The 139699-nt window shown below is 55.3% G+C and overlaps 3 protein-coding genes and 2 long non-coding RNA genes across 13 annotated transcripts in view; 2 read left to right on the top strand and 3 right to left on the bottom strand.

The window, feature by feature from the left end:
* Positions 1-684, bottom strand: part of LOC108584904 — a 9350-nt gene extending 8666 nt beyond the window's left edge. The window contains exon 1 of one of the 4 annotated variants that reach the window (XR_004182306.1): positions 1-684. This exon is cut by the window's left edge and continues 1052 nt beyond it. This is a non-coding gene — a long non-coding RNA (uncharacterized LOC108584904). The other 3 variants (XR_004182305.1, XR_004182307.1, XR_001900498.3) reach the window with 3 other exon arrangements.
* Positions 685-49625: 48941 nt separating this feature from the next.
* On the top strand, positions 49626-54442 carry TTC34 (tetratricopeptide repeat domain 34). The gene is made up of 3 exons (XM_031663775.1): positions 49626-50388; positions 51803-52007; positions 53190-54442. The coding sequence occupies exons 1-3, from the start codon at positions 50200-50202 to the stop codon at positions 53582-53584; spliced, it is 789 nt and encodes a 262-aa protein (XP_031519635.1). The 5' UTR covers positions 49626-50199; the 3' UTR covers positions 53585-54442.
* Positions 54443-60089: 5647 nt separating this feature from the next.
* LOC103887817 lies at positions 60090-65496 on the bottom strand. 4 transcript variants are annotated; one of them, XR_004182304.1, is made up of 6 exons: positions 65322-65496; positions 64613-64789; positions 64335-64444; positions 61525-62496; positions 60836-61445; positions 60090-60773 (listed from the first exon to the last, which is right to left on the bottom strand). It is a non-coding gene; the product is annotated as an uncharacterized LOC103887817 (long non-coding RNA). The 4 variants fall into 4 exon arrangements; XR_004182303.1 differs by having other exon boundaries at positions 60836-61161; positions 61244-61445; positions 64335-64789; positions 65322-65495; XR_004182301.1 differs by having other exon boundaries at positions 64335-64789; positions 65322-65495.
* Positions 65497-76530: 11034 nt separating this feature from the next.
* MMEL1 (membrane metalloendopeptidase like 1) lies at positions 76531-120339 on the top strand. Of its 2 annotated transcripts, XM_003891002.5 has the most exons (24): positions 76531-76675; positions 80050-80240; positions 98293-98370; positions 99159-99218; positions 100946-101107; positions 101358-101438; positions 104008-104103; positions 104700-104818; positions 105439-105504; positions 107006-107140; positions 107313-107402; positions 112544-112680; positions 113027-113120; positions 114637-114765; positions 115228-115326; positions 115943-116026; positions 116410-116513; positions 116838-116896; positions 117347-117466; positions 118294-118427; positions 118540-118605; positions 118939-119034; positions 119335-119411; positions 119886-120339. In XM_003891002.5, exons 2-24 carry the CDS (start codon positions 80087-80089, stop codon positions 119983-119985), a joined length of 2340 nt encoding a protein of 779 aa, XP_003891051.4. In that variant the 5' UTR covers positions 76531-76675; positions 80050-80086; the 3' UTR covers positions 119986-120339. The 2 variants fall into 2 exon arrangements, with proteins under 2 accessions (XP_003891051.4, XP_021790971.2); XM_021935279.2 differs by lacking the exon at positions 105439-105504.
* Positions 120340-121627: 1288 nt separating this feature from the next.
* On the bottom strand, positions 121628-124766 carry PRXL2B (peroxiredoxin like 2B). Of its 2 annotated transcripts, none has more exons than XM_009215293.4 (7): positions 124322-124766; positions 123976-124180; positions 123481-123532; positions 122854-122917; positions 122682-122777; positions 122267-122353; positions 121628-121897 (listed from the first exon to the last, which is right to left on the bottom strand). In XM_009215293.4, the coding sequence occupies exons 1-7, from the start codon at positions 124382-124384 to the stop codon at positions 121880-121882; spliced, it is 585 nt and encodes a 194-aa protein (XP_009213557.1). In that variant the 5' UTR covers positions 124385-124766; the 3' UTR covers positions 121628-121879. The 2 variants fall into 2 exon arrangements, with proteins under 2 accessions (XP_009213557.1, XP_003891050.2); XM_003891001.5 differs by having other exon boundaries at positions 122267-122385; positions 122682-122757; positions 124322-124532.
* Between the last annotated feature and the right edge of the window lie 14933 nt (positions 124767-139699).

Here is a 139699-nt window from a genome sequence, read left to right as displayed (position 1 = left end):
AAACCCTACGTTGGCTGCATTCCAGGCCCTCCTGCTCTGCCTGGCAGGGCCCCCCCAGGGGCACAGTGGTCATCCTCCAAAGAGGTCAAGTAAATGAAATTTCCTTTCTTCTATCACCAGTTTCTGGAGACAATGGGACAAAGGGTTTTGAAGCAATCCCAAGTCACCTAGGGCCAGGCACTAATTCACATCTGCCCCATCATGGATTCTAATTACAGACTCGACCTCCCAGCCGAGGGAGGCGCCATCGATCCTCCAACTCACGCAGACTTGGTGCTGGACGCCTCTGTGCTGTCCCAGCCATTACCTTTGTGGTTTGTTCTAGGACCTTCTCAGTGGCCACGCAGCATGGATACTCATTCTGTGCGATTCTGAGTGGAATTGCTTCTCTACCTTTCGCAGCAAAATTCTTCCACTTAAACCTAAAAAGCGTTTTGCAATTGTTCTAGGGGAAGAAAATGGTTTTATCCGGAGGTCCCTGAGCTTTGGGAAAAAAAAAAAAGAAGACGACGACGCAAAAGCTTCAAGGGCCCCCTGCCTGTGTTTGACAAAGTTTCCCAGCAGATAATGCCCCGGGGGTCAGGGAGACGGACCTCGGGCCCCGCAGGCCTCACAGCTGCTGTGCAGCCCTTTGGAAGAAAACAATTATTATTTGCATAATGGGATTTCTGCAGAAATCATAATTAATCTTAAATTTCACATTAGTGAATATATCTGAACCAAATTGCTTCAGCACTTTTTCATCGGAAACCACCACGCTGCCTGAAGACCACTTGAAAGTGGCTGCAGTCCCCCAGGGGTCCGCCACTGTCCTTCAGGAGACCCTGTCTGAGGCAGAGAGAAGGGGCGTGGCTGCAGGGTGCTAGGGGAGGGGTGAGGCTGGCGGTGGTGGGGAAGGGCGCGGGAGATGCAGCCTGGCCGAGGGGGTTTTAGGGACTATATGGATTTTATTAGCAGGGTATAGGGTAGCAGAACTGGGGGCCGCCGAGTGGCCGCTATGTGGGAGGGGGAGCCGCCCAGCCAGGTGTGGGACCACCGCTGAGCCACTCTTGTTTGGACAATAGCCTGGAAACTACCCCTGCTCGGCACTCGAAACCTTAAGGTGAGATTTAAAGGGACCGGGGGAGTTGAGCCCATTCTCAGTGAGGGCCACTTGACTTTTTTCCAGATTACCTCATGGATTCAGGGGGCCTCCAGCTTGAGTGTCTAATGACTCCCAGGGGCTGCCCTCCTGCTCCTCCACCATACAGTGCCTGCCCCAGCCCCCGCAACCAGGCAAGTGTCCCAGGACCTGACCTGGAAACCTGGGTCCAAACCCACCATCCTGGCTGTCAGAACCCGAGATCCCCGGGGCCTTGTGCCCCAACCTTACAGCCTGGCTCGGCCAGAGGAGGCCAAGCTTCTAGAAGGCACCAGATGATGAACTGCAGCGGGGGCAGGCAGCACTGGCTGCCGGGGTGAGGGCAGTGCACAGAGCCCCCATTCTCCTCTCTGCCCACCCCATGGAATGGTGGAAACACATCCAAGATTTCCAAGGAGGTCTGCCCGTACCTACTCCGTATCCCAGAGTGGCTGCACCTCCCAGCAACGCCTCTTTGTCCACGGCTTCCTGGCAGGGCCCCTACTGTAGACTCCTGCTCTGTAAACACCTCACAGCCCCCAACCCCTGACTCCCTCCGGCTTCCGCCTCCCCCTCCCACTCTCTGTACCCACAAACTTTCCCGGGCACCCACTGTGCTGGGCATGCTGGCGTTTGGGGGAAGCACACACGGGCCTGCCCAGGAAAAGCTGAGGCAAGGACAGCAGTGACCATCCTCCTAGCTCGAAGCAGTGGCCAGGAAGTGACCCAGCCCCTCCATGCCTGGTGTCCTTATCTCTCAGAGGGAGGAAAGGTGTCCTCCTCAGAGGCTGTTGGGTGGAGCGGCAGAGATGCCGCTGGGGCGAGGCATTTTTCCTGATATTTTCCCCAGGGCAGGGGAGGCATTCTCAGGGGCAGCCCAGAGGGTGCCACCAGTCAGCCCCCTAGAGCCCCGGGCCACACAGGACAGTGCTCAGACCACCTCAGCAGCAAAATCACCAACAAGAAATGCACAAAGCAAGAAACGTGGCACTAAATAGACCTCAAGAAAGAGGCTTGCTTGGCGCTGGGTGCATGTCTGGGTGATCTCAGGGCAGTGGGAGTATTGATTTAGGGACCGCCAATAGCTCTCATCACACAGGCAAATTTGTAAATGTGGAATCCGTGAATGAGGATCAACTAACTGTACTAAAAACAAATCACTGAATTGTACACTTTGAAAGAGTGTTTGGGGACTTACACCTCGAATGCGACATACGACAGGACGCAGCCCTGCCCCAAGAGACAGGGAACATCCCAACACACCTGCAGTGGGAATGGAGACTCCTGGGGGCCCCATGGCACCGCTGCTCACCCCAGCACCTCCCAGATCCTGGGGCAGGAGCCACTGCTTCTCCATCCAACCCCCCTCTGACCACTCCACAGCACGCGCACACGGTGAGGACGGACAGGGCAGGACAGGTGCACCCCGGCAGAGCCAGAGGATGGCTCCAGGGAACAGGTAGCATGGACATGGGGCTGGAGGAGGCAGTGAGGGGCTGGGAGGCAGCAAGGCCTGGCAGAGGGAGCCCCCTGAGCACAGTCAGAGGGAGATATGGGGTGGAGTTGCATGGGGTGAGGAGACGCCCCGATGCCCGGGATGGCCCTAGTTTGCACCCACTGTCCCAGCCAACAAACAGCTCCCCCTACTCTCAAAAGCACCCCAGTCTCAGCAAATGATTCTCTGGCAATCTTGCAACAGGGCAGCAGGTCACGGGCGGCGTGGCTGCGGCACAGTGCTGGGGTGCACGGTGGAGGGGAATGGGGCTCTCCCTCTCTCCAGGGGGGGTCTTTAGCTGGAGGGCCTTCAGCCAAAACATGGACCCTGTTTCCTTCCCCGCTGGAGGCAGAAGGGCCATGCCTGGTCCCCGGGAGGCAGCAGCACCCTGCCCGCCATCTGAGAGAAGCCTGTGTTGCTTGTGTGACGGCCACTGTGAAGAGTCGGGGGAGCCCCAGTGCTGCCCAGGGAGGATGGGACAGGAGGCCCCAGTGGGGTAGCTTCCCCCGTCGACGCTGCCCCCACCCTCTGCACCGCAGCACTCCCCGCACCTGGCCCGGATGGGAAAACGATGCAGACAGTCACCAGGGACCATCCTCTGCACGCACTCCCTCCCGGCCTCGAGTGGCTCTATTAGGGAGAGTATGTTTTATTAATATCAGATATTAAAGTTTAATACTGTGATTGCAGGGGAAAAATGGGACTTCACCTTCGAGGAGTATTAGCGGATTCCAAAGAGAGCCTGTGAGCGGCAGACGCATTTGTCACGGCTTTGCAGGACGGGCGCCCCCATCCATCACACCCTTGGTGAGCTCTCCACGCTGCTGGCGGTGGCCACGGGGAGAGTGCCGCGACCCCCTCCGGCGCTCCCGCCGGGTCAGCTCCCACCCCAGGGGTCTAGAGCCACCAGGAGAGGAAGTGTAGGTGAGGCAGGGGCACCAAGACCCCAGAGAGGGGGCTCCAGACTCTGCATCCTACACCTCTGGGTATGGCTGGGGCAAAGGCCGACTCCCTCCACCGGCCCCTGATTCTGTGCAGGGAGCTCTGTGCACCCCCCCCAGGGCCTTTCCTGAGCCCCCAGCCTGGAGTGTACATCCCTGGCCCCCAGTTCGCCCTTGTGGGTCCCTCAGACCCTTCTCACGCCTGCATGCCTGTGATGGACAAGGGCCACCCCCTTTACTCAGAAGCCCGGGACCACAGGGTGGGGCGGGTGAGGAGCCGTGGTGGAGGCTCCAGAAAGGGGGCAGGGGTCACTGTGGGTTCCTCTCTCGCACTCCTTAGAACCCCTGTGCCTGGCAGTTGGGGTGGGAGCCCCAGGCCTGGGGCTGGAGGCCCAGCAGCAGCTCAGACCCGGCCCCTAGGCTCCTCCCCCACTCACACCATGGACACCTCCAGCCACCTTGACTGCAAATGCACAGGCCACCTGCACCTCCGCTGGCTGCTCTCGCTCCTCCCACTGGCTGCACTGGGCCTGGCCTCTCCTGGCCTTTGGGCCTCCCCCCATATACCCTCGTTCTGTACCCCATGCTGATCTATGCATGTTTATGGGAGTGATGAAATCGATGAACACATTTGGGAAGGTGCCATTGGTAACAAAAAGAGCTGGTGACCAGGCTGTCAGGCCCTGGGGGGGCTGCACCCCACCCATCAGCTCACAGTGGGGCCCCAGTCCTTTGGTGTGGCTGTAACAGAATACTACAGGCTGCGTAGTTTACAAAGAACCAAAATGTCTTTCTCACTGTTCTGTAGGTTGGGAAGTCCAAGACCGAGGTGGGTGTCTGGTGAGGGCTGCCTCCTGCAGAAGGGGACACCCTCACGCCGGGGTGGGTGAGTTCAGCAAATGCCTTGGACTCCCAGTCACGAGATGAGAGGGGGACACGCTCACACCAGGGCAGGTGAGCTCCCTGAACACTGTGGACTCCCAGTCATGAGAGGAGGAGCCCTAGTGGCCCAATCACCTGTTAAAGGCCCCATCTCTTAATGCCACCACATTGGTCATTGAGTTTCAACACCTGATTTTAGAGAGGACACAGTCAGACCACAGCAAATGGCAAGGGCTGGGCTAGCCAAGAAAGAACTCAGCCAGCAGATGGCGAATGTGTGCCTCTCGCGTCCACCCTCCCATCCCTCTGCACATGGCAGACATCACTAATCAATCGCCACACTCACTGCTGCTCAGCCCTGACCCAGCTGGACCCTCCCGAGCACTGGCCAGGCAGCCATGCCAGTTGGTGAGAGTGGGTGTCCCAGAGGGAGTCCAGCCAGATGCCTACCTTTTACATGGGACATAGAGGACGAGGTGGTGGGGAGGGCAAGCAGGAGTTCCTCAGTTTCCCCTCAGAAAGGAAACAGGACTGGCAGCTCTCACGTGGTGGTACTCAGGCACCCACCCCTCGGTCTCAGAGTCCAGTGCAGCACAGGGTACACAGCAGGTACTCCCTACATGCCTGTGGGTGGCCACGCCCAGCCCTGAGTGTGGAGCCTTCCTGAAGCCGCTGCTTCATGCGAGGCAGGCCCCACGGCCTCAGGAAGACCTCAAAGGCCATGCTCGCACACTCCACTCTTCCCAGCCCCTCAGGTTCCAGGTCCAGGGAGAGCACGGACCAGTGGTTGCTGCTGAGGCCCCTCCAGTGCCTCCCCAGAGCTTTAGGCCACCTCAGGGGACAGGAGCAGTTCCATCCTCGGGATTCCGGGACCTGATGGGTGTAGGCTGGAGAGGAAGAGCGAGCTGGGAGTGGCGTCCTCTGGGGACCAGCCCTGGAAGGTTCCACAGACGGGAAACATCACTACGACCACCGGGCCCTTCCTGGGAAGAGCTACGTGTAAAGAGTAGCAGAGGCCACGAGGGGAGCAGACCTTCTGGCACAGCAGCCCCGTGAGGGAGGCAGGTGCGACGTCCCCCAGAGGTGACCCCTCGGCCACAGCAGTGTGGACAGGTAGAGACCACGCAGGAGGCCTCCAGCCCACTGTTAGCCTGGGACCTGCTCCCAGCCCCTCCTTGCAGAGCTGAGGGGACCCTGAGAGGCCAGGACCCAAGGGCAGAAGCCCGGGCAGGGTGGCGGAGCTCGGGGGCTGAGAGGACTGGAGGGGTGCGCCTGGCACCAGGCTCTAAGGAATCTGGAGGGCACAGTGCCCAGGAGCTGCCATGCCGAGAAAGGCACCTATGGATGGCAGCAAGACAGTGCCTGGCAGGAGAGGCTTTGGTTGGCGTCGTGGTGATGGCTGTGGTCCTGGCAGCTTGGTAGTGGGAGCACAGGGTGCACCTGGTGCCCACGGCGTTGGCACCTTCCCCCTCACAGGGGCTCCGGGGGAAGAAGCAGCAGCGGGCGGCGGAGGTGGGGGTGGGTGGGGCAGGGAGCCTCTCTTCTCGGGGAGACTTTGTGCATTCCAAATTTCATATTTTGTGTTCTTTAAAAATAATCAATTCAATTACAAATCAATACCCTCACACTTGTTCGGCCACAGATATCTGCCACCCCAGAAATGCTGTTTGCCCCCAGAACTGAGTGAGAGGGAGGGCACTGGTGTCACCGAAGTGCTGGGAGCTTCTCTCTGTGTCAGAGGATTGTATCCAACGCACAGGGAAGTGATCAGAATTTCCCGGTTGCCTGCACCGTGCAGCGGTAGCCACTGACCAGAGGTGGACATTGAAATTTAAATGGATTAAGATAAATGAACTTTAAAATTCCATTCCCGAGTCACACTAACTACGTCTCAAGTACTCAGTAGTCTCACGTGGCCCATGGACGCAGGAAGTCTCAGCCAGCACAGGCAGCTCCAAGGATGGCACCGGCACCCACAGCCAACCCCTCCATCTCCCAGGGCTCTGCAGAGCACACAGTGGGAGCTCGGCGAATACTCCAAGGACGCAGCCTCAGGTGGGGACTGAGTGCTTGGCTGTCTTCATAGCCACTCTGTCCCTGGCTTCCTGGAAGGAAGAGGCATTAACTGGGTGAGGGACTTTGGCACCCCCATGGCTGGGGTATCCCCAGGGCTCAGTTTGCTCAGTGGAGGTTCCAGGGGGTGGGGCTGGTCAGGGAAGGCTTCCAGAAGAAGTAGAGCCTCGGGCAGCGGGGAGGGCAGTTACTTGATGAGTGAGCAGAGAAGACGGTGGAAGGAGGCACCTGGCCAGACAGAGCAGAGTGGATCTTGGAGGTGGGAACCCTCCAGGGGGACCAGGAAGATGCTGGCCAGAGTGCACAGAGCCCCAGGACATGGACTTCCATGGCCGTCCTGACGGCTGCATCCCAGGCCACCATCCTGTCCATGACTCTGAGGAGAGGAAACTTTTTCTGGAGGAAAGTCTCGGACACCAGGAAGGAGGAGGGGCCCCCAGGCAGCCCAGGCCTGGGCAGAGATGAGCCCTGCAGAGCCTGGTGGTCATGAGGTCACTTCCTCCACCCTCGGAGACCCAGGGCGGGATCCCCACCACCGGAGCCTCCCCTTGTCTCCCCTGAGCCTGGTGCCCGTTACCGAAAGCTTAAAGGAGCAAATAATGCGCCTAAACAGAGGCCTCTCCTTGTGTTGTGTTTTTTATTTAATTTTCCAAGAAACACACTCTTTTATCATCCAAAACCGTGAAAGTAAATTAAGAAGAAATGGGTTTCTTTCAATTAGGCTCCGCGTTGCTTTGAGTAACTGCCTATAATTCTATTTAATGAAAAAATAAAATCATTATTCCACTCTCCCCTGCCCTGTCACAGACCCACAGACGGGCTCCATTAGCGTGCACCGTAGATTTATTTAATTAGAAAAATATTTTGTTTTCTCTGATTCTTTGGAAACAGAAAAGGGAGGGAAAAAAAAAACCTCCAGGCACAAAATTAATCAAATCTGTTACCTGGTAGTTAATGGCTTCTACGCTCAGGCATCTCTCAATCCCTACGGTCATTCCCACCCTTGGATTTCCACCCAAACTCAATCGCACACCACCGACGGGCCACCACCACAGCTCCCTGGCCGTGTCAGGCACTCAGATGCCAAGACCCTCGCTGCCGGGTGGGGGGACCCCCGAGGCAGGCAGATGGAGGAAGGGGGCCAAATTCTTTCATCGCCGCAAAGCATCAGTCCCCCGGGCTCTGCATGATGGGCAAGAAGCTGGAGCCCGGGACACACACGTGCTGCTCGTTAAGCAGAGCCCAGAACCGGGCCCACCTCACTCCCAAACCCAGGACAGGACCCCCACCCCGAGGCCTCAGCTGCTTCCCAGGGCCCAGGAGTGGCAGAGAGTGTGTCAGAGAGAGGCGAGCTCGCTTTGCAAAAGAGGCTCCCTCCCACCCTCCAGGGACTAAGCTAAGGTTTGGGAGTCAGGCCCTGAGGATCCCTCGTGTGATCTCCAGTGGCCCTGCCGTAAGCTTAGGATCCTCCGACCATCCAGCAGGAGCATGCCACCTGCCATGCATCTGCCATGGGGACAGATGGACTCAGTGTGGACTCCAGGCCCACTCTGTGCACTTAGGGCCACTCTATGCTCTTCTCTATAGGCATCAATCCTCCAGTTCCTGGTCTTCCCAGAAGTCAAAACACAGACCCCACTGGGAAGCCTGTTCACTGCCCTGAGGCCCCATGAGGTCCCAGTGTTGTGGGGCATTGGGTGGCAGCAGGATGGCGCCCATGTCCAGGCCTAGGGGATGCCAGGGGAGCCTGGCTCAGACTGAAGAAAGAAATTCCCGGGGCACGGCTTCGTTCAGCTCCAGGGCAGCAGACCCCTGCACCAGGCCACACCAGCAGCTCCAGAACACTGGCTGAGTAAATCACCCAAGAGCACGGAGGCCTCGGACCGGAGCCTGGAGCTCCCCTCACACCTCCCTCCTCCCTCCCACTTCCTGTCACGCCTTCTTTCTCTTCTTCTTTCTCTCCCTTCCCGCCCCTTCCTTCCTTCCTTCCTTCTCTTCTCCCCTCTCTCTCCTTCTCTCCTTCCATCTTTCCCTTCTCCCATCCTCCCTTCTTCCTCTTGCTTTCTTCTTTCTCTCTGGACCCTGCAGGACCCTGTCAGTGGAAACAGCCCACAGTTACAAGCAGAAACTCACATTCTCTGAGGACCTTTGGGGCTACCCTTTGGGGTGAGGAAGGAAGGAACCCCCAGAAGAGCCACAAGTAGGTTTCCCAGCCTGTGTTTCATGGGACGGGACGTCTGTGAGGTTGTCCTAACAAGAGCTCCCAGTCAGCTGAGCTTGGGGTGGGGACGGGGGACCCTGCAGATAAAGTTGCCGGAGAAAGTAGGCTGTCCACCTGCCCTGGCATCCCAGATCAACACCAGGCCATTTCTTAGTACAAGTATGTCCCCAAATAGTGCATGGGATATACTTACACTCAGAAGGACTCGCTGATCTGAGATTCGAATGTCACTGGGCATCCTGTATCTCTGTTTGCTCTATGTGGCCATCCCTGGGGTAGACCTTGGCCTCCTGGGAGGCCCCCAACGATGCCCCTTGCCCTCTAGAGGCTCTGAGAAGCGCTCGGTGCGCCCCTTCCTACCAGAGCCGGTGGCTTCTACTGCAGCTAACACATTCACCCTGCCACACGGAGATGAGGCCTGTCACTGTCCCACCCCGCCGGCGAGTGTGGGTGCTCCGGATCAGGGTGCCTTTCCTTCTTGGGGAATCTCAACTCGGCAAGATGGGAGCCCTGGGGCCAGCTTTCCAGTAGTTCCAATGTGTCCTCACTCAGGCCTGGCCCCGGCCCCTGGCCAGGCCCCCTCCCACCCGGCACTGTGCATGGCCTAACGGTTGGTGGGGGCAGGTCCCCAGCAGAAGAATGTGCCACAGAGGGAGGTCACGTGACTCAGCCGAGCTGCAGCCAGGCACCCAGACCTCGTCGTTCTAAAGTCAATCCCAGTCAGATGGGATCCGGCACAAGGACACGTTGGCATGGCAGTGCCTGCCTGGGCCAGGCTATGGCCTCTGAAACAGCCACTGTCTCCCTCTTGCTTTCTGGTTCTTCCAGCAGAATCTCACCGTTGGAAGTCGGTGCCTCACCTCAGGTGGGCGTGGACCCCACCCTGGTCCGTCCCACCCAGCTCCTGGAGGATGGAGACGGCCCAGGGGACAAGGATCTCCTGGGCTCACCTGAGAGCTGGGCTTCCCTCAAGCTAGTTCACCCCACCCAAACCACAGCCAGTGGCGTGATCGACTCCCCCCAGGGCCAACAGCTTGTGGGCTAATTGGGGATCAGAATAATTTTTCCTCCAAATTGTGGGTAATTCAGGAAGATGGTCTAGTTTGGCTGTGTCCCCACCCACACCTGTGTGGAATTGCAATCCTCCAGGGCTGGGGTGGGGCCTGGCGGGAGGTGGTTGGATCAGGGGCATGGCCCTTCATGCATGGTTAGCACCATCCCTTTGGTGCTGGTCTTATGAGTGTGAGTTCTCACCTGGTCTGGCTGTTGAAACGTGTTGGCACCTCCCGGCTCTCTCTCCCTCTCCCACCATGTGAGACGCCTGCTGCCGCTGCGGCACCCTTTCCCCAGATTCCCAGCCTGCAGGGCGGTGGGAACTGTGCTGTGTAAATGTCCAGCCTGTGGTGCTTTGCTGTGAAAGTCCCCACAAACGGACCCCACTCCACTGCTGCTTTCTGGCTTGAAACAAACAGAAATGTTTGCAAACTCTATCCCCAGATCAAGTCAGGAGCTACTGTGCTGAGTGTGGAGGGCGTCCTGAGGCAGAGCCCCCGAGGGTGGTGCCGGCTGCAGGGAGGGGGCTGGGGATCGTCTCCTGCGTTTACCTCGAGTCAGTGTGGACCAGAGCCCGCTGCCAGGATCCCTCGCGGCCATGTGAGTCGGCCCCTCTCTCCGTCCATCTAGCGAAGATGCTACATTTTACGTTTTTTACCAACAGTGACCATAGTCCCAGCCTTCTCTAGGAGCCTGACTTTGACCTCACCCACAGCAGTTTAGTCTGCCCTGGAAAGCAAGCCCTCACCGCCACAGAGCTTAGCCCCATGGCTGCAGAATGGAGGACCCAAGTTGAAGCAGGTGACCACACAGGTGACTCCCACAGTCAGAGACACCCATGGACCCCAGAGGCTCCCCCTCCCCAGGGAAGAGCCACCAGGCATGCCCTCACCCAGCCCTGGCCCCGGGGAGCCTCAGACCGAGAGACCAAGCTGCCTAGTAGGAGGCAAAGTCCCCCTCCATCAGCCCAGAGGGGCAGGCTGTGAGCCTTTCCCAGGTCCTGGGGACGGAGTCCTCTCCCACCTCCTTCCTGCACTGCCTGCACTGGCTGACCCCTCAGCGCTCCCCGCCCCCTACACCGAGATGCTCTTTGGGCAGAGTAAGCCCTGGGTGACCTCAGAACACCTGGACATGGGGCAGAGGGAGGAGGGGCGGTCAAGATTCGCCCCCCAGGCATCAGTCAGCTCCAGGGCAGCCCCAAACCAAGGTGGTGTCATTGGGATAGCTGTCCCCACCCAAATCTCCGGCTGAAATGAAATCCCCAGTGCTGGAGGTGGGGCCTGGCGGGAGGTGCTTGGGTCCTGGGGGCAGAGCCCTCCCAGTTTGGTGCTGCCTTAGTGACAGATCTGGTTGTTTAAAGTGTGTGTGTGTCACCTCCCCCTCTCTCTCTCGCTCCTGCTCCCGCCACATAAGACATTTGCTTCCCCGTCGTCTTCCCCCGTGATTGGAAGCCTCCTGAGGCCTCCCCAGATGCAGATGCCCCTGTGCTTCCCGCACAGCCTCCAGAACCAGAGCTTTTCTTGTAAGTTACGCAGCCACGGGCATTTCTCTACAGCAGCATGAGAAGGGCCTAATGCACACGCCTCGTCCGGCAGCAGCTCCTGGGCGTTTGCTTCTCCTGGGGCTGGGATGTGCCACCTACATTGAACTTTCGCATTAGAACAGAAGACAAAAACCCTGGAATGTCCAAAGAAGGAAGGCAGTCAGCCGCAATCCCAACACCCAGAGACGCCCTGTGTGCTCTCAGAGCTCCTGCTTCTGGGTGGCTCTGCCGTGTTCTCAGGTGGGCATGACGGGACTCTCCACCCCCTCTGTGGTCAGCTGAATAACGGCGCCCACAGAAGCCTGCGTCCCAGTCCCCGGAACCTTACCTGGCACATTGGTCAGGGCTCTCCAGGGAAACAAAACCAGCAGGATGTGTGTGTGAGGGGAAAGGAGATCAGGAAGGCCGATAGATCCCACAATCTGCCATCTGCCGCCTGGAGACCCGGAAGGAAGCCCCTGGTTCTGTCAGAGCTGAAGGCAGAGTGAATTCCTTCCTCTCTGGAGAGGGGCACCCCTCTCGTTCTCTGCAGGCCTTCAGCTGGTTGGGTGAGGCCACCCACATGACAGAGGGCAGCCTTCTTTACCCTGTCTACCCGTTCAAATGTCAATCTCACCCACAAACAGCCTCACAGACACACCCAGACTCACACCAAGCTGGGAACCCCACGGCCCAGTCAAGTTAATCCATAAAAGTAACCATCACACCTGGCAAAGGGGACTGTGCAGAGGGGTTAAATTGAGGCTCTTGAGATGAGAAAATTATTCAGGATTACCCAGGTGAGGCCAGTGTGATCACCAGGCTCTCCTAAGAGGGAGGCAGGAGGGTCAGAGTGGGAGGACATGCGGGCGTGGAAGCAAAGGTCAGAGAGAGGGACTGGAAGGAGCTGCGCTGCCAGCTTTGAGAACGGAGGAGGGGCCACGAGCCAAGGAACATGGGTGTCTCTAGAAGTGAAAAGGCAAGGAAGAGATTCTCCCAGTAGAACCCCCAGAACCCCCCGGAGGAACCCACCCTGCCACACCTTCATTTTAGGACTTCCAGAATTCTACAATAAGAAATGTGTGGTTCTAAGCCTTAAGTTTATTTCCATTTTTATAGCAGCCAAAGGAAAGAACACATCATTCATGTTGTTAGTAGAATAAAATTCCATTTGATGTCTGTGCAGTAATTTCTCGGCTGTTCGTCCAGTTTGAAGACTTGGTTGTTTCCAATTACAGCATCGTAAATAACACTGCAATGGACATCTTTGTTCTTAGAGGCCTCCGGCATTTTCCATTGCTTTTAAGGCAGGTGCCCGATGGGTTTCCAGAAGCCCAGCCCCAGCCCCACCCTGTCCACTGCGGCAGGGGTCTGGCGGGGGAAGGAGGTTGGGGGCCAGTGCTCATTTGCGCCCCTTTCAGGGTGGCCTTGTCAGCTTGAAGGACAACCTGCCTCAGTCCTGGCCTAACATGGGGGTGGGACTGCACTCTCATTTGCCCCAGGCCTGAGGCAAACCCTCCTTCGGGAGTGGTCCTCATCCGGCACCAAGGTCCCCAAGCCCCCGAGACCTCTGCCACTTGCAAGGGCTCTTCTGTTTGAGGAGCACGACCTGCTCCCCTCCTGTCCTGCAACCACCTCCCAGGCTCCGTCCACTCTGAGTCCCCAGACAAGAGAATGGGCTGCACCCATCATGTCGTGTGGGTCACGTGAGCAGGGGGCCAGCCCCTCCCCCAGGCATGTTTCAACGCTTGTCCGGTGGAGCAGAGACCCCTGTGAGGACACAAGGAGGGGAAGATCCAGTCAGCAGGAGCTGGTGGAAACTTCTGCAGGAGTAACAGCAGAACCCCTCTGCCCTCTACAGCCCAACCATGGTTGGAAGCTGGAGGGGGGCTGCACTTGGACTCCAGACCACAACCCCTGTGGTCGCAGGCCCTGCAGCCCGAGCACCTCCTGCCCACCTGCCCTGTCTCCTCACGCCTTGGAGAAGCTCAGCGTGGCCATGCCCTCAAGCACCCCCAAGCCCAAGCCTAGTATGTGGGCCATGAGGATGCTCAGTGCAGGCCCAGCTCCAAGGGCGCCGGCCAGGTCCCCCACTGCACCCTTCCCACCCCAGGTCCAGGTCCGAGGCCCCTCCCGTGCCCTGAGCAGTGGTCTTCCTGCGGCCTGAGCCCCTCCTCAGCCTCCCCTTGACTCCCACCTGGAGAGGGGGCTCCAGTGGGGACAGCCCAGCTGTGCGTGGTGCACAGCTGCCCTCTGCTGGTGTCCACAAGCAGTGACCGTGGGAGGAGGCCAAGCAGCCACCTGCCCCAGTTCAGACTCTAAGGCCCCCGGGCGCCCACTAAGAGGAGCAGGGCCAGGACTCAGGAGCAGTCGCTGTGACCTCTGGAGGGACCCCCAGTCCCTCCCTCCATAGCCTTGGCAGAGGCATCACTAGCCTCCTTGCATTAAGGAGAAAACTGAGGCACAGCTGAGAGACAGCCACCTGAGGGTGGGGCTGCTCGGCCCCCACGTGCCCACCTTGGGCGAAAGCACCTCTCTCCCGAGGGCATGTCTCACCCTGGACAGGGAGAGCCACGTGAGCATCAGTGCCCTCCCCGCCCCCTTGCCCAGATGGAGAAACTAAGGCTTGGAGCCCCAGGCCCCATGTCCTGGCCGGCCCCTTTCAAGAGCTCATCCTCCCACAGGGCAGTGATCCGGGGACTGCCTCAGCCAGGGACGCTCTGGAGGGAGGCCCAGAGGGAGGCGTCTGGTGCAGGGGAGTTAGAGGGCTGGGCAGGGCCTCAGCTGGTGGGACTGGGGCTGCCCTTGGACCCCATAAGACCCTCTTCTCCAAAGCAGTCCCCAGGTGGGCTGGGGATTTCAACGGGTGTAGGGTCTGTCTGCAAGGGAGGTGAGTGCGAGGACCGGCTGCAGCCATGCCCGGGCACAGGCTGGCTGGCTTCAGGGGCAAGGGCCTGGCTGGCCTTTTTGCACATTGCTGGACCATTCCCCTAGAAACTGGTTCCCCCCAGGCCCATCCACCCACGACCCCCTCCCTGGGTGCCACATCTAAGCACGCATGGCTGCAGGGCTCTGCAGAGTCAGGCGATCTGCATTCAACGCCTGACTCCACCAGTGTCCAGCAGCCACCCCCAAGCCCGCAGACTCTTTTTCCTAGCCCACCATTCCCCAGAAGCCACAGAGGCCTGGCACTGGCCCCGGGACCCTCCTTGACCCCCTGAGACCTGGCTGTGCTATTCTCTAGAGCTGAACGCGAAGCCTGGCTCGGAGGTTCTGACTTCTGTGTCCCACCCTGGTGCCACCCCCAGCCATAGCCTCTTCAAGATGCCAGGGTTCAGCAGCAGCTGGCAGAACGTGCCAGCCGATGTAGCTGAAAGGCTTCTGGCTCCAGAAACAGGGGCTTGTTGGTCTTGGTGGGAAAAACATCAGGGTCAACTGTTTATCTGTCCTGATGGCAACAGCTGGGCCATTTCTGTCCCCTGAACCCTCACTCCTGGAACATCCACGCAGCTGGACACTGGCCAAAGCATGGACAGGACTCAGACCCAAGGCTGTGCTCACCTCCACCCTTCGCCAGAGGCCTGGCTGCTAAGAATTTGGGGCCACCACCCCACAGGCCTCTTGGCCCAGCACTTTGACCCCCTGCCTCCAGATCCCCAATGCCCTGGACCCCCCACCTGCTGGCTCCCTGGCCCCCAGTGCCTCAGTCTCTTCTCCCCCAAGACCCTGACCCTGGCCCCCTGGACCCCTGGACCCCTGGACCCCTGGTCCCTGGACCCCTGGCCTGGGACTCACATGCACAGGGGTAGGATCATGGAGGACTCTGGGCCAGGCGCACACTGCACACCTAGGACTCCTAGGGCAGCCTCTGTGAGTGACTCTTTGGGCCTCTCAGCTAACTTGGGGTCACTGCCATGGGGAGAAACTGAGGCCCCTGAGGAGAAGGCAGGTCCTGGAGCCAGTGCAGGTCAGGGATCATTAGGGCTGAGCAGTAATTCAGGCTGAGCCGTTGCAGATGGTTGTCTCACTTCACTCACTCACTCTTGTCCTCCTGGGAGGGAGACCGTAATGTCCCCACTTCAAACATGGGGAATCAGTCATAGGGCGGCGAAGGGACGGGGAAGTAGTGGAGTCAGTCCTGGATGCAGATGCGCTGACTCCAGAGCCCCACGGGCACAGGCTTGGGCGCTGCACCCAGGGAAGAGACGTGGGAGGGTGGGGCAGGGGAGCTGAGTCCCAACGTCAGGGCACGGCAAGGTCAGACTCAGGAGGAAGGAAAGAGCTGCTCCTTCTGGAACAGAAAGGAGGAGGCCGCATCTATCCTGGGGTTCACGGGGCATCCCCAGAAAAGACAGTTGTGTGGCAGAGCCAGGCAAGCGTGCCCACCAGGTGTGCCGGTGTGTATGACAGCAGGTGTAGGAGTGTGCATGCAGGTGTGTGTGCAGAAGACAGGAAAATAAGGAAGGAATGGAAGGAAGGAATGGAATCAGGAATGGACAGAACGTGTGCATGCAGGCGTGGTGCAGGTGTGTGGGAGTTGCAGGTGCATAAGTGAAGCCAGGTGTGTATTGGCGGTGCGGCATGCGTAAGCATAAGCGTCCATTCAGGTGCGGTACTGGAGGTAGATATAAAATGGGCGGTATGTGTTCAGGCGACGGTGCAGCGTAGGGAGAGGCTGCAATGGTTGACCGAACAGGCACTGGTCATTAATCCCGCACGAAATTCCGGACTCTGCGCCCCCGGTCGATTTTAAAATGAGAATAAGCAGAATCCAGGTTTTGAGGCATGAAGCCTTCACCGTGGTTCACTCTAAGGAAAGGATGGCAAACAGGCCGGAAGGGAGGTGTGTATGTACATGTGTGTGCATGCAGGTGTGTGTATAGGTGTGTATGTACATGTGTGTGCATGCAGGTGTGTGGGTGCAGGTGTGTGGGAGTTGCAGGTGTGTGCATACAAGTGTGTGTAGCTTTCAGGTGTGTGCATACAGGTGTGTGCAGATGTGTGTGGGTATGTGCGTCCATTCAGGTGTGTACTGGAGTGTGTGTGATATGTGCACATAGGTATGTGTTCAGGTGATTGTGTGCAGGTGTGTGTAGGGAGAGAGGCTGCAATGGTTGGATCATAGAACATAGGCACTGGTCACATGACCCTGCACAAATTCTTGGACTTCTCTGTGCCTCAGTTTCCTCCATTTTAAAATGAGAATAGGGCAGATCCAGGTTTTGTAGGCATGAAGCTTTTCAATTTGGGAGCCCACTTTAAGAGAAAGGATATAAAATTAGGCACAGTGCTTGGAAGAGGCCCATGCAAATGAGGACCCTGAAATTAGCTTTCCAATACATGTGTCCAAACGAGGAAATATAGCCTCCTTTGGACCGTGCCTTGAGATCAGAGGCAGGACAGGACTGTGGGAACACCTGCCTAGGACTGGCGCTGTGCAGGTGTCAGATTTCACTAATGGCCTGGGGTACACACACACGTATGTACACACATGAGCACACATGCACACTCACATGTATAACATGCAACCGAGGCACATACGCACATGTATAGGCACACATGCATATGTTCATATGTACATGTGCACATTGCACTTTTCCACACACATGGCCATATACATGCATGTCTATGTATGTGCACTCACACCTGGGCACATGCACAGATGCACCTCTATGCACAGGCACACACGCACAGACTCGTAAGCATGGCATCTACACACATGTATGCACACATGCACACTCACATGCAGACACAGGCACACATGCAGAAAGGGCTTTTGTGTTTCTGGTGCCTTGAGAAAGCTTGGGGCTTCCTGGAGAGGAGAACATGAAGGGAGTACTTGAAGCCAGAGCCCAGGGAAGGCCCAAGACCCAGGGGGAGACGGCCAGCATGGCAGCGTCTACTTTCCCCTGCAGCACCACAGGGCAGGCCGCAGGGAGAGCCTGGGGTGTACCCGGTTCCCATAGTGGTTGGTTGTGAGTGGCCCCCACCAAGACCTGAAGCAGTGGGGCCCCCAGTTGACACCCCGGCCCAGTGGGAGGAGGGGCAGGAGGAGTGTGGGCCTCAGCCCAGCGCCCCCAGCCAGCCCTGAGCCCTGGAGGGCCTGGAGGCTTCTACAGCACTGTGGGGATGGGGACCCCAGAAAAGATGGACACGGAACCCCTCAGGAGACGAGGGAGGACAAAGAGGTGGGTGTGTTTGAGCTGGAGAAAAAAAAAAACTAAGAAGATTCAGCACACACCAGTGCCATGGAGTCAAGGTCAAGACCAGCCAGACGGCCAGGTCTCCGTGGGAAGGTCAAGACCAGCCAGACGGTCCAGCCAAACAGCGAGGCCTCCGTGGGCACTGTGGGCCTTGTCCTGGGACTGTGGGGAGGCGCGGGAAGGGCTTGGCAGGGGAGCAGCATCCTCAGAACGGGGGCTCCTGCTGACCAGCAGACGAAGAACGTAGGCCACAGCCCACTTCCGAGGACTCCTGTGCCCCCGGCATCCCACGGCACGGGGCCACCTGTAACAGCCAAGGTCCTAGAGCGTTTACTGGTATACTGCCATGATTTCAGCATTTTTAAGAAATCAAAATCCAATCATGAGGCCAAGATCAATAATCCAATTGCTCAATTTATTAAAAAAGACAAACCCGGCAGAGCCTGGAAGTCTAGCGGGTTCCCATCCACAGAAGTCATGACCAGTACCCACAGAGCAGCAGCGATTCCAGCTTCAGTCCAAAGGCCTTCTTCCAAAACAGTGAAATGTGTGCCCCGTGGTAGGGGGATTGATGCAGTCATAGACGCATCAGAACCTCCGTGCAGACGGAGGGAGCCTCAGGACGAAGACAACAGTATGCTCTCTAAACAGTGAGAACTTGCTGTCAAGAGGAAAAGAGCAGGGCCTTCAAGAAGATTTAATTTTCCTGTTTAGAAAAAAGAAAGTGCAGTTTGCTGCCAGTATTCATTTAATTTTACGTAAACACGCTCTTTGAGGCTGAAACAAATCTGACTGATTTTCAATGTGGAAATAAAATATAAAAACTGTTCTTGGAGTTATTTCTAAACAGAACTGACATCCGAATCGTCTGATTATCAGAATTGTCTATTTCGGAAAAATCGGATTCATCAAACCAATCTTCAGCCAACAAGCGTTTGAGAACAATGTCACCATCACGCACGGATTCATCAAACCAATCTTCGGCCAACAAGCGTTTGAGAACAATGTCACCATCACACACGGAAATGGCATGGCTTTCTGCAGTGATCGAAAATTACTGCATTTTGTTAAATGGAAATGCCACGACTAAAAACAGAATAACAGAAATAGAATGATGGCTTTTGTTTCCAAAGTCGATATTCCAGAGCGATGGGAAAATAATAATAAAAGCGAGATATTTTTTGGCAAAGCTATCTCAGTAAACGCTGCAGCCGCAGGCACTGCTGGTGAGTATTCTCAGGGCAAACGGGAAAAGGGTTCAAAGAATGTCTCAGAGTCCAAAGAGCAGTGGCACCGTGAAGCGGCTGGGTCTCCATCCTTCCCGTCATGGCATCATTGGCAAGCTGGGATGCTGGGATGGCTACTTTTCCCACAGGAGATGCAGGCTGACCTCAGCTGCTTCGAGTCCAGGCTGACCACTGGGATATGTGGATGCGGCAGCAGACAAGTTCACAGCAGCCCTGGGGCTTCCTCAGTCCATCTCTTCCTCACCCCAAAAAAACCTGCTTCTGCGGTGAGGACAAGCTCAAGCTAGTTTTTAGAGGATGAGAGGCCACGCAAAGGAGAATTGAGGTGCCTCAGCCCACAGCCAGCCCAGCCCTCGACCATGGAGAGAGCCAGCCTGGACCTGCAGGGTCACCCTACCCCATCCTCTGCTGACCAGAACCACAAGAACAGTGATTGATGTGGATTATTCCAAGCCACTGACTGCTGGGGTGATTTGTTAAGCAGCGATCACTGACCCACATCTACCACCCAGACTGGCATGCAGGGGCATTATCATGGCTCACTGCAGCCTTGACCTCCTCTTGGGCTCAAGCAGTCCTCCATATTAGCCTCCTGATTAGCTGGGACTACAGGTGCAAGCCACCTCTCCCGAATAATTTGACCTTGACCCCCTCTCAGGCTCAAGCAATCCTCCGTGTTAGCCTCCTGATTAGCTGGGACTACAGGTGCATGCCACCACTCCCGAATAATTTTTGTATTTTTTGTAGAGACAAGGTTTCTCCATATTGGCCAGGCTGGTCTTGAGCTCCTGGGCTCAAGCAACCTGCCCGCCTCGACCTCCCACAGTGCTGAGATTACAGGTGTGAGCCACCACATCCAGCCTCTCCAGCTTTTCTTTTATTACATGATGTTTAATTTTTTATAACATACTTTGCTTTGATTCATTTATCTGCTAAAACTGTCTTTTAAAATAACAGTAAATGTTTGATGTCTATAGTTTTGTAAACATATATTTTTGCTTGATGTTGTAATATACTTAAGAACTTTTACATCTCAAACGTAGCAAATGTTTAGTTTATTTGATTTTTAAATGAGATTCGAATACTTTAAAAATAATATGCTTTTTCAATATCATGAGAATAAACAGCAGAAGAACAGAACCATGTTCAGCTCTATAGCCACCAGTGCCAAAGCCTGGGCAACACTCAAAAATGCGAACAAATCCCAGGTCGGCACTGCCTGATCCAGACCCTGGGGTCCTCGTCCTCCTGCCCAGCATGGGGTGCTGGCTGTGCTGAGGCCGCCGCCAGGACTACAGGAACTGAGTTGTGTGATTAGGTGCATTCCCAGATGACCTCTGGGCAGAGGCTGCAGCTCCAAATGGGAGGGCCAGGGAAAGGCTAGTCTCACCCTTCAGGCCAGGGAGCAACCTGGCCCCAGGTGGAGACGCCTGCTTCCTTCTGCCGGGGTCCTTGCCCAGCCTGGCCCTCCTGCTCCCTGTCCCCAAGCCCCAGCTGCCACCCCACAGGGGTCTTAAAAAGTTAAAAACCCAGGAGTTTGAGATCAGCCTAGGCAACATGGTGAAACCCCATCTCCCCAAAAAAGACAAGAATTAGCCAGGTGTGGTAGTGTGTGCCTGCGGTCCCAGCTACTTAGGAGGCTGAGGTGGGAGGATCACTTGAGCTGAGGAGGCAGATTGCAGGGAGACGAGATTGCACCACTTTGCATTCTCAAATGCAACAGAGTAAGACCCTATCTCAAAAAATCTAAAAAATTAATTAAATTAAATTTTAAATTAAATTGCAATCATTTTTAACAGGGGAATAGCTAAATTCCTTAAAACATTTTAGAAGGATTTAAATTTAAATTGAATACAGTTCAATTTTTTTAAGTACTTCCATCATCTCATAAACAAACCTTCTCTGATACTTATTAAATGCCTCTTGGAATTTTAGTGAATTAAATTGATACACATAAAATAATCTTTAAATTATCTTAAAATTCCAAAACTATTTACAAACTTAGTAAAGTCATTCTATACCATTGAACTTAAAATTACAAATCTGAGTCAATTCCTCTATTACAAGTCTTAGAATCAAAAGACCAACCTATTGGATTATGTAACATACCACATTCTCTTAAACATGGCAAGTGCTAAAATACCAAATAGAAAGACATTATTTCTAAGTTTATCCACAAGATCTGAACATGATTGTTTGGCCTCCCTGTGCCAGTTCCGTGCTGGCGCCTATTCTCCAACGGAGAGAGGTGGTGGCTCACCAGTCAGATGATGACTTGGGTCCAAGCTGCCTTTCTCACGATCCACACAGTGAGGCTTTTCAAAACCACTGTGAAATGGCTCCAGAACTAAACAGGGTTGGTCTCACAGTCCAAGGCTGTGGGTTTAAATCCAGTCATCTCCCAGTGCCCCAGGGAAGTCTGTCACCCTCAACAGGGCTGGCCTCATTCCCTGGCACCAAACAGATTTGAATCAAGACTAGACGAACCCAGCAGAGTCCAGCAGGCTGCAGTCAACCACAGGTCCTCAGAGAATGTAATCCATAAACAGTCATCGTAAGCCACCAAGATACAGGGTATATTAGTTCATTCTCACACTGCTAGGAAGAAATACCTGAGACTGGGTAATTTATGAGGGGAAGAAGTTTAATTGACTCATAGTTCCACATGGCTGGGGAGGCCTCAGGAAACTTACAGTCATGGCCGAAGGGGAAGCAAACACGTCCTTCTTCACATGGCGGCAGGAAGGAGAAGTGCCGAGCAAAGTGGGGGAAAAGCCCCTTAAAACCATCAGATCTTGTGAGAACTCACTCACTATCGTGAGAACAGCATGGAGGAACTGCCCCCATGATCTAATCCCCTCCCACAAGCTTCCTCCCCCAACATGTGGGGATCGCAATTCAGATCACAGTTTAAGATGAGATTTGGGTGGGGACACAGAGCCAGACCATATCACCAGGCTTGTTTCTTACTGCAGCAAAAGCTGGCAGAGGTACTTTTGTTGTACCTCTTAAAACATAAAAATGGCTTCTCAGCTGGCGTTGCAGACACTAGCATGCTGCCCGCCACATCCTTCAGTCCCCCTGTAACTCCGACTGAACTCCACTGAACTTGGATTCTTTTCCTCTGCCCTCGTAGGGTAGGACAACTCCCTTGGGTGATCAGGTGGCTTCCAGTTGAATTCTGCCTGTCTCTCTCTGCTTGAAATCATGCTACACACAGCTCTCCAAAATATGTAGGTATAATCCTGTTAGTCACTAAGCATACAATTCCAAAAATCGCACACCTCCCCACCTGGATGTGAGAACAGCACCTCGCCACCTGGCCCTGTAACATGTGTGGGGGTTCTCTGGGGCAGGGGAGTGCCTCCTGAGTAAAGGCATTTTGTCGAGGTTGTGTGTTAGAGTCCTATTCAGGGACATCACAACACATTAACCTATTAAAGGCTCTGAGAAGTCCTGCTGTGGGGAAACACATTTCGTTGTATTTGACCCTGTGTTTCCCCAAACATGTCGCATGGCAGAGCTGGTTTCCCAAGCCCTGATGAAGGGTGTGTTATTTGCTCACCATGGTCTGTTTCCTCTCCCACCTTGCCAAGCCTCCCTGTGGGCAGAGTTTTCCTTCGCTGACCCCACTTGGCCCCCTCTCTTGCTTCAGCAGATGGTGTGGGAGTGAGCATGCTGTCACAGGCCTCCTGTGGCTTGGCTCTGCCCTTCTTGCACCTGCCCTTGCTATCAGCAGTCCCCATGGAAGAAGACCAAGGAGTGAACTGTTGTAAGCCACCAAGACACTGGGCCCACTTGTTACTGCAGCAAAAGCTGACTGGTACAGGAAAAACCACACCACAACCAGAAGCAGGGGTCAGCCACAGTATCAGCAGCAGCCTTGTGCCACTGGCTTCAGTGGCAAGAAAACCTGCAGGAGGCTAGAAGCACTACCAAGTTGCCACGAAGTTCAGGCAACAGCTGCCCAGGGGAATCGGGAAGGCAGACTCTGTGCCTGATGACCTGTGGCTGTGCAGCTTCTGAGACAGGCTCCAGGCAGGATGCACTGGCTTCCTTTAGCTGCCTTGAACAGGAGGCTCTGCAAGAAGGGGGCCTTTGAGAATCACTGGTCTGCTTACAAGATGGGATGAAAGTGGGGAAGGTGCACAGACATGCTGGGACTGCAGGGTCAAAACAGGCAATTCATTCTCAGGGATAGCAGCAAAATGTCCCACGTAAGACACAGCCTGAGACAGAGGCCAAATCAGGGTCAGGGCTCTGTGTCCTCTGTAAGGCCCCTGAAGTGGGGTTAGGGCAGCTCCTCCTAGACACCTGTGATGAAGTCAAAGAGAGAAGTAGGTCTGGAAAGAACTGTGGCTTTGGAACATGGAGATGGATGGAATCGAATATCTTAATTCTAAAAAGATTTCCAGAAAATCATACTGACCAGAGGGCATCCAGCCCACCTTAACACAGACGATGCCCATTCAAGGTAAGATGCAGCCCTCGGTCCCAGCTTCCCATGGGCAGGGAGCCAGTTAAGCCCCTCAGCAGTGTTCCTCAAGGCTCTGCAGAAGCGGCCCAGGAGGACACAGGAAGGGAAGGACGGCCCAGTGTCTGGAGCTCCTCCCAGGGTGAAGAACCAGCATTCCTACCCCAGCACAGGTGACATTGCAGCCAGTCCCAGGGGTGTTTCAGAATCCCCAGGGACCAGTGACTGCTGTGGGTCCCCTGACTCCCCTTCTAGGTGGGTGCATTTACTGAGGCGAGCCTGTCCCCGGCTCCGTGCTTTGTGGGGCCCAGCAGGACCGGTCACTCGTCTTCCTAGTGCACAGTTCTCCAGGTTGAAAGGAGCCACATGAGCCACGATGGTCATCACCAGATGCTAGGTGCCATGCTCGACGCCGTGACTGGCTGAGGTTTTCAGGGGTTGGGTGTTTTGTGTGCATCAGTGAAGCAGACATTTGTGACCCAGTATTGGGGCAGGTGGTTTCACTTTCCCACCATCACCGGTTCCCCTGTCGCCTCCCTGGAGGAGGGTGTGTTCCTGGTGCCACTGCAATGCATCATGACTCATGGAATGTGGACACAGGTGAGGTGCGGCCCCCTCAGATCCATGGAAAATGCACTTGCAGGGGTTGGCCGAACCCCTCTTGCTCCTTCTCCCTTCTGGTAGTTTCCTATCAAAGCTGCAACAAAAACAGCAGAAATTTACTACTGTTCTGGAGGTCAGAAGCCTCCAGTGGGTCCCACTGGGCTAAAATCAAGGTGTGAGCAGGGCTGCCTTCCTCCTCCAGGCTCCACAGAAGAATCCGTTTCTCACCTCCTCAGCTTTCAGAAGCTATGGCATCCCTGACTCATGGCCGCTTCCTCCACTGTCTCCGTTTCTCACCTTCTCAGCTTCCGGAGGCTGTGGCATCCCTGACTCACAGCCCCTTCCTCCACTGTCTCCGTTTCTCACCTCCGTAGCTTCTGGAGGCTGTGGCATCCCTGACTCATGGCACCTTCCTCCACTGTCTCCATTTCTCACCTCCTCAGCTTCCGGAGGCTGTGGCATCCCTGACTCATGGCCCCTTCCTCCACTGTCTCAGTGGCAGCCCAGCTGAGCCCAGCCTCCACCCTCACTGACACTCTGCTCTTGGGCTCCGATCCTCCTACCACCCCTTGTGAGTATCCAGGTGCCAGGGCCCTCTCCATCTCAATATCTCTAATCATACCTGCAAAGCCCCTTGAGCCACAGGAGGTCACACGTCCACAGCTCCCATGGACTAGGGTGTGGACATTTTGGGGGAGCCATGATGCTGCTTCCCACACCTCCATATGAACCTATCATGGTCTAGACAGATTCTCCTGCAGCCTGGGGCCTGGAATGCAAAGGCCAGTGGGGCCAAATCAGCTGAGCTGAGCTGAGCCAGCAGAGCCACAGGCAGCAGCCGCCCCGTGAGCAGCTGGGAACTGCTGAGAAGTGGAGATGTTTGTCACAGCAGCAGCAACTGGCAGATACTTGCTATCCGCACATCCTGGGCACACACAGGCACCAAGGCTGGGGGTGACAGGTGGATTTTCTTTTCTTTGTAGAGATGGAGTCTCCCTATGTCGCCCAGGCTGGTCTCCACCTTCTGACCTCAAGCTATCCTCCTACCTTGGCCTCCCAAAGTGCTGAGATTACAGGTGTGAGCCACCATGCCTGGCCATTATTTTTAAATATATGTAAACTATTTTAAAATAATTTTTAAAAGTCGGCTTTTCTTTTTTCAACTGAAACCTAAAGTATTTTTCTCACTTCGCTTCCTAGAACTTTATACCCTGGGGTTCTCTCCTGACAGCCAAGAAGGGAGTTTTCCCGTCTACCACCAAGAACTTCCCCTGAGGCCTCCCCACATCTAATCATTAGGAAGATAACATGGTCATCAACAATAAAAGCTGCAGAGGCAGGCGCCTGCACACGCGTCAGATCAGAAGGTCATTCAGGCACAGCAAATGGGCCCACCCTCCCCAGGGATGACAGCTTCCCCAGGGCCAGGGAGCCACAGTCAAGCCCCCAGGCCCACAAGGCAATTGCAGGAGACTGCAGCCCCCACTCCTCGCTGTCCCTAAGGCACTGCCAGCCGGGCTGCCTTCAGCAGCCACACAGCCAAGCTCAGCTCCTATTTTAGCCAGAGCCTGAAAATGCCGCCATGCAGCCCCCTTTGTGGACGGCCCTCCACACACCTCACACCCCACTACGGCTTCAGCTCCTGGGGATCCCCTGGGCCGCTCTCAGGGGCTCCTCCTCTCTCTTCCCGGGCTCAGACACGGGCCTTAGAGCTAGAGCCGATCCTGTGCCAGCTGCTGGGGCTGGCCTAGAGGGCCCTGTGACAAGGACCTTAATCCCCTGGGAGGGCCAGCAATGCTGAGCCAGAGCCACCCCCGTGGCTGTTCCCCTGCTGGCCTGTGACCCCTGGGGCCCACCCCTAACCTACCTGCCTGGAACCAACAAACCAGGTCATTCTGCCCAGCAGGGCCCACTGGGCTGGGTGCCAGGGAAGGCAGGGAGAATGCAGCTCTTGGCCCCAAGGAATTCATGGCCCACTGGTCCATTCGAGGCCACATCCTCACAGGACAGGGGTCTCTCTGCCTCACAGTAGGAGAAGGGTGAAATGTTCAACAGAGAGAAGAAGACCGAAGTGCTGCAGATTTAGAGCTAGGGCCTGGGCAGTCTGGGAGGGCTGCCTGGAGGTGGCTGCCCAGAGGTGGCGACCTGGTATCCTGACCTGGGCCCCAAGGTATCCCAAGAGTGGAAGGAAAGAGGGAGCTGAGGGTCCAGACGTCTGGACAGCATCCTTGAGTCCCCATGATTTCCTCACAGGGAGAGGCTCGCTCTGCCTCCTCCCAGAGCGTGATCCAGGCCCCCATGTCCAGTCCTGCGCCACGGGGTTTCTGGGAGGAACAGAAAGGGCCTGTGCAGTGCTGAGTCCAGGGCCCAACACCAAGGAAGTGGTCAGCAAATGTGCCCGGTCCTAAACACACTGCTGTGAAGCCGCCGTCTCCCCCAGGGTCTCCCACCACAACGCACCTCCAGGAATTGTGCAGACCCCACCCAGCCCCCAGCAGTCCCTGGTGTGAGGGAACGAGGGGCAGGTTCCCAGGCCCTGCACAGGGGCACAGGGAGAGGGTGAATCTGGCGCTGGGGAGGGTGGCACTGGGTGGCTTTGAGGTTCACACCTAATAATACCTGCAGCTCATCCCAGGCTGAGAGGGCTTTGGGGGTCCTGGTCCTGCTGCTGTCCTCACCACAGGAAGGCCGACCGAGCTGGCAGGGGCACCGAGACAGATGGAGAGGAGTGTGGCATCCCCAGGAGGACAGCTCCCCAGTCAGGGGGCGGTGGGGATGGCTGGCAAGTCCCTGCAGCTGGCAGGAGGGAGTTCAGCTGAGCTCAAGGAACCGACAACCCCCAGTCATGTGCACAGCAGGGGCTGGACACATGGTCCTCGCCTCGAGGGCGCTGATGAAGTTACGTGAGCAGCATTTAGTCCAGGAGCACGTCAGCCACCCAGCCATTCTCAGGCCTGGGACAACACGGGCACAGGGAGGGGAGGGGAGGGCAGGGGCTGCGGGCTGCCAGACCCAGGGGCACATGGAGCAAGGTCCAGGGTTCAGGAGGGCTCAGGAGGTCATGGGAGGACCAAGTGTCTAAGCAGAGTCCAGGGAACCAGGAAGAAGGTTCTAGAAAAGGAAACTGACCAGGCAGAGGCTGGTGCCAGGAAGCAGGCAGTACGTCCCGTATGCTGCGCTGTGGCCTGCCGGGCCCACTGTGACCAAGGAGCAGTGGGAGGTGAGGGTGGCGGAACCCAGGCCATATGCTCAGCTGGGGCCACGGCCTCCCCAGGGAGTCCACGCGCTTCTCAGAGTGAATCCTCCACATGCTGCCCCAGACTCCCAGGAGGCTCTCGTTCAGGCAGATCTGGGCCGGATCTAAGGAATTGGACTCGCTTGCCATGGGGCCGGGCACCTGCACCACTCGAGGCCTCCCAGGGTGAGGCCCTAGGCCCAAGAGGGCGAGAACCACCCCACCCCACCTGCCGGCGGAACCTTGGGCCAGGCCCACACTCCCTTCCCATGTGGCAGTTCCCAGGCCAAGGCCGCAGGTCCCTTGAGGCGCAGGGCAGGTGGCTTTGCCCCATCGTCCCCTCCCTACTCTGGGTTTGTGTCCTCGCCCTTAACAAGGCTGCCTCCCTCCGTGCCAGGAGTGGCCTGTGCTGGCTGCTGGTGCTTGCTGCCCCCCGAGCCATCAGGCATGTTTCTGCTTCCCCATGGGAGACCCAAGGGCAGGGATGGTGGCCTCTCAGCTGGGGCTGCACAGTCACTCTCCGGGTTGCACCAGGATGGGAAGGCACGAGCAGCCGGCCACAGGTACCCAAGGACAGGCTGAGCGGACCAGGGCCAGCCCGGGAGACCCGAGCAGGACGTGGTCAGCGGCCGAGCTGGGGACTGTGTGCTGCTGCTGTTTCTAGTGCAGGGAGGGCGGGGCACCGCCCTGTGTCCACCACCAACTCTGCTGCGAGGCATATGTCCCACGCCTGGGGACACTGCCAGGTCTTTTCCAAGAAGGATCAGCCCCCCGCCACCTCAATAAATGGGCACAGGGAACTGAGGGAAGAGCTGCAGTTCTCACGATGACATGGACACGGCCTCCGCCGCCAAGCTCGTCTTTCCTGTGTGGGTGGCTACACGCGGCGCCAGCTGCCACCTGCACAGAGCCGTGGAGCCAGGTCCTCGGCAGCCCTGCCCACCCCAATCACACCTGCGAGGCCGGCAGCCCCAGACCTTCCTCCGTGTGTCGCCACCGGGCTCCTCCCATCACCGCAGCCCTGTCAGCCCAGCGAGGCCAGGGCACCGTGAGGCTGCTTGGCAGGGTCCTCACCGCCCCTTCTTCCCACCAGCACCAGGGCCCTGTGGCCCTCAGGCCAGTTAGTGACCCAGCTCCAAAATCCCACCCTAAAGTTCTGCTTTCCAAGACCACCTTGACCTGGGCTCCCCAGAAAGCACAGCCTAATGCAGGGGGCAGGGGGCCTTGGGGCCATTATCCTAACAGGAAGAACAATCCCCAGAGCGGTGGTGACCGACAGGAGAGGGAAGCCGTAGGAGGTGGTCCCAAGGAAGACAAGTCCCCAGGTGTCCCCTGTACCTGGCCCGGGGAAACCCACGCAGCAACCTGTGCCCAGGGCCTTCTTTTGTGCAGCAGAAAAGGAGAGGTGCTCACACTCCCTGCTCCCCCGGCCCCCTCCCCGGGCGCTGACTGTCCTGCAGGCTCTGGGCATGGCTCTGTGGCTGCGTCCTCAGGAACCCAGGCAGGAGGCAAGAGACAGCCCTACTGTGTTGGGTGGTGCCTGACCGAAATCACCCAGAGCCCACATCAAACGGAGAGAAGGCCAGGGAGGCCCAGAGGGTCTGAAATGGAGCATGGTGGGTGTCTGAGGCGGCAAGTAGCCGGCCAGGTGTCTGTTTTTAGGATGCCAACGTCGGATGCTGCGGGCGCAGGGCTGGCCCGTGTGTCTGCATGCTGTCCACGGCTGCTTTTGTGCTGCCATGGTTGAGTGGAATGTAAACTTTGCAATCGGAACCCTTTCCAAAAAACATCTTCAGCCCCTACTCTGGAGTGATTCACGGCCAGACGTGCCCCCACTCCACAGTGCTGGGGAGCCTGCTGCACGTCGGGCTGATCTAGGCACTGGGGAGCGGGGGGTCGACAGGACGTGTCCTGCCCCCCGCGAGCCGGCACTCTCGTCAGGGAGACAGACAGGAAAACGCCGACGCTAGGCAAGAACCTGAGCAAAAATACCAGGGAAAGGAGGACGGGATGGAGGCTGAATGGGGCAGTCAGGATGGATGCCAGGGCTCTTTGGGACACAAAAGCCCTGGAGCAGGAACTGCCCGGCGTGTCCAGGGGCAGCAGCGAGGCTGCGGCGTCAGGGCCTGGGACTCACCAGCTAGGGCTGCAGGCCTGGGGCAGGTTCCCACCTCTCTGTGCCGGGGCTTCCTGCTTGCTGAAACAGGGTGGTGGTTCTCACCCCCATAAGGCTGTTCTGCAGGTGGGGGAGGGTGGGGCACATATGTCTGGTTGATTAAATGGCGTCTCTTGGGAGGAGCAAAGCCCCAGGTTGGCCAAGAGGCTCAGGGTCCAGGAGAGGGGCTAGGCACAAAAGAAGAGGACCTGGACTTTGGGATGGGAAAGTCCGGACAAGCTGCTGAGCTCTCTTCTCAGCTCAGCCTCACCTGGGCCCTGCTTTAGCCTGTGGGGTCCAGCTGTCGCAAGAATCCGGCTAAGGCAGTTTCAAGCCTATCCCCGCCCTGGATATGGGATCACTCTGCCTTGAGCAAGAACCAATGAAGTGGGTTTGCAAGAATCCCTCTGCCCTGGTGTCCCCGCTTTGTAATCTCCCATCCACCAAGGCCCTACCCTGTCCTGGGCTGTGAACCCCCACTAGTCCTGGCATCCGGGGTCGAACCCTGTCTCTCTCTCCTACACAACAGTCTTGAATAAAGTCTTCCTCACCAAGGGTCAGGATAATTTCCCTTTACCAGGGCCCCCCGTTTCCTGGTCTCACCCAGCCCAAGCACCTGCCATTCAGGGGCCAGCCCGAGGTCATCAACCGTCACCTGCTTACAGCACCCTGCTGATGGGCATCCCAGAGACCACCGAGGCCACCGCACTGAGGCCACCCCACCCCCACCCCGTGGGAGGGGTGGCCTCGCCTGACTTCATTAATCTCACACTGGTTCACGTGTCAAAGTACACGCGATCTCTTGTAAAAATGATCTGGCTGTTAATTAGGCTGTTTATAACTTGTTTCCCCGGTCGCTAATGATAATTAACATGCAAATTAGCTCAGAGAGGGGAGGCTCTGGGGCCCCCGGTTCATTACCACGTTAATTACTGTTTGCATACTTAAGTATCACAGATATAAATGGCAGCATTTAGTGTAACGGGCAAGATGATAATTATACCAATGGCATTTTGAAAAGTCATTTCGCTGTGTTATTTTTCTGCGTGATTAATGATTCTGGGTTGCCTGGTTAATAAACTTCGTTAGTTCAAACCGATACAGGCTGTGTACACAACCCGGCTCCCAGCCCCGGCTCCCAGCCCCCGCACCGCGTTCATCAATCTCTCCCCAGTGCCGGTTGGTTGGGAAGTTTCAGGAAAAGGAAAAGACAAAGGGGGACGTGGAGCAGCACCGGGTCGAGGAGCTTCTCAAACTTCTCGGTTCGACAGGAGCAGAACCCTGCCCTGCCCAGCTGAGTCCGGGGAGACCTGTGGCTCGTGGCTGACCTACTCCCAGGGAAGCCGGGCTCTCCCCTGCCCAGTGTAACACAGAGGTCGGAGAAAACATCTCCGCACGTCCTCCCTCCCTCTTTCCTTCCCTCACTCCTTCCTTTGCTTCTCTTCTACCTGCCAGGCACCTGCTGGGGGGCGGGAGCCCCACCCTGACCTCACCTACACACCAAGGCGGGAATGACACCAATGCAAACAGGAGCTCGTGTCAGTGTCGGGTGGTGAAGGGGTGGGGGCAGGGAGGAGCAGGGGTGGGGCTGCGTGAGATGGGGAAGTCGGCCAAGGTCTGTTGAAGGAAGGATTGAACCCAGACCTGACGGCTGTGGGGGCAGCAACCGGCAGTGCAAAGGCCCTGGGGCAAGAACAGGCTGTGGGGAAGAGGGTGGGGTCCAGCCCCGGAAGGGGACATCGTGGTTGGGCTGAGTGGCCAGGCACTGGGAGATGATGGTGCAGATCCCGAGGGTGGGAGCGGACAGGACCATGGTGGGCAGTCTCGGGTGTGCAGCCTCACAGCAGTGGGAGATAAGAAGCCATCACGCCCAGGACATGCCTTGACAGGGAAGCTGGGGACCTACAGATGGGCCAGGTGTGGGTGTGAGGACAGACGAGGTCTTGGAGGGGCCACTGGGACTGTGGCCCCTTCCTTGCCCTGGCCCCGTCCCCCGGGGCTGGGTGGTCAGGTTCCCTGCAGGCCAGACAGGACGCTGTGGGGTTGAGTGTCCCCTGGAGGCCTCAAAAACCGGCCACACAGGGCTGGGCAAAGCTCCTCCCCACCCAGAGTGCTAGCCCCCGAGAGCCTCCTCCCCCAGCGTCCCCCAAAGGCAATGAGAAGTCCACAACTGAACTGTGGGTCCAAGGGAACCCCCAAGCCTCCACTGTGCCAGGATGTGAATATGGCAAACCTGCTCCTCCCTAAACAGGCATCTGACCCTCGGCCTTACCCACAGTAGCCCCCAGAATGCAAAATGGCCCTCAGAAACCACCCCTGCAACTGAGATCACAGCACAGCGGGAGCAGCTGGCGGGTTGGGGCCAGGAGGGGTGGGGGCTCCTCCCCCCACTGCATTATTGATCAAGGATGGAACAGGAGCCCGGGGAACAAGAGGAGCTCAGGGGCGGGGGTGGGCTCTGCCTCGCTTGCCGGCTGCCAGGCCTGCGAGTAGTTTAACTCAGGGAGGGCGGGCGTGGATTGGAGAGGCCTCCCCCACCCCAGGCTCCACCAGGGAGGGCTGTGCGCTTCTCCGCCTGGCTGTCCGCCTGCAGGTCCTGCCTGTGTGGCTCAGGGTCAAGAGGCGAAAATTTCATCTGGTGATGACCGGGCCCTCTGGCCCCACCCTGGTCCTGTGAAGCTGCCCAGGTCTCCTGGACGATATCCCAGGTAAACCCCGGGCCCAAGGGGCTCCCCTGAGCTGAGATGCTCCAAGTCTTGGGGGAGTCTTCCAAGGTTTGGCATCCGGGGTTTTGAGGGCTCACATACCCTGGGAGGGCGCTCTGGGGCACACGGGATGGAGGCGCCTTGGGTGGGGTGGACACTGAGGCCAGAGAAATGGCCAGAGCTGCACCTGCTCCCAGGTCAGGAGGGCAGGGAAGCACCCCTGAGAGAGCCCAGGGCCACCCTTTTTGAGGTTTGGGGCACAGCCTCGAGCTGTTGCTAAGGCCTCCCCTCTCTAACTGGGGTTGGCTTAGCCCAAAGTAATCTGCTTCCCCACGTGAGCACCTGCCTGGGAGGAGGGGCAGGAAGGTGGGGAGGCTGTGGCCCTGGGGAACCTGCAGGGAGGCAGTGCAGGGCTGGGCCCCAGGCCTAGGCTGTGGGGATCCCTCCCTTTGTGCTGTGATGGTAGGAGGACAAGGACATGCCCCACCACCCCAAGGTCACCAAGGGCCCCAGATTGTTGCCACGCTGGCAGCCCCCAGTGGCAGGAGGGTGGAGACCTCCCTCCCAGCTGGGGAGAAACAGCCTTGGGGCTGCTGGTGCTGGTGGGGCCTTGGCAGGGCCTGCAAGCAGGTGCTTGGCAGCAGCAGTTCACGGCCAGGTCCCGACTCCCAGTTGCGTGCCTGACCTTTGAGGGCATTCAAGTGTCTGGAGGGCAGGGGGTTCCTGCCCTGGACTAGGGTGAATGAAGCTCACCTGTTTGTATAAAGACAACGCACGCCCTGGATTCCTCCTACCCGTCCCTCTCGAGGAGACTCTGAGGACGCCCTGGGAAGGGTTCCTAAAGACTCCCTTGCCCAATAGGCACACCCATGCCCACTCTGGGGAAGCAGAGAAGGAGCTCCAGACAGGCTGGAGAGCCTGGTCCAGGGGCAGACACCTCGCTGCTCTGTGCCACCTGCAGAAAGGGCAGAGCGAGCCCCGCCTGCAGCCATGCCTGCCACGGCAGCCCCATGCACGACCCTGTGAGCCACGAGGACATGAGGTCAGCCTCGAGGCCGTCCCCAGTTCCCACCAAGTCAACTGCTTTCACTGCCGGCTTCAAGAACATTCCGGTGACAGGGCTCAGAGCTCTTCCCAGAGGATGGCATCTTTATCCTAGGCCTTCGCTGTGACTGGGACGGGTCCTGCCAGCTGCAGGCCCTCCTGAGGGCATCTCTGGTGGGAACCATGTGCTCCTGCTCGGCCCCGGCATGGGAGCCAGGCCCGTTCATTTCTACAAGTCTGAGTGTGGGCAGTGAAGGGGTCCTTGCTGGGGGCTGACGCGGAGTCCTGCCCCTCCCTCCACCCAGCCAGGTCTGACCACGTAAACGGGGGCAGCCAAGCAGGCTCAGAGCAGGAGGAGTGGCTCCCAGGGTGTCGGAAGCAGCTCCTGGGCCCTTCGCAGGGGTCTGTAAGGACAAGCGGTTGTTGTGGATCCAGTCAGGGCCGAATGTTTCCGTCACCCTCAAACCCTGTTTTCCCCGAAGCGTCGGATGAGCCAGCTCCCTACGCTGTCAGTCTGCTAACGGTCTTGAACAGGAAAGTGTGCAGAGGGCGAATGATCAGTGTCCCCCGCCCCCCACTAGCCTCGAGTTGGAAATGCTGGAAATCCTTTTGACTCACAAACTAAAGCAACACAAACCCAAACACGAGACCCTGAAGCTGCCAGGCACCGGCCTTAGCCTCCCGGTCCAGCCCAGCCGCCCGCTTTTGTCTGAGGCAGAATCAGAAACGAGAGTGCAGAGTGGGAGGTGACATGGAGGAGGCCCTGGGGTTACCTGCATCCAGGTGGGCTGCTCTCAGGCAGGGACTGTGATCGTAGCTCGGGACCCTCCGAGACTGCCAGGCTCATCTGGCCGGTGCTTGTGGGCTCCGGGCAGGGCACCGTGCACAGGGCAGAGACGCAGGGGGCCTATCGGCGCTGCTGTGATGGCAACTGTCGCACAGACCTGCCACCTCTGTGCCCCAGGCTCTTCCACAGCCCTGGTGACAGCCCCACTCCATTACAGCTCTTGCCTAATTAGGGCAATTAAAAGGAAAGTAATCAACACCGAGTCATGGGAAATCTCTTAATAAACTGCCCCCGCTGCGTTACGCGCACAGGCCTTGGGCCCTGGTGAATGTTACGTAGCTGAAGAAGGAGGCCAGGCAGCCCCGGCCCTGCTGAGCCCCTGCCCTGCACCCTCAGACTGACCCTGATGGCTCTGCCCACACTGCAGGGGCTCCACACCCTCCCCAATGGGCCGGTGGGCACATCCCAGGAGCCCCAGCCATCGAGGGGATCAGGGATGCCGCCCCCACTCCCAAGGTCCCCACCCCCAAAGGGCACCCCCAACCCTGCTTCCCTGAGCCCCACAGAGGAGCCAGCATAGGCCTGGTGTCCAGGCACCTTGGCATCCTGAATCGGGAGGGAGCTGTCTCAGAGACGCACCACCCCCATTCCCCCTACCCATGCCTGCCCTCCAGGGCTGCTGCCTGTGCTGAGGTCTCAGCCTCAGGGACCTGAGCCTGCCTCCAGCCACCCCACTCAGTCTTTCTGCTCCTGCGGCATAGGCTGAGGGTAGCCACAGGCTGAGGGTGGCCATGGGCTAAGGGTGGCCATGGGCTTAGGGTAACCACGGGCTGAGGGTGGCCATGAGCTGAGGGTGGCCACGGGCTGAAGGTGGCCATGGGCTTAAGGTAGCCACGGGCTGAAGCTGGCCATGGGCTGGGGGTGACATTTCCTAAAACAGTCCTGATGCTGCCACCCCTTCCTCAGTGACAATCAGGGTGCAGCAGGCTCAGGTCATGGCTCCTGGAACTGCCTCTGGGCCTCAACCCGGTGATGGGGGAGGGGGTGCCCTCGGCTCGTGTGCCCTGCTCCCTAGGGCACAGCTGGCTCAGCAGGTGCAGGCAGGACAGGGCTGCCTAGGCCTCCCAGAGGGAGGAAGGCCGAGGGAAACGGGCTGGCAGTGCACGAAAGGCCCCAGTCCCAGCTGCCGACACAGGGAACAGCCTGTGGGGAGGGGCCCCAGGACCGGGTGACAGGGACCTGCAAGAAGAGAAGTCACACTGGGTGGTAAGGGGCCCACGCAGCAGCCCAGGCAGAGCTCTGGGGGACAAACCCAAAACCTGAGTGCACTGGGTGGGCAGGCGGCCCCACCTGCCTCCAGGAAGCGCCCTCCTCATCTGTGTGGAGAGGAGGCTGGGGGCACCCTGGCAGGGCAGGCAGGGCAGAGGCTGGTCCTGGGTGTGGGTTCTCCATCCCACAGGCCCCCTCTCCCCCAACACCCCCATGACCTCAGGGTTCTCTGCTCTGAGACAGCCCATTGGAGCCTGGCTGGGGCAGGGCGGGTGGGACCTCAGCCTGGTTGCCTCTGGCCACAGTGGGGCGCTGCAGGACAGCCAGGAGACCCGAGGGTGTTGACGCTCTCCCGGGAAACCGTGGGCTGTGCCTTCCCCAACCCACACGGGGCAGTCGCAGGAGCCCCTCCCAGGCCTGGGCCCTCCAGCCAGCCACATCCCTCCGTCCCCCACCACCCACGAGGGAATCTGGGTCCCCCGGGCACAGCGGGTTCAGCCTCCAAGCTGCAGGCGAGTATGAGTGTCTGTGTGTGTCTGAGAGGGATGCTGTGGGCTGCCTGCTTGATGAGGGAAGAAAGGGCTGTGCAGAGCTAGTTCGTCAGGTCAAGTAGCTTGGGGAACGGGAAGAGGGGAGTACCAGGGGCTGTCCCTGGAACTTCAACCTCAGAACTGAACCCCCCACCCATGGGCTAGGGTGGCTCCCCTGACCCAAGGGCCTGGCAGGTGCACTCGGCCCCCACCTCGAATGGCCCAGGTGTGAGAGGGTGGGCAGGGGTGTGGTCCTGGGTGGCACTGAGAGAGCTGCCTGGACTGACTGGGGGGGGTGTGCCTTCCTGAGGGGCTCAGGGTTGGGAGAGGCAGAGGGTGGGTCTGGGCGTCCTATCGCTGGGCCCTCACCCCTCAGGCTTCCGTAACCCTCCAACGTGGGCACTCAGGGGTCAGGTGTTCTTAGAGGGAACGGAGCTGGGTGGGGCCACTGTCCCATTCTGCAGAGGAGGAAGCTGAGGCCCCAGAGGTGAACAGTGGGCTGGAAGTCAGCCTGGGACACCTGGTAGGCCCCACCCCACCAGTCCAGGATCCCCCCAGTTTTCACCCAGTGAGGTTCACTGACCCTGGGGTCATTGGGAAGGAGTGGAGGTGGCTAGAGGCTGGGCACAGGTGGCCACAGGGCAGGTGAACTGGCCGCCCTCTGTGCACTCACCACGCTCCCCCACCCCCAGGTACTCTGAGGACCGGACATGGGCCCGTCAGGATCCCGGCCATGATGTCAGCCCAGGAGCTTGTGGCCTGCCTCTGCCGGGAGGGGGAGCAGCACCTGGCACTGGGGGAGCCGCCCCTGGCCACCGCCTTCTACCTGGCTGCATTCAGCTGCCACGCCCCCTCAGCTCTGCAGAGCGTGCGGACTGCCCTGACCCAGGCTCGGGGGGCGGCGGTGGTGGCCACCCTGGAGTCCTGGTGCCGCGGGGACAGCCAGATCCCCGCCATCCACTGGGACGGCATGGCAGTGGTCTCCCTAACAGGGTCACTGGCCTCTGCCTTCCTCGGCGCCCTCTGCCCAGACCACCCTTCTGCTGTCCTGCACCTGCTGGCACGTCTGCTGGCCCGCGGGTGCCACGAGGAAGTGGCACAGCGCTGCAGCGCCCTGCTGGACTCTCACACGCAGCAGATCCTGGAGCTGCAGCTGACCCGTGCCCTGGCCTGGGTCCTGTCCGGGGCGCAGGCAGTGGATGGTGTGGCCGCCTATCTCCAGGCCTTTGCCTCCAGCGCCGACCGGACAGTAGCTTTCATTCGCACCCACCAGCAGCCCTACCTCCCCCTGCTGCTCAGTGCTCTTCAGGACTACCTCTCGGGGCACCTGGAGGTTGGGCACAGTGCCGGCCAGTGGGACTCCGGTGGCCAGCGACTCCTGGCGGCTCTAGACCCCAAGGGCACCCGGAGTGACACCCTGTCACCTGAAGCTCTGCTCCACAGCGGCAGGTATGAGGACTGCCTGGCAGCATGCAGCCGGGCCCTCGAAGCCCGTCCCACCAGCAGCAGACCCCAAGGTAGGAGGACGGCATGGCCCCTGCAGAGCCAGGGTGAAAGCTGCCCCCACCACTCCCTCCCCACATAGTTATGTCCTGCCGTGATGGGGTGAAGCTGTGATGGAGCTGGGGCCCCTCAGTGACAAGAAAGTCAGGCCCTGCCCCTTTGGAGCCCCCAAAGATACAAGCAAACTGCACGCTTTAAGAAATGGGACATGCAAGGTCCTGCTCCAGCCGGTGATCAGGGAAAGCTTCTCAGGAGAGGGGTCATTTAGGCTGAGACTGAGGGTTCCAGGCAGCAGAAGCAAAGTGCCAAGTCCTCAGGGGAGCAAGAGCTTGGGCTGCCCCTGCCACTGAGGGGGCCAGGGCGACTGTCGGAGGGAAGGGGAAAAGGGATGGGGACTGCAGATGGCAGCTGTGGGGCTAGATCCTGCTGGCCTCCCAAGGCCCATGGATGTTACCTTCAGTCTGTGAGGCTGAGCTATGGAGTGAGGGGCTGTGAGCTGCATTTTTTTTTTTTTTTTTTTTTTTTTTTTTTTGGTGAGAAGGAGTTTCATTCTTATTGCCCAGGCTGGAGTGCAGTGGGGAGATCTCGGCTCACTGCAACCTCCACCTCTTGGGTTCAAGAGATTCTCCTGCTTCAGCCTCCCGAGTAGCTGGGATTATAGGCACCCACCACCAATGCCTGGCTAATTTTTGTATTTTTAGTAGAAACTGGGTTTCACCAGGTTGGCCAGGCTGGTCTCAAACTCCTAACCTCAGGTGATCCACCTGCCTCAGCTTCCCAAGTGCTGGGATTATAGGCGTGAGCCACCGCGCCCGGCCTCTGATCTGCATTTTCAAACTTTCCTCTGGCTGCTGTGTGCAGAATGTGCCAGAGGAGCCAGGGTAAGGACAGGACCTGCTGGGAGGCTGGGAGGCTGGGAGGCTGAGAGGCTGGGAGGCTAGGAGGCTTGGAGGCTGAGAGGCTGGGAGGCTGAGAGGCTGTGAGGCTTGGAGGCTGGGAGGCTGAGGCTGAGCTGGGGAGGCAAAGACAAAATTCCGGAACAAAACTAAAAGAAAACCGAGAACCGACCGTTTTAAAGAAACCGGAAATAAAACCAATCGGGAAAACCGGGAGAACAAACCGACAGGCTTTCGGCAGGAAGGCAAAGATAAAACCGAAACTCGACTTCGAGGCCGGAGGCAAAAGAAACCAAGAAAACCAGAATGAGAAATAAAAGGCAAAACAAAGACAAAGGCAAAAGAAAGGCTTCGATGGCAAAAACTAAGGAAACTAAAGAAATAAAAACTGAAATAAGGCTGGGGAGGCTTGGAGGCTGAGAGGCTGGGAGGCTGAGAAACTGGGAGGCTGAGAGGCTGGGAGGCTTGGAGGCTGGGAGGCTAAGAGGCTGGGAGACTGAGACAATGGTTCAGGAGGGAGATGATGGGATTCAGATCAGGGAGAAAGAGTTGCAGAGGAACCATGTGTCTGCGAGTTGGAAGTGACGAGACTGTGGATGGATTTAACGGTGGAGAGACAGGCACAGAGGAGGAGGGTCAGGAACGTTTTCTGGGAGTTTGTCTCGAACAACTGAACCGCGGAGGGAAGCGCAGATGGGAAAAGGGTATCAGAGGTTTAGACACTCCCAGTTTGAGACACTGCTCCTGCCTGGTCCCTTCACTGCCTCTCCCTTCTGGAGGAGCACCCGGGGCCACAGCCCAGCCTCCTGCCAGCACCCACCACCCTCAGACCCCCGAGCGCCTCAGAGACGAGGTTGCATCCCCACCCCAAAGGCTGCTGTTTGGATTCAGTGAACATGCGTAGCAAACCCTTAAAATAGTTAGTGCTTTACACACAGTCCTTTGAGCCCATCAAGCCTCATATCATTAGGCAGCCGGACAGGTGAGCCCTGAGGTGAGAGGAGCCTAGTTTGAAAGGGGGATTTAGAGTCAGCACAAATAAGGGATTGAAAGTCAAGGCTCCTGACAGAGGCAGGGAGTGGGGCCATGAGACGTTCTGGAGCAGACAGGACCTCCTGGGCATGAGTGTGTCACAGGGCACTGCAGCTCCCTGCCCCTTCCTCGTGCCCCACCCCTCCAGCCCCCATCCCAGGCCAGCAGACATCTGGAGGTGAGGATGGCAGTATTAGCTGCCATTTACTGAAGAGCTAGTGGGTGGGCCCCATTTGATGGGTTTGATATGCATAATCATGGAATCTGCAGAGCAACCACCATCCCCACGTGACACGGGGCTGCCAAGCGCACACGGAGTGCAGGCGGCTGGGACTTGGCCCCTGGGGTGCTCCTAACCACCCTCCATACTGTGCTTCCGGGGAGGAGCAGCCCAGAAGGACAGGAAGAAGGAAGAAAATTCGGAGCCCACGGGGTGACAAATCAGGGCCAGAAGAGGAGGGTGTTTGCAAGATAAAGATAGGTGGACAGCACTGAGAGCGGCCGCGATGTCCATAGGGAGAGGACAAGGAGCGTGCGTTGGGCACGTGGTGCCAAGGTTCCTGGTGACCCCAACGAGAGGGTGGGGCAGGAACCGGTTAGAGAGAGCTGCAAAGTGAGAGGGAAAATTTGTTTCTGGAAATATGCTAGCACAGATACGCCAAGATCCAGCCCCCACATTTCTAGTAATGTTACATTTCTGGTAATGTTGAGCATTACCAGAAAATGATCAACAAAGTCACACCAAATCTTGAGCTTCTGAGGAAGGAGGGGACCCCGGGTGCCCAGAGCATAGGCACTCAGGGGCTGGTGGGTGGGGGCCGTGCCCACAGCAAGGGGGCCCCGGGAGGGAGGGGGTCTTCCACTTTAAAGATCATGCAAGGGCATGAATTGAGGGTGGGGGTGGGGGTCACACTAAAGTTCCCTGCAGAAATCCAGAACCCCCCAAGGGTTTCAGCCTTGGGGAATGTGAGGGAAGACCCAGCTCCTTCAGGAAGGCCACCAGAAGCTCGTCTGTGTCTGCCCGTGGCTCTGGAATGTACGGGGAACACCTGCACTAAGAACTGTGCATCCATTAGACCCAAGTCACTTAGGTCAAGGGACTCCCCATATCGCCACCACCAGCACAAGCATGGTTTACGATGAGAAGAGAAGAAATGAATTTTCCTATAACAGACTTTTTACAAATGTGGTTTCCTGCAACAAATGGCCTTCCATCTGGAGGTTACCTTCCAAAGTCCTTGGAAACGTTGCACAAATCAGTCGCTCCATTTGTACCTCTGTGACAGAATGCCACGGGCTGGGTGATCCATAATGAGTAGAAGTGAATGAGCTCCAGTTCTGGAGGCTGGAAGTCCAAGACCAAGTCCCAACAGGCTTGGGGATTCAGATTCCAAGATGGTGCCTTGAATGCTGCATCCTCACTTAGCAGAAGACAGAAGAACAAAGAGGTGAAAAGCGCTGAACGTGCATTAATCCCACCCAGAAGGGCAGAGCCCTCCTGGCCTAATCGTCTTCAAAGGTCTGACCTGTCAATACCATTACAATGGCAGTTAAGTTTCAGCATGAGTTTTGGAGGGGACATTCAAACCGTAGCAAAAGCCTTCTATCATCTGGGAACTTTCTTTTCCCTCTTTAGTAAGTAGATACACAGGGGCACACAATGTATGAGGATGAGATACAGAATAAATACCACTTCCACTCAAGGTAGCTGCTAAGTAAGCATCCAGGTACCATGATTTCCTATGTGCTTGTCTTCCAAAAGGACCGGGGCGACCACTTCCGACTTGTTCAAGGTTCTTCATTAAGAGCTGCTGGATAAGGTGACAAAGCATAGCCATGATTCCTGCGTTCCTCCCAGCAAGAGACGGAGTCTGTTCCCCATACAGAATCTGGCATGGCCTTGTGCCTTGCTGGGACCGGTAGAATATGGTAGAAGTGATGGCTTGTGCTTCTGGAGCACAAGCTTCAGAGGCCCCACAGCTTCCACCTTGTAATGCTCCCAAGGTAAGGAAGCTGGAATCATGACCAGTGAGAGAACACACAGACTCACAGACTCAGCTGACATCCATCACCAAGGGCCTGGACACATGAGTGAGGCCACCTTAGATTCTCTTGTCCAGTAAAGCCACTGGATGGCTGCAGCCACCTAGCGACCCCTGGTAAGACCAACAGAAGAACTGTCCAGCTTAGCCCAGCCCAAACTGAGGAATAATTATGGGCAAATATAAATGGTTGGATTTTCCTTTTTGAGACAGGGTCTTGCTCTTTCTCCCAGGCTGGAGTGCAGTGGTGCGATCATGGCTCACTGCACTCAATCTCCCAGGCTCAAGTGATCCTCCTGCCTCAGCCTCCCAAGTAGCTGGGACTATAGGTACATACCACCACAACTGGCTAATTTTTTTTTTATATATTTTTTGTATAGATGGGGTCTCACTATGTTGCCCAGGCTTGGTTGTTGTTATAAGCCACTAAGTTTTACAATGGATGGTTATGCAGCACTAGTTAGCTGAAATAACTGCTGACTAGGTCAAAACATCAGTTTTGATGCATGTTTTAGGCAAAATTTGGTCAAACATTATAATATAGAACTTAAAATTTTATGTTTCCAGAATTATATAATGTACTACATTAATTCTACATTAATTAATGGAATAAAGAAGAACATATTATCATTGCAGTAGATTCAGAAAAAGTCTTTTATAATATTTAACATTCCCAGAATTTTAACAATCAAGAAACAGAAGAAAACTTACTTAATTGAAAAAAGATAATATCTACTCAAAACCTACCATAAATATCATACTCAATGGTGACAATTGAGAAGCCTTCCATTTAAATCAATTACAAAGAGGCTGTGCACTCTCCCAGTTACTCATCATTGTGCTAGAGATCCTAGCCAATGCAATAAGGTAAGAAAACAAGACAGAACATGTAAGACCAGAAAGGAAGTCATAAAGTTATCATTATTCCAGGCAATATGATTAGCTATGTACACAGAAATTCCAAAAGAAGCAACAAAAAGGTATTAGACATAGTAGCAAAATTTAACAAAATATGCAAAACATTATTTATATTTATAAACACCAGCAACAAATAGATGCTCTGTGATTTTAAAATACACCATTTACCACAGGGACATAAAATGATTAAGTTCTAAGAGTCATATGACTTTATGGAAAAAGTATAAAACTTTATTAAAAGATAATAAAGAATACCTATAGCCATGCCTCAGTGACTCATGCCTGTAATCCCAGCACTTTGCACTTTTGGAGGCTGAAACAGGAGGATCCCTTGAGCTCAGAAGTCGGAGACCAGCCTGGGCAACATAGTGGGACCTGGTCTTTAAAAACTTTTAAAAATACAAAAAAATTATCTGGACACGTGGTGCATACCTGTGATCCCAGCTACTTAGGAGACTGATGTGGGAGGATCTCTTAAGCTTGGGAGATGAAGGTTGCAGTGAGCTATAATCACACCACTGCATGCCAGCCTGGGCAACAGCAAGATGCTGTATCAGAAAAGAAAAAATATCTATATAAATGGAGAGATATTCACTGTCCACAGAAGAAAAAGGAGGATGAGGAGGGGAAGGGAGAGGTAGGGGAGTGGGGATGTGGGACAGGGGAGAAGAGGAGAAGGAGAAGCAGAAGATGGAGAAAGAAGATGTGGCAGTAAGAGGATTTGCTCTACCAGTTAATACGAAGCTATACGAATCAACATAGAAGTTTATTGACTTCTATATATATCTATATATCAGGGATAGATAGAAAGACCAATAAAATGAATTAGAGAGCTCAAAAGCAGACCCACATCTATCTAAAACTTAACGGGTTACAGAGGAGTGTTGCAAATTTATAAGGGAAAAAAAGGAGCATTATTCAATGGACAGTACTGATTTCCTACCTCTCACCTTGCAAAAAAAGTGAATTCCAGGTGGAAAGGGCTGCATTTTACAGTTTCTGAAAGAAAATATCTGAGAATGTCATTGAGATTTCTATGTACAGGTGGGCTTCTTAAGATACAAAACAGGGAATCAATAAAGAAAATTTTAATACATCTGATTAAACTAAAATTTAAAACCTCTATTTTGCCCATAACTATAGAAAATAAAAGGACGATCCACAAAAGGAGAAAAATGCTTGCAAAATATACAATGAGCAAATCAATTAGTATGCAAAGTATTTGAAGAACTCCTACATATCAATAAGAAAAAAAAATTCAATACAAGTCTTGGCAAAAGCATTCCCCAAAAGAGGAAACACAGATGGCTAATAAAACATGTGAACAATATTCAGCATCATAGTAATGAGACAAATGCAAAATTAAAACAATGAGAAACCATTTTCCACCCACCAGATTGGGGAAAAAATTTAATAAGTGAACCTCACTAGTCATCAGGAAAATAGAAATTAAAACAATAATGTGATAGCATTTACATTCCCCTCAGCCAGTCAAAAATTGTCTATCTAACAATGGAAGATCTGGCTTCAAGTTACTATGGAATAGCTTGCCTACATGTCCCAGAGATAATGATTATAAAAGCTGGATAAAATATTAAAAGTGACTATTTGAAGGCATGGATAAGTAACCCAATGCAGGCAGAAACCAGCAGTTGACTCCTGAACAATGGTGTTGTGTGAGGTGAGATGTGCACCCTGCAGCTCTTCGCCCAAGAGGGCTCCTCAATCTATGAGTCATTGTTCAGCAGACACTGAAGTTCTCCTGGCTTGAGGTAGCACAGGACAGTTCAGGGCTGAGAAAAATGGATGGAAAGTTAGATGAAGGATTCCGAAAAGGAGGGAGCCACAGAGTGGGTGCAGCCCCAAATCTGTGTATTAAATCTACTTAAATCTTCAGTCCACTGAAGTGCACATACAGGGGAAAGGCTAGGTGGGCTGAAAGAGCAGGCACTGGAAGCTGCAAAAGGTAATGAAGACTTCAGCAGTGTCTACCAAAAAGCAATAGAATTTGGAGTTTAAACCCAGTCAATTTCACTGCTACTAAAACAAAACTCAGCCCTCTTCAGAGGAATATAACTGAATTCAGAGTCTCCACAAAGTGTCCATCATGCCTGGTGTGTGGGAAGAAACTACTATTCACGCAAAGAGACAGGAAAATAAAATGTGAGCTACAGTCAGGAGAAAAAGAAATCCCTCAAAACTGACTTCAGGAAAATGTGCCTAATGACTGAACTGATGTGGAATCTTCATAGATAAATGGAAATAATATAAAGGAACCAGGCTGGGCGTGGTTCCTTATAAAAAGGAGTGCTAGCACTTTGGGAGGCTGAGGAGGGAGGATCACTTGGGCCCAGGAGTTCAAGACCACCCTGAGTGACAAAGTGAGACTCCAACTGTACAAAAAATCCAAAAGTTAGCTGGGTACGGTGGTGCATGCCTGTAGTCCCAACTACACAGGAGGCTGAGCCTGAGGTCAAGGTTACAGTGAGCCGTGTTTACACCACTGCACTCCAGCCTGGGTGATGGAGCAAGATCGTGTCTTTAAAAAAAAAAAAAAAAAAAAAGCGTATGGCAAATCTAGAGTTGAAAAGTGCAATAATTGAAATGAAAATATTAGAGACAGCAGAACAGTCAGTGAACTCGAATACAGAATAGAGATTACTCCATACGAAGAACAGAAGAAAAATGAACAGAGGTTGGGTGGCCTGCGGACAATATCAAAAAAATCTTGTATATGTAACTGAAATCTCGGAAAGAGAGGAGAGACCACCCTTTCACGTGGGAAAGTAAATAACAGCCCCCCCATCACCCCCAGGCCCGAAGGGTTCTCTCCTGGCTGCAGCTCCCTCGGATCCATGCACTTCTGCAAAAATCAGGGGCAGTGTTGTGTTCAAGGGTCAGTAGCTGACAGGAAAGGCTCAAAGTGTCTTTTACTTTGGCCACCAGAACTAGACAGAGTGACCTTGTGGCTGCTTGCCTGGCTAGGCTCAGGGTGCCAGACACTTTCTGCACTGGACTCTGCGCTTACCACAAAGGCAGCAGGGCAGGGACCGCAGGGGCTTTGCTTCTGCACCCTGTGTGGTATTTTGCCCTCTCCAGAGTCCTGTTCGAATGCAACGGATTGTTGCTATTGTTACTATTGAATGGGGTTATAAGGAAAAGCTGTTTGAAAATTCTGAAGGAGTCAGTGCAAAAAGCACTGAAGCAGAAGCTCAGAGGTCTGGGATGAACCCTGAGGACGTCCCTCCCCTGCAGCACCTTCATAACCTGTAAAAATAAGGTGGGGCCACGACCTGAAGCCCGCCTGGCGCGGAGTGTTTCCCGCCTCTCTCAGTGGCCTGTGCACCCTGCCTGGGGCCCTTTTTGGGATGGGGCGGCTACACTTCCCTACCAGTTAGAAAGCCGCATTCTCGTTTGCTCAGACACGAAATGTAACATGGGGCAGGGGCGGGGGGCGGGTGTGGGGGGAGGGTACCGCCCCTGACCTCACTGACTCACACGATGCACCAGGCCCCTTGCAGGCACTGGATGTAGGTAGATCCGTTTAATCCTCACACCCTGCGAGCATGGATCGTTATAACCCATTATAGTGCAGACCAGGGAACAGACGCAGGAGACTCCATAAATGCCCAGGTCCATCCTCAGTAAGCGAAAGGGCATGCATCTCCGGTCCTAGACCTAAGGGAAGAGCTCGGCTTCAGAGAGGGAAGCGCTGGGTCCTTACTTGGCCCAAAGAAGGCAAGAAACAAAGGTGCCCAGGAATAAATGGCCACCACAAAGGTCGTAGAGTTGTAGCCTCAGCTCTGCCCTGGGAGTGGAGGGGCACTGATTCCCGGAGGAGGAAACTCAATTGTAAAACCCATTATTTAAATGTCAGGCAGGGGAAAGGCGTTGTAACTGAATTTGGTTTGCACTGAGCGGTGGGAGTGACTCTGAACCCACCCTGAGAGTACACTGTGGCTGGCAGGCAGGGTGGCTGCCCCCTCGCCGCTTGCCCAGCACGGTTCTCACCCTGACCCATCACTCGTGGGCCTCGGGCCTCCTGCCAGCTGGTGCCATACCCAGGGCCACCCGGAGACTGGAGGGAGATGCCCCGGGCAGGAGGACTCACAGGCTCCTGGGTCCAAGCCCCGGACCTGGTGGGGACCTGCAGGTGGCACACCCCAGGGTAGTCAGCCCCCAGGCAGGACCCACGCCTCTGTTTCTCTCCGCAGGTGAGCGCCGGGCCGCCCTGCTGGTCACCCGCGCGGCCTCGGCCTTCTTCCTAGACGGCCGGGCCCAGGACGTGTTTGGGGACCTGCAGGAGGCCTTCCGCGAGAGCCCCTCTGGGGCGCGGAGGCAGTTCCAGGCCGTGTTCTCCGCCCGGGACCAGGAGCGTGTCCGGGCTCAGGCGCAGGAGGTCGCAGACGCGGGCTTCGCTCGCTTCCAGGAAGCCGTGCGGAACCATCCTGAGTTCCGCGAGAACGCGGGCCGCGAGCTGCTGGCCCCGGTAACCCGCGCGCTCCGCGTCCTGCTTCGTCTGGCACCTACCGGGGCGCGACCGGCGCTGGGAGCCCGCCTCGCCGAGTGCCTGCTGCTGGCGGGGGACGCGGCGCGCGCCCGAGCAATGTGCGAGCGCCTGCTGCGGCCCACGCGCCCTGAGGACCCTGCCGGGGACCGTGCGGGGGACCGAGCGGGGGACCGCGCGCCCCTCCTGGCTCTGCGCGGCTTCTGCGCGCTGCACGCCGGGGACTCGCAGCGCGCCCTGGAGGACTTCCAGGCGGTGGTGGAGCAGGGGGCGCCGCACCCGGGGGGCTGTGTGCGCGCGCTGTGCGGCCGGGGGCTGCTGCGGGTGCTGGCGGGCAGCGTATTCCTGGGCACGCTGGACTATGTCACCGCCTGCAGGCTGCGGCCCGAGGAGGCGCTGCTGGCCGCCAAGGCCTACGTGCCCTGGAACCAGCGGGGGCTGCTGCTGACCGTGCTGCGGGAGGAGGCCCGTGGGATGCTGCAGCGATCGCCACGCGCCAGGCCGTCGAGAGCGCAGGGCCGGAGGGAGGCCGCGGAGACCGGCGGCCCCAGCACACAGGAGGGGTGAGGACCCGCCCGGGCGCGCTGGGGCTGCTGCTTCTCGTGGGTCTCCTTCGAGGTAGCCAGGGATGTGTTTCCTACTATTTTACAAAGGAATGAACGGAGGCAGCGTGGCGGGTAACCTCCCAAAGCACCCGAGGCAGGTCTAGCTCCGCTGCTTCCATAGTAGGGGCGGCAGTCCCGAAATGGAAAGGGGAAATTAAAAGCCGCGGCTCACATTTCCTGCCAGGCCTTTTGTTTCGTGCATATAAAATAGCTCACCAAACCGAGTCTGTGCTGGACATGCGGTTCATTTGCTAATTTTCTTACTCAATAGGTCATGACAATTCCCTTTGTGGCTAAATGTGTTTCGGTCAGCACCGCCCTCACCTGCGCCCCTGCCACTACTCCTTCCAGCAGTCCTGGCTTTCGTTTGTTTTATTTTGTTTTTTTGTTTGTTTGTTTGTTTGTTTGTTTGTTGAGATGGAGTCTCACTCTGCTGTCCAGGCTGCAGTGCAATGGCACGATCTTGGCTCACTGCAACCTCCACCTCCTGGGTTCAAGCCACTCTCCTGCCTCAACTTCCCAAGTAGCTGGGATCACAGGCGAGCGCTACCATGCCCAGCTAATTTTTATATTTTTAGTAGGATGGGGTTTCACCATGTTGGCCACGCTGGTCTCAAACTCCTGACCTCAAGTGATCCTCCCACCTGGGCCTCCCAAAGTGCTGGGATTCCAGGCGTGAGCCACCGCGCCTTTGTTCTTAGCTGGAATCCATCTTGGGTAATGTCCTGTATCCAGAATGTTCTCTCCTTAAGACGGAGACAGGCATGCAGTTCCTGGGTCAGGGAGCACGGCCACTTGTAGGATCCTTGACTTCAGGAGCTGCCCTCCCCTCACCACAGTCTGGCCACCGCTCATCCCCCACTCACCCCTGATGCTCATTTTGCAAATTCTTTGCCAGCCCAAAGCCCAGTGGGTGAATCTCTAGCTGCTTTGACATCCCTCGTCTAATTGCTGGGGCAGGAAGGGGTTTCAGCAAAGTTAAAAGCACTGAGAAGGGGGCGTTTTTGGGGGGCATCATTGATGCTAGCCCACCCCTGCTGCTGGGCACACACACACAACAATAATAAATAACAATATACATAACACACACACACAACACCAATTCATACACAATAATTCATTACACACACACACCATACAGACACACCACACATACAACACACACACACACAAAACACACAACACATACATAACATGAACACACACATTTAACACAATTGTTATTATATACACACCACACACAAACACACACACACACACAACACAACACATACATAACACACACACAATTATGTACACACACCATACACACCACACATACAACACACACAATAATAACAATAATAACACATACACATAACACACAGAATATCAATAACTAGCTTACACAATTCACACATACTACACACAACACACAATAATAATAACACACAACAACACATACATAACACACACAATAATAAACACAATCTTCATACACACACCATATACACAATTACACAATACATATACAACACACACAATAATAACACAATAAACACATACATAACACACACAACACACCATACACACACCACAATAATAATAATAACACACAAACACAGGTTATAACACACAATACACAAATAATAATCTATAATAATAATATGTAATTTAAGGCTAATAGCCAACTATACATACTCACACATACAACACACACAATAATAACAGCCACAACACATACATAATAATACACACAACACACCAAGGCATTGGTCAAATTCACACACACACAACACACACACAACACATACATAACACACACACAACACAACTTTCAGGCTAATAATACCATAAATAATACACCACACATACAACACAATAATAATAATAACACACAGAGCACACAAACAATACAACATAACACACACAACACAATTCACTATACACACAATTCACACAATAATAATAATAACACACACACACAACACATACAATACAACACAATAATAATAACACAATAACTACAACAATAATCATACACAACCACACACATACAACACACACACAACAATAATAATACAACACACAACACATATACATAATAATAATAATAATAAATACACACCATACACACACCATACACACACCATACACACCACACATACAACACACACACAACACACACAACACACAACACATACATAACACACACACAACACACCATACACACACCATAATAATACCTTTAAGAAGAATATACAACACACATACACACTACACACACACTACACATGGGATACACACACACAACAATAATACACCACACACATAATAACACACCATACACACACAGACTATACACACTACACACATACAACAATACACACACACATTAATATTAATTCCCCTAATAATAATACCTTTCACACATACATGCTACAACACACACACCACACACACATTACCACACATACAACACACACACCACACACACACACACACACACCAATAATAATAATACCACACATATAACACATTACTAATTAATAATACGACATACACTAATAATAATAATACAGAGTCTTCTGCCTTCCGGGTGTTTGATTTGCATGGCTTTGATTTGCTGGTGGTGAGGAACTTTCATTATGTGATGGCGCTTATATTTGTTCTCTGGGAGTTGTCAAATTTGAGGCTCTGGCCCCATTGCCCAGTGAGCGCTTATTACCATTCCCACATGGACACGGGAACGTGCCACATGCAGCCGCGTGTTTTCTTCCTCTGCCTGCACGCACACCCCTGAGCCCAGCAAGGCCAAATCGTTTGTGCTTTTGCGGAAAAGGAAACTGAGGCAGGGTCTGCTCAGGGTCAGCCCTGCCACTGCTGTCTATACCGCCTCAATCCCACCTCCCACAGGGTGGGGGAAGGGTGAGGGAGGGCGTGAGGGCCGTGTGATAGGAAGGGCACCTTTGGCCTCTGGGGATGGCACGGCATGAGGGTCCCTCCAGAGGGAGCTGCCCAGGCCAGGTGCAGGAGATGGGATTTCCCCACTGCCCAATCACCTGGGCAGGTGGAGGGGTTGTCAAAAGGGGCAGGCCCCTCTGAGCTGATCTCCACCCAGGGACGCCCGCGGCGTGCACCAGCTGGCCACACTGCTGATGGAGCTGGATTCGGAGGACGAGGCCTCTTGCCTCCTGGCGGCTGACGCCCTGTACCGCCTGGGCCGCCTGGAGGAGACACACAAGGCCCTGCTGGTGGCCCTCTCCCGGAGGCCCCAGGCAGCCCCTGTGCTGGCACGGCTGGCCCTGTTGCAGCTGAGGAGGGGCTTTTGCTATGACGCCAACCAGGTGAGGAGGCCCGGGGGGTGAGAGAGGGCAGGTGGAAACGGGCCCAGCTGGGAAGAGGGCATAGGCCTCCTGTGGACTTGGCGCTGGACCCTGCAGTCTGAGCTTTGGACCGGGCGACTGCATTCAGCCCCAGCTCTGCACCTGCTGCAGGCCCTCACCTGTCTGACGCTCAGTCTCCTTATCTGGGTCCAGGTCCCACGGGTCGTCATGGAAATCGGCTGGGGCAGGTCCCTGGGGTCGGCAGATTCCCCGCATGCATAGCTGCTTTGTCGTACTTGCTTCCGCTGTGGTTATGAAGCAGAAGGGCCAGGAACCGACTGCAGGCCGAGCTTCTCTCCAAGTCTTTCACATAAACTAGGCTTGGATGCAACCCTGCCTTGGGGAGGGTAGCAGAGGGGCCCTCCCTTCCTGCCTCCAAGACCCCCCGCTCCCAGGAAAGGCAGACCCTCACCTGCTCTGGTGGGATTCAGGCCTTGGGGCCTGGGGTGAGGGCCTTGTCGTGCCTTCTTCCCCCCGGGGCCTGGTTTGGGTTCTGATCTCCTTGCCCTGCCCAGGTTCGGATGCCCTGAACCTGCATCCTCTTGCTCAGCTTGGGGAACCCGTGTGCCCACCAGCGGCCAGCAGGGGGCAGCATTGGGCCTCCTTCGGATGGAGCCGTGGAGAGGGGAAGTTGTGGGGTGGAGGTCTCCCCTCGCTCAGAGACCTGGTCCTACTTGGCTGTGCTGGGCTTTTGCTCTGCATTGTCTGAAGGACTCCCTGGCGCCTGTTGACCCTTCCTGACCTAAAAGCCCCTTCTGCTTCTCATGGGAGCACACCCATTCCTTGCTCCAGTGGGCCCACTGGGGCGGGGTCTCCACCTCCACGGGACAGAGAAGTCCTAGGCTTAGGACCCTGAGAGCCCCAGCCCAACAGTGCCATGCCACAGACAGACGCGGCTCTGACTGCAGCCCAGAGCAGGCTCACAACTCCCCTCCCCGCCTGCTCCTCTGCACCAAGCTGGGGACACAGTCCCTGCCTGCTGTGGGACCCCCACCTGTGGGAAAACAAAATGCCCCCAAAGGCTCAAAAGGCCACGCTGCAACACACAGCCAACCTCCTAGTACTCAGATAGGGAGAAGCCCCCAGGCTTATGGACACACAGCCAGGGGCTGGGGGAGGCAGCGAGCAGGAGTACGGGATGATCAGGGTGGCGGCACTGGGTGTGCCCTGGGGCAGAGAGGGTGGGGTGAGGAATTGCCAGGGGCATTGGCACTGGGTGAGCCCTGGGGCAGCAAGGGTGAGGCTGGGGGTGTTGGCACCAGATGGTCCCTGGGGCAGTGAGGATGGGGTGGGGGATGGCCAGGGGCGTCGGTACAGGGTGGGCCCCAGGGCATCGGTCCCAAGGGTGTGGGCAGTGACTGTGGCACTCCTGCAGTTGGTGAAGAAGCTGGTCCAGTCCGGTGACACCGCCTGCCTCCAGCCCACCCTGGACGTCTTCTGCCACGAGGACCGGCAGCTGCTTCAAGGCCACTGCCATGCCAGGGCCCTGGCCATCCTGCGGGCACGGCCAGGCGGGGCCGACGGCAGGGCCCACACCAAGGAGGCCATCGCCTACCTCTCTCTGGCCATCTTTGCTGCAGGTAGGGGCTGCCCACCTGCTCCCAGGGCCCAGTCTTGTGCCGGGCACAGGGGACATGGGGAGCCTTTGCCGTGTTGGACAGTGGGGACACGCATGCTCCCCAGGTGCAGGGGCCTCAGGAACACCCACGGGGTGGACAGGGCAGGGGCCACTCGCTGAGGGCATCTCGCCATCAAGGTGGGTGCACCAAGGCCTGAGACCGGCCTCTGAGACCTGGGGCCTGAGCTGGGATCTGAGCTGTGCCCTGCCTAGTGCCTGAGCTGCTGTCCCAGAAGCCTCAGCCCTAAGGGAAAAGGGCCCCTTTCCCAGTTAATGACAAGGAGGCAAGGTCCCTGCTCCCCTCAGCCCTTCCGAGAAACAATGACTGAAGCTCCTCCCGTGCACACCTGGCCTCCCCACCCGGGGACACCCAGCGCGGGGGTGCTGCCTGCTTCTTGGAGTCTGTGCTGTTTTCTGGTGGGACCAAGTGTCTGGAGGGAAGCGGATGTTTCCCAGGACTCACAGGGATCTCCTGGGGTACAGGGAGTGTGAGAGCCTGGACCTAGATCAGGCTGCTGCGTGGAATCTGGCCATGCACTTAGTGAGCACCCCTCACCCTCCTCTCTCAAAGGGGGATGGCAGAGTAGCCCACGTGGGCTGGAAGTGGGATTCGGAGAGCTCATTCTGGGACAGAACCTGGCACGGAGAGCATGCCCTGCATGCGTTGGTGGGAACGCGCACAGCCCAGAGCAGCCCAGAGCGGCCCGGCACGTTGTCCCATGTCCGTCACCAGACAGACACCTAGAAGGGGCACGATAATGATAACCTCTTTGGGGAGGGGTCTCTTATGCCCAGAATCCAGGGGGCTCCTCCTAGACTGCCCCATATCCAAGCCTCACACCTTCCTGCTGCTGCCACTCCAGGTCCCACCCCAGGACCCTGACCCCCTGCCCTTGCCTGGCCTCAGAGGCAGCTGCAGTGCCCCTTCCCTTGGCAGACCCCCAGCTGTCTCCAGTCCTGGCGGGGCTCCTCTTGCCCCGAAGCCAAGGCCCCCAGGTCCGCCGTGACTGTCTCTGTGTGTCTCAGTGCCCAGTGGTGAGCCCTGAAGCTCATGTACCCTCTGCCTTCCCCGACCTGGGCAGGAGGGACACTGGGGGGGGGACCCAGCACAGGCTCATCCCAACCCCATGCCATCTTCCTGCAGGAAGCCAGGCAAGTGAATCCCTCCTTGCCCGAGCCCGCTGCTATGGGTTCCTGGGCCAGAAGAAGACGGCCATGTTCGACTTCAACGCAGTGCTGCGGGCTGAGCCGGAGAACGTGCAGGCACTGTGTGGACGGGCATTGGTGCACCTGGCCCTAGACCAGCTGCAGGTGCCACCCCACTCCCCACCTGGGCCTGGGCAAACGGGTGGGGGACCCAGGGAGTTGCCTCTACCCCAAGGAGAGAGGGAGCCAGGAGGCCGTCCTGAGCAGCAAGATGCCCATCAAAACCTATGTTCCCATCCCCACCTGTACTGCGGCTCATGGGAGCCTGGTCCCCACAAACCCAGTTTCTGGGAGTCCTGCCCTTTCGTCCTCCCAGCCTGTCTGCATGGATAGACGTGCGAGCCTTCAGAGGTACTACGGGTCCTCCCCAGCTTAAATAATGCTCAGTGCATGCAGGGGTCCCTCTGGGGCTGTTGGCCAGGAGGTGTTCCCTCGGCTGCATTGGTGGGGCTGCCTGGCCCCCGGTGTTCAGAGGGTTTTGGAGGACATAGGCAGAGGGAGTAAGTGCTGGCCTCGGTCAGCCATGTCTGCCACAGACAGGTGTGGGGATTCAGCCCCTGGACCCTGATCTGAGCTTCATTTACTTGCCCTTTAAGTTCGGTATCTATGCATTTAAGACTTTCTTCTGCAGAAACTGCTCCAATGTAAAATAAAAGTTGAGAGGGGGGCAATGGCAAGAAGACAGATCCCATTCAGCTGGGGGAGGCCTGTGTGCTGGAATATGGTTTCTGTTCTGTTTGATTATGAGCATTCTTTGCTTGCAACTGCACTGCATTCTGTGTGGTCTGACTCTGAGGGACTCACACTGGACCTGTGTGCTCAGCCCAGGCCTGCTGCCCTAAGCTCTGTCCCTGGAGCCTGAAAGAGTTGGGTCCAGCTAAGCAACCTCAGCCAAATCATTTCACCTCCCCAGGCCTCAGTTTCCTCCTCTGTAAAAGGAGGAGGGGGCTAAACAACCAATGGATCACAGAAGAAATCACATGAGAAGTTAGACAATGCTTAGAGACAAGTGAAAATGAAAACAACACACCCCAAATTATGAGACACAGGGAAAGCAGTGCTGAGGGGGAAATGTATAGCTGTAAATGCTTCCATTAAAAAACAAGAAAGATCTCAAATCAACAGTCTAACTTTACAACTTAAGAAACTAGAAAAAGAACACATGAACAGAAAGAAAAAGAAAGAGAGAGAGATTACAGCAGAGATCAACAAAACAGAGGATCGAGAATAGAGAAAATCAATGAAAACAAAAGTTTTTTCCTTGAAAAGATAAAATTTGACCAACTTTTTGCCAGGTGGACTAAGAAAGAGAAAACTCAAATTATGACAATCAGAAATGAAAATGAGGTTATTATTACCAATTCTACAGAAATAAAAAGAATTATAAGATAGTAATAGGAACAATTGTAAGCCAATAAATCAGCTAATCTAGATGAAATGGATAAATCCCTAGAAACACAAAACCCACCAAGACTAAATCATGAAGAAACAGAAGATCTGAATAGACCTATAACTAGTGAAAAGATTGAGTCAGTACTCAAAAATCTCCCAACAAAGAAAAGGCCAGGACCTGATGGCTTCACTGGTGAATTCTACCAAACATTTAAAGAACTAACACCAATCCTCAAAGTTTTCCAAAAAATCAAAGAGGAAGGAACACTTCCTCACTCAGTCTATGAGGCCGGCATTACCCTGATACCATAGCCAAAGACACTACGGGAAAACTACAGACCATTAGCCTGTAAGAATATTGAGGCAAAAATCCTCAACAAAATACTAACAAAACAAATTCAGCAATTTGTTAAAAGGATGACACACATGACCAAGTGGGATTTGTTGCTAGAATGCAAGAATGGTTCAACATACAAATGTCAATTAATGTAATATACCACATTAACAGAATGAAGGGGGAAAAATGATCATCTCAACTGATGCAGAAAAGCCTTTGACAAAATTCAACGCCCTTTTATAAGAACACTCAGCAAACTAGAAAGAGAAGGAAACTGCCTCAATATAAAATCCATATAAGAAAAACCCACAGCAAATATCATATTCAATGATGAAAAAGAAAAGCTTTTCCTCTAAGATCAGGAACAAGGCAAAGATGATCACTTTTGCACTTCTACTCAACGTTGCACTGGAAGTTATAGCCAGAATAATTAGGCAAGAAAAAATTACCAAGCATCCAAATTTGAAAGAAAGAAAGAAAATTATCTCTGTTCTCAGATCTTATATGTAGAAATCCCTAAAGATTCCACACACACAAACACACACACACACACAAAAAAAAAACCTGTGAGAACCAATAAATGAATTCAGCAAAGTAGCAGGATATGAAGGCAACACAAAAATCAGTTCCTTTTTTATACATTAATAATGAATAATCTAAAAAGGGAATTAAGAAAATACAGTCACCACTTGGTATCCACGTGGGATTGGTTCCAGGACAACCCTCAGATACCGAAATCTCCACATGCTGAAGTCCTACAGTCAGCCCTGTGGAAACTCCAACCCCTAGATATGAAAAGTTGGCCCTCCGTATATGCGGGTTTCACATCGCAAGAATTGATCTGCATTTGACTGTGGATTCGGAACCCACCAATATGAAAGGCTGACTGTATTTATTGAAAAAAATTCACATATAAGTGGACCCACATAGTTTTAACCCATGTTCAAGAGTCAGCTATAATTCCATCGACAATAGCATTAAAAAGAATAAAATACTTAGGAATTAACCAATGAGGTGAAAGATTTGTGCAGTGAAAACTACAAAACATTGCTGAAAGAAATTAAAGAAGACATAAACAAAGGAAACACATTCCACGTTCATGTATTAGAAGACTTCATGTTGGTAAGACGTCAGTATTACCCAAAGTGATCTACAGATTCAATGCAATATCTGTCAAAATCTCAATAATGCTTTTTACGGAAGTAGAAAAGATAAATTCTAAAATTCCTATGGAATCTCAGGGGACTCCAAACAGCCGAAACAATCCTGAAAAAGAACCAACAAGCTGGAGGACTCACACTTTCTGATTTCAAAACTTACTACAAAGCTACAGTGATGAAAACAGTGTGGTACTGGCACAAAAACAGACACAGAGACCAATGGAACAGAATAGAGAGTCGAGAAATGAACCCTCCCATATACGGTCAAATGATTTGACCAAGACCATTCAATGGGGAAGGGACAGTCTTTTCAACAAATGTTGCAGGGAAAACTATGCAAAAGAATGAAGTTGGACTCTTTCCTACCACCACATACAAAAATTAATTCAAAATGGATCAAAGACCTAAAACTATAAAATTATTAGAAGTAAGCACAGGCCGAGGCTTCACAACGTTGGATTTGGCGATGACTTCTGGGCTACAACACCAAAGGCACAGGCAGCAAAAGAAAAAATAAAGTTGGATTTCATGAAAATTAATTTTTTGTGCACCAAAGGGCACTATTATAACAGAGTAAAAAGGCCACTGACAGGATGGAAGAAAACCACAATATTTGCAAGTCACATATCTGATAAGGAATATCCAGAATACACAGAGAAGTCCTAAAATTCAACAACAATAAAGCCAAAAACCCAATTCAGAAATGAGCAAAGGACTTAAACAGACATTTCCCAGAAAAAGATATACAAATGGACAATAAGCACATGAAAAGATGCTGGACATCACCAATCATCAGGGAAGCACAAATCAAAACAACGAGATATGCCTCACGCCTATCAGGATGGCTACTACGAAGTTTTTAAAAAGAAAATAACAAGCACTGGTGAGGATGTGAAGAAACTGGAACTTTCTGCACTGTTGGTGGGAAGGTAAAATGGTGCAGCCGCTATGGAAAACAGGATTGCCATTTCCCAAAAAGCTAAAAATAGAACTACCAGCTGGGTGTGGTGGCTCACACCTGTCATCCCAGCACTTTGGGAGGCCAAGGCAGGCAGATCACAAGGTCAAGAGATCAAGACCGTCCTGGCTAACACAGTGAAACCCCTTCTCTAATAAAAATACAAAAATTAGCCAGGTGTGGTGGCGCGTGCCTGTTGTTCCAGCTACTCGGGAGGCTGAGGCGGGAGAATTGCTTGAACCCAGGAGGCAGAAGTTTCGGTGAGCCAAGATCACACCACTGTATTCCAGCCTGGGTGACAAAGCAAGACTCCAGCTCCAAAAAAAAAAAAAAAAAAAAAAAATAGACCTACCATATGATCAAGCAATTCCACATCTGGGTCTACATCCAAAAGAAATGGAGGCAGGGTCTTTTAGAGACATTTGTACACCATGTTCATAGATGGCATCATTGTTCACAAGAGCTTGGATGTGGAAGGCACCAAGTGTCCACCGATGGATGGGTGGATAAGCCAAACATGTTCTATCCATACAATGGGGAATTATTCAGCCTTAAAAAGGAAGGGAATCCCGGTACACACTGCAACATGGATGAACCTCGAGGACATTGTGCTCAGTGAAATAAGCAGCCACCACAAAAGGATAAACACTGTGTGATTTCCTTACATGAGGTTCCTAGAGTCATTGAATCACAGAGACAGAAACCAGAATGGTGGGTGCCTGGGATTGGGGGAGGGGAATGGAGCGGATTTAACGGGGACAGAGTTTCAGTTTGGGAAGATGAGCTAGTTCTGGAAAGGGATAGTGGTGACGGCCACACAACATGAGGAATGTATTTAATGCCACCACACTGTACACATAAAGATAATTAAGATAGTAAATGTTATGTTATGTATATTTAACCACAATAAAAACAAATTGGAAAAAGAGGAGGGTGGGTGCTGCCCCTCCTGGGGATCAGAGGAGGCACCCTGGGGATGTGCCAGGTGCTGCCTGGCCCCTCCCCTGCCTGTCTCCCCCCACAGTGCTCCCATCAACCTTGAGTGAATGCAGGTGGGGCGGGAGAGATGCGGCTGAACGGTGGTTCCTCCAGCCTATAAACAGCCAGGACAAAAGGGACATCCCCTGTGATCTGCTGGCCACGGTCTTGGGTACCAGCCTGAGCTGTCGACTCAACAGGATGCAGGGCAGGGGCGGGAGGGTTCCACTCCCAGGCCCATGACAAGAGGCTGTCACAAGGGAGACCTGCCCTGAGGCAGCCACAGCTCCAGGGCCCTGTACTTTCTCGCTGGAGGCTGCCAGAGACGCGGGCACTTTCCAGCCAAGAGCAGTGTTGAAATTGGCTGTCTGCCCTGATGCTTCGCTGGGTGAAAGCACAGCACAGAGGCAATGTGCCTCCCAGGGCTTCTGATTTTCTTAAGGGCTGGAGTTCCAGGAAGCAAGGAAAAGCAACTCTAGAGGCCAGGAGGACGACAGCTCCAGAGGCCATGCTTGCTGCTGCAGGGCAGGCTGCCAGCCCAGGGCACCAAGTTTCCCCCAAGCCCACTGGCAGGCCTGACTTCCATGCCAGGCTGGGCCCCAGGGAGGGAGACATGCATTCGGGGCTGGGAGCCAGCTCTCTGCCTGCCCTTTCCGGCACTGGACAGGCATCTGTGGCTAGCAGGGACACGCCCATTTAACAGCTGGATGTGGCCACAAGGGATCCTTGGAAACCTACCTACAGGTAGGTGCTGGAACCTCCTCCAAGGGGTACCATGGGATCCTGTCCCTTCCTCCCGCTCTGTCCAGGGCCACAGGGCCAGAGGCAGGGAAAGTCAGCCAGGACGTCGGAGGGCTAGCGTGTGGGAGTGATGGTAGGAGCAGGAGCCCCTCGCCCCATCATGCCTGTGAACTTGCGCATCCAGGAGGTGGGCCGATGCTGCGCCTCCCCCATGCCCTCTGCCTCTTCACCCTGAGAGGAGGACATGGCACAGGCTTGAGGCTGTGAGCTCTGAGTCAGCGCTGGGGCTCAGCAGCAGGCCCCTCCTCTTGGCCAACAACCCTGTCCTGTCTCTGAGCCTTGGTTTCACCCCGGGGAACATGCGGGGTGCTTCTTCCAGGCTGTCAGATGCTCCCCGGGGGTGTGGGGTGCTGCTCCAGGCTGTCAGATGCTCACCTGGTGGAAAAGGACAGCACACATTCCAGGAATTCAGACACTAACCTGGAGGCAGGACTTGTCCACGCTGTCGGATGCTCCCCTGGGGGTGTGGGGTGCTGCTCCAAGCTGTCGGATGCTCCCCTGGGGGTGTGGGGTGCTGCTCCTGGCTGTCAGATGCTCCCCTGGGGGTGTGAGGTGCTGCTCCCGGCTGTCAGATGCTCCCCTGGGGGTGTGGGGTGCTGCTCCCGGCTGTCAGATGCTCCCCTGGGGGTGTGAGGTGCTGCTCCCAGCTGTCAGATGCTCCCCTGGGGGTGTGGGGTGCTGCTCCAGGCTGTCAGATGCTCATCTGCCAGTAGAGGAGCTGTTTTACGCTGCCAGATGCCCACTTTGGGGTGAGGGTGCTGTTCTAGGTTGTCAGATGCTCCCCTGGGGGTGAGGGTGCTGTTCTGTGCTGTCAGATGCTTACTTAGAGAACTGTGGTTCTGCTCCAGGCTATCGGATGTTCACCTGGAAGCAGGGTGCTTTCCCAGGCTGTCAGATGCTCACCTGGGGGCAGTGGTCTTGCTCCATGCTGCTGGAATCTTACCTGGGGTTGTGTGGTGCTGTTCCAGGCTGTCATATGCTCACCTGGCGGTGGGCCTGGAGTTCAAGGCTGTCAGATGCTCCTCTCAGGCAGGGGCTTGTTTTAGGCTTTCAGATGCTCATCTGGGGGTGTGGGGTGCTGTTTCACACTGCCAGATGGTCACCTTGGGATTGGGGGTGCTGCTGTGTGCTGTCAGATGCTAACTGTGGGTAGGCACTGCTCTTCCAGGCTATCAGATCCTCACCCAAAGTTTTAGGGTGCTGTTCCAGGCTGTCAGATGCTCACCTGCACGTGGGGGTTCCATTCCAGGCTTTTAGCTGCTCACCTGGCTGTGTGGAGTGCCTATCCAGGCTATCAGATGCTGTCAGATGCTCCCCTGGGGTGTGGGGTGCTGTTCCAGGCTGTCAGATGCTCACCTGCAGTTGTGGGGTGCTGTTCCAGGCTGTCAGATGCTCACCTGCAGTTGTGGGGTGCTGTTCCAGGCTGTCAAGTGCTCACCTGAGGGCGGGGAGCTCTTTCCCACCTGTCAGATTCTTATGTGAAGTTGTGGGGTTCTGTTCCATGCGTTCCCAGGTGAGCATCTGATAACCTGGAACACATCCTTCATCCCCATGTGAACATCCAAAAGCCTCTAAAATGCACCTTCCATCCCCAGGGGAGGATCTGACAGCCTGGAATGGGATGCCCAACCTCAGGGGAGCATCCTCACCTGGGTGCGGTCACTGCTGCTGTAGGCTGTCAGACGCTCACCCGAAGGTTCGAACGTCGATCAGGCTTTCAGATTCTCACCTAAGTGTGCAGGTGCCATTCTAGGCTGTCAGACGCTTACCTGGGGATGTGGGTTGTCGTTCCTGGCTGTCCAGTGATCACCTGGGGCTCTGGGGTGCTGTTTTGTGCTGTCAGAGGCTCACGGTGGGTTTGTTTGAGGCTGTCAGATGCTCGCCTGAGGGGAAATGCTGTTCCAGGCAGTCAGATCACCTGTGGGGGGGGGTGCTGTCCCATGCCATCGGATGCCCACCTTGGGGTGTGTGATGCAGTTTCCAGTTGTCAGATGCTCATCTGGTGGTGGAGGGTGCTGTTTCAGGCTGACAGATGCACACCTGGGTGTAGGGGAGCCGTTCCAGGCTGTCAGATGCTCCCCTGCGCGTGCAGGGTGCTGTTTCAGGTTTACAGAAGCTCACCTGGGGGCGTGGGTGCCGCTCCAGGCATTCAGATACTCACCTGGGGGTGTGGGGTGCTGTCCCATGCTGTCAGATGCTCACATGGGGACGTGGGGTTCTGTTCCAGGCCATCAGAGGCTCATTTTGCGGTGTGGGGAGCCATTCAATGCTGTCTGGTGCTCACCTGGGGGTGTATGCTGCCCTTTCAGGGTGCCAGATGCTCACCTGGGGGTGGAGGGTGCTGTTTTATGCTGTTGGATCCTCACCTGAAAGAGTGGGGTTCTGTTCCAGGTTGTCAGACACTCCCCTGGGGCTGGAGAACACTGTTCCAGGCTGTTGGATGCTCCTGGAGGTGAGGATGCCATTCCATGCGGTCAGATGCTCAGCTGGGGGTGTGGGCGCTGTTCCAGGCCATCAGATGCTCACTTAGAGGTGGGGGGGTGCTGCTTCAGGCTTTCCGATGCTCACCTGAGTGTAAGGTGCCGATTGAGGTTCTCAGCTGCTCACTGAAGGTGTGGGCTGTTGTTTGAGTCTGTCAGAGGCTCACCTAAGCGGTGGTACCATTCCAGGCTGTCTGATGGTCACCTGGCGGCGGAGGGTGTTTTTCTGGCTGTGAGATGTTCATCTGGGGGTGGCAGGTGCTGCTCTGGGCTGTGAGATAATCACCTGAAGGTTGGTGGGGGGTGATGCTGTAGGGTTTCAGATGCTCACCTGGGTGTGGGAGTGCCTTCCCAGGCTGTCAGATCCTCTCCTGGGGTGCAGGGTGATGGTCCAAGCTGTCACATACACACCTGGAAGTGTGGGGTGCCGTTCCAGGTATCAGCTGCTCACCTGCGGGTGGTGATGCCGTTCCAGGCTGTCTGATGCACACCGAGGAGGAGGGTGCTTTTCCTGCTGTCAGGTGCTCACCTGTGGGGTGTGGGTGCTTGCTGTTCCATGCTGTCAAATGCTCACCTGAGGTGGGGTGCTCTTCCAGGCTGTGAGATGCTCACGTGGTGGGGGTGGTGCTGCTCCAGGCTGTCAGATTCTCGCTGGGCGATGTGGGGTGCTGTTCCAGGCTGTCAGATGCTCACCTGGGGATTGCGGTGCCATTCCAGGCTTACAATGTTCCCCTGAACATGTGATCTGCTGTTCCAGGCTTTCAGGTGCTTACCTGGAGGTGTGGGGTACCATTCCACCCTGTCAGATGCTCACCTGAAGGTTCAAGGGTCGATCCAGCCTCTCAAATTCTCACCTAAGTGTGGTGGTGCCATTCCAGGCTGTCAGATGCTCACCGGGGCGTGTGGGGTTCTGTTTTGGATCGTCGCAGGGCCACCTGGGGCTGGAGAATGCTGCTCCAGTCTGTCACACACTCACCTGTGGGCGTGGGTGCCATTCCAGGCTGTCAGATGCTCACCGGGGCATGTGGGATGCCCTTTCAGGCTGTCAGATGCTCACCCGGGAGTGTGCGGTGCCGTTCCAGGCTGTCCGATGTTCACCTGCGGGTGTGGGGTTCTATTCCAGGTTGTCAAATCCTCACCTGGGGTTGGAGAATGCTGTTTCAGGCTGTCACACATTCACCTGGGGGTGTGGATGCCATTCCAGCCTGTACAATGCTCCCCTGATGGTGTGGGGTTCTGCTCCAGGCTGTAAGACGCTCCCCTGGGGATGTGGGGTGCCACTCCAGGCTCTTGACAGCCGTATAAACTGGATATAATCCATGAGCAAATGTTTCCAGACACCAAACAACAGGCAGCAAAGAGCTGCGACCCTGAGAGACAGGAGGCCGCAGGAGGCAGGCACCACGCACCCCGGTTCCCTGCCTGGGGAGACATTTCTGCCGCTGCCCATGGAGGGCAGCAGTGATTTCTGAGCTGTGGGGACAGAGATTGGCATCCCAGCCTGCTATGTGGCTGGAATTTGCATCGAGGGTAATGGAGGAGAGGGGAGGAGAGGGGCTGTGTGGGGAAGGGGTATCTATGTGTCCATGGAATTCTCCACAGGTCCTTGTCTGCAGCCTGGGCTGCACAGGCAGGGGGCAAGTCTCAACTGCCCAGCAGTGACCACCTGTTGTGGGGTCAAGAGCTGAATGCTGAATGGGGGTACCAGGGTCAGGCAGGGCTGGGAGACACTGGAATTCTAACCCAGCCAGTGCAGAGAGGCTTTTCTGAACATCTTGGGCACTCAGTTGAGACTCCAGAAAGGTCACACCCTAAAATTAAGATTATACTTTAGGACTAAGTTCAAAAAATAATCCTTCCCTAACAAAGTACAAGATAAAGTCTGGCAGGGCCAGAATGATCCACCAGTAATCTACCTGCCCACCAGAGTGAAATCAGCCGCCTTGCAGGACAGCACCACAGCCCTGTCTACCACATGCCAGACACAGAGCCCAGCACAAAACCAAGAACTGCTAGGCACACAGAGAACCAGGGAAATGGTACCAATAATAAGAGAAGAAGCACTTCATAGAAACAGACCCAGAGATGGCTTAGATGTTTGGAATTTACACACAGGGGCTTTTAAAAGCAGTGACATAAACATGTAAAAGAACTGTTTGCTATAATGAGTGAGCTGATGGAGAATTGTAGTAGAGGAAAAAAAAAAAAAAAAAAAAAAAAACTGTAATAATCAAGTGGAGATCCTAGAGCTGAAAAGCAGAATATCTGGAATTAAAAACTCACTAGGGAGGCATATCAGCAGATCTGAAACTGCCAAAGCAGGACTAGTGAACTCGAGGATAGACCAAAGAAAATTATCCAATCTAAGGAACAGCAGGGAAAAAAAAACAAACAAAAAACTCCGTTTCAAATGATGAGAGCTGAACTGAGCATCATGGCTCACACCTGTAATTCGTAATTTCGAGTGGTAGCGGCAGCATCACTTGAGCCCGGAGTTTGAGATCAGCCTAAGACAGAGTGAGACTCCTCTCAAAAAAAAAAAGAAATTTTTTAGAAGAGATGGAGTCTCACTCTGTCGCCTAGGCTGGAGTGCAGTGGCACAATCTCAGCTCACCGCAACCTCTGCCTCTTGGGATCAACCACTTCTCCTGCCTCAGCCTCCTGAGTAGCTGGGACAACAGGCACATGCCACCACGCCCGGCTAATTTTTGTATTTTTATTGTATTTTTAGTAGAGACGAGGTTTCACCATCTTGGCCAGGATGGTCTCGATCTCCTGACCTCTGGATCCACCCGCCTCGGCCTCGCAGTGTGCTGGGATTACAGGTGTGAGCCACTGCACCTGACCTCTAAAAAACTTTTAAAAATTAAAAAAAAAATGAAGAAAACTTCAGCGACCAGTGGGACAATTTCAGGCCGTCTAGCATACGTGTGATTGGACTCCCAGAGGATACGGAGAACTAATGGGGCAAATATACACAGGTACTTGAAGAAATAACAGCAGAAAAATTCCCAAGATGCTCAACAAATCCCGAGAGGAAAAGCACAAAGAGAACCACCCCTAAGAAGGCACATCTTGGTCAAGTTCCTGAAAACAAAAGATAAAGAGAACATCTTAAAAGCAACCAGAGGAGTGAGTAAATGACATACAACAATGTGAGTGACAGCAGATTTGTCCCGGAAACAATGGAATCCAGAAGACAGTGGGACAGCACCTTTAAGGCACTAAAAGAAAAAAGTACCAACCCAGAATTACCCATATTGTTAAAATGTCCTTCAGAAACGAGGGTGAAATTAAAGACCCGTTACACAAATGGAAGCTGAGAGATCCGTCATCATTGAACGGTACCACAGCAGATCCTGAGGGAAGGTGGTGAAATTGAAGAGAACGGATGCCTGATAGAAATTCTCTGCTGGAGGAAGTGAAAAGCATCTGCAAATACAAAAGGATGTATTTATTTCTTCTTTTAATTGCTTTGAACAAAGCTATCTAAATTAAAAATAGGCTTGGTGTGGTGGCTCACACCTGTAATCCCAGCACTTTGGGAGGCCAAGGTGAGAGGATCACTTGAGACCAGGAGTTCGATACCAGCCTAGGCAATATATCAAGACCCCATTTCTACAAAAAGTTTTTAAAATTAGCTGGGTGTGGTGGCATGCACCTGTGGTCCCAGCTACTCAGGAGGCAGAAGTGGGAGGATCACTTAAACCCGGGAGTTCAAGGTTGCAGTGAACCAAGATCACACCACTGCACTCCAGCCTGGGCAACAGAGAGAGACCCTGTCTCAAAATATACATATGATTAATTAACTTGAAATAATGCACTATATGAGGAAATGTATTGCTCAGTGTATGACAACAATAACACAAACTGTGGGATAATGGAAGTTACTGCTGTGGGGATCTCACATTTTAGGTAAAGTGGCACCATATCAACTGTATATAGACTGTGGTAGGGTGCTCACCTGGGAGCTGGGGGCTTGTTCATAGCTGTAAGGCTGCGTATTGTAATCTGCAAGGCAATTGCTAGAAAGATAATATAAAGAGGCATAGTTAGGGCCAGGTGCAGTGGCTCACACCTATAATCCCAGCACTTTGGGAGGCCGAGACAGGTGGATCACTTGAGATCAGGAGTTCGAGACCAGCCTGGACAACATGGTGAAACCCCGTCTCTATTAAAAACACAAAAATTAGCTGGGCATGGTGGTGGTACACCTGTAATCCCAGCTACTCAGGAGGCTGAGGCAGGAGAATTGCTTGAACCTGGGAGGTGGAGGTTGCAGTGAGCCAAGATTGCACCACTGCACTCCAGCCTGGGTGACACAGCAAGACTCCATCTCAAAATACAAATAAGAAATAAAAATTAAAAAAACAAGAAAGAAACAAACAAACAAACAAGCAAATAGGACACCTGGAGAACCAATAGAAGGACAGCCTTGAAGAGGCTCTAGTGGTCCCCTGCTGATGGCCAGGTCAAAGGTCAGATGCAAATGACGTATCCTGATCAATCCACTGATCACCAGCACTCCCCTGAACAGGCCCAGCCTCTGCCCTGGCTTCCCGTGTGTGGTCAGGGCCTCAGCAAACCTCTTCTCCCTCCCCACCTCCAGATGGCATGCCCAGTGCTGAGCTCTCCTACCCACGTGCCCACCAGCCTCAGGCACCAGCCCAAGTCCACTTCTGCACCCTGCAGGCTCTCCCTCAGGGTGTGCCTTGGCCGGCTCCACCCTGATCTCTCCCTTGGCAGACCTCTGACCTCTGCCCCAACTGGCTGCCACCCCGTGTCCTGCCTTGTATCGTGCACCAGATGGGCTGGGCGTCCTCCTTCCGCCGCTCCTGGGAGTTGTGGGATGGCAGTAACTGGGCTTTCTACGCTTCCGGCGTCCCCAAGGCCACACGCACTGGGAGGAGCACCCAGATACCCACGGAGATCCAGCATCCCCCGCTGGGAGGTGACAGATGCCTCTGTGGGGAGGGACAGGCGTGGAGGGAGCCAGCCACAAGCTGGGAAGGACAGGCGTGGAGGGAGCCAGCCACAAGCTGGGAGAGCGAGGGACCCAGGGAGGGCTCGCAGACCGCAGGCAGCCTCAGGAGATGGAAATTAGCAGCATTTGGCCTCAGAAAAGGGGTTCTGGGCCTGACAACTTTCAGGGTCAAGGTCAGCGAGCTGGGTCCTTTCAAATGCTAACCAGAATCAGGAGGGATGGTAGGAGGCTGCAGCCACAGGAAAGCGGGAAGAGGCAGGAAGCTGGATGTTCAGACCCGCTAGGACCCCAGGGAGAAGATCAGGGAATGAGAAAGACAGAGCCAGCCCTCCTACTCTGACCCTCCACCCAGTCTCTCCACCTAGGACAACTCTGCACCCGCCCACCCTCCCACCTTGCAGGAAGCCGTAGACGACATCCTCTCTGCTCTGAAGCTCGGCCCCGGGACCGTGGTCCCTGAGCTCCGCTCTCTGAAGCCGGAAGCCCAGGCTCTCATCACACAGGGCCTCTACTCCCGCTGCCGGGCCCTTCTGAGCCAGCTGCTGGACACTGGGGCCCCTCTCGAGGACGAGGACACCCAAGGCCTCCTTGCTGTGGGGCAGGCGCTGATCAAAATTGATGCGGGGCAACTGGACTGGCACCTCCTCCTGGTGGACGTTCTCATGGCACGGGGTATGTGGCAGCCCCAAGGTGGGAAACACAGGGTCTGGGCTTCTGTCCCTGCTCCTCTGACCTCTGTATCCTTTTCTAGAAAATGGAAGAAAGAGACGTGGACCACAATAGCTTCCAAGATCCCTTCCACCCCAAATCCCCTGGCCTCTGGCCCTGCTCCCTGTGTGAGGCCTGGTGTTCAAAAGGCTCTCCTCTCTTTACCCGGCTGGCTCTTTGCTTGCAATGGAGGAGAAACCGAGGCATGATCTTGGTCCATAAAAGGTCTCGGACTCTCGGCCCCCTCATTGATTCACGCACCTCCAGCTGTTGTTTATCAGGCACCCATGGGATGCCAGGCCCTGTTCCAGGAGGAACTGTCATAAGCCCCATGTGCCAACATGCAGGCCTTTCCTGCAGATTTCCACATCCCCCTGGTGATGTGGAAACCATTTCACCGCTAATTCCCAAGGCAAGCTCTCTCTGCAGTCTGCATTTGCCCACCAAGGGCTTCAGGGACCCCAGGGCTGCTCCCCGCGTGCTAGTCTGCTCCAGCAGGCCCAGAGTTTGCCTCTAGTTGCTCGGGAGAGAAAGCAGCCCCTTGTAGTGTCCATGGTGAGGGGGCTCAGCATCGTGGAGTGGGGTCAGAGGTGAGTCCCTGTGACCTGCCTGGAATCACGGTGCACCTCTGCTCCCAGCTCCTTCTTCCTGGGGCTGAGCCATCATCACCTCCCCGAAAGCCAGTATAGGGCAGGGAAGGAGCAGCCAGCAAGTCTGAGCTCTCTTGCACCTCTGCCCCACCCCACACACTGACTGTCCCTCCTGAATCCCTGACAGGCAGCTATGAGGAGGCTGGCACCCACCTGGAAAAAGCCCTGCACCCTGCCCCAACGTCAGAGGCAGCCCGGGCCCGGCTGGGCCTGCTCCGGCTCAAGAAGGGAGACGTGCCAGCGGCTGCACGGGACCTGCAGGGCCTGGCCGAGGTGGATGCCCCGGATCTCAGCTGCCTGCTGCATCTCCTGGAGGCCTCAGAGCGGCAGAGCCTTGCCCAGGTGCGCAAAGAACCCCACGGATCTCCCACGCCAACCTTCCCCAGCACACAGGCATGAGACCCCTGGGCCGTCCACCCGGGCAGCCCTTCTTCAGTCTCTGCGGTTGGGTTTTCAGTTGGGTTTGGGGTGGGGTGGGAGACACCCAGTTCTGGCCCAGGAAGACAGTCTCTGGCCATCTTGGCCCTACAACCCCACCGACCTCTCAGCCTCTTTGCTGGGATGTAGCTTCACAGTGACTTGGGTGCAAGAGGAAGGGACCTGCCCCCTCAGGGCTGTGACTGAGCCAGCCAGGGGCACCTTTCCCGGCAGGAAGCCCACCCCAAGCCCAAGGCAGGCCTGGAGAAGGCACTTGGGGGCAAGGCAGGCTGGGAAAAGGCACGTGGGGACAAGGCAGGCTGGGAAAAGGCACGTGGGGACAAGGCAGGCCGGGAAAAGGCACGTGGGGACAAGGTACGGGAAAAGGTACGTGGACAAGGCAGGCTGGGAGGCCAGCACAGTGCAGGTGGCCCCAGAGACTCAGAACTACACCCCGGCGGGGCCGAGACAGGATTTCACCTCTTTAATGCTTCCTGACACCAGCAGGTTCTAGCACTCGGGGGCCACTTAGGAAAACAGAAACCACGCTAGGAAGAACAGAGGGATCTCATGGCGGGTCCGGGGCTACACCAGTGTTTAAGGGGCAGTTCGGTGATGCGGAGGGGGGCGCCGCCGCTCTGGGCTGAAGAGCAAGGCTGAGATCGGGTTACCGGGACCTGGAGGAGACGGCCGGGCTGGGGTCTCAGAGCTCCCAGAGGGACTGGGGGTTTCGGAGCCAGGAGGAGGGGGCTGTGCTGGGGTCTTCGAGCTGGAAGGAGGGCATGGCAGGGGGCAGGAAGCCTGGCTGGGGCCATGGTCCTGGAGCCCAGAGGCGGCGGCTAGATGGGGTCTCCTGGGCGGGGGTCACGGAGCCCGGAGGCGGGGCTGGGCAGGGGTCTCCGAGGCTGCAGACTGGGGCTGGGCGGGGGCGCCAGGAGGCGGCTCCTGGCCGAGGCAAGAATCTGCGGGACGCGAAATGGTTGCCTGGAGACGCGGACCGACCCGGAAGTGAGCCGACAGCGGTTTCGCCCCTCCGGGTGGCACTGCGCCTGCGCGGCCCGAGCCGCGGGATCAGGGGCATCTGGGGTCAGATTGAGCCCCCTTCCCCGTGGGGGCGGCCCGGGGGCTCCCGGGGTCCGACAGCTGCTCGGGGCCGCGCCCTCCTGCTGCCATGGACCTGGCCCAAATGTGCGGGGCCTGCGCGGGCCGAGGCTTCGCGACCATCCCGGGCCGTGAGCTACGGGTCGGGGGCGGGAGGGTGGGTCAGGTGCCTCGGCCCGGAGAGGGGCGGCCCCGCGGGCCGCACAGCAGGCCAGGGACGTGGGTTCGAGCCCCTGCCTTGCTCGGCGCCGCTCACAGCTGGCAGAAGAGGCCACACTGTGCCCCGCGGGAGCCCAGCAGCAAAGCTGGGGCCGTGGGACCCCCTCGCTCCCCAGCACGGACCCTGGGCATGGACCTGGGCTTCACCCCCTGCAGCCGCGCCCGGCGGGGTCCTGAGTGCGCTGCGCTCCCCGCGGGAGGGAGCGTCGAGGACCGCCTGGCTGCTGGAAGAGAGGCAGGGCCAGCGAGAAAGGCGGGGCCTGCATCGTGGCGTGTTCCTCAGGCGGTGGGGAGCCCTTGCAGGTTCTTGAGCAGAGGAGGAGCCCAGTGAGGCAAGCGGATTTCTGGTCGTGGTTGACTCTGTGAAGAAACTGGGTCACAGATGAGGCAATTGGGTCTGGGTGGGTTCAGGAAAGTGCCTGGGAGGAGTAGGGGCGCAGACAGGCCTAGTCAGCAGCCGCCCACAGCAGAGGCTGTGCCCTCCGTCCATCAGCCCCAGGAGGAGGGTCTAGGGTGCTCAGAGACCAGGCAAGGGCCATATCTGCCACTGTCCTGAGACCTGGGACAGCCTTCAGAAGGTGGGCAGAGTGGAAAGGCTGGGCAGCAGCCACCTCAGAGGGCCTGTTGGAGAGGTGACTTGGCCCAGAGGGACGGAGGGAGGAGGCTGCTGTGGTCACCCAGGCAAGGGAACCTGGGCCCAGCTGGTGGGGTGGTAGGGCTGCCAGGAGGGGACCATGAGAAGGTAAATCCAGGTCCCTGATCCGAGGCCCAGGGAGAAGAGCGGTGGGCAAGGATGCCAGGCCTTGGACTGCCGCTGGACCTCCAAGGGTCAGAACAGCACTTTGGCAGCTTCTGGGGCAGTGAGAATTACAGGGAAGGGTCCTCTACCCTGGGTCCCCCCTCCTGCCCTTGCCCGTGGTCAGCCAGCCCCTCCAGAAGCAGCGGGCAGCTCCTGTGCAGCCCGGGGCCCTGCCCTACCCAGGGAGCCAGCAGAGGCTGGCTTTGCAGAGGAATGCTGCAGGGCAGGGGCGGCCGGGCTTTTGAAGCTGACCCCACTCTCCCTGCCTCTCTCTGTGTCCTCTGTGCAGGCTGCAGCCTGGGAAGCCGGCACCCTACTGGACGCAGGGCAACCCAGGCGGGCGCTGGGCTACTGCTCACTGTCTGTCCTGGCCGGTGGCAGCAGTGCCTGTCACCTGCGTCTGCGAGCCACCTGCCTGGCCAAGCTGCAGGAGTTTGGCCGGGCCCTCAGGGACCTGGACCATGTGCTCCAGGAGACTCTGGGGGACAGTGACCTCCCAAGGCGGGTAGAAGACTTCTGCTGTCAGGGTCGCCTGCTGCTGAGCCTGGGGGACGAGGCAGCCGCCGCAGGGGCCTCTGTCCAGGCCCTGAAGCCGCGCCCACCTTGGCTCCAGAACAGCTCATGCTAAGCAGCCAGGCCGGGCCCCCACCGCACGCCTGTTCCTCCTTCGAGGGCAGCTCTGCCTGGAAGAGCAGTGTCACCCAGAGGCCTGGATGGCGGCCGAGAGTGGCCTCCCAGGACCCACCACCGTGGGCTCTCAGCGGCATCAGCTAGAATCCGGAGGGAGTGACCCCAGGCTGCCACCCAGTGACTGGGCCCGCACTCCCTCCCCAGCCCCTGCACCCACCCGCCCACCCCAGCACCTCACCCAATGCTCCAGGGCCCGGGAGAGGCACCCAGCTCAAACCGGGAGGCACCACTTTTGCCCTCCCCACACCCCCTTCTCAGTCCTCCCCTATATCCCCCCTTTATTTTTGCCGAGATCTTGATCTCTGCGCCAAGCGGAGGCCTGAAATCTCGCCGAGATGTTCGTTTTGACGCCTGATTTTCAAAGCGGATCGTGATCTGATCTTTGCTTTGATCGCCGACTTCTTTGAGATCGTGATGCTGGACTTTTTTCGACTTTGGATTGATTTTTTTTTCCGAGCCTTTTATGACGTGATTTCGGTTTTTCTCGATGACTTTTTCGACCTTTTCCGGATCTTTCCGGACTTCGGTTTTTCCGGTTTTTCCTTTATCCTGCCGACCTTTCGCCGAACTTTTCGAGGATCTCTCGGTTCTTTCCTCGACTTTCTTTATCTCGATATGGTTTGACAATCTTTTGCCTTGGGAAGGAAAGGGGACAGCTTCCTACTCTCTTACATGAAGGGACCATCCTAGAAGCTTCACAGTCCCTTCTACCACCAGCAACCTCATCCCGGAAGTTGGGGCCCTCTTGGCCCACACCTGGGGCTCAGACCTTGAAGCAGCAGCCCCAGGTCTTGTCCCTGGTCTGGGATCCTACAGGTTGGACAGGATTGAGGCCAGACCCCTGGGGCCTTTGGGGAGACGGTACCAGCCCCAGAAGCCCCTCCTTGGTTGTGAAGCTGCATTTTGCTTGGACCCTGGCCTGAGGCTGGGGCCGGCTTCCAGTAGAGCCTGGACCCTCCCCAGAGACAGAGCTCCCAAATGGGCCCAGCCAGCCCATACCCCAAGCTGACCTTTCAGGGTGCTTTTCATGGGGGTCCTTCATCGAGAACCCAGTGCGCTGGGGGTAAACTCCCTCCCTCCTCCACAGGCCCCTCCCTTCCAAGCAGAGGGACCACCGAGGGGCCCTGATGAGCACAGTCCCCAGGCTCCCCCCAGATTTGTCTCCCAAAGCTGCTGGAAGGTATCGGTGCTTCCACAGAGCAAGAGAACAGCTGGTTCCCATACGTGGGTTAAACGTCCCCAGGCCTTGCAGCTGCCAGTGAGCTCGGGGACTTCTGGGTGGGGCAGAGGCTGCCAGCCTTTGCCCATCACTGTGAGTGTCACAGACTGAGGCCTCAGCCCAGGGCTTTCTCTCGTGGCCATGGGTGAGAGACAAGCTGGGCGGGCTGGCTTGGTGCAAAGCGTGCCCCCGAGCCCTGCCTGACTTCACCCTGGGGAGACAAGGCCACCACCCCCCTCCTGGCTTCTCTCTCCTCCTGGGCACTTGCATTTGTCATCAGCTCTAGGGGATCATGGAGGTTGCAACCCCAAAATTCAGACAGGTGACCTGGCCAGTGACACTGGTGACAATGGTCACCTGCCACACAGCCTCTCAGCTCAGGTGGCCACACTCCTCTGCCCCTGCCCCCTTCCTCTCCCAGGTGAATCTTGACCACACCTGTGCCATTCTCTCTTGTTCAACTCTGCGATAAATCTGCAAAAAAAAACTCTTTTTAGGAGAGTGAAAGGAAAATAAATCTTGGGGCCCGAAAATCACTAAGCTAAAGGGAGAAGTCAAGCTGGGAACTGCGTAGCGCAAGCCTGCCTCCCACTCCATTCAAAGTCACTCCCTTGCTCCCTGAGATAGATGCATATCTGACTGCCTTCTTTGGAAAGGCTCATCAGAAACTCAAGAGTGTAACTCCATGTTACGTATGTTGATTGATGTCTCATGTCTTCCTAAAATGTATGAAACCAAGCTGTGCTCTGACCACCTTGGGCACATGTTGTCAGGACCTCCTGAGGCTGTGGCACAGGCGTGCATCCTTAATTCTGGCAAAATAAACTTCCCAAATTGACTGAGACCTGTCTCTGATTTATTGTAGTTCACAAGTGAGGGAGCAGAGGCTCCAGCTACGGGGGATGGGCTGGTGGCTCAATGACACAGATTCTGGGGCAGCGGGACCACCGGGCCCCTTCCCTCCTGTCCTGGATACCCAGGGCCTGACTTCAGAAGGCAGCTGGCAAGAAAGGTGGGGACCCCAGAGGCCCGGCTGTCGTCCCAGCACCCTGTGTGCCTCAGAAATGCTGGTGAGCCTCTTCTGACCTGTGCGTCTTCTCTAAGTGGGGCTCCTCATTCCTGCCCAGAGCGTAGCTGGGCAGACTTAGGGGAGAGGCCCTGCTCCCAGTGGGCAGAGGAAATGCCTGTTGGGCATGTCTGGGCTGCACCAGAGCACAGGACCTGCCACCAGTAGCCCAGCCTGAGAGTGTGGGGCAGTCACAGGCAAGCATCTCCAGGGCCTGAGGGCAGCCCCCACGGCAGGGTGGACACAGCAACCTGGGTGAGGGCAGCCCCGCAGCAGTGTGGACAAAAGCTAGTGCCCTTGAGGCACACCCTGGCCCCAGGGCTGCTACAGGAAGCACTTCCCTGACCTCCGTCCCACCTGCCTCCTTGGATCCCTGAGCCAGGGCTTCTCTCCGGATCTCCACATCCCACAAGCTACCCCGAGAGCAGGACAGGCAGGGAACACCCATTTTCCCCCAGTCTCCCTAGGAGATGGGATTAATGTCCACCTCCGAGGTGCTGGGCTCTGGCTATGCAGGTGTCTGGGGGGGACTATCTATGCAGGTATTTGCGGGGGATGGTCTGTGTGGGTGTCTGGGTGAATGGTCTGTGTGGGTGTTTGGGGAGATGGTCTGTGTGGGTGTCTGGGGGGATGGTCTGTGTGGGTGTTTGGAGGATGGTCTGTGTGGGTGTTTGGGGGGGGTGGTCTGTGTGGGTGTTTGGGGGGATGAGGTCTGTGTGGGTGTTTGGGGGATGGTCTGTGTGGGTGTTTGGAGGATGGTCTGTGTGGGTGTTGGGGGGGTGGTCTGTGTGGGTGTTTGGGACGGTGGTCTGTGTGGGTGTTTGGGACGGTGGTCTGTGGGTGTCTGGGAGGGGCGGTCTGTGTGGGTGTCTGGGGGACGGTCTGTGTGGGTGTCTGGGTGAATAGACGGTCTGTGTGGGTGTCTGGGGAGATGGTCTGTGTGGGTGTGTCTGGGGGGACGGTCTGTGTGGGTGTCTGGGGGCGGTCTGTGTGGGTGTCTGGGGGCGGTCTGTGTGTGGGTGTCTCGAGGACAGTTTGTGTACTTAGGTGTTTGGGGGAGCCGGTCTGTGTAGGTGTGGGAGGGGCGGTCTGTGTGGAGTATCTAGAGACAGTCTGTATGGAAATTATCTAGAGGAGCCCAGTCTATGTAGGTATCTAGAGAGGACAGTCTATGTGGAGTATCTAGAGATGGTCTGTATGGAGTGTCTAGAGATGGTCTGTGTAGGTGTTTGGGGGTGGTCTGTGTAGGTGTTTGGGGAGTGGTTTGTGTGATGGGTGTTTGGGGACAGTCTGTGTGTGGGTGTTTGGGGGGTGAGTCTGTGTGGGTGTTTGGGGGGGGACGGTCTGTGTGGGTGTTTGGGGGACAGTCTGTGTGGGTGTTTGGGGGGACGGTCTGTGTGGGTGTTTTGGGGGATGAGGTCTGTGTGGGTGTTTGGGGGTGGTCTGTGTGGGTGTTTGGGAGGGTGGTCTGTGTGGGTGTCTGGGTGAATGGTCTGTGTAGGTGTTTGGGGGTGGTCTGTGTGGGTGTTTGGGGGATGGTCTGTGTGGGTGTTGGGGGGTGGTCTGTGTGGGTGTTTCTGGGGGACGGTCTGTGTGGGTGTTGGGGGTGGTCTGTGTGGGTGTTTGGGAGGATGATCTGTGTAGATGTCTCGGGGGAGAGTCATCTGTGCAGGTGTTTTGGGGGTCTGGGTTTGCACTGCCCTGGGCACCTGCAAGTCTGTGGTGTCCAGTGACTGGGGTAGGTCTAGGGGTCTGCAGCCTCCTTGGCCTTTAGCCTCTTTTCCCAGTTTCTCTTGTCTGGCAGGTGCCAGGCTAGGATCCGAGCCTCCTGCTGTCACCTAGAAGCAGGGAGAACCCGGGAATAAGGGGTCCCAAGTTTCGCAGCCCAGGTCACCAGGTGGTCTTGGGCCAGGCTGGGGGCTGCTGGGCTGGGCAGGCCTCGGGTTGGGGAAGGAGGAGCATGCACATGGCCGACCTTGGGGGATTCAGAGTCCAGGGAGCCCCTGCTGAGAATAAGCCAGACTCCTGCGTCTGTTTCTCCCTCTGTGGCTTTGTACCTTAGAGACAAGAACACTGTGACATCCAGAAAGGGCCTGCTGGCACCAGGGCTGTCAGGCAGGTGGGCTTGGAAGGGCTCTGGCCTCTCCCCAGGGCAGGAGCCTCCAGCCAGGCTGGACCCTGGCCCACTCCCAGCTCCCCAGAAAGGGTGGTCCCAGCTTCTTGCTTGGCTGGCCTTGACCTTGTTTCCATTTGGGCCAGCAGCCCAGGCAGCCTGAGGCCAGACTGCAGCTCCTGGACTGGTTGCTGGGCTGGATGGCAGGGGGCTGCCAGGACAGCCAGCAGGCGCCAGGGAGAGACTTCCCTGGCTCAGGGTGGTGTCTGGGATCTGATCCCAGCCTGGCTGCAGCTCAAAGCCTTTCTCCTCCCAGGGCCTGGCCAACCTAAAGGGCCATAGACAAAGCTTCCAACAGCACCCAGCGTGGGCAATCTGGCCGGGGCGGCCGTGAGGAGCAGTTTGCCATGGGACCCCTAGCTCTGTGGCCCAGCCCCGCCCAGATGCCCTGACACATCCCCAAGGCCTGGGCAGGAGGACTCGTTCTGGGGATTCGGAAACAGAAGCTAGGAACCTCATCAGGCCTGGAGAATCAGAAAGAGACTGCTCTGCCCAGAACCCCCGTCCGCAAGCAGAGCTGGGTGCAGGGCTCACACTCTGATCACTGAGGACCCCCACAAGCCACACAGCTCTCTGCCAGCGCCAGCTCCCCGGCCAGGGCTGCCCACCCTCTGTAGCTTGAGGTCTGAACCTCACAGGTTTTCTGTGGGCAGCGGGAAGCAGCCAAGCCTAGGCTAGTTTCCCTGCGTGGGACCCTCCTGGCAGCCGGCGCCCACCCCCTTCAGGACCACCCCTTCCCCTTGCACCTTGGCAAGGTCCCCAGAACCCACCATCCTCCTTGGAGATTGCAGAGAAAGAACACCCAGGGTGAGGCCTTTGCAACCCCCTCACTGGGTGGTCAGGGGCAGAGCAGAGCGTGTGGAGTGGGAGAAGGGCCTGGCCTTCCTCTCAGCAGCCCCTGGGGCCCCACTGGACTGAAAGGTCAAGAGACAGAAGCAAGGGAGGAGGGCGGCTTGGGAGGCAGGGGCCAGAGACCCTGAGAAGGGCACCCATGAGGCAGGGCAGCCCGGGTGCCAAGAAGCTGCCTTTGGCCCCTCCCCCCACCCCCACAACACTCCCAGTGGAACCTCCTGACTCTGAGGCAGGAGTCACCGCCTCCAGGGAGCCCACGCCTGCATCACAAAGGAGGCCCGGAAGCCTGCAGGCAGCCTCAACTCAGCCCCAAGCCACTGCTCTCCCATCCCGGTCCCTGGAAACCCACCCACTTGGCCCAGCTCACCCCAGCGCCAAGCCACTGGGACCCAGTCTCCAGGGGCCTGATTGTGGGTGACGGCCACTCCTGAGTGAACAAGGTGAGTTGTGCTGAAGGAGGCGCCCGGCCTACTTTCCCGGGCCTTGAAACCCTCTCCAAGCGCCCAGCCCCTTTCTCACGAGGCTGGATGGGGTGTCCTGTGTGTCATCTCGCCTGTGCCGAGGCAGGCAGCCCTCTCTGGCATATGGTTTATCTTACCCAAAGGACCCGCTGTCCCCCATCCATAGTAACCTGGAGAGGCCAATAGTGTCCCCAGGGAGCCGCAGTGCCTTCGCCTCAGCAGACACTCCACACCTGCCCTGGGTACTCGGCTCAATTTGAAGGTGTTTATTTGGTGTGTGCCTTTGGGGCACATGGAGCCATCTGTGGACGCCTGCAGGACAGAATGAACTCAGGATGCAAGAGCAGATACATTAATTCTGATCAAAGTAAGAAGTTCTCGGGGCCGGGCGCGGTGGCTCAAGCCTGTAATCCCAGCACTTTGGGAGGCCGAGACGGGCGGATCACAAGGTCAGGAGGTCGAGACCATCCTGGCTAAAATAGTGAAACCCCGTCTCTACTAAAAAATACAAAAAATTAGCCGGGCGAGGTGGCGGGCACCTGTAGTCCCAGCTACTCGGGAGGCTGAGGCAGGAGAATGGTGTAAAAACCCGGGAGGCAGAGCTTGCAGTGAGCTGAGATCCGGCCACTGCACTCCAGCCTGGGCGACAGAGCGAGACTCCGTCTCAAAAAAAAAAAAAGTTGTTCTCGGAAGCCGAGCTCAGACTTTGTCCGAATGATTGATCCATTCATTCATCATTCATTCATTCACTCAACAGATGTTGACTGAGGTCTCTGGGGTGAGGTTGCCCGTCTAGGTGAAGCGGCCCCCACAGAGGGAGCCCCCTCCCATGGAGCTGATGTTCTCAGGGGGCTGAAGAAGTAGCGAAGGGATGTGGAGGTGGAGCCAGGAGTCCCTGGAGAGACACAGAGCAGGGGAGGGAATGAGGCTCCCCACGTTGAACCCAAGACCGGGCCAAGGGAGGCCCCACTGGGAAGGGGACCTTGGCAGGAATCTGGGGAGCCGCCTGAGTGGGTGGGGAGGGTCAGGGGAGAAATCCGGGGGGGCCTGCCTGAGGGTAGGGGGAGGGCATAATGAGAGGGGGAGGAGGGCCAGACAGGTCCTGATATCAGGGCAAGGCCCGGCTCTTCCTCCAAGGGTTTGGCTACCAGGGGGCCAGGGAGTGATGACCTCTGACTCTAGTTACAGGCCCCTGGGCCCTGTGGTGGGGATCAGTGGGGGAGACAGACCCCTCAGGGGAGGTGATGGGGCCTGGAACAGGCAGTGAGTGGCAGGAATGAGAAAGGGTCCAACTGAGATGGGCTTGGAGGCTGAGGACTGGCGTGGGGCATGGAGGCAGGCAAGGGAGGCAGATGATTCCAAAGTTCAGTTTCAGCCACTGGCAGGACAGGGGTGTCTAGGGGCACAGCAGAGGCCGTCAAAGGAAGTGTCTGCACGAACGCCGCAGTTCACAGGGCCAGGGACTGAGAGAGGTGGTTGAGGGGACAGGAAGGAAGGAGCGAGGGACCTGGAGGAGAGGAGTGAGGTCCAGGTCCCTGTCCCAGCTCCTCACACAGCCAGAGGTCAGGGAGCCCTGGAAGAGTCGCCGAAATGAGCTGGCTGTGCCACCTTTGCAGGGAGTTGCCCAGACAGGCTAAGGGATGTCTAGAATCCCTCAGGGAGTCAGGGACAGAACTCAGGCAAGGCCCACAGAAGGGCGTGGATGGGGTACAGGGGGGCAGAAGCACATTTAGCCCAGGTGCTGGCAGTCTCAGCAGCCAGTCCCTGACCCTCCCGCAGGCAGGACTGGGCCTGGTTTCCTTTTGCTGCTACCCCATTATCCGCCCTGCCTGGTACAGGGTTAGGCCTGGGGCTCAGCACAGCAGGTGTGTGACTGTGTGTGGTCACTGAAAGTGCTGGAAGCCCCAAGCACCCAATCGCTTTCCCAGGGCCGGGCAGCTTCCTAGCAGGGCTCTGAGTGCCGGCGAGGGATGTGCATATCCATGCATCTGCTCACATATGTGCACACTCACACACACACACGTGCATATCCACACACAATCATGCACATGCACACACGAGAGCACACGCACGCACATGCACACTCACACAGAGAGACACACGTGAACACACGAGAGTACACACACATACGTGCATATCCACGCAATCATGGACACACATGCACGAGCATACACGCACACACGTGCACACTCACGCAGTCACTTGCACACACAAAAGCACATGCACACACGTGCACACACACATGCACAGACAAGAGTACACACACACATGCATATCCACGCACACCATCATGCACACACATACACGGGAGCACACACACACATGTGCACACACAGTCACACACATGCACACATGAGAGTACCCACACACATGAGAGCACACACGTGCACACACACACATGCACACACCAGAGCACACGCACACTTTCACACTCATGTACAGTCATGCACATGCACACACCAGAACATGTGCACATGTGGTGCATACAGTCATACACCAGAACATATGCACACATGCACACACACAGTCATATATATGCACACGCCCAACCACATGCACACACTCATTTGCACATATGTGTACACTCAGGTTCACACTCACACACACACGTACTCACATGCACACTGGAGCACGCAGACTTGGGAGCCTCCTGAATCCGTGTCCTGTGCCCCCAACTCTTCCTGCCCAACTCCCTGTCCTGCCTACAGCAGCTGCCTGTCCCCAGCCATGTGTTTTCAAGTGCTGCCCACTGCCCACCTGGCTCCAGGAGGTGTCCCCTCCATGGTAACAAGGTCAGGAGACGACCAGAGCTGCACACCAGCCAGGTGGCTGCCAGGGCTGACACTCAAGGCTGCCTGGCCCTGCAGGTCCCTTCCTGGCCCATGTAGTCACTGCCTGTGTGGGTGCCTACTGCTCTGGTCTCGCCCATCACTGGCTTCTGGGCTCCAACAGGAAAGGTGGGCTGGGAGCCCGGAAGCCCAAGTGTCCTCCCCGACAGCGTCACTGACCTAGCGCTCAGGCTCACAGCTCCAAGACCCCCAGCATGAGCAGCCCAGGCGGGCACCACTGCAGAGGTCCCTTGACAGCACAGGAACTGAGCCTCCTGGGTCCAGCTCGCGACCCCAAGCTGGGAGCATCCCAGTCCTAGAACCTCCATGCACTCAGAGACTGGCCCAGGGGTAGTGTGGAAAGTCCCGGGACCCAGTCACCCAGCGTTGTGGGCTTGGAGAGGGAGACGGGAACAGAGTGTTCCAAAGGCACCCAGCGCCCGCTCCCTGCCAGCATCTGGCCCTTCCAGCCTCAGGCCGGGCTCGGGGAGCTCCACGTCCCTCTCCCCTGCCCTGGGCCTGCAGGTTCCTCCGCGGTGCTCTCCAGTCCAGAACCCTACTGATGGGGAAGTCCGAAGGCCCCGTGGGGATGGTGGAGAGCGCCGGCCGTGCTGGGCAGAAGCGCCCGGGCTTCCTGGAGGGGGGACTGCTGCTGCTGCTGCTGCTGGTGACCGCTGCCCTGGTGACCTTGGGTGTCCTCTACGCCGACCGCAGAGGTGAGTGCGGGTGCCCCGCCCCCGCCTGTCCCCGCGCCCGCTCTCTGCGCTCGCCCTGCTGCACCTGCTGCAGGGTCCGCCTGCCCCCAGACCGAGCCCGCCCGTCAGATGGGGCAGGCGGGTCTGCGCTGGGCACCCAGGGGCTCCCGGGGCCGAGCTGCGGACTCAGAGGCGGCGGGAGGAAAACTGACCTGCAGGGAGCCTGCAGCGCCTTCCAGAAAGCTCTGCCCCGGCCCGGACTCGCGCGCGCTGCTGCTGCGGCTCCGCACCCGCCCCCCTCTGCCTCCTCCGCCGCCGCGGGACTCCCGGCGGTGGGGGGCGCAGACCTGTCCCCCGCCCCTCCGCCCGCCCACTCCTCGCCTGGCCGCGCAGCCCCGGCTGGGGACCACCGGCCTCCGTGTCCCTCCAGCCGGCCGGGCTCACCTGGCTGCCTCCCTCCGCCGCTGCCATCCTGCGGAGAGACCTGAGGGTCCTGCAGCCCCTCGCCCCGCTCAAGGCCTGGTCAGGTCACCGGACCACGGCGGGAGAGGACCACGCTGGGGTCCCACGGAGACAGAGGCGTGACCAGGGCTGCTCGCTGGGACCTCAGGCTGTCCCAGGAACACCGCCCCCGCCTCCACACTGATCCCTCTCTTGCTCTCCCCTCTCGGGTCATGGCCTCCCAGGCACTGCAGACCTGGTCACCTTCCAGCCGCCCCGCCAGCCCCTCCGCAGGCACAACCCTGGTCCCTCTGAGCCGGGGCAGCGTGCACACATCGGGGAGCAATGCTCACCCCCGGGGCAGGTGCACAGGGCGCTCCCACGGTGGCAGGTACCGGACTCAGAGCTCACGGCGGACCTCGCACCCCAGGTCCAACAACGGGGCGCCCAAGCCTGTGTTACTAGAATGTCCTCTCATGTCTGGAGCCCTCCACACTGCCTGGGACCACCCCTCCACCCCTGCGGGAGGCTGTGTCTGTGAAGCAGAATGGGGAGCTGCCTGCGGATGTGCAGGGCGACCCGGCCCGGGGCTGCCTGGCGGGGCCCATATGCAGTGTGACTGCTGCCCAGACCGCCGTCCCTGGCCCTCTAGGGTCTCCCCCTGGGACAGAGGGGCCCTGCGACCTCCATGGGCGCTGGGCAGTGGGGGACGGGAAGGCTCACTCACCTTGAAGAGCCCAGAGCCCAAGGGAAGCTCTGTTCAGAGCCTGCAGGGCTCAAAACAGCTGCTTTCCCGGCTTTCATAAAACAGGGCTGACCCCTCACACACCCTGGGTTGTGGGGTAGGAGGGGGCCTCTCTCTTCTTCTGGGTCATGCCAAGAGGCCTGAGCCCACCCCTCCCCGCCCAGCCCGGTGCCTTGGGAGTGCCCCACAGTGCCATGGATCTCAGCAAAGCCTGCATCCACCTGCTCCAGTGTGGAAACGGGCGCTGGACCCCTGGCTCCAGGGCGGCAGAGCCCTCTGTTCCCCCGTCAAGACCCCTGTGCCCCCACAGGGATGACCCCACAGCTGACCTTGGCCTCAGTCCAGGATTGTTTCTGGAAGGTTTTCTAAGCAGTTATTATCATTTATTTCTATGTATTTTCTCATTTCCATTATGACTTTTTCATTGACTTATAAGTCATTTAGAAATTTTTTTTAATTTCCAGACATGAGTTTTTAGTTACTTTTTTAAAATTATTGATTTCTAACTTAATTGTGTTGTCAGAAACCACGGTTTATGCCATTATTTATGTGGTTCTTTCTTTGATATTTGCTGGGCTTGCTTTGGAGCTAACACTTGACCAGTTTTATCAATAACCCCTGTGCACTGTGGAACAGGCTCAATCACCGAACGCTGAGTGACAGGGTCTAATACATCCACTAGATCAATCAAGTCTTCTACATATTGGCTTTTTTTCCATTCTCTTGATCTCAAAAGAATGAAAGATTTTGAAAGATCAGGAGAAAGACTTCTTAAAATCATGTACTGAAGTGTACGTGTTAAATCTTGCACTAAAGAATCACCCCTTCTTGTAGCTACATCAAATCTTACGTAATTTACCTATTTAAGGTTATGTTATTATGTGAATGCAAATTTAGGTATGAATTACAAAATTAGTTTCATAAATTTAATAAATGTCATAGTAAGATACACGTATGAAGTTAATATATCTTTCACTGCATGTAACTGTGTAGTCTCCCTTTCTGTCTTAACAAGGCTTTTTGCCTGAAATCCTGTTGCGCCTGACATGAGTGTTAGCTGCGCATTAGCATTTGCTTTGTCTATTTTTCCCATGCTTTTTCTATGAAACTTTTCATCTCCTTAGCTTTAGATGTGTCTCTTTTAATCGTGTATGGCCGGATTGGGGCTTTGTCTATCTTTTAATTGGAGGATTTTGTTGGTTCATAATTACCAGGATGACTAAAATGTATGTTTTTCCTATTGTGTTCTTTTCTGCGGCTCGTGCTTTTTTTCTCTCTTTTCTTACCTTGTTTTGGATCAACCTAATATTTCCTCTATTTTCCCTCAACTAACTGGGAAGTTTTATATTTCTGTCTTTTTGACAGTTATCTTCAATTTTTTGTTTTAATTATTTTTAAAGTTATAAACTTTATTTTATAAAATTAGATGTTTTTACAAAAATGACAGTGAGAAATACAGTCTCATGTCCATCCCAGAATTCTACTCCTCTGAAGCAGCTGTATTCATTTTCTAGTACAGGGGTTGGCAAGCTGTGGCGCATAGACCAAATCTGGCCCCTTGCTTGTTTTTGTAGATAAAGTTTTATCGGAACACAGCCAGACCCATTCGTTTATGTACTATCTATGGCTACTTTCCTGCTAGGACAGCAAAGTTGAAGAGGTGAGATGGAGCATGTATGTGCCCCACAAAGCCTCAAATATTTACATCTGGCTTTTTACAGAAAGTCCAACCCCCAGACCAGAGTGCCGCCTCATGAGTATAAACCTGGTCCGTGAACACTTCTCTCTTTATCATACAGTTTAGATCATGAGGAGGCATTATCCGATTGTGGTTAGCACCCAGGCTCACAGTTTTTGACCACTCTGAGAGCTTCATCCACATACCTCTTCCCCAAATTTCTTTGTCGCCAATTTTCCAAACATGCTTCTTCCAAGCCCTTGACCATCCAGCCAAACCATTGGCTAAAGCCCATGAATCAGTACATAATCGCACATCTGGCCATTTCTCCTTCCAAGCAAATTGCACAGTGAGGTACGCTGCTTGAAGTTCTGCCCACTGGGAAGATTCCCCTTCACCGCTGTCCTTCAGGGATGTCCTGGAAAGGGGCTATAGGGCTACAGCTGTCCACTGACAGGTGTACCTGCATATCATGCAGAACCATCTGTGAACCAGGCCCTAGTCTTCTGTTCCTCTGTCAACTGGTCATAGGGAACTCCCCATGAGGCCATCGGTGCAGGCTGGGGAAGAGAAGGCAGGGGTGCAGGAGTGGAGACCGTGGGCATTTGAGCCACTTCCTCAGATAACTTACTTGTGCCTTCAGGACCTGCTCAAGCCCGATCACGTATATACCACTTCCATTTGATGATGGAGTGCTGCTGTGCATGAGCCACTTTATGGCTACGTGGGTCAGAAAGCACCCAGTTCATGACAGACAATTCAGGTCGCATGGTGACTTGATGACCCGTAGTCAAATCTTCAGTTTCCACCAAAACCCAGTAACGGACCAAGAGCTGTCTCTCAAAAGCAGAGTAGTTATCTGCAGAAGATGGCAGGGCCCTGCTCCAAAATCCTAGAGGCCTCTGCTGTGTTTCACCTAGAGGGGCCTGCCAGAGGCTCCAAACAGCATCCCTATCTGCCACCGACACTTCAAGCGCCATTGGATCTGCTGGGTCATATGGCCCAAGTGGCAGAGCAGCTTGCACAGCAACCTGGACCCATTGCAGAGCCTTCTGTTCTGGACCCCACTCAAAACTGGCAGCCTTTTGGGTCACTCGATAAATGGGCTGGGGTAACACACCCAAATGAGGAATGTGCTGCCTCCAAAATCCAAATAGGCTGATTAGGTCTGAGACACCTTGTCTCAGATGAAACTTTGGGCTCAGAATTTTGAGTTAATGCCAGAATGAGTTCAAACTTTGGGGGACTATTGGGAAGGCATGATTGGTTGCAAAATGTGAGAAGGATATGAGATTTGGGAGGGGCCAGGGGCAGAATGATATGGTTTGTCTCTGTATCCCCACCCAAATCTCATGTCAAATTGTAATCCCCATGTGTCAGGGGAGAAGCCTGGTGAGATGGGATTAGATCATGGGGGTAGATTTCCATCTTGCAGTTCTCGTGATAGTAAGTGAGTTCTCATGAGATCTGGTTGTTCGAAAGTGTGCAGCTCCTCCTCCCTCACTCTTTCTCCCCCTGCTCCACCATGGTGAGACGTGCTTGCTTCCCCCTTGCTTTCTGTCATGATTGTAAGCTTCCTGAGACCTCCTAGCCACACTTCCTGTACAGCCTAAGGAACTGGGAGTCAATGAAACCTCTTTTCTTCATAAATTACCCCAGTTGCAGGCGGTTCTTTCTATCAGGGTGAGAATGGACGAATACAAGTAGAGACTGAGCTCAAAAGCATTTGCGCTAGGCCCAGAACACACTGTTAAGAACGTAAGAGCTATTGCTGTCTTTAGTAATATTGTGTATTATTGGCAACATCATAGCAATACGCTGCTGTGGGAGGGTCTGAGATACTTCTTTGCAGACTCCGATATTTGTCAAAACATAAAATCAGGAGCCTCATGAACAGTGTTTAAATTTTTACATAATAATACTTTGCACCATTTGGTATATGGGTCTTTTTAAAATGGTATATGCAGATGGGTTTCCTAATGTACAGAATTAGGCACACGTCTTCCGTCAGCACGTGAGTGTGAGGGATTAAATTCCTCTGGTTAGGAGTTAGCTGGCCGGGGGTTCTACTGCTGTTGTTACCCTCAGTGCACCTCAGACTCACGTTTCTCCAGCAATGAGCTCCTGTTCCCTGCGCTTAGAGAAGTCAGCCCGGGGACCGGATGGTTCTCTCCTCTTGCCTGCTCCAGCCTTGGCCTTGAGCAGCCTGGATGCCCGTGACACAGAGGGCGTCCTCCCCATGCCCTGGTCCTTCTGAGAGTGGTGGGTTGTTGTTGCTGGTCAGTACTAGGCTCAGGCTGGAGGTGGGGTCTCTCTGGTGTCATGGCCCAGTCTCAGGCTTAGGCAGGCCTGGTATACCTGGGGCTGGGGGTGCACCTCTTGGCATCCCTACCGCATTCCCGTGTCAACCAAGCTTTGCCCTGTGCCTAAGTTGCCCACCCCTCCTCTAGCAGCAGGAGACCACTGCTTGATGTCAGTCTAGAATTCTGGGTCCACGAGGATCTCCTGCCCTTCCATGGGCCGAGGATTTTTACTCCTGACCCTCCTATGGAACAGAGGATTTGCCTGCTCCCTGGGCATAAGAGGGGTTCTACCTGCCTCAGTGATTTAAAGCTTTTGCTCCCTGCCAGACGAGCATAGTTTCATCCCTCAGCCAAAGCAGGTCCCTGCCTCCATCCCTGGGCCACCAAGGGAGGCTCTCTCCAGCCTTCTGAGACCCGCCCCAGTCTTTCTCATAGGCATCTGGGAAAGGCCATGGACAGAACGTGGAGTGAGTGAAAACCTCTTGGTGGTGGGGGCTCCCAGCTGCTCCAAACTCATGTAGCAGCCCACACTTGGCCTGTAAGAATGTGTGAAAAATTTTAGCTGATTTCTTCTGACACACTTGGAACATCTCTTACTCTCAGGTCTTGGCCAAAGTGAAATAATTTACGCATCCGGCCTTTCCCTAGAGGGCCTTGTCACTTGGAAATTTTTTCCCTTATTGTCTTTGACCTCAGGTCTTGGATGGGCTCCAAAAAGTTGTGCTTTTTGTAGATTATTTGCCTTTTTCTTGTACAGAAGGAAATGATATTCAATTGAAGCTTTTGATGTCCTAGGCAAAAAACAGAACTTCTCTACCTTAAATTTGTATGTGCATATTGAACTTAAATATTAAACTAATCAATATCTCCATTATTTCTTCCAAACAATACAAGCATTTAGAACAGTTTAACTGTTCGCACCGCTACCCACGCTGTTCACATTATTGTTGTTAAGAGCTTGGTTTGGTTTCTTTTTTTTTTTTTTTTAAGATGGAGTCTTGCTCTGTTAGTCTGGAGTGCAGTGGCGTGATCTCGGCTCACTGCAACCTCCACCTGCTGGGTTCCAGGGAGTCTCCTGCCTCAGCCTCCTGAGTAGCTGGGACTACAGATGCCCGTCATGCCCAGCTAATTTTTTGTATTTTTAGTAGAGACGGGATTTCACCATGTTGGCCAGGATGATCTTGATCTCTTGACCTCGTGATTCGCCCACCTCGGCCTCCAAAGTACTGGGATTACAGGTGTGAGCCAACGCACCTGGCCTTTTTTTTTTTTTTTTTTTGAGATGGAGTTTCACTCTTTCACCCAGGCTGGAGTGAAGTGACGCTACTTTGGCTCACTGCAACCTCCGCCCCCCAGATTCAAGCGATTCTCCTGCCCCAGCCTCTGGAGTAGCTGGGATGACTGGCGCCCGCCACCACCCCCAAATAATTTTTGTATTTTTAGTAGAGATGGGATTTTGCCATGTTGGCCAGGTTGGTCTCGAACTCCTGACCTCAGGTGATCCACCCACCTTGGCTTCCCAAAGTGCTGAGATGGCAGACGTGAGCTACCGTACCCAGCTGAGAATTTGGTTTCTATCTTACTTTTTACCTACTACAGATCAGCCACATTACTATTTAACATGGTCAGTGTTAACTCAGATCTTCCCCTATCCTCATGAATTCCGTTACGCATCTTTCTTCTTACATCTTGGGCAGTTCTTATTAAATAATTTTTTCTTCTTTCTGAAATATATACTTTGGAGTCTCCTACTCAAAGTGTGGCCCACAGACCAGTGGTGTCAGCCATTGCCCGGGAGCCTGTTAGAAATGCAGAAACTCGAGGTCCAACCAAGGCTGCAGGACCAGTGTTGGTATTTCAGCAAGACCCCCAGGTGATTCATCTGCACATTCACGTTGGGAAGCACTGGTTTAAAACAGTGTTGACCACATTTGCTTGATAATCGGAATCACCTGGGGAAATTGTTACAAATCCAGATGTTGAGCCCTCCCTCAGTTTGCCTGGGCCACAGTCACAAAATGCTTAGGTGGCTTAAAAACAGAAATGTATTTTCTCATAGTTCTGGGGGCTGTGAAGTCCAAGATCTAGATGCCAACTGAATCAGACCCTCTTGTCAATGAAAAGAGTCAAACTCTGTAAAATATTTGCAGAGATTCATTGTGAGCCAAATATGAGTGACCAATGGTCCGTAACATAGCCCCAGGGGGTCCTGAGAACATAGCCCCAGGGGGTCCTGAGAACATGTGCCCTAGGTGTTTAGACTGCTTTGAATTTATACATTATAGGGAGACATAGACATCAGTCAATACATGTAAGATATGGCTGGGCATGGTGGCTCACACCTGTAATCCCAGCACTTTGGGAGGCCGAGGCAGGCAGATCACCTGAGGTCAGGAGCTTGAGACCAGCCTGACCAACATGAGAAACCCCATCTCCACTAAAAATACAAAATTAGCCGGGCCTGATGGTGGGTGCCTGTAATCCCAGCTACTTGGGATGCCGAGGCAGGAGAATCACTTGAACCCAGGAGGCAGAGGTTGCAGTGAGCGGAGATCGTGCCATTGCACCCCAGCCTGGGCAACATGAGTGAAACTCCGTCTCCAAAACAAAACAAAAAAAAATGTACATTGGTTCAGTCCAGAAAGGTGGGACAACCCCAAGTAGGGGCCTTCAGGTCACAGGTAGATTCAAAGGTTCTCTGACTGCAGTTGGCTGGAAGAGTTTATCTAAAGACTTGGAACCAGTAGAAGGAACAAAGTTCGCTAAAATAAGCGGGCTGTGGGTCGGCACGGTGGCTCAAGCCTGTAATCCCACTTTGGGAGGCTGAGACGGGTGATCACGAGGTCGAGATCGAGACCATCCTTGGCTAACACGGTGAAACCCCATCTCTACTAAAAATATGGTTGGCGCTGGCTTCGCTTTCCATCCAGACTTTGGGAGGTCGAGACGGCGGGATCACGAGGTCAGGAGATCGGCATCCACATGCTGGAAGCTAACACGGTGAAACTCCCTGTCTCTACTAAAATACAGTGGTACCAGTCGGGCGAAAGTGGCTGGCTGTGGTCCCAGCTACTCGAGGCTGGGAGGCAGGAGAATGGCGCGGAACCCAGGAGGCGGAGCTTGCAGTGAGCTGGAGATCCGGCCACGCACTCCAGTCTGGGCGACAGAGCGAGACTCCGCCTCAAAAAAAAAAAAAAAAAAAAAAAAAAAAATACAAAAAACTAGCTGGGTGAGCTGGCGGCTCCTGTAGTCCCAGCTACTCGAGGCTGAGGCAGGAGAATGGTGGCAACCTGGGAGGCGGAGCTTGCAGTGAACTGAGATCCGGCCACTGCACTCCAGCCTGGGCGACAGAGCGAGACTCTGTCTCAAAAAAAAAATAAAATAAAATAAAATAAAATAAAATAAAATGAGGGGTTGTGGAGACCAAGATCCTTATTACATAGGTGAAGCCTCCGGGTAGCAAGCTTTGGAGAAAATAGATTGTAGTTCTTATCGGACTTAGTCTGTTCTCTCAGTCTTAAGGTCTCTGGTTTTGTTTGTTTTTGAGACAGAGCCTCATTCTGTCACTGAGGCTGGAGGGCAGTGGTACAATCACAGCTCACTGCAGCCTCGACCTCCTGGGCTCAAGTGATCCTCCCACCTTGGCCTCCCAAGTAGCTGGGACCACAGGCACGTGCCACCACACCTGGCTAGGTTTTTCTATTTTTTGTAGAGATGGGTCTCACTGTGTTGCCCCAGCTGGTCTCGAACTCCTGGGCTCAAGCAGTCCTCCCGCCTCAGCTTCCCAACGTGCTGGGATTGTAGGTGTGAGCCACCACGCCTGGCATGTCTCTGATTTAAGGTGAATGCTTGTCAGCTGTGCCTGAATTCCAAAGGGAAAAGGGTATAATGGGGCACCTCCAACCCCCACTTCCCAACATGGCCTGAACTCGTTTTTCAGGCTAACTTTGGAATGCCCTTGGCCGAAGGGAGGGTCTACCAGTCACTTGGAAAGCTTAGTTTATTTTTGGTTCACACTCTCTTCCCACAGGCCACATGCTTTTTTTTAATTATTATTTTATTGTTTAAAAATGTTTTCCCACTTCAATAAGCTGGTCTACCAAATGGCCACCTTCTTATTGTGTCCTCACATGGTGGAGAGAGACAGTGAGCTCTGTCATTTCTTCCTCCTCTTATGAGGGCACCAGACTTACCGGGTTATGCCCCCCACTGGCCCTGCCCATTGAGCTGATTTTAAACCTCCTCACAGGCCCTATCTCCAGATAGTCACATTAGGGGTTAGGGCTTCAAACCATGAAGTCAGTCCATAACAAGCCCCAAACAGGGTAAGACCCAGGAATCTTGTAGGGTAAGACCTCTGAATCCCACACGCATTTGAAGCCTTGCTTGTGATCAGACAAGTTTGGGGAGCCCTGCTTGAAAATCATCTATCAGCAGTAAACTCTTGGCTCTTGTCTATGTGAAAATTACTTTATTTAGCACTTGTCCTTCAGTGATCGTTTGATTGGTTAAACGAGTCTGAGTTGTTATTTTCTCTCAATATCTTGAAGGTTTAGCTTTCATGTCTTATGACTTCCCTTGCTGCTGTTCAGATGTGGCTTCAGAGAAAAGTGCTGTCAGCCTACCTGCCGTTCCTCCGTTGGGTGAACGATCTTTTCTCCCTGTGCCATGTCCTCTTTGTCTCGGGTATTCTGAATTGTTACCATGAGTTGTCTAGCTGTGAAATTATTTTTATTTATTCTGCTGTGGATTTGTTGTGATTCCTGAAACTGAGCACTGATAACATTTATTAATGTTGGAAAATTGTACCCATTATCTTCCTGGATTGTGTATCTCCCACATCATCCCTTTTCTCTCCTTTTCCATTTTCCACTGCATATCTGCTCTGTTTTCCCCACTGTCCTCCATGTCTTTCAGCTTTTCTTTCATATTTTCCATCTCTTTGACTTTCTCCTGCATTCTGGGTCAGTTCTTTAGAACTATACTTCATTTCACTAAATCTCTCTTCTGTTATGTCTGTTGCTTAATTCAGCCTTTTAGATTTGTAGTTGTTTTTGTTTTTGTTTTGAGACGGAGTCTCGCTCTTGCTCTGTCGCCAGGCTGGAGTGCAGTGGCTGGATCTCAGCTCACTGCAGGCTCCACCTCCCGGGTTTACACCATTCTCCTGCCTCAGCCTCCCAAGTAGCTGGGATTACAGGCGCTTCACCGTGTTAGCCAGGATGGTCTCGATCTCCTGACCTCGTGATCCACCCGTCTCGGCCTGTTTTTGTTTTTTAAATCTCAACAACTACGTGGTTTTATTTCTAGAGTTTACAATGGATCCTTTTTCAAATTGATTTTTTATTGTTCCTTGTTCTTGTTTTTGATTTTTTTTTTTTTTTTTTTTTTAGATAGAGTCTCACTCTGTCACCCAGGCTGGAGTGCAGTGGCACAATCTCAGATCACTGCAATGTCTTTCTCCTGAATTCAAGCGATTCTCATGCCTCAGCCTCCTGAGAAGCTGGGATTATAGGCGCCCACCACCACGCCTGGCTAATTTTTGTACTTTTAGTAGAGATGGGGTTTCACCATGTTGGCCAGGCTGATCTCAAACTCCTGACATCAAGTGATCTGCCCGCCTTGGCCTCCCAAAGTGCTAGGAGTACAGGCATGAGCCACCACACCTAGCCTGGTTTTGATTCTTTTAAAAGCACTTCAAACCTACTTATGTTATTTTATTTTAGCAATTGGGGCCTTAAAAACCAGCCCAACACTCACTGGCATAAAACAATGATTTATTGTGAGGCACCTCCACTGTTTGCCTGGGGTCATCTCACCTAGGCTGGGCTCAGCTGGGGTGCTCTGTCCATGTAACTTTCATCCTTCTACTAGAACCAGCAAGCATTCTTGGGCAGATCCATCTCCTGGCAGTGAAAGAAATCCAAAAGGACAGGTGGAAACATGCAAGCCCTCTTAGGGCCCAGGCTCAGAACTGGAACACTGTCATTCCCACCTCATTCTGTTGGCCAAAGCAAGTCACATGGGCCACCCGCAGTCAAGAGATAGAAGAAAAAAAATCCTTTGTCCCTTTTGTGGGAGCAACTATGGAGTCACATGGCCACGGCATGGCTGCAGAGAGGACTCAGGCTCCAGAGCCAGTGGTGCCAGCTGCCACACATTCTGGATCAGATCATTCCTAATTGGCAGCCTTTGGGGTTCTGGTTTTGCTGTTTGTTTTCTCTCACTAATGTAAGATTTTCTTTTTAAAAAATGTAAATACATATTCAAATTGGCTTTATCTATGGGGACTCTATGTTACTTGGGCTGAGAAATGTTTCCCCTGGAGAATATGTATTTGTTTTCATCAGGCACCTTGGGACACTACCAGCCTGGAGTTGCTTTAAATTGGCTTCTCAGCGGAGGCTTCCTTGGCCACAGAGTTCTGTAAACTCAACAACGGCATGACAAGCCATCTGTGATCACACATCCATCGGGGAGTGTGTCTCTTTCTCCACTCTATGAAGTTCTTGGTGGCTTTGTCTCTTCTGAAAGAGGGATGGAGAAGAGAGGAAAAAGAAAAAAATGTAAATCATTTACATCAGGGTTGTTTTAGTCCGTTTGTGTTGCTCTAAAGGAGCACCTGAGACTGAGTAACTTACAGAGAAAAGAGGTTGATTTGGCTCACGGTTCTGCAGGCTGCACAGGAAGCATGGCTCCCCATCTGCTTCAGGCTGTTCCATTCATGTTGGAAAGTGGAGGGGGGTCTGTGTGTGCAGGTCATATGGCGAGAGAGAGAGAGAGAGAGAGAGAGAGGAGGTGCCAGGCTCTTTTCAAGCCACTCAGTGGCACCAAGCCATTCATGAAGAGTCAGGTCCATAACCCAAACACCTCCCACCAGGTCCCACCCCCAACATTGGGGACCACATTTCAATAGGAGACTTGGTAGGGAAAAATACACCCTATCCAAACTGTGGCAGAGGTCTTATTCAAATCAAGGAATTTAGAAAGCTTTAGGAAAACAAAACTCACAGAGGACATGTCAAAAATAGTGTTTAAAAGGTAGAAAGCCTTTGTTAAAATGATTGGCATATTACAGGAGTTATTCAAGCAAATATAAAAGAACAAAGAGAAGATCCTGTGTCCACTGAGTATTCAGGAAAGCTGCCCCTCTTTGGAATTATGAAAAAGAGAAGTCTCCTTTTGGGGAGTTCACTGACTGTGAGTCCTGTGATCATATTTTAATATTAGGGTAAGACTTTGTTTCTTTTCAGCCATTGTGTCAAAAGGATCTCACTGTTTCTGCCTTTTCTCTTAGAAGAACAGAGACGTCAAATGGCAGTATGGGGTCTGGAGGTCTAAACCCTTTCACTCCTCCCAGGAAAGTGACCTTGGGTGTATGATCTTGCCTCCCCAACAGTTTTCCCAAGAAAAGTAGAGATGAAGTAGAGATGGGGAACCTTACAAGCTTCTTTTTTTTTTTTTTTTTGAGATAGAGTCTTGCTGTGTCGCTCAGCTCACTGCAACCTCCACCCACCACGTTCAAGCGATTCTCCCACCTCAGCCTCCCGAGTAGCTGGGATTACAGACATGCACCGCCATGCCCAGCTAATTTTTGAATTTTTAGTAGAGACAGGGTTTTGCCATGATGGCCTGGCCGGTCTCAAACTCCTGGCCTCAAGTGATCTGCCCGCCTTGTGATGATTAAATGAGACACTGTAAGTTAAGGGATGACGTGGTAAAAACATGCCTAGCTCATCTAACTCAGGTTTTTTTGTTTGTTTGTGTTTTTTGTTTTGTTTTGTTTTGTTTTTAAGATGGAGTCTCACTCTGTCACCCAGGCTGGAGTGCAGTGGTGCAATCTCAGCTCACTGCAAGCTCCGCCTCCCGGGTTAATGCCATTCTCCTGCCTCAGCCTCCCAAGCAGCTGGGGCTACAGGCACTTGCCACCACGCCCAGCTAATTTTTTTATTTATTTTTTATTTTATTTTATTTTATTTTTTGTATTTTTAGTAGAGATGGGGTTTCACCATGTTAGCCAGGATGGTCTCAATCTCCTGACCTCGTGATCCACCCACCTCGGCCTCCCAAAGTGCTGGGATTACAGGCATGAGCCACCGCGCCTGGCCTAACTCAGTTTTGAAAGTGTTGCTCAGGAGCCCACTCCATCCTCAGGCAGCCCTTGATCTGCATCATCTGGTGAATTTCCCTGGGGTGGATTTCCCCCAGCAACAAGGCTATGGGAAATCCTATGTTGGGAATGCAGCGGGGGCAGTAGAGGCAGGATGCAGGCATGAAGGAGGCACAAACTCGACTCTTCAGTTGTCCTAATTTGTTCTGGATACATCTGACTAGATGGGAAGCAAATGACTCAGAGGCACTGTTTGTGTCCAGGTCTCCCATCACACTTTGCTCCCTTTACCCTCCCTCAGGCTCCTCATTCCTGCCCACCAATCTGGTCTTCCCACTGGTTTCGCATCCCTTCTGAGTGAAGACCTTCCAGCATTTGTTACAGTGCACATCCGGTAGAGACAAATGCTCTTGGCTTTGGTCTAAAATGTCTTTATTTCACTTTCACTTTTGAAATTTATTTTTGCTGGATATAGAACTCTAAGCTGATAGTATATTATTGTGTTTTTCAAGCACTTAAAGAGCTCATTCCATCATCTTCTGGCCTTCATTCTTTCTGATGAGAAGTCACCATCATTCTTACGGTTATTCCCCTGAATATAATGTGTCTTTTTTTTCCCCAACTGCTTTTTTTTTTTTTTTTTTTTGAGTTAGGGTCTCACTCTGTTGCCCACGCTGGAGTTCAGTGGCATAGTCACAGCTTACTGGAACATCCCCCCTCCCAGACTCAAGTGATCTTCCCACCTCAGCCTCCCAAATAGCTGGAACCATAGGTGTCCACCATTGTGCTCAGCTAATTTTTGTTTTGTAATTTTTTTATAGAGGTGAAGTTTCTCCATGTTGCCCAGGCTGGTCTCAAACTCCTGGACTCAAGCAATCCACCTACCTCAGCCTCCCAAAGTGCTGGGATTCAAGCATGAGCCACCATGCCCAGCCCCACTGACTGCCTGAATGTGTCTTGAAATTAGTAATTCTGAATTTCTCTTTATCTTTAGTCCTCCACAGTTTGACTACGATGCCTCTGGGTATGATTTTCTTTGTATTTGCCCAGTTTGGGATACACTACCCTTCTTGGGGTAGATTTATATCTTTTGCCAACCTTAAATATTTCTTGGTCAGTATCTCTTCAAAGATTGTTCTCTGGGTCTCTAGTTACATATATGTTAAGCCATTTAACATTGTCCTACAGGTCTGAGATTTTCTGTTCAGGTTTCCTTCAGTAATATTTCAAACATTTAGAACAATTTTAGATTTACAGAAGCATTGCAAAATAGTACAGAAATTCCTATATACCCCACCCTTAGTCTCCCCTATTATGAACATCTTTCACTAGCACACAATACATTTGCCACAAGTAATGAACCAACAGTGATAATATTACTATTAACTAAAGTTCATATTCAATTCAGATTTCCCTGTTTCTCCTCATGTCTTCTTACTGTCCCAGGGTCATACCCAGAACACCACATCTTCTCAAGCTACTCTTGGCTGTCATGGTTTCTCAGACTTTCTTTGTTTTCTCGTTTGTGTTTTTGTTTCTTATGATCTTGACAGTCTTGAGGGTTACTGATGAAGTGGAATGACCCTCAGTTGGAATTAGCCTAATGGTTTTCTCATGATTAGACTGGGGTAACACATGCTGCAGAGGAAGGCCACAGGTCACAGGTACACACTTTCAATGACTTGACTTATCACTGTGATGTTAACCTTAATTGCCTGGCTGGAGGTAATGTCTGGTTTCTGCACCGAAAGTTACTTTTTTCCCTTTTTTTCATAGTGCAGTCTTTGAAAAGAAGTCACTGTGTGCAGCTCACACCTGAAGAGTGGGGAGTTATGTTCCACATCCTTAGAGGCAGAGTATTTGGATTTCTTCTGTATGAGAGATTTGTCTGTTCTCCCTCATTTATTTATTTACTCAACAATTTGTGGATATTTTTTCATACTTGGCATTATAATCCACTACTATATTGCATTGCTCAAATTGTTCCAACCCTGGCTATTGGGAGTTGTCAGTTGCTTCTATGACCCTCTGCTGTATCCCCATTATCATGAATTTGGGGTGAGTTTTTTGGGGGGAGCACTTTCTTACTTTTTGACACTTCAGCATGCTCCAAGCTCATCTTGTATGTTTCCTACCCCAGTTGTATAATCAACCATTTTTCTAAGGAGCCCTGGCTTATTTTATTGGATAATGGTTTCAAAAACCAAGAGCTTCTAGGATAATGTGGTATCTGAAAAACAAACAGAAACCAAGAGCTGGGTCCTATTCGTTGCTTATTGCTACTCCTTGGTTGGTGTTGCTTCTAGTCTAGCTCACCTGGCAGAGCAAAGGAATATGTATGTATACTTGAACCCATCTAGATACTCATGTCTATAAATATTTATATGTGCAACCATCTGCATCTGTATTAAGCTAAAAATGAGTTCACACTGATGTCTCCAGCTCTACTTCACCACCACATAAACCATTCTAACTTCCTTCCTTTCCTTGTCTGTAACTTCTCACTGCAACAGCAATAAGCCCAGCCACCTACTATCCACTTTTGCCATTCCAATATACATGTGTAGTGGTTTCAGAATTAAGTTGGGATCCCATGAAGGACAAACTTTATCAACTAGAGTACAGCGCTTACGTACAGCTTCCTTTGCTTTTAATCTCATAGACTCTACTCATTTCTAAAGTTACTTAGGTCAACACTTTATTCCCCTATCCGTTTCAGTGAGATTGTTTTACACATTTGTCTTGAGTCTTATTCTGCATTTCATCCTGGGATTCCCCTGACAGTCTAAATGATTTTTTAAATTTGCATACAATAAGGTTTACTCTTCGTGCTATAAAGTTCTACAGGTTTTGACAAATGCATTCACTATTTACCATCGCAGTATTGTACAGAATAGTCACCATTCACAATCACAGTATTGTACAGAATAGTTTCACTGCCAAATGCGTTCACCATTTGTCACTTTTTGCCCCCAAGAGTCCCTTGTTCTTCACCTGTTCAACCTTTTCAACATCCATTTTCCCGAACTCCTGGCAACCACTGTTTAACATCTCTCCTCTCTAAAGGTTTGTTTTTCCAGAATGTCACGTAATTGGAATCAGACAGTATGGAGCTCATAGCCTTTTTGTTTGTCTGTTTGTTTGTTTTTGTTTTTGAGGCAGAGTCTCAATCTGTCTCCCAGGCTGGAGTGCAGTGATGCAATCTCAACTCACTGCAGCCTCAACCTCCCAGGCTCAAGCAGTCCTCCCACCTCAGCCTCCCAAGTAGCTGGAACTGCTGACATGTGCCACCATGCTTGAATGATGCTTGCCTGCCTTGCCTGGCGTGTCTGCCCCTCCTCATGCTTTGACTCCAGAGGCAGAGCAGCCACAGGCCTCTCCTCTCCTCTCCTCTCCTGGGAAGGCCTCATTCCTCCCTGGAATTTGACTCATGCTGATTTCTCCATGTCCTCAGCTCTCGTGGGTTTCCAAAAGTGCCCATGCTGTAGCTTCTCCAGCTTGTTCTCCTGGCTAGGGTGGGGGCCACAGTCAATTTCAACTTTCTGCATCCTAATCAGAAGCAGAAAGCCCTTGCCCTCCTTGTCACCACTTTGGTCGGAGGTGATGTCCTTCGAATCCACCCTTTTGCTGAGGTGCAGTCCTCTGGAGTCCACAGTCCAATCTGTGGTCCATAGGCTCTGGGTTACTGCAATTGGCAAACCCCACAGAGCAGCCATGTCTTCCACTCACACTCACCGCCTCCTTTCCTTTGCTGGCCTGGGGGGTTCCTTTGCTCTGAAGCTCAGCCTTGCCCTTCAGCACTTTGCCTTGATGTGTGCAGGATGCAGCACTTTCTCCCTGTTTCCACTGGGCAATGGGCTCCTTGAGGCCTGGGCCCTGTTGGGCTCACATGTGAACTCCAGTGCCCAGCATCTGACCTGGCTCAGTCATCATCCAATGTTGGGTTAATGGCTTTTTGAATGGCCAGACCCCCAAGGACCTGATATTTTTGTGGCTTCTAACACGCTCTCTGCAGTCTCTGCCCAGGGCTAGGCCAGGTTCCAGGCCTAACAACAGCCCTGACCTGAATGAGCCCTGTTCCTTCCTTCTACTCAGTCCTCTGTGTGCCTCACTGCTGGGGAAATTCGGCCCCAAGCCAGTTCTGAGGGTAGCCAGGCCTGGCTTGTCATCTCTCTGGACCTGCGGTCCCCTCTTCTGTCCACCCCACCCTCCTCTCCCACACCTCTCTCCAGGCAGTTGGCAGCCATCCCAGGAGCCCCTGATGCTGACCAGGCAGGCCCCTCACAGCAGTCAGTGGAGGGATGGAGGGAGGGTGGCTTGGCACTTTCAGCGGACAGTGAGGGTGGAGGGGCGGGGGACAAGGGTCATTAGTCAGCAGGAAGTCACCCTCTCTGAAAGGGCCCTGTCCCTCTAAATGAGCCTGCCCTATGGGACTCCAGGAGCGTGCCACCTTGTGTGGGCCTGGCCAGGGTCAGGAAGATCCTGAGGCAGAGGAGGCTGTCGGGAAGAGAAAGGGCCCATCTCAGGACCCCTCTAGGCCCTGGTACATCCGGGATCTTGGGATGCGTGGAGGGAGAATTAAAGGGTGGGGCTGGCGAGGCAGGACACACAGAGAAGCAGGCCCTGCAGTGAACTCTGTGGATCTCCTGTCTCGCTGCCCTGGGGACCAGCCCTCACTACAGAGGTAGGGCTGCAGCACCCAGCACTGTGGGAAAATGCCGTGCTGCCCTAGGGAGGCCCCCAGCACCCCAGAGAGATGCAGGCAGGAGGCTGCAGCTGAGCGCTGTGTTTCTTCCCAGGGAAGCAGCTGTCATCCCTTGCTAGCCGGCTGGGCTTCTTACAGGAGGAGAGGACCTTTGTAAAACGAAAATCCCGAGGTAGCCTTTGCCTTCCCTTCCAAAACAGCCCCAGGCAGGTGGGTGCAGGCCTCCCAAGGTGGGGGGACTCCGTGGAGGGGCAGAGGCTGGGTTCTGCCCAACCCTCACATGCCGAAGGAGGGCCATGGGGAGAGGACAGAGGCGGGGACCTCAGCCGGGTGCACCTGCTGAACGCAGGAGGCTTGCTGGGCACTGTGGATGCTCCGCCCCAGCTCCTGCATGACCTCGGCACATTCAATTTCACCGGCTGGCACAGGGGTGGGGCAGGTTGGGGCAGGGCATGCAGAGAGGGGCAGCAAGGCAGGCTGCCTGGAGGAGCTGGCCCTGGCAGCAGGTGAGAGTGGGCTGGGCAGAAGGCAGGAGGGCAAAATGGCTGGCTTCAGCCCTTGGGGCCTGGAGCGGCTGTGGGGGTCCATGGAGGCAGAGAGTGTAAAGGGGCTCCCAGGTCCCTGCAGGGGTCAAGGACAAACGAAGCTCACTATCACTGAAGGCCTCAAGCCTGAGCCACCTGGGGAAGACTTGGGCAGCCAGGCTGGACAACCCATGGGGGTGGAAGATGGGGTGGAGGGCCACACCCCAATGACCCACACCAAGCCTATGCCCTGGTTACCCTGGCCTTGCCCTACTGGCTTCAGCCCATGCTCCACCCACCCTCACCTTGCCCCACCCACCCCAGTCTATGCCCAGCCCCAAGCCACACCCACCAGACCTTGCCCCGCCCACACCCACTCCAATCCTGCCCCACCCTCTCTGTGGCTCCCCGTGTTCAGGCTGCTCCTTGTCCGCAGGGATCCCAGAGACCCAAGAGGTGAGCGAGGTCTGCACTACCCCTGGCTGCGTGATGGCAGGTAAGCCTGGCCCCCTTGCCGTCCACAGCCTGCCCAAGGGCTGGGGGCTTCCGGCTGACACTGACACAGGCCCCCCCCAAGGCCCAGGGGAGCAACTCCAAGAAAGGGCCCTTAGAGCTGGGTGGGCCGGACTCGCTGTGGAGTGGGGGGAGCTGGTGTTCTGCTGGCATCCGCTGGGCCCCCAGTCCCCAGCCTCCAGCAGCCAGGCCCTGCAGCAACAGCCATCCCGCCCCAAGAACCCAGCGGCTTTTGTCCACATTTATAGAAAGAAAGGTTCAATGAATAGCCCCACTTTCTTGCCTCAAATTTTCAACCAGGAATTTGTCTTAAAATTGGGAGTCAGGTACCACTATTTGCAGATGACAAAAACTGTTAACATGCTGTGAAAGCACCAATAGTGGAGAAGCTCTGGACTGTGACTCTTCTGCCCGTGTTGGGGGCCGGGGGGCCTGTGGTCGCGCCTTCTGTGAGGTCCCCAGTCCCAGAGGTGGAGTGGCCAAGACCAACTGGGACAGAATTTGAGGGGGCCGGGCACGGTGGTTCTCACCTGTAATCCCAGCACTTAGGGAGGTGGGCAGATCACAGGTCAGGAGATCGAGACCATCCTGGCTGACACAGTGAAACACTGTCTCTACTAAAAATACAAAAAAATTAGCAGGGCGTAGTGGCAGGCACCTGTAGTCCCAGCTACTCGGGAGGCTGAGGCAGGAGAATGGCGTGAACCCAGGAGGTGGAGCTTGCAGTGAGCCGAGATCGCGCCACTGCACTCCAGCCTGGGCGACAGAGCAAGACTCGATCAAAAAAAAAAAGAATTTGAGGGACGGTCTTGGGTCAGGGGTGCAGCCCAGCTACTCCAGTTGAAAGCTTTCAGTGGAAAGCCTGGGGCTCCCCTGTCCACTGCACATTCGGAGTTGCTGGGGCAAAGCCAGCCCCTCTGGGAGAATATAAACCCCCATGGTGGAGAGAGTTGCCCCTCCCTCTGGGGACCAAACACACTGACGTGTAAGGGGGCAGGGGGCAGAGTCGGGACAGAAAGGCCCTGGTCGACAGCCAGGACCTGGGCCCAGCTCACAGGGCAGGTCCACCAGCTGAGCACCTCCTGTGAGCCGGCACCGTCTCAGCCATCGCCTCGGCCTGCGAGTCAGAGTGCTGGTGTTCCCAGATTCACAGACAAGGAAATGAGTCTCGGAGGGTTGGGGCTCAAGGTCGTAATAAGTGAAAACCCAGCCAACTCATGCCGGAATTCCCAGCAACTCTGGAGGCCGAGGTGGGCCACCTGAGCCCAGGAGTTCCAGACCAGCCTGGGCAACACAGAGAGACCCTGTCTCTACAAATAAATGTGTTTTGAAAAGCATTCAGGCGAGGTGGCACACATCTGTGATCCCAGCTACTCGGGAGGCTGAGGTGGGAGGATCGTTTAAGCCCAGAAGTGCAAGGCTGCAGTGAGCTGTGATCACGCCACTGCACTCCAGCCTGGGCCACAGAGTGAGACCCTGTCTCCAAAAATAAATAAGTGAAAACCCTAGCACTGAATCCAGGTTGGGGGATTCCCTCTCTGCAGCTCAGAGAGGGTGGTTAACTCTCCCAGGGCACACAGCTGCAACTGGATGGACAGCAGCCCCTTCCCGAGGGACCAGGCTGCCTCTTGGACCGGAAGGCAGGCTTCTGGACTGTCCACAACTCTCTCTGTCTCCCCTCTCCCTGCTCCACGCCATGGGGACGAGCAGCCGCCAGGATCCTCCAGAACATGGACCCGACCACGGAACCATGTAACGACTTCTACCAGTTTGCGTGCGGAGGCTGGCTGCGGCGTCACGTGATCCCCGAGACCAACTCAAGATACAGCATCTTTGACGTCCTCCGCGATGAGCTGGAGGTCATCCTCAAAGGTGGCAGAGCATGGCCAGGGGACCAGCGGGGTGACACCGAACAGGACGGCACTGGGCCAGGAGTTGGTCCTGGCTGTGTCTCGCCCCTGTTTCTGCTTCCTTCTTGGTCCGGTGGGCACGGAGGAGAGGGAATAAAGACCAGCAGCTGGAGGGCCGCCTCTTGCCGAGCGCTGCAGGGGGGTGTGGGGACCTGTGACCTGGCCCCCACAGCCTCGTCAGGCCTCTGTCCAACCTTTTCCTGTGCCCACAGCGGTGCTGGAGAATTCGACTGCCAAGGACCGGCCGGCTGTGGAGAAGGCCAGGACGCTGTACCGCTCCTGCATGAACCAGAGTGAGTGGGGGCTGCCAGGAAGGGGCCGAGGCGGGGGACGGGGGCGGGCTGCCCCTGCCAGAGCCTAGCACAGCCCCAGGACTCCATGGCTGCCCCTAGGGCCGGAGTGGGTGCCTTCGGGACTCATGCCAGAGGGTCTGTGTGCTGTGTCCTGCTCCCAGTCACGGGGTCCAGGCTCACAGTAATGCCAGCTGCCCTGCGGCCTCACTCACACCCCAGCCCCAGCACAGACCACATGTTCCAGGCTGCAGGAAGACTGTGTGTGTGTGTATTATATGTATATGAGTATGTGTATTATACATTGTATACATGTGTATTATACATGTATACATGTATTGTATACAATACATGTGTATACTCATGTGTATTATGAGTGCATATTATACATTTATGTGCGTATATGTGTGTTGTGTGTATATGTAGGCATGCACATTGTGTGTGTTTATGTGTGTGTGTGTGTGTATATATGTGTATGTGCACATGCATGCATCTGTGTATATGTGTATATGTGATTTGTGCATGTGTACATGTGGGTACATGTGTTGTGTGTGTATGTATGTATGTATATTGTTATGTATATGTGTATATGTATGCATGCAGTGTGTATATATGTGTGTGCATTATGTGTGCACGTGTGTTATGTGCACATCACATGTGTATTGTGTATAGTGTATAAGTGTATTATGTGCATATGCATGTATGTGTATACATATATATTCTATGGGTGTGTTGTGTGTGCATGTATGTGTGTATTGTGTGTGTGTATTATATACATATGTGCTGTGTGTACTTGTGTACATGTGTATATGTGTGTATGTATATGTATATATGTGTATGTGTGTATGTGTGTACGTGTTGTGTGTGCATTTTATATGTGTGTCATATGTGTGTGTGCATGTGGATGTATGTGGATGTGTGTATGTGTATATGTGTATGTGTGTATATGTGTATATGTGTGTATGTGTGTATATGTGTATATGTGTATGTGTGTATATGTGTATATGTGTATGTGTGTATATGTGTTACGTGTGTTTTCTATGTATGTGTCATATGTGCATGTGTGTGCATGTAGATGGATGTGGATGTGGATGTGTATATGTGTATGTGGGTATATGTGTTTTGTGTATATTGTATACATGTGTCATGTGTGTGTGGATGTGGATGTATGTGGATGCATGTGGATGTATGTGGATGTATGTGTGTGGTGTGGGGCAGATTATCCATGTTTCAGTTCCCATTAAAGGAATTCACGTGCTTGGAGCACCCCCGGCCCAGCACCGTTTAACTCCTCCACTTGGGGGTCTGCAGGCCCAGCCTGTGGTTGTGGCTGCGTAGAGACAGCTCCTCCACTGAGCACCAGGGTTCAGGGCTGGCTGTTTTCCCCAGGGGGTCTCGTGGAGCCTCCGCCTGACAGTGGAACTCGCTGGGACCCTGGCTTTAGGGGGCGTCTCCATGAGACCCCTGCTTGGGTGCACTGGGCTTGTCTCCTCCCCACGGAAACTGAAGGCTGGGCCCCCAGTCTGGGCAATACCCGCAGCTGCAGACAACTTCCTGTGTCCTCACCTTTACTTAATTTTTGGCCTGAGAGGCTGAATACACAAAGGGCAGGGGCCAGACCATGTGGAAAACCGGAACGCGACTCCGGACCTGCAGCCCAGCCCGGAACCCATCCCTTCATCCTCAGTGGGCAGCCCAGGAGGTCAGACGGCACCCTCACGGCATCCGGCCCCAAACAGCCGGGGCCTGCCTCGTCCCTGGCAGCCTCCCCTGGAATGTCTGTCCCTGCTTCCAGCGGAGGACCCGAGCCAAGCCCGGAGGAGTCCAGCCTCTAGTGAGCCCACCACAGCGTCCCCAGGCCAGCGGCCCCCACTCGGCCCACCTGGGCCTCCCCTCTTCCACTAGGAAGCCCTGCCGCTCCTTGCAGACCTTTGACCTGACAGTGCGCCTGCCATGCTGTGCCAGCCCCAAAGCCTTCGCTTTGCCCTCTGGGTGGTCTTCACTGATTCCCACAGTGACTCTCTCCGTGTCCCCACCTTTACTTAATCTTCCACTGCAGGGCTCCTGAGCTGCTGGTCGGGGACCCACCATGCTGAGCTGAGACACAGGACACACACAGGCCCCAGGGCTCCCCTGCCTCCCCCACACCCCCTCCCAGCCCACCCGGCACCCACCGCCGCTGCCTGAGTCCTCGCCGAGGCTTGGCCTGCGCCCAGAGCCTCCACTCCTCTCCCAGGCTCCTCGCTTGCTGGCCGGCTCCCAGGTCCCAGGGGCTCCCTCCCACCATCCTCTTTGTCCCTCGGGGCTCATGCGCTTTTCTCAGCCCCCAGGTCTCCTTTCACGCCCGTATCCAGCCTCAGCCTCCGCCTCCAGCGCTGCAAAGCTGCCAGGATGCTGCTCTGTGAGGGGAGGGTGCAGGTGTAAAGGCCCAGGCTGGGAGGCCGCCTCTCGCCGAGCACTGCAGGGGGTGTGGGGACCTGTGACACCGGCCAACAGTGCCCCCCCACAGCTCTGTGTCGTGGCACGTGAGCCACAGGGAGGCTGGGAAAGTGACCACTGCCTCCCTCCTCAGGTGTGATAGAGAAGCGAGGCTCTCAGCCCCTGCTGGACATCTTGGAGGTGGTGGGAGGCTGGCCGGTGGCCATGGACAGGTGGAACGAGACTGTAGGTAAGGCCGGGCCTGGTGGCAGCCTCACAGACAAACGGAACAGGACCAGGGCCAGGACTCCTTCGGCCCGAGACTTTCCAGGAGGGGACCCCACCCCCACCCCCAGCTGCCTGCTCTCAGGAGCCCCAAGAGGCCCAACCCAGCCAGGGCAACCTCGGGGTCCTGGGAGGTGGTTTAGGCTCCATGCTGGGGAGTTGGTGCCCTATAGCCAGTCCCATTCAGCCCTGCAGAGGGACGCCCCTCCTCAGCCCCTAGGAGCACTTGACGCTCAGGCCCCAGCCAGGCCCCGGCCCCAGGGTTCCCCACTCTAAGCATGCGCTCCATTCCCCTGGGGGCAGGAGTGACGCCCCACGTGGCTGGCAGCCCTGACGACCCCATGCTGTGCCCAACCCCCTCCCGTCACCTGGGGGCCCGCCTGTGGCTCCTGGGCTGTTAGGGAAAGTGTCTCCCGTATTCCCCAGTCCCTAAGGCGCACAGGTGAGCTCCCCACCCTATGGCCCCCTAGTTCCTAGCTCCAGAGGCCAGATTCACTGACAAGGGGCCGGGCTGGGACCCCAGGGCCCACCAGTCTCCAGAGCGGGGCGCTGCCTCCCCAGGACTCAAGTGGGAGCTGGAGCGGCAGCTGGCACTGATGAACTCACAGTTCAACAGGCGCGTCCTCATCGACCTCTTCATCTGGAACGATGACCAGAACTCCAGCCGGCACATCATCTACGTACGAGCTGCGCCGGTGGGCAGGGGTAGGCAGGGTCCCCGAGCCTGGCTGGGGGCTCTCGCAGCACAGCAGGAGGACAGGCCAGGCGGTCAGGGAGTTCCGGGGTCTCCTGGGGCCTGGGCTCCTGGCTCCTGTCCACGTCCATGGGCCCAGGTACGAGCTGCTGCTGCTGGAGTTTCTGTTGGGCCTCCTGGCCGAGCTGGTGGCCACAGCAGAACCCGGCTCTGGTCAGAGGGGCAGGGCTCCTGAACAGCACGGCTGGAACCAGGGCAGGAGGCCTGACCTCAGGGAACCACTGCTGGCCACAGGCTGGAGGCCAAAGAGAAACACACGAAACAAATACACGCCCCACTCTGGGGGAGCCGCGGGTGCTGCGAGGCCCAGAGCAGCCTGAACTGTTGCCCCCCACCCCCGCCACCCTCTCCAGTCCAGCCCAGCACCCCACCATCACTCAGGGCAGGGCCTGGGCTCCCGGGTCCAGCACGAGCTCTGCCACCAGCTCCTGGGCAGAGCATGTGTCCACGGGGCACAGTCCTGGGGGGAGGAGGCTGCTGCCTGCCTCAGCCAGGCTGTGGGGACTCCGGGCCCCTTGCCCAGGGTCACACCTTCTGTGTTTCCAGATAGACCAGCCCACCTTGGGCATGCCCTCCCGAGAGTACTACTTCAACGGTGGCAGCAACCGGAAGGTGGGTGGGTCCTCACCACAATGCCAGACGACCCCAAGACACCCCCTCGCCCCCTACCCCGTGGCCTGGCCCTCCTGTAGCCCACCTGGCTTTCCCTCCCCAAAGCTGGTGTTATGAGCACCTGTGGAGGTTGAGCCTGGCACTGAGGGCGGGGGGTGCAGACGCAACCCATTGCTTGCCACCATCCTGGGGGGACGTTGCCTCAACACCCGGGCCAGGCCCGGGGACAAACTCAGCTCAGCAGCAGCCCTGTGGGGCAGAACTGCCCTCCCCGTCCCGTCATACAGAACCAGGCCCCGCGCCTGCTCCACCTCCCCTGTCCCGTCATACAGAACCAGGCCCCGCGCCTGCTCCACCTCCCCCGTCCCGTCATACAGAACCAGGCCCCGCGCCTGCTCCACCTCCCCCGTCCCGTCATACAGAGCCAGGCTCCGCCGCACCAGATTGCTGGGAGGGCCCCTGGAGATCTGAGCGCAGGCAGCCAGGCCCCGCGCCTGCTCCACCTCAAGGGGCTGTCAACAGAGGAGAGCGATGAGGACCCCCACTGTGGACGAGGGGACCTTGAGGCCGGCAGGCCCAGGGCTAGCCCGGGGTGCAGGGAAGGGTGGGGAAGGACAGGGAGCAGGTGAGGAGGGCACAGACATCCAGGCACCAGGGCAGAGGTGAATAGGCATGAGGCATGAATGCCCCAGAGGGCCAGACACAATCCAGGGGGCCTCCTGGTGAAGGTGGGCTATGAGCTAGACTTTGAAGGATGACCAAACCCAGAGGAAGGGCCATGTGGCCAAAGGTGGGCAGTGGTGCTGAGAGAACCAGGCCAGAGCAGGAGGGACTGGAGCATCTCAAAAGCGCCATGTATGGCCATGTGTTCAGACCAGGCAGCTGTGGGCTGAGCCTGGCCAGGGCAGTGGCCTGCACTGGGGAAGCCCTGCCCAGCGTGAAGAAGGCAGCTCCCTGAGGAGCAAGCTTCCTCAGGATCCAACTCCTGACCCTCAGGCCAGGGAGCACCTGGGTAGGGAGGCCCCAATTAGCCCTGGCACCCACCACCCCAGCACCCACAGCCCTGGCACCCACAGCCCCAGCAGGCCCAAATTAGCCCTGGCACCCCCAACCCTGGCACCCACCACCCTGGCACCCACAGCCCCAGCACCCACAGCCCCGGCAGGGCCAAATTAGCCCTGGCACCCCCAACACCAGCACCCACCACCCCAGCACCCACAGCCCTGGCACCCACCCTGTGCCAACTCTTATAGGCAGCCACACAGTTTAAGCCCTGAGCAGTCCCACAGAGTAGGTCCCCTGTCCAGAGGCTCGGGCACAGGTCATGCATCTGAGATGCTCCCACTCGGCACTCTGTGTGCCCGAGAGCCTGCTGGTCAAGGTGGGTGGACGCACGTCAGGGGCTGCCCCGTGTCCTACGCCCACCCCACCCCCACAGAGAGCTCTCTGGGGGTCATGGTGGCCAAGGTCATCCAGCCCCGCCCGGCGTCCTTTGGCCCAGGTGCGGGAAGCCTACCTGCAGTTCATGGTGTCAGTGGCCACGATGCTGCGGGAGGACGCAAACCTGCCCAGGGACAGCCACCTGGTGCAGGAGGACATGGCACAGGTACTGGAGCTGGAGACGCAGCTGGCCAAGGTAAGGAGGCCGGGGTGGGCAGGAGCGGGCAGGGAGTGGGCTGGGAGCCCCAGATGGCGTGGCTGGCCAAGGTGAGGGGGTCCGGGGTGGGCCGGTAGCAGGCAGGGAGTGAGCTGGGAGCTCGAGGGGGCTTCCTGGCCACCCACCTGTGTGACCGCTCTCCCCGGCGCAGGCCACGGTGCCCCAGGAGGAGAGGCACGACGTCATCGCCCTGTACCACCGGATGAGCCTGGAGGAGCTGCAAAGCCAGTTTGACCTGAAGGTGAGGCCACACCACACAGGAAGCCGGCACTGGCCGGGCGGAGACTCGTGGGGGACATGGAAGTGACCCTCTGAGAGGGCACCCTGCCTTGCATTTAAGCTCAGAAACATTCCCTATCCCCGAGCAGGGAGACCCTGTATCTGATCACTCAAACCTGCTGCAGAGCAGCACCAGCCTGATTTCTAATGTCACGGGGATAACAGTGCCAACTGTGCCGTCCTGGAACAGAGTCACCCATCGGTGCGGTGCTGTGATGGCCCCGGTCTTCTGAGCAGGAAACGGAGGCCTCAGGGGGCTGCTGATGTGTGGGGTGTGCAGGGCCCCACCCAGGGCTCTCAGACCCCAAGTCTGGCTCAGAACCTTAGCAGGGTGCTGCCTCCCAGTCCTGCCTGCCCTGAGGGTAGCAGCTCCCCCTGGCCACACCTTCAGGTGCTCCCCTCCCCAGTGCCCAGGCCAGGCACTGCCCTGTGCATTGAGGTGGGAGCTAGAGAGGAGCAGCCCAGCCTGGGAAGGGACAAGTTCCCCACTCCTTCCACCGACTCTCACCCTGCTGGAGCAGCCGGCCTTCTCAAGGGCCTCCTCCCCAAGGAGGCGCAGGTGTGCAGCTTTGGCAAAGGGCACCCAAGTCAGCGAGGGAGGGCAAGGGCAGAAGGGGGTCCAAAGCCCCTGCCCCCTCAACCAGGGGATGTCCCTGAGTGTCTGGAGCCACAGCTCTTCCCAAGGGCAAGATAGAGAGACTCTGGGGAGAGCCTCGCCCCAGGGCACCTAGTGCCCTGGAAGGCTGGTGGTCTCTAGATCGGTGCTGGTCTCCAGGGCTGGCCTGCAGGGACACACCTTCCCCAACACCCCGCCGCCCCTCACGCCCAGAACACACGCAGTGGGGCCAGGCTCCATTCTGGCCCTGGGCTTTATCCCCTTCCCAGACAAAGGCCTGTCTCGATCGAGGTTCCAGTGCGGGAGAGGGACAGGAAAGCAGAGTGACCTCTAAACGTATCAGAAAGACAGAAACGGGGCATGGAAGCGGCCCGCTGAGAGGGCACCTTGCCTCACGTTTATCCCCGAGCAGGGAGACCCTGTATTTGATCACCCAAACTTGGTGAGGATGAGCTCAGCCAGGACAGCAGACAGGAGGGAAAGCCTTGCAGAGAACCAAGGGCCATGGCTGTCTGGGGCCAGCGTGTCTCACACAGCAATTCCCAAGGGTCTGGGGCAGGGACTCCCGGCTAGTGAGTGCCAGGCCTAGAGAGAGATGGAGTAGGAAGTAAAGCGGGGCGCACCGTGTCTGACCTTGGGGGCCACTTTAAAGTCTCAGACTCTGCCCAGGAAGGGTGGGGGTACGACAGGACGTGACCTAGTTCACAAGTAAGAGTGAGTGAAGGGGACGGGGCAGGTGGCAGAGAAGCCAATCAGAGGCTGCCACACAGCCTGGGTAAGAGATGGCAGCTCTGTCAAGTGGGCTGCCCGTGGTGGATTGATTTCGGAGGTGGAGCCAACAGGGTTTGCAAACGGACTAAATATGGAAGTGAGAGATCTCAGACGGCCTGAGGTTGCGGTGGAGACATCACAATGGCAGGTTCAGGGGAGCGTCCAGGAGCCCAGGGTTTGGGGACATTTAGTTTACAATGCGTTTATGATGTTCAGAATTGCCCCAAAGTGAACACATCCACACAACCACCTCTCAGATCCTCAGATCAAGACTTACATGACCACTGACATCTCAGAAGCCCCCACATGCCCCTGCCTAGCCCCTGTGCACGCCTCCTTCCCTGGAGAAGATGATCCTGACTTCTCCCTGGAGGGAGGCCGGTCCCCGACGTGGCCTCTCGATTGCTGAGTGGCCTCTGACTCTAAGAACATGTGACAACTCGGGTCCCACTGTGCTGTCTCTGGGCCTCTTCTGAGTGACGCTGTCGTGCCCATGCCTGTGTGTGCCTGTGGCAGGCAAGTGGGTGGGAGTGGAATTGCTGGGTCGAAGCACACGCATCTGTTCAACAGTAACAGGCATCGTCTTTCCCCAGAGTCATCCAGGGATGTGCGCTCCCCAACAGCGGCTGGTGCCACATGCTCGCCCGTGCTGGGTGGTGTCCGTCCTCACCTTAGCCATTTGTGCACCTGTGTAGTGGGGTTTCATCTGGGTTCAACGTGACTTTCCCCAAGGGCAGATAAGGTTAAACGCCATCTCCTGTCAACTGGGCAATGTCGTTCCCTTTTGTGGAACATCTGTTCGAGTCTTGCCCGTTTGTTCTATCGGGCGATCTTTCTCTTATTGCTTCTTGGAGTTACCTATTTTAGATGTGACTCCTTGGTCAGCTTATGTGTACAAATGTTCTCCGCACTGGGCAGCTTTGCTTTTTTACTCTCATGAGGGTTTCTTTGTTTTGAAGGAGGCTATTAAATGGTCCAATTTATTGACTTAGCAAACGTGTGCAGATCTCTTCTTCGTGGTTAATATTCTTTGTGTTCTGCTAAAGAACTCTTTGCCTACCCTCAAGGTTGCTTAGGTCTACAATCTACTTTGAGTTGACTTTTTTAATGAGCAGTGAGATGTAGGAATTGTTTCTTTCTTATGGATTTCCAGTCAATCAGCACCATTTATTAAAAAGAGCCCCCTGTGAGTCCCTGGTCTTGGTGCTTTCTGTGTTATAAATCAGGTGTCCCTGTGTGTCTTTGTGTGGGCCCATATGTGTATTTCTGGACTCTCTTCTGCCCCACTGGTCTCTTTACCCAAGTGATAACCCCTACCCCCTCACTCCTTCAGCTTTATAATGTCTTGGTAGTCAGTAGAGTACGTATGTCAACTTTGTTCTTCAAGAGTGTCTTGATAATTCTCAGTCCTTTGCATATTCATATAAAACTTAAAATCAGCCTGCCATTTGCATACACACACACACACAAAGAGAAAACCCTGCTAGAAATTTGATAGGGATCACTTTGAATATCTGTATCAATTTGGGGAAGACTTTGCAATGCCGAGTCTTCCAATCCATGAACATGGTATATGCTTCCGTTTATGCTTCAGTTTTTCTTAATAACTTTTAAAACTTTCAATGTCAAGTTCTTATACATATTTTATTAGATATATTCCAGGTGTTTGGTTTTCTACTATAAATAGAATCATTTTGAAGTTATCTTATTTGTTGCTGACATATGGCAATACTGACTTTGTAAATATGCAATCTTAATGCACTTATTAATTCTGGTTGTTTATTTGTAGAATAAACAAAATCGTATCATTTGTGAAAAACAACAGGGGGCTTGGGTTTTTTGTTTTTGTTTTTGTTTTTGTTTGAGACAGGGTCTCACTCTGTCACACAGACTGGAGTGAAGTGGCACAGTCATGGCTCACTGCAGCCTTGACCTCCTGGGCTCAAGCCTCCTGAGTAGCTGGGACCACAGGAATTCACCACCACCATGCCTTGGCTGATTTTTTGTTTTGTTTTTTGTTTTTCAGAAACAGGGTTTCTCTATGTTGGCCAGGCTGGTCTTGAACTCCTACACTCAAGTGGTCCTCCCGCCCTGGCCTCCCAAAGTGCTGGGATTATAGGCATGCGCCACTGCGCCTGGTCCAGTTTTATTTATTCTCTTTCAGTTCTTACTGGCTTTATTTCATGATAGTAGACATTAGAAGAAAAGCACATACATTCTTACCATTAAATTTTATGTTTGGCTGGGCACAGTGGCTCACACCTATAATCCCAGCACTTTGGGAGGCCAAGGCAGGTGGATCACCTGAGGTCAGGAGCTTGAGACCAGCCCGGCCAACATGGTGAAACCCTGTTTCTACTAAAAATAAAGAAACTAGCTAGGTGTGGTAGCACATGCCTGTAATCTCAGCTACTAGGAAGGCTGAGGCAGGAGAATTGCTTGAACCCAGGGGGCGGAGTTTGCAGTGACCTGAGATCACGCTGCTGCACTCCAGCCTGGGCAACAAAGCGAGACTCTGTCTCAAAAATAAATTTAAAAAAAAAGTTACGTTTGCTATGGAGTTTTGTTGCTGCTGCTTCATACATTTCCTTTATCAGATTATATAACTTTCCTTCTATTTTTCTTTTTTCTTTCTTTCTTTCTTTTTTTTTTTTTTTTTATTTGAGACAGAGTCTTGCTCTGTCACACAGGCTGGAGTGCAGTGAAGCAATCTCAGCTCACTGTAACCTCTGCCTCCCAGGTTCAAGCAATTCTCCTGCCTCAGTCTCCCAAGTAGCTGGGACTACAGGCGTGTGCCACCATGCCCAGCTAATTTCTGTATTTTTAGTAGACACAGGGTTTTGCCATGTTGGCCAGACAGATCTTGAACTCCTGGCCTCAGGTGATCCACCCACCTCAGTCTTCCAAAGTGTTGGGATTACAGGCGTGAGCCACTGTGGCTGGCCCCTTCTATTTTTATTTGCCAAGCGTTTTTATTATGAACAGATAGCAGATTTTATCAAATGCCTTTTCTGCACCTGTTGAAATGATTATGTGACTTTCCTCCTTTATTCAGTTATCGTAGTGGATTAAAATGATTTGATTTTCAAATGTTATGCCGAACTCGTATTCCTTGAATAAATCTAATTCAGCTGTGAGGTATTATGGCATTTTGTACAAGTATGGCTAGGTTCTATTTGCTAATATTTTGCTTAGAACTTTTGTATCTATGACATAAATGAGACTGGCTTATTATTTTCTCTGCTTATAATATCCTATTTTGGTCCTCATAAATCAAGCTGAAAAGCATTTTCTCGTCTCTGGAAAGTTTTAGTAAGATTGGCAGTTTTCCTTAAATGTCAGATAGAATCCACTGGTGAAGCCAGATGGGTCTGGAAATTTCTTTTTGAAAATTTTTTAAATGAAAGATTCCATTTATTTAACCTAGAAGACTATTCATATTTTCTATTTCTCTTTTTGTTGTTTTTGCTAAGTTGTGTTTTTCTAGGAACTTGCCTGTTATACTTAGGCTTTCACATATATCTGCATGATCGCTTGGGTTTTTACAGCTGTAGGCTCTGTAATAATGTCACCCACCCTTTCCTGATTCTGATTACCTGCACGTTCTCTCTTATTCCTTGAACATTCTTCAATGGGGGCTGGGTTTCTTAGGTTCGCAGGAACTGTTTCTCCCTCTCTCTCTCTCCCTCTTTTCTCCCCACTTCCTCTATCCACAGGGATTTAACTGGACTCTGTTCATACAAACTGTGCTATCCTCTGTCAAAATCAAGCTGCTGCCAGATGAGGAAGTGGTGGTCTATGGCATCCCCTACCTGCAGAACCTTGAAAACATCATCGACACCTACTCAGCCAGGTGAGGCCCAGGGAGGGTCTCCAAAGGCCTCAGCATCTTTGCCCCTGCTCTCCCATCCTCCCCAACACAGCTTCTGCTCCCAGGAGGGGACCCTATGAAGCATCTGCCCTGAGGGGTGTGGGACATGATGGGTTAAGCTTTAGTGACCAGTGGAGCCTTACATTAAAGATGTGTCACATCCCAAGCACCCGGGGCAGATGGGCTGGATCTTGGAGAAGGTTTTCTCCAGCACCCGTAACTCTCTGTTTGGGGTGGAACGTGCTGGCCAAGGGCCCTAGGCCATATCTCCTCCCTTGCAAAGACCTCTCACCTGTTCTTCCCCTCACCCTCTACCTTCTGCCCCCAGGACCATACAGAACTACCTGGTCTGGCGTCTGGTGCTGGACCGCATTGGCAGCCTAAGCCAGAGATTCAAGGACACACGAGTGAACTACCGAAAGGTGAGCCCCTGCCCCACCCGGAGCCTGGCCCGGCACTCATTCATTCAGGCCACGATGCTGAGCATAAGCTGTGGGCAAGTACTGAGGTCCACACCAGGGTCACAGCCATGGACGAGGCAGGGCGAGGCGCCTACCCTGGTCAACCATGAGAGTCAACAAGGCAGAACGCAGCTCTGCCAAAACCACAGAGCATGATGTGGTGCGGAGGCAGGGAGGGACGAGGGCAGGGAGCGTTGCTCCGGGGAGGTGACATTTGAGACCTTAAAGGCCTGAAGAGAAGGCAGGGTGATTTCCCGAGAGAAGAAATAGCCAGTGCCAGTGCAGAGGCCAGAGGCAGGAGCAGGCAGGGGCCAGGGGGCCAGACCCGGGGTCAGCAGGGGACAGGAAGGAGAAGAGGGCAGGGAGGGAGGTGAGGTGACTGCAGCTGTGGGCCACAGCAGCCGGTTTGGGTTGTACTCCCTGTCTGAAAACCGCCAGGGTGCTAAGAGCAGAGACTCGGTCAGCTTTCCTGCTCTGTAGTCACTGTGGCTGCTCCCGGCTGGGGTGAGGGTGGAGACAGGGAACCGCAGGGAGGCCCTAGGGGGATTCTGGCTGTTCTGGAGACAGTGAGCTGAGTAGGGGGCAGTGTCAGCATGGAGGCCAATGTGGTCACCCAGGTGAGGTGACGGGTTTGGCCAGGGTGGTGGCAGACAGACAGACGCAGAGGAGGTATTGACCGCAGCAGCTGAGGGATTGGGTACAGGGGCTAAGGGCAGAGGGGAGTCGGGACTCTCAAGACCTTTGCTGGAGTAATGAGAGGGACAGAGGCCCCCACTGCAATGGGGAGACTGAGGCAGAGGCAAACTGGGGGCAAGTCAAGCCTCCTGGTGCCATGGGGGCTCAGAGACATCTGTGAGACAAGCGTCAGTGGGGCACTGAGTCTAGGAGCTTCTGGGGAGGCAGAAAGGGCTGCCTCCCTTTCCTAGGGGGCAGGAGGTCCTGCAGCCCAGAAGGTGTGGCAGGACGCTGGGCAGAGTGCTCCCTGGGCTTGCCTGAGTCTGGGGTCCATAGTCTCGTGCCCCTGTGTCCCTGGGGACAGATGAGCAAGTGTTCTCACAGCTGCTTCAACAATGGGGAGACCAGGGCCCTGGGAGCTGGTGGCTGAGAGGCACGTGGTCCCAGGCCTTGCTCTGGGTTCAGAGCCATCCCAGTGCCTTGGGACTGGGGCTGGAGTCCTGGAGAGCAGAGTCCAGCCAGACAGCCAGGACAGGGACTGGGGAGGAACCCCCCAGCTCCCCAGGGTAAAGGCCCAGCTCTCAGTCGGGGGAGGTCCCCCAATCACAAGGGCATGCCCATCCTCCCTCTGCCACTGCAGCACCCAGAGGCAAGGCTGAGACCATCCCATGCCCCCTGCTGGCCCCGGGGCACCCTGAGTCTGAGGATAGTTGGGTCTGCTCACCCCATAAGCCCAGGGCCCCATGCCAGGCTTGGCGAGGCTGACATGGGGGCTGGTGGGATGAACGGGTGGCCCCACCAGGCACTGTTCGGCACGATGGTGGAGGAGGTACGCTGGCGTGAGTGTGTGGGCTACGTCAACAGCAATATGGAGAACGCCGTGGGCTCCCTCTACGTCAGGGAGGCGTTCCCTGGAGACAGCAAGAGCATGGTGGGCACCCCTCATCCATGGCCCACCTGGGGCCAGCCTTCCGCAGGGACGCTGAGCCTCCCTGCCCTGGGACTCCCACCCTGCCCAGGCCTAGAGGCCCCTGGGAGAGCCACACCTGCCCCAGCGCACCAGACAGAGGGAGGCCAAGGGAAGCTGTGCCCGCCCCCATGCCCTTGACCCCAGCCGACCATCGGGCCCCACTCCTGGGCCCTGCAGGTTCAGCTGGGAAAGGCACAGGTGGTACCAGGCCCATGAGGACCCACAGCCCAGCAGGGAGGACCCTGAAGTTGGGTGGTCATCTCGTCCCCCCAGCAGCCCCACACCTCACCCGAGAGGCCCACAGCTGGGCAGCCCAGGGCCTTGCCCCGGCAAGGCTCAGACCAGACCTCCCCAAAGCCCTTGAAGGCTGGTCATCTGCCCTCCAGATAAGTCTGGGACACGAAGGCCATGCCTGCTTCCCAGGTCAGAGAACTCATTCACAAGGTGCGGGCAGTGTTTGTGGAGACGCTGGACGAGCTGGGCTGGATGGACGAGGAGTCCAAGAAGAAGGCGCAGGAGAAGGTACATGGCTCGCAGAGGCCGGGGCAGCCCCGACTGGATCTGGGCACGGGCAGCACTGCCCTGACAAAGCCACCTGACAGCCCCCATGGGGAGAAGGCAGCCCCGGGAGGCACAGACAGGACCACTCGTCCACCGTGGAGCTGAGGAAAAGCAGGCAGGGGTGGGAAGCTAGGCCTGGGACATCCACAGTGCCCCCCAGGAGCCAGCGGGGGTAGCAGTGGCCTCGGGAGTGAGGGTCAGACCCACCAGAAGCCCCTCTGGACCCAAGTGACAGACGGCAGCCAAGTGACCCCTCCAGGGCCCCTGCCCCCACCCAGGCCCCTGGCGGGCTGTTGGGCTGTAGGTCAGGTGGGCAGAGCCAGGCCCCTGATGGGCTTTTGGGTTCTAGGTCAGGTAGGCGGAGCCTTCAATGCTCTGTCCCCATTAAACCTCCTCAGAGACTGCAAGGTGAGAGCCAAGTCCCGGAGCCCCCCAGTCCCTCACCCACAGGACAGGGATAGCACAGCCAGGATGCCCTGGGCCGACCCCTCCCACAGTGGGGCACTCACTGACCAGCCCCAGGGCTGACCCCATACGCAGTGGGGCACCCACTGACCAGTCCCTCCTCCCCACTCAGGCCATGAGCATCCGGGAGCAGATCGGCCACCCTGACTACATCCTGGAGGAGACGGACAGGCGCCTGGACGAGGAGTACTCCAATGTACGCCCCTCACCCCAGCCTTAAACCGCCCCCTACACCGTGGACATGGGCCCTGATTTCCTGGGGGGGTCCTCTGTGCCAAGCCCTGCGCCCTCCTCCTGGATACTAACATAGCTATCCTCACCAAGCCCTAGGGTGGTGGCTCCAGCACTACCCTCAGTGTACAGATGGGGAAACTGAAGCTTGGAGGGATGAGGGACTTGCTCAGAGTCACATAAATGCTCACAGCCAGGGCTGCCCCACCCACCTGCACCCACAGCCGATTGTCCACGTGCAGACGCCTGGCGAGGCTTGAAGTCCTTCCCCAACCACCCGAGACCTCTCCCCTTGCCCCTCTGAGGGCCCAGCCCGAGCACCTGGCAGTGACTGCACCTCTCCCATAGCTGAACTTCTCAGAGGACCTGTATTTTGAGAACAGTCTGCAGAACCTCAAGGTGGGCGCCCAGCGGAGCCTCAGGAAGCTTCGGGAAAAGGTGGACCCAAATCTGTGAGTGGCATCGCTGGCACGGCATGGGGGGCCCACGGAGTGGCCAGGAAGGCATACAGGGTTACCTGCCAGGCGGGGAGACAATGCATGGCTGGAGTCCAGTGCCAGCTCAGGGGGACAGTCACTGGGCCCATCTTCACCCTCTGCTTTCTGGGGCCCAAGTCGCCTCCTCCTCAGGGACCCCAGGAAGGAACCAGATATTGGGATAGGCCTCGGCCCCTCCTCTGGTGTGGCCGGGTTGGGCTGTGGTCCACCGAGGCAGAGAGAGCCCAGAGGGAGGGTCCCCGGAGAGGTGGCTCCCAGAGACCGGCTTGTCTATCACAGCTGGATCATCGGGGCGGCGGTGGTCAATGCGTTCTACTCCCCAAACAGAAACCAGATTGGTAAGTTCCTCCCCCTCCCCGCCCGCCCAAGCCTTTTGGTGCCAGAGTTGAAGGGGCGGCTTGCAGCCCCCTGCCCATCCCTTCCTCCTGGGGGCACCCCAGCCTGTTCTCGGAACGCTCTCCTACATCACCCCTTGCTGCCCCATGGGGAACATTCGCTCCCATGCCCATCAGGGGCTCAGGGAGGGACTTGGCAGGCGGCATGGAGCCTTTCCTGCGGACAGAACAGGATGGTGGGAGGAGGCCGGACTGAGGTCCTGGGTCTGCCAGGCATGAGCCCGCCCAGCCTCTGAACCTCCCTGTCCTCATCTGTAAATTGAGGGGGTCCTGACCTCTGCCTGCCTGTCTGTGGGATCAAGTGTGAGAACTCCTGGCGGTGCCATCCCTGAGCCTGGCACACAGGAGATGCATCTGCTCACAGTTTATTCTTTGTCCCACCCTTGGGGACAGTGTTCCCTGCCGGGATCCTCCAGCCCCCCTTCTTCAGCAAGGAGCAGCCACAAGCCTTGAACTTCGGAGGCATTGGGATGGTGATCGGGCACGAGATCACGCACGGCTTTGACGACAATGGTGAGGGGCTGCCCCTCCAACCACACACGCCCTCCCCTCTCCGCAGAGAAGCAGCCGGGAAGGGGCCTGGGGGCGCTCCATGCAACCAACCCCTTCGTGGTTTCAGTGGGGACACCGAGGCCAGGTCCTCAGGGAGCTGTGGGGGCCGAGCAGGCCTTGAATGCCAGGCTGGGGCCCTGTCTGGGGGCACTGACACCCAGCATGGCGGAGGGGACCCAGGGACTCCAGCCCATGACCCTGACTCCACCTGGCACTGGGCACTTCCCTCCCACGGCCTGTGACATGGGGATGACGACACCGCCCAGCACAGCAGTGAAGCCCAGATCCCAGCCTGGGGAGCCTCTCCAGGCGGCCGGCATTCTCCGCCAGGGGAATGTGCCACCCCCGCCATGGCCATGCTGACCTCTGCCCCTTGGTGGGGACTGCCCTGCCTGGGACAGGGGCCCCGGCTGGTTTTCCCCTGTGGCTCGGCCATCGGGACATTCCATGGGCAACCCTGTGTCCCCGGGGACCACGTGCTCCCCTCACCTGGGGTTTACAGTTTGGGCATCACAAGAGGAGCCCTTAAACCATGATGCCTCCGAGACCACAGGACCCAGACACTAGGCCCTAGCCTCAGGGGGTGGCATGGGAGACCACTGAAGCCCTCCCTCTCTGGGGGCTGTGTAGCCCCAGACAGCTGCTGCTCTTTGGAGCCCGTGCCTGCTCAGACCATAGGCTCTCCGTACTGGGGCTGGCTGCAGGAGGGGCCAGGCACAGTGGTTGCTGTGGGGCTGAGCATAGTGCAGCCAGGGGCATGTGGGCAGCCCTCCTCTGCCCCTGCCCAGGCCGGAACTTCGACAAGAACGGCAACATGATGGATTGGTGGAGTAACTTCTCCACCCAGCACTTCCGGGAGCAGTCAGAGTGCATGATCTACCAGTACAGCAACTACTCCTGGGACCTGGCGGACGAACAGAACGTGAGCACTGCCACCAGCACCGAGGCTGCAGGGGGACCGGATCCCCAGCCCCGGCCCTGAGGGAGAGGGGAGTCCGGGCAGGGGCTGCCCCAGTCCTGTCTCCTGTGCGCAGGTGAACGGATTCAACACCCTTGGGGAAAACATTGCCGACAACGGAGGGGTGCGACAAGCCTACAAGGTGGGGCCTGGCAGGGCAAGGTGGAGTCTGGCAGGGGAGGGGGTGTTAGCATGGCAGGGGAGGGGGCATCAGGGGCTCATTCAGGATAAGCACCATGCAGTGGGCTGCCTGGCCAGGGATCCCCCCTAGAGCCCAGTTCAGGGGTCTCTGAGTGACTGAAGTGGTGAGCACTCATCCATGGAGTGTGCGAGGGGCCCTTGCACAAAGTCCCTGCAGCAGCAGGACCTCCACAGGGGTAGGTCCTGGAGCCAGATCTCTGCTCTGCCCTGAGATCTGAGGGTTCTGGAGTCCAGGCTGGCAGGCCTGAGCCCAGCTCCCATCCGGTGCCTGCAGGCCTACCTCAAGTGGATGGCAGAAGGTGGCAAGGACCAGCAGCTGCCCGGCCTGGATCTCACCCATGAGCAACTCTTCTTCATCAGCTATGCCCAGGTGGCAGCCACAGTCCTGTTCCCACCATCCCCATGCTTCCCCACTCATCTCTGGAGGGCCCGCCCTGGGTTGCCTCCAGGGACCAGAACCCAGCGTGCAAAGCCCCCTGGGGGAAAAGCATGAGGGGCAGGGGGCGGGAGCTGGAGAGGATCCCAATGCTGATGGGAGGAGGGGGGCACCTGCTGGCTCCCCTCACCCCACCCTAGAAGGGGCAGCCTGGGGATAGTGGAGACCCTCCCCCACCCCTCCTGGCCACCCCATCTCCATCGCCTGTAGCCACACACCCCCACACGCCCACAGGTGTGGTGTGGGTCCTACCGGCCCGAGTTCGCCATCCAATCTATCAAGACAGACGTCCACAGTCCCCTGAAGTACAGGCAAGTGCTCCCATACCCACAACCCCTTTGCCACCCACAACCCCCTCACCCCCACCCCAGTGGCCTGTAAGAGTTAAAGAAGAAAGCACAAAAAGCGGCTCAGCAAAGACAGGTTTATTTTGAGAATCAACCTGAGAGGGGCTTCTGGCCAATTTCAGTCAAGAACATTCTCTTACCAACTAAGGGTATTTAAGGGTTTAGGAAGGGGGAGCCTACCACAGGCTGGGAATGTTTCTGTGTGAAGGAAAGTTTTATTGCAGAGTTGAAGTATCTGTGGTTGGAAGGGAGGTTATTCTCGGGATTGGCATGTTTCTGGTCAGATGGGGGTTTATCTCACAGTTGAAATGTTTCTGGTCATACTGACATGAGCCATTAGGCTGATGTTTTGGGCTGGTTTTTAATCACGGGGAACTTAAAATGACCGTGTTTGTCCAAGATGGCAATGCTCCTGCTGTCACACCCGCCCACCCACAGGGTACTGGGGTCACTGCAGAACCTGGCCGCCTTTGCAGACACGTTCCACTGTGCCCAGGGCACCCCCATGCACCCCAAGGAGCGATGCCGCGTGTGGTAGCCAAGGCCCCGCCGCGCTGCGCGGCCCACGCCCACCCGCTGCTCCGAGGCATCTGTGCGGAGAAGGTGCAGCCAGCGGCGACCCAGCATGTGTCCCGGCCCGGCCGACCATGCCAAGCCTGCCTGCCAGGCCTCCGCACCTGGCCTAGGGTGCAGCCACCTGCCCGACACCCAGGGATGAGCAGTGTCCAGTGCAGTACCTGGCCCAGAGTCCCCTCTACGGACACCCGCAGGGCTCAGCGCCCCCGTCACAGCCCTATAGAGACGATCAACTGTGTCCTGCCCACCCTCCAAGGTGCATTGTCTTCCAATATCCACAGCTTCAGACTTGAGCTAAGTAAATGCTTCAAAGAAATCAGAGGCCTTGCTTGTCTGGGAGGGACCAGGGTGGGCAGACAGGTGGCAGTGGCCTTGGGCACAACAGCTGCCTGGGGATGGGGGGAGAATGACAGCTGGGAGCTGATGGGGAGGGAGCCAGTTCCAGTCAAGTCTCCTAGGGTCCAATGCCAGGGCCAGCAGTGACCAGGATGCCCCCAAGTGCCCACCCCAGGGACCACACATTCAGATGCGGGGAGCCCCACTGGGGCATCGGGGGACCCAGAGAGCTGCAGCTAGGAACCTGACATTTAGCTTTGTGTAACTGAAAACCAGAGGAGGGGCTGAACCAAAGGGACGCGGTGGGTCACCTGCTATGCATTTGTAAATGGCCACTGAGAGGGTGGGGTTGGGGCGGGAGGGGAGCCGGGAGACCCGCAGGAGCCCACAGCAGCCCCAGGTTTGGACCAGGGAGTGCAGGGAGGGCTGCTGTTGTCACCGGCCTGCACGGGAGGGGAGGGCCTGAACAGGCAGTCTGACCTGGGAGGTAAGGGGTTCTGCTCTGGGCCTGTTAGGATCCCCAAGGAAAGGTGGCCAGGAAGCTGGACATACCTAACTGGACTAAGACCCTCCCAGGCCGGCCGCCCCACAGGCCATCCCCAGCAGGTACAAACAATGATTCTGACATCAGTAAAGGGCCTTGGGGCAGGCTGGCCCATCACCTGAGAGTCTCCAGGGTCTACCCACCCCACCAGGTGGAATCAAGCCCAACTCTGCCCTGAAAACCCAACTCTCCTGTGTGGCTCCCACCAGACACGGCACTGACCCCGACCCCGCTGCAGCTGACCCCACACTCCTCTCCTGACGTGGGTTCGGGTCTGTCGCCTTTGAAGGGACTGACAGGGCAGTGAGGTTACCATCCCCAGTGCCCCACAGGCGAAAGGCCCAAGGTCTCCAGAGACACTTGCAAAGCAGGAAGATGACACCTGGGACTCACAGCTACCCTGCCCGCCCCGAGGGCCTCAACAGTGAGCAAGGCGGGAACTATGGAGGATGCAGGGCTCGGCGCTTGTGAAGCAGTGCATGGCCAGGAACTGCAGTGTTTTCTTGTTTTGTTTTGTTTTGTTTTGTTTTTTTGAGACAGAGTCTCGCTCTGTCGCCCAGGTTGGAGTGCAGTGGCCGGATCTCAGTTCACTGCAAGCTCCACCTCCCGGGTTCACGCCATTCTCCTGCCTCAGCCTCCCCAGTAGCTGGGACTACAGGCGCCCACCACCACGCCTGGCTAGTTTTTTGTATTTTTTTTTAGTAGAGACGGGGTTTCACCATGTTAGCCAGGATGGTCTCAATCTCCTGACCTCAAGATCCGCCCATCTCGGCCTCCCAAAGTGCTGGGATTACAGGCTTGAGCCACCGTGCCCAGCCAGGAACTGCAGTTTTAACAGCTCGTTGCTGCCGGCGGATCAGGAGAGGTTCGGCATCCCGGCCCAGCAACTGCACAACGGTTCTTCCACGTGGACTTCCAGCTCACCCAGGGCAGCAGCCGCTGTCCACATCCTCAGAGACCAGGGCCTTCGCCTCCCTCACACCTCCCTGTCACACTGTGGGGACAGCAGGGGCCCATGGGGCCGCTGGACACTGGACCAGGCAAATGCCTGAGAGGGTCCCCTCAGACAATCCCCAGCCCTCCCGAGGCTGAGAGGACAGGCCTCTCTCTCTGCCCACCATGTGTCGCCCCCACCTCTGAGGACAGCCTCGCGGTACCTGTCCATCCAGCCATGCTGCCCTTCGGCCCCTCTCAGCCTGCCCCCCTCTGCAAGTGGGGTCACAGGGGCATCCACATCCCAGGACACAATTGGCATGACACCCAAGGTGCTGTGACTCAGCTCCCAGCGAGGTCCCGTGCTCCTCCCAGGGGACCTGGGGGCAGGGTGTGGGTTGACAGGCAGTGCCCCCAAGGCCTAGCTCACCTGAGGCGGGTTGCTGGCACAGACCTCCGCAGAGATGCCCAGGACCTGCAGGATGTGCTCCTGAGGGACATAATCGCCTGGGGACTTCTGAACGAAATGCAGCAGCACTTTGTCACCACCTGTAGCAGCAGGCAGGCAGTCAGGGCGCCCCGAAGGCTGCCTGCACCTCAAAGCCACGTACCAGGAGGAGGGAAGGTGGGGCAGACCTGGCCGGCCATATCCCCCACTCAGCTACCCAGATGAGTGAGCTGTTCTGCCACAGACCAGCTCAGCCCAGCAGACATGCAGAACCAGGCCGCATTGCGGTGGAGGGGCTGTGATGAGATTGACAAGCCAGAGAGAGGGCCTGGGCTAGGCCACCAAGTTCAGCAAGGTCCTCCCTGAGGCAGTGGCCGGGGCCCCTCCCTCAACCCACCTTTGCTGACCACCAGCAGCCCTCCGCTCTGCAGCAGGTCCCCAGACAGGTTCCCCTGGATGCCAACAGCTTTGGCCTATCAGGAGTGGGCAAAGCCTGGGTCAATCCTAGAGGAAAGGCCCCTGGGAGCTCCCACCACCCCCCGGCCTGTACAGCCTTGACCCACACAAACCTTGGCAGCCACATCACGCACAGGCTTCCCCAGAGCCGCCGGGAGGATGCTCAGGCTGTTGTACCTGCGAAGACACCAGGTCGCTTGGCCAGACTCCAGAGAAGCCTGGGTCCAGAGCCTGCTCCAGTATCCACAGACCAGTTCCTAGGTCAGGCCCCACCCCACCCCACCACTCACCTCACCAGGGCTCAGAGATGGCCCAGGCAGCTAGATCAGCAGCCAGCCTAGCCCACCGGCAGGTTGGACACCGAGCCCAGTGGCTGCTGGCCAAGGGCCCACAGAGGGTGCAGGGAGCATGGATGGAGCAGGCTGGGTGTGCTCAGGGATCTGGCTCAGCTGGCAACTGCCAAGCAAAGGAGGCAGTCTGTGGCACAAACACCAGAAAGCTAGGATGGCCCCTGATGGGGCACGAGGCTCCAACCTCCGAGGTGGTCTGGACACCGAGAGTAAGCCCTAGACAAGGTGGCTCGTTACAGTCGCCCAGCACCCAAGAGAAGGCCTGGCAGAAGGGCTGGTCGACAGTGCCACCAGAGCTGCCTTGTCAGCAGAGAAAGGAGGTGGCAGGGAGTGGTGGGCACCCCTGGGCCCTCCGCCCCATGCGACCTGAGGGTGCCCGTCCCCACTCACCGCTTGAAGCCCAGCTCCTTATAAAGCTGCTTGCTCTCATCCAGGTAGAGCTCTGGAAAGCGGAAGCCACAGATGTGTGCCCCAGGCCTGGAACCAGCCCCCAACCCACTCACCACCAAGAATCACCCTCCTCCTTCCGACCCTCTGTTCTTCTGCCCACCTCCGTGCTCAGCCCACCCACCCAGGGCCGGGAGAGGTAAAACAGGGCTGAGTGACCCCCTCCCCTCAGAAGAGGGGCTGAGTCCCAGAGGTGACAGGTGGAACCGGCGAGGCAGAGCTCGCCCAGACTCTGCTGCTAGGCTCAGGTCTGTGCAGGGCATCACCCAGCCACCAGCTGCGGGGCGGGGAGGCAGGGAGAGACGAGGGACGCTGACCTGTGGACATATCAAGGCCACTCCAGGAGACAGAAGAGCCAGGGCTGGGCAAGAAAGGGCCCCGAAAGCCCTGAGTTTAGGGAAGGGTGTCTGCGCCCCCGCGTCGGGGAACAGGACGCACCTCCCGCGAAGTAGCCGCCGTCCAGGAACTCCTGCAGACCCAGGGCCTCGGGCCCCACGCCCACCAGACGCACACCGTGCTGGTCCAGGAGCCCCGTGAGGCCGCTGAGGTCCTGGGCGATCCAGCGGCACACCACGCAGCCGAAGCGCCGCAGCCCGGCCACCACGCACGCGCGATCCCGCCACAGGCTCCGCAGCTCCACGGCCTGCCAGGCGGCTGGGTCAGGGGCGCGCCCCACGGCCCCCAGTCCCGCCCCAGCCCCGCGGCCCCCACCACCCCATCGCTGCCAGGGCGCCCGGGCAAGAGCCGGGGACGCGCCCACCGTCCTGCGCTCGCCCGGTCTCACCTCCCCGGTCACCGCATGCTTCAGGATGCACGCGCCCACGCGGGCAAGGTCCACCGTGCTCATGGCCGCGGCTGCCCGCCCTGGTTCCCAGCTGCCCGCTCCCTGCTCCTCGTTCCCAGATCCCGGCTCCTGGCTCCCAGATCCAGCCCCAGGCCCCGCCTCGAGATGCCCCGGCCACGCCTCTCTCGCTGCCGCCGAGGCCCCGCCCTTTCGGGCTCGTCTCCGCCCCGGGCCCCCCCACAAGATGGCCGCAGAGCGCCCAGCCACGCCTCTGGCCACGCCCCTTCCGCACCCCGAGCCCTGCTCCGCCTCCTCGGATTCGCCCCTAGTCACGCCTTGCTTCCCCTCCCACTCCAGGCCAAGCCTCGAGATCGCGGCGCCAAATCCCGCGTCCGCCTGCTTGGGTCCCTCCCGCCTCCTCAATCCGGGCCTTGCTGGATGGTTGCTGTCCCGCGTCCCGGTCCCGCCCCTAGCCCCGCCCCTAGCCCCGCCTTCCCATTGGGCCCAGACTTGGACTCCGTCGGCCATTGGCGCAGCAGGCGGAGCTGGGCGGTGCGACCCTCGGCGCGCGATGCGCCTGTGCGGAATGCGGCGGGAGGCGGGGCAGGCTCACGGTGGTCCCGGCGGGTGGCTGGGACGGCGCACCCAGGGGTGGTCCAGGGAGCGGCGGGGGTCTCCCTGCGGGCTCGCGCGAAACTGGGCTGGATTCAAGGTTGAGGGGAGAGGGTGAGCGCAGGGGTCGCGGGCATAGGGGACCGCGGCCCGGGGTCTCCCGCGGGGCGGGGGTCCCAGCAATGGGGGTGCGAGGGCTTAGCCTTTCCACGTGGTCTGGTTTTCGCTTGAAAATCCCCGCAAATGCGGCGGTATCTCAATTATACATGGACGCGTTGTCTTGAATCATATAATACTGTTCATGTCGTGCCGGTTGCATATCAGCTTTTAACCCCCCAAACCTTGGGGCGAAATGGACCCCGGGGAGATAAACACAGCTCCCAGAAGTGCACTGCGGGTCAGGAGCCTGGCAGATGCGTCCTGTTCCTCCCCCACTGCAGCCCTGTGATAGCGTTTATCAGCGAGTTGGGATGAGGGCCGGGTCACAGGTTCACTGAGCCTGGGCTCCCAGCTGGGCGGGCCCGGCCTGGCAGAGTCTGTGCTCCTGGCACGGGGCCTCACTCCCCAGGACAGTTCCAGGGGCCTGGGCGGGCTGGAGAAGGAAGGGGGAGCCCCCACACTGTATTCCAAATAATGGGAGGCCCGGGGGGGTGCTGCTGCCTTCGCCTGTGCCCTCGCCCTGGGGTGGTGAAGGTCCAGACAGGGAAACGGAAGTCGTTCCTATGTCAGGGCAAAAGGCAAAACAAGGAAGGGGAAGCCCGAGGAGGGAGGAGCTGTGGCAGCCCCAGAGCCCAGGAGTGCAGCCCCCAGAGACCAGGGCTACCCCTCTACCGTGTCGGATTCTGCAGGAGGGGGCGCCTCCACCGTCTCGGGCTGGTCAGGAGGGGCCCTCTGCTGTCTGGGGCTGCGCAGGAGGATGCCCTTCTACCGTCTCGGGCTGAGCAGGAGGGGCCCATCTACCTTCCCCGGCTGCGCACGAGAGGCCCTCCACCGTGTTGTGCTGTGCAAGCAGTGAGCAAGCGCCGCCTCCTTGGGAGCTGGGATCCCAGACGGGATTCAGCCATTTTCAGAGACGTACCGAGACACAAGAATGCCAGATCAATTCCTCGCCTGGCATCTCCCACCAGCGCCATCGCTGCAGGAGCCTCGCAGGAAGCCAGCGGGCAGAGGAGAGTGGGAAAGGAGCTTGCAGCCTCCCAGCGCCAGTGCTGCGGAGCAGAAGGTGGCTGGGAGGCCGAGAAGCCGTAAGAAAACAGCAGGGCCAGCCCATGTGGCCGCTCAGATACATGCTGTGTGTGTGTTTGCATACGTAGGGCCTGGAAAAACTCCACCTCCATCCTTTTGAGGTCCTGGCTGAGCCCAAGAGTTAAATCAAGATAAGACAGATCATCATGCCAACGTATTTGATTCAGGTTGGATGTGGCTCGGGAGCCCTCCTAAGGAAATGAAGACTCAGTGAAGTGGCCTCAGTCACTCGTGTGCTGAGTTGGACGGAGAACAGTGAGGTTCCAGGAAGCAGCTAGATGATGTGAGGGCCTGAAAAGGTGAGAGGCATTTTATCAAGGACTGTACAGCATTTGCTGGGTCTCAGCTTCTCATCCTTGAGGATCCGAGCTTTCTAGTGCAGGGAGAGCATCTTTCACCCGGGAATTTCATCTTCCGCTTTTAAGAAACACAAGAGAGATCAGAATGGTCTTTTTGCACCTGTTATTTTTTTAACTGCCTTTAATTCCAAATAGTGACTGCCAGAGCAGCCTGTATTGGGGTGGCACCTTCTTAACTCTGCATGCTGTACATAACTGGCACACATCATTTAAAGTAAATAGACAGGTTTGCTTACTTTTTACTCAGGTGCAACGTAATTCAGAAAAGTGTAGACATGCTCAGTAGGCAGCTCCTTCTACACGCCTGTCGACTTTCTTTCATCCATGACGTATTGGTCGGCTCTCGCCAGGCTGTGCTGCTGAAACAACTCACAAGCCTGGGTTGATCACAGCAACCAAGTTTCCCCTCCCACTCACGTTTCTTGTTGGCCACGGGGTGGCTCAGCTCCTGATGCCTCCTTCATTCTGGGGTCCAGGCTGAGCAAGCTGTGGCTCTCTGGAACATGCCGTTCTCCTGACCAAGGGAGGACACGGAGGAGAGATGGAGAAACCATGCCACACTCTCCCAGTGGCCATACACAACTGGGATGTGTCGCTTGCACTCCCATGCCACTGGGCAAAGCAAGTCGTGTGGCCAAGGAGGCTGTCTGAGGGGCAGGGAAGAGCGCTTCCTCCTCCAGGTGGTATCAGCTCTGGGACTGGGTTTTAGCTTTTCTTACAAGGGAAGAGCTGGCCCGTTACTGCGGCAGGGATGCTGACAGAACACATGAAACTCCGGGGTCAGAGACAAAGGACTTTGTCATTCACGGCATGGCAGGCAGGTGCTCACCTGTGTGTTTGGTCTTATCCCCTTGCCCCCAAGTTCCACGGACACCATGCGGGTAGGCCTGGGTGGGTGCTGCACAGTCAGTGAGTTTACATGGCCACTGAGGAGCCCTGCACTGGGGGAGTCGGCTGTTTCTGCAGCAAGCAGTGAGCAAGCTGTTCTTTGTCCCTCGAGGACTCTCAGGGCAAACCACCCTAAGAAATGGGGGAGGGTACTCAGGGCCTGCGTTCCTGGCAGGCCCTGTGAGAGGTGGGGGGCACGAGACACTTGTGGAGGACTGCCCTCTTAACAGGAGAAGCTGCCAGTACCAGAGGCCAAAGGGAGTTACTCAGAGATTTCACTGGCATCCCTGGGCTGCCTGGTGCCACATATGTGAAAAGAGTCATTTCATTGAAGCTTGTCCACTCAGTAGCTATTGAAGCAGGGAGGGTGTCTTAGTCTATTAAGGCTGCTATTTTAACAAACAAAAAAAATATAAACTACCACAGACTGGGTGGCTTTTAAAGAATAGAAATTGATTTCTCACATTTCTGGAGGCTGGAGGTCCAAGATCAAAGCGCCGGCATATTCAGGGTCTGGCGAGGACCCCTTCCTGGTTCCTAGATCGCTTCTTCATGCTGTGTCCTCACAGGGCGGAAGGCACGAGGGGGCTCTCCAGCACCTCCTTTTTAAAGGCACGAACCCTGGCCAGGCACAGTGGCTCACACCTGTAATCCCAGCACTTTGGGAGACTGAGGTGGGCGGATCACCTGTGGTCAGGAATTCAAGACCAGCCTGGCTAACATGGTGAAACCCTGTCTCTACTAAAAATACAAAAGTTAGCTGGGCGTGTTGGCAGGTGCCTGTAGTCCCAGCTACTCGGGAGGCTGAGGCAGGAGAATCACTTGAACTCAGGAGGCGGAATTTGCAGTGAGCCAAGATTGCGCCAGTGCATTCCAGCCTGGGCGACAGAGTGAGACTTCGTCTCAAAATAAAATAAAATTAAATAACTAAATAAATAAGGGCACTAACCCATTCCTGAGGGCTCTACCCTCACTATACCCACCTAAGCACATGCCAAAGCCCCACCTCATAATGTCATCGCATTAGGGATTCGGTTTCAGCATATGAACTGGGGGAGGGCACACAAACGGGGGAAATTGGCTCCACTGTGTGAAAATTGTCAATACCAAGGCAGAGTCACTTACGTCAGGACCCAAGCAAAACGCAGCTGGGAAGCCTCAAGGAAAGGTTCCTCATGCCCAGATGCCTACGATGAGAACTGTTGCAGGGACTCCGACAGCACACAACATTCCAGATCAGCTCCTCCTATGAAGACGCCTCCCCAGCAACAATTGTGTTACCCGTGAGTGATCACTAACCCTGCAATAAGCTCCTGTACCCAGTGAAGTTTACTCCAAAACAATCTGTGTAGACTTCCTCATCTCACCCATAAAAGAAAGACACACCTACGGTCCCCTACAGCATGCATATCCCAGATTGCAATCCCCTGCCATCCCCCAGTAAACTTTGTTTGGGAGAGCCGGTCTCTCTGTTGTTTATTTTACACTGACAAGTTGCAGCATCGTGGCCAGCAGCAGAAGTCCTACTAGAAGTCCTACTAGGCTTCTTGAGTCTGTGGGTTGGTATCTTTCATCAGTTTGGGAATTCTTCTATTTTGTTTATTTGTTTGTTTGTTTGTTTGAGATGAAGTTTTGCTCTTGTTGCCCAGGCTGGAGTGCAATGGCTGGATCTCAGCTCGCTGCAACCTCTGCCTCTTGGGTTCAAGCGATTCTCCCGCCTCGGCCTCAGGAGTAGCTGAGATTACAGGCACCCACCACCATGCCCAGCTAACTTTTGTATTTTAGCAGAGACAAGGTTTCACCATGTTGGTCAGGCTGGCCTTGAACTCCTGACTTCAGGTGATCCACCCACCATGGCCTCCCGAAGTGCTGAGATTACAGGCGTGAGCCACCGCACCCAGCGGGGAATTCTTTTTTTTAACCACTGTCTTACAATGATGTCTCATTCTTTCCTTCCTTCCTTCCTTCCTCTTATTCTGGGAAGCCCAATACACATATATTAGATCTTTCAACTAATGCGTCTTGTTGAGTCAGAGTCACGTGAGTCTCCTGTTCTGTGTTGTGCTTTTGTTTCCCACAGGTATTTCGGTGCCTGTTTGCACCGTTTCTGTTGCCCTGTCTCTGTCTCCCCTCCATGGTCCACCTGCCACCAGGTCCAGTCTGCCGTCACCCGTCTCACGAGGCTGACCTGCAGTCCTGGGATGTCCATTTGGTTCTTTCATATAGGTTCCAACCAGCTGTGGAATTCTCCATCCGGAGATCCCATTAGACGGCATTTCCTGTTTTTAGTAGCACATTAATGAGTTATTTTAAAATACCTGTCTACTGACACTAACTAAACAAATAAAGGTACTAACCCATGTATTCCTGAGAGCTCCACCCTCACTACCCACCTAAGCACATGCCAAAGCCCCACCTCATAATGTCATCGCCTTCGGGATTCGGTTTCAGCATATGAACTGGGGGAGGGGACACAAATGGGGGAAATTGGCTCCACTGTGTGAAACTTGTCAATATCAAGGCACAGTCACCTACATCAGGACCCAAGAAACTCACATCTGAGTTTCTGCTCCTGTTGCCTCTGTTTTCTTTCTTTTTTTTTTTTTTTTTGAGATGGATTCTTGCTCTGTCGCCAGGCTGGCGTGCAGTGGCACGGTCTCAGTTACTGCAACCTCCGCCTCCCAGGTTCAAGCGATTCTCCTGCCTCAGCCTCCCAAGTAGCTGGGACCACAGGCACGCACCACCACACCCGGCTAATTTTTGTATTTTTAGTAGAGACAGGGTTTCACCGTGTTGGCCAGGCTGGTATTGAACTCCTGACCTCAGGTGATCCACCCTCCATGGCCTCCTAAAGTGCTGGGATTACAGGCGTGAGCCACCGTGCCTGGCCAGCCTCTGTTTTCTTTTGATTATGGCACACACTTTCCTGCCTCTTCTCATGTTTACATCTCTGTTCTAGCCCTGGGCCCTGCAGACGTTAGGGGAGGTGTGCCTAGTACACAAACACACATGTGTGCACAAAGATGGGTCACTATCAGGGCGTGGGGAGATCGAAGGACCTGAATCAGACCAGGGCTTGTTCAGATGCTAGCTCTGGCACCGCCCAGCTGGGTCACCGTGGGTAAGTCACCACCTTGTCTAAGCCTCAGTTTCCTCATCTGTAAAATAGACTCTGGTAACCGCCTTTGCCATCCGCACACTCAGTTGGCCACTCTGGCCGGCTCACCTTGCTCCTGAGGAGCAGGAATCACAGCTCCGCTGTGGCTGAGAGGATGCTGGACACACTCAGTTGTCGGCCACTCTGGCGGGCTCACCTTGCTTCTGAGGAGCAGGAATCACAGCCCCGCTGTGGCTGAGAGGATGCTGGAGCACTCCAGCTCCACCCCAGTGGCCCCTGGCCCCCGCCATCCTACCCATCCTCCTCCAGCAAAGCCCAGGATGTCCCCATGAGACACCTCAGGGACTCAACCAGGTGGGCAGGCTGCAGAGGACCCCTGGGAAAGGGCAGCTGTTTCCCCAAGTCTCACCCTATATACACCAAAGATGGGATTTGATCGACTTTCTTTTTTATATTCATTTATTTATTTATTTATTTTTGAGGCAGGATCTGGCTCCGTCACCCAGGCTGGAGAGCAGTCGAGCAATCTCAGCTAACTGCAGCCTCTGCCACCCAGGCTCAAGTGACCCTCTCACCTCAGCCTCCCAAGCAGTTGGGACTACAGGTGTGTTCTGCCTGGCTAAGTTTGTATTTTTAGTAGACACGGGGTTTCACCATGTTGGCCAAGCTGGTCTTGAAGTCCTAACTTCAAGCAATCCACCTGCCTCGACCTCCCAAAGTGCTGGGATCACAAACTGAGCCACCGTGCCCAGCCTAAAAATTATTTTGTAATTGTGATAAGATATACGTAACGTAAAATTCACCACGCAGAGCGTTTTAAGATCAGTTCAGTGGCATTACGTACATTCACATTGCTGCAGCCATCACCACCATCTATCTCCAGAATTTTTTGACAATCCTGAACTGGAACTCGGCACCTATGAAATGCTAACTGCCTCCCCCAGCCTGGCACCCACCGCTCTACTTCCTCTCTATAAATTTGACAATTGTAGGCTCCTCATAGAAGTGGCATCATGGCCGGGTGCGGTGGCTCACGCCTGTAATCCCAGCACTGTGGGAGGCCGAGATGGGAGGATCACGAGGTCAGGAGATGGAGACCATCCTGGCTAATACGGTGAAACCTCGTCTCTACTAAAAACTACAAAAAACTAGCCGGGCGAGGTGGGGGGGCACCTGTAGTCCCAGCTACTCGGGAGGCTGAGGCAGGAGAATGGCATGAACCCTGGAGGCGGAGCTTGCAGTGAGCTGAGATCCGGCCACTGCACCCCAGCCTGGGCAACAGAGCGAGACTCCGTCTCAAAAAACAAAAAAAGTGGCATCATAATGGCGTTTGTCTTTTATGAATGACTTAAGTCACGTGGCGTAAATTCCTCAACATCCATCTATAGTGCAGCCTGTGTCCGAATTTCCTGTTCAAGGCTGAGCACCCTTCCACTGGACCTTTCAGCCACATTTTCCTTATTCTTGTACCTGTTGATGGACTTTTGCGTGGCGTCCACATTCGAGCTCCTGTGAACGCTGTGGCTGTGAACCTGGGTGTGCAAATATGTGCTCAAGTCCCTGCTTTCAGTTCTTTGGGATCTATGCCCAGAAGCGGAATGGCTGGATCACATGGTCATTGCAGTTTTAATTTTTTGAGGAACTGCCCTAATGTTTTCCACAACAGCTGCACCATGTCACATTTCCGCCAGCAGTGCATGAGAATTTTAATTTCTCCCCTTCCTCAGCAACAATTATTCCTCTCCCGGCCGGGCGCCATGGCTCACGCACTTTGGGAGGCCGAGGTGTGTGGATCACCTGAGGTCAGGAGTTCAAGACCAGCCTGGCCAACATAGTGAAACCCCATCTCTACTAAAAATACAAAATTAGCATGGCATGGTGTCAGGTGCCTGTAATTCCAGCTACTTGGGAGACTGAGGCAAGAGAATGCCTTGAACCCGGGAGGCAGAGGTTGCAATGAGCCGAGATCTCACCACTGCACTCCAGCCTGGGCAACAGAGCGGGACTCTGTCTAAATAAAAAATATATATATATTGCTCTCTGTATTGGGGGCGTTAAAAGAAGCCGTCCATCCCGCTGGGCCTGAGGTGGTCTCCCTGTTGTTCTGATTTGCATTTCCCATTTCCCTAATGCTTGGTGGCACTCAGCCTCGTTTCATGGGCATGATGGCCATTCGTGTGTCTTCTCTATTCTAGTCCTTTTCCATTTTTTAATCCAATGGTTTCTCTCCGATGTTGTTGAGGTGTAGGGTTCTTTACATATTCTAGATGGAATGCCTGTTCTGATACACTTTCTCCTAGTCCATGCGCTGCCTTACATTCTATTAATTCATGTTTATAAAGTCCATGTATCTATTTTATACGTTTCTGCCTGTCCTTTTCCTGTCATACCCTAGAAATCACTACCAAGTTTAACATCAAGAGGCTTGTGTTTTCCTTTGAGGTCTCAGAGTTTTAGGTCATACATGTTGAACAAGCACCAGCACCAGCAGAGTGGAGCTGCCACCAGAGGTCACAGCCAAGCGTCTGGAGCGCAGTTATGCACCGACCAGGGAAGGCCCAGGCCTGGGTGGGCCTTTCCGCAGGATCCTGGAATGTTGCTTAGGGGAGGCTGAGACCAGACTGGCAGTCACCTGTCTGGGAAAGCACCAGGCCCTGCGGAAGTCCCCATGGTGACAGTCACGTCCTGGCCACGTGAACGAGTGTGGGGGAGGGACTGCAGGGAGGCGGAAGTCCTTGTTTTTTCCTGCAGACTGGCACGGGCAGGTCGCACGAGCGACCCGAAGCCGCGAGGCGCTGCCACTACTACTCCTGTGCCCGGTGCAACCCCAGCTCATGGGGTCTGGGCTGCCTGTGATCCTGTGCCCCCCACTTCACACTCAGGGTTCTGGCTTCCCTGCTGTGAGCCTGTCTCTCCTCTGTGGGAGGGGCCAGCCTGAGCAGCCATCCCTGTGCCCACTGCCCAGCATAGAGTGGGTGTCTCATAAATGTGGGCTGAACAGAACCTGCCCCTGGGGCCTCCCTCACTGCTAGGCATACAGCAGGTGCCTCATAAATGTGGGCTGAACAGAGCCTGCCCTTGGGTCCCCCAACTTCCAGACATAAAGTAGGCACTTTATAAATGTGGGCTGAACAGAACCTACCCTGGGGGCCTCCACTTCACTTTGATGAGAGCAGAGAACCTTTGCCGGGCAGTGGCCACTCAGTGCCTGGGACAGGTGCCCCTTTCTCCCACCCTGGCCTATCTCGGGGCATCTGAGGGAGGGCAGGGCTGTGCCCCCCACTTCACACTCGAGGGTCTGGCTGCCCCACCTGTGACCTTGTCTCTCCTCCGTGGAAGGAGCTGCACCGTCTTTTTCACTCTCCACGATGACCATTCAGTGAGAAAACGTGACAGCGGCTCCTGCGTTTAAAAAGGAACCGTCCGCGTGGCTGCTGCAGGCAGGCCCCGCACTCGGGCAGTGAGGCTTCGGCCCTGAGAAGGCCCCGACCCCACAGGCCTGGCCCTGGCTGAGAGGGAGTTGGAGTCCCCGGACTGGGGCAGCCCCTCTGCACCTGGGGTGGTGGAGCAGGAGCTTGGCTGCCAGCGGGGTTTCCTCCCAGCTCTGGGAGCCACCTCGCTGCAAACGCTGTGACTTCTGAGCGCCGCCATCTCCGTTTGACACTGTTAATCCTTTAGGTGACTTTTTTTTTTTTTTTTTGATGGAGTTTTCTTCGTTGCCCAGGCTGGCGTGCAGTGGCACGATCTCAGCTCACTGCAACCTCTGCCTCCGGGGTTCAAGTGCTTCTCTCGCCTCAGCCTCCCAAGTAGCTGGGATTACAAGTGCCCAACACCATGCCCAGTTAATTTTTGTATTTTTCATAGAGACGGGGTTTCACCATGTTAGTCAGGATGGTCTCAAACTCCTGATCTCAGGTGATCTGCCCATCTCCGCCTCCCAAAGTGCTGGGATTACAGGCATGAGGCACCATGCCCGGCCTAGGTGACTTCATGGTGAGATAACGCACAGGCATGGTGAGCAGCGTGGCAGAGGACCCGTGTGCAGGGCCCTGTCTCCCCCCAGGGACCCCTTCATCTGGGAAACCTCCGCTGCAGGACAGGGACGCCGTGTCGTCAGGACGCAGGGTCTCTCCAGGGCACCCGGGCCTCCTTGGAGCCTCTTTACACTCTTTGGCTGCGGGCTTTCTTCTCTGTGGTGAAGGGTACATGACGTTTTATTGACCATTTCAGCCACTGGCAAGTGTGCAAATCAGTGGCTTTAGTCCCTTTGTAATGCAGCTGGACCCCACCCTTTCCCGATTCCCGCAGGCCAGGGCTGAGGGCGGGGAGGGGCCTGTGCAGCAGCCTGAGACCGGCTGTCCAATGGCAGGGCTCCCTTCTGGGAAAGCCATGGTCCCCTGGGGCCAGCCTTCCCCCAGCAATGGTGATTCACACGTCTCTCCGTCCCACTTCCGGTGCAAAAGCGACACAGACAGATGCAAACACAAACAATGCAGACGTGGAGGAGGGAGAAAGTGAAAGTGGTTTTGGAGCCCCTCCAGCCACCGTCTGGGGACACCTGCCGGGCGTTCTTCAGACACGAGCACTCCCGGAGGCCAGCGTGGTTGGTGCTCGCTGGAGGGCTGGCCAGGCCTGGGAGCCGATCCTCTCAACAAAGTTCAACCCCAGGGATGAGCCCAGCCAGAGAAGGAGAGCTCTTTGCCTCCGGAGCTGCTGCCCTGGCAGAGCCATGCCGGGAGCCCGAATTCCAGCCGAGACAGTTCTGGACCCAGTTGTGTCTCCCCTGATTTTCTGTGTGGAGCCCTAAGCCCCAGTGATGCTGCATTTGGAGGTGGACTTATAGGGAGGGAGAGACACCAGGCCCCCTCTCTGCCCTGGCCAAGGGGAAGGCTGGGTGAGGACATAATCAGAAGGTCCCGTCTGCAAGCCAGGAAGAGACGCTGCCTGGAACCAACCCGGCCTGTGCTGGCTCCGGGGCCTCTTGCCTCCAGGACTGTGGGAAAATGGTGTCCATGGCTTCAGACACCCAGGCTGTGGGACTGTGTCCTAGCCAGTCGAACAGACTAACACAGCCAAGAAAAGCCTGCACACGCGGGTAAACATACATGCACAGAGAAGCAAACAGTGCCGAGGGGAGGGGACACCAGACCTTGAAGAAGTGAACCCAGGGCAGGGCCGGGACGGGAGTGGCTGGGGTGGGGAGACCTGGGTGTGCTGGAGCCCACAGTGGAGCAGGTGGAATGCGACCTCCTCAGAGCCTGTGACTATCAGGGAAGCAGCGGCCCAAGGAGGCGCTGCAGGCAGCCAGGGGCAGGGCCCCAGCGGGTGTCAACGTCTTCTGAGAGCTGGGCACAGCCTGGGCTTTTCCCAGGTTGGGGCTGGACCTCCCAGGGGCTTGGGGGCTGGGCCAAGGCTCCTGGATTCATCAGGTTGCAACCACACTGGGATTGTGGGCCACGGGTCTGTTGGGTGCAGATGGACCCAAGGGATGGACAGACATAGGACAGCCTGGTACCAATTCCCACTTAGAAACATCACCTGCTTCAAGGTCCATATGACATCCAATAATGCACATCTGCTGTGAGACTGTGAGCCTTGAGTCTGGCAAGCGCCTGCCCTCACATAACCACCCTCATTTTTGTGATGAAGACATTTCCAACAAAGTTCCCTTGTTGAGATTTTATGAGGTGAATTATGTTTCCCCCAATTCACAGGTCTAAGTCCTACACCCCAGTGTGACTGTGTTGAGAGATGGAGTCCTTAAAGAGCTGGTTAAGGTGAAGAGACGTAATGATGGCCAGCACTACACAGGAGGACAGGTGTCCTTACAGGAAGAGGAGGCAGCAGGGTCCTGGGGGCAGAGGGATGACCCTGGGAGGACATAGGGAGCAGGTACCGTCTCAGGCCCAGGAGGGAACCAACCCCACCTGCCTCTGCATTTGGACTTCCAGCCCCCAGAACTATGAGAACATCACCTTTCCATTTCTTGAGACTCCAACTCTGTGGCTCTTTGTTTTGATACCCCAGCACCATGAACCCCTTCCCATCCCCTCCCCAGCCCTGGCCCCATCTTCCTTGACCTCTCTCTCCTGCAGATTAGATCTGTCTGTCCTGTATTTCACCTGAAGCTACCAAGTGTGGCCGCCTGGCTCACGCGGCTCCTGCTGTCTGCACATTCGGCCCCGGGCCATGGCAGTGTGTGTGTCCACGGCTGCCAAGTAGCATCATCTCACAGTGGGCTCTAGCCCAGTGGGTTAATCTGTTCACCGCTGGGAGGGCGGCAGTGGTTTCCAGCCTTGGTTATCACAGAAAGTGAGTAGAACTTCCAATACCAACACGTTTTGGCTGAGGACAAATCCTTTCATTTCACTTGGTTACTAGGAGTGGAGTTGCCGGGCCTCAGGGAAGGTGTGTGTGTTTCTCTCTAAAAGAATTGGCCAAACCGTGTCCAAAGTTGCCCATTTCCTAGGCTCCCCGCCCAGCAGCACGGGAGCTCAATTATGCCGCGGTCCTTCCCACACTTGGTGGTGTGGTCAGAGCGTTTCCTCTCCATCACCGTGACGGGCGTGGAGGGAATCTCATGGTGGCTTACACCATTTCCCAAATGACTGTGGACACTGACCACACTTTGTGGACACGGGGCGGGATTTGGTGAGGTTCAAATCCTGCCCTTTTAAAAACACAGTGCTGTTTGTCCTCATGTTGACTCTTGTAAGAATTTTCTAAGAAATGTTGTGAGAATTGCCACCCAGTGCGTTTGCCTTTTCGCTTCCTGAAAACATAATTTGAGCAGGAGTCGTGCCAGTGTCATGAGTCCCAATTTTCTATTTTCTTCGTGGGGTTTTGTGTTCCGTAAGGTTCCTGGTTCAAGAAATCTTTTGCCTCACGTCCAGATCACAGATATTTTCAGTGTTTTCCCATATGAGGCTTGAGCTTACCAGGCCCATCGTCCTTTCTGCTTTCAACTTTTGTGTCATGTAGGTAAAGATTAAGGCCATTGTCCCCGTCATTTATCCAGTATTGTAGAACTTGTTTGCCAAAAAGACTATCTTCTTCATGTTGTATCTCTGACACCTCTGTCAGAAACGCTTGCATCATCCGTGGAATGGGTCTCTCTCTGGTCATCTCGTTTCATTGACCTATTGGCACCTCATGCCCCCACTATCTCTCAATGGCTGAAGCTCTACAGTAAGTCTTTGCCGTGTTTTGTGCACACCCCCAACTTTGCTTTTCCTTTTCACTATTATTTTGGCTGGTAAATGTCCTGGTTTTCATATACATGTTTAGAATCGCTTTAGATGACCAAGCCTCCTGAATGTTGACTGGGATTTGCATTGTCCATCGGGGAGAATGTATTTTCCTCATACTCAGTCTCTGATTTATCCACATGCCATCTCTCTTCCAGTTACTAGGTCTTCTTCTTCACTCTCGGCAACGTTTTTGCTGGCCTTGCGGGTATTTTCTTGTTAAATTTCCCTAAGCATCTCTGTTTTTGATGCTAATATGTTCTTTGTTTCCTTTATACTTCAAAACCCAGTGTTTACTTTTTTAAATATTGGCCTTGTGCATCTTGTGATCTTGATAAGCAATAAAGTTACTAGTTCCCATGGCCATTTTGTCATTTCTTAGAACTTTTATACACAAGACATTCTCTTAAAATGAAGCAAATGTCTTTTTCCCCTTTGTGTCCAATCTCTATGCTCTCCATTTTTCTTATGTCTGATAGACTATTAGACTCCAGCCATGCTGTTGAGGTGGGACGGGAGTTCCTGCTCTGGCTCCTGACCCTTACAGGGAAGACGTGGTCCCAAGCTTCACCTGCAGATTTTGAGGCATGGGGCCCCAGCCAGCCTCCTGACCCCCAGGAAGACATGTCCTGTTTCACCTGCAGACTGAGACATAAATGGCCCCTCTGCACTGGGCCTCCTGACTCCCCCAGGAAGACGTGCGGTCCCGCTTTCACCTGCAGACTTGAGGCATGGGGCCCCTCTGCACTCTGACCCCTACAGGAAGACGGTCCGCTTCACCTGCAGACTTGAGGCATGGGGCCCTCTGCATGCCGCCCTCTCTGGCTCCAGCTTCTGTGTTGCTCCTGGTCTCTGCAGCTCTTATTCCTGCAATTCCCCCAGCTGCCATCCTTGCTTTTAAATCCCAGCCAATTTCTTGTTTTTGTGTGTGTATCTGTTTCTCCTTCTGGAGAACAGGGTCTCTCATAGCTGCCCAGGTCTTGAACTCCTGGGCTCACGCATCCTCCCACCTCTGCCTCCCTAAGTGCTGGGATCACAGGCATGAGCCACCTCACTGACTTGTAACCAGCCCATTTTAAAATGTAAAGTGGGTTTCTTAGTCAGCCTTTAGTTGGTTCTTGGTTTTGTATCTAATATGGTCATTTCTGTATTTAACTGCAATATTTAGATCATTTATAATCAAAGTCATTACCTATAATGCATTGAATGTGGGCATACTATCTTTCTATTATTTGCTGTTTCATATTTCTGACTTCCCTGCTTCTTCTTCTGATTATTTTTGTAGTATTTCATTTCATCCGCTGGTTGACTTCCTTAGTGATACATCTTTGTTTTCCTTATTATTTTAGTGGTTGTTGCAGCATTTGTGACATCCATCCGCACTTATCACAGCCTGTTCAGGCTGTGTGGCCACTGAACACGCCTGGCACTTTCCTACAGCTGAAATGCAGAAGAACCTCACAGTCACACCCTTGTCTTTCCCCTCAGAATTTGTACTACTGTTGTAGGTTTTAACTGTACATGCTATAAGTGTCACAATGCATTGCTAAAATGGCTATGCTAAACATTTTATTGTTTTTGAAGATATTTAAAAATGAGAAAATTTCTCCCACATTTGCCATTTCTTCTTTCATCCATAATTCCTTTAATATTTCAATTTCCACATGAGGTCAGGGCGAGGTGGCTCACGCCTGTAATCCTAACACTCTGGAAGGCCAAGGTGGGCAGATCACCCTAGGAGTTCGAGACCAGCCTGGCCAACATGGTGAAACCCATCCCTACTGAAAATGGTTGTACTAGCCAGGTGTGGTGGTGCACACCTGTAATCCCAGCTACTTGGGAGGGCAGAGGCAGGAGAATCCTCGAACCCAGGAGGCAGAGGCAGTTGCAGTGAGCCAAGATGGCACCA

This window comes from Papio anubis, chromosome 1, assembly GCF_008728515.1.
Source record: "Papio anubis isolate 15944 chromosome 1, Panubis1.0, whole genome shotgun sequence".
In the NCBI taxonomy this organism is placed as follows: domain Eukaryota; kingdom Metazoa; phylum Chordata; class Mammalia; order Primates; family Cercopithecidae; genus Papio; species Papio anubis.
This window is presented reverse-complemented; position numbering and strand designations above follow the sequence as displayed.

Bases quoted from the DNA above. Each gene is read 5' to 3' on its own strand.
- TTC34 (XM_031663775.1), top strand. From the start codon at position 50,200: ATGGAGCTGGATTCGGAGGACGAGGCCTCTTGCCTCCTGGCGGCTGAC. The intron at 50,389-51,802 runs GTGAGGAGGCCC...GCACTCCTGCAG, and splicing joins TTTGCTATGACGCCAACCAG to TTGGTGAAGAAGCTGGTCCA. The intron at 52,008-53,189 runs GTAGGGGCTGCC...ATCTTCCTGCAG, and splicing joins TCTGGCCATCTTTGCTGCAG to GAAGCCAGGCAAGTGAATCC.
- MMEL1 (XM_003891002.5), top strand. From the start codon at position 80,087: ATGGGGAAGTCCGAAGGCCCCGTGGGGATGGTGGAGAGCGCCGGCCGT. The intron at 80,241-98,292 runs GTGAGTGCGGGT...GTTTCTTCCCAG, and splicing joins CCTCTACGCCGACCGCAGAG to GGAAGCAGCTGTCATCCCTT. The intron at 119,035-119,334 runs GTGGCAGCCACA...ACACGCCCACAG, and splicing joins TCTTCATCAGCTATGCCCAG to GTGTGGTGTGGGTCCTACCG.
- PRXL2B (XM_003891001.5), bottom strand. From the start codon at position 124,384: ATGAGCACGGTGGACCTTGCCCGCGTGGGCGCGTGCATCCTGAAGCAT. The intron at 123,533-123,975 runs GTGCGTCCTGTT...TCCGCTTTCCAG, and splicing joins CGGCGGCTACTTCGCGGGAG to AGCTCTACCTGGATGAGAGC. The intron at 122,386-122,681 runs GTGGGTTGAGGG...CTGCTGCTACAG, and splicing joins GCTGCTGGTGGTCAGCAAAG to GTGGTGACAAAGTGCTGCTG.